General features: G+C 40.4%; 1 protein-coding gene across 2 annotated transcripts; it reads right to left on the reverse strand.

Moving 5' to 3' along the window:
- Positions 1–24,512: 24,512 nt before the first annotated feature.
- LOC122561159 (carbohydrate sulfotransferase 15-like) lies at positions 24,513–107,181 on the reverse strand. 2 transcript variants are annotated; one of them, XM_043712655.2, is made up of 8 exons: positions 106,756–107,181; positions 65,637–66,356; positions 63,459–63,798; positions 50,041–50,184; positions 49,329–49,485; positions 42,455–42,611; positions 30,390–30,537; positions 24,513–25,887 (listed from the first exon to the last, which is right to left on the reverse strand). In XM_043712655.2, exons 2-8 carry the CDS (start codon positions 66,126–66,128, stop codon positions 25,700–25,702), a joined length of 1,626 nt encoding a protein of 541 aa, XP_043568590.1. In that variant the 5' UTR covers positions 66,129–66,356; positions 106,756–107,181; the 3' UTR covers positions 24,513–25,699. The 2 variants fall into 2 exon arrangements, with proteins under 2 accessions (XP_043568590.1, XP_043568593.1); XM_043712658.2 differs by lacking the exon at positions 106,756–107,181 and adding an exon at positions 66,441–66,459.
- Positions 107,182–144,179: the final 36,998 nt, after the last annotated feature.

Raw genomic sequence — 144,179 nt, forward strand, 5'->3', positions numbered from 1 at the left:
TCAGGTGGCTAGCGTTTGCCGATGCAGGAGGCCCAGTACTTGCATGTCCTTGGTGGAGTGAGAGGGGGAGTTAAAGAGTTTGGCCACGGAGCAGTGGGGTTGCTTCGTGCATGTGTCCTGACGATGTTCTCTGAAGCATTCTGCAAGTAGGCGTCCTGTCTCCCCAATGTAGAGGAGACTGCACTGGGAGCAATGGTTACAGTAAATGACATGTGTGGAAGCGCATCTAAATCTATGATGGATGTGGAACGCTCCTTTAGGGCCTTGGACGGAACTCAGAACGTTGACCACCTCAACCTCTCAATGCCCCTCACACTCCAACCTCTCACCCTCCACTCCCTCACTCCAATCCCAACCTCACCATCAAACCAAGGGGGTAGTGCAGTGGTAGTTTGGCGCACTGACTTCTACACCACTGAAGCAAACTTGCAGACACCTCGTCCTACTGTCCCCTTGGCCACGACCTCACCTCCATAACAAACCATCATCTCCCAGACCATGCACAACCTCATCATCTCAGGGGATCTCCCACCCACAGCTTCCAACCTCATAGTTCGGGAACCCCACACCGCCCAATTCTACCTCCTACCCAAGATCCACAAGCTTGATTACCCCAACCCACCCATCATCTTAGCCTGCTCCTGCCCCATCAAAATCATCTCCACCTACCTAGATACTGTCCTACTCCTCGGTCAGGGAACTCCTCACCTATATTCAGGACATGACCCACTCCCTTCACCTCCTCCAAGACTTTCATTTCCTTCACCTCCAACACCTCATCTTCACCATGGACAACTAGTCCCTATACATTTCTAACCCCATAACGAAGGACTCCAAGCCCTCCATTTCTTCCTCTCCCTGTGTCCCCAATTGTACCCTTCCACTGACATTTTCATTTGTTTGGCTGAACTGGTCCTTAACCTCAATAATTTCTCTTTGAATCCTTCTACTTCTTCCAGATGAAAGGGGCAGCCATGTGCACCCATATGGGCCCCAGCTATGCTTGTCTGTTTGTTGGCTACATGGAACAGTCCATCTTCCCCACCTTTTCCTCTGCTACATTGATTATCTCGTGCATCAGTGTCACGTCAGGCTCTCATGAGAAAGTTGAACAGTTCATCAACTTCACCAACACATTCCATCCTAACCTTAAATTCACTTAGTCCTTCTCAGACACCTCCCTTCCCTTCTTGGACCCCTTCATCTCCATCAACGGTGACCGACACAATGCGGACATCTTCTACAAACTAACCGACTCCCAAAGCTACCTGGACTATGCCTCCGCCCACCCTGCCTCCCGTAAAAATACTATTCCTTATTCCCAACTCCTCCGCCTCTGCCACATCTGCTCATAGGAGGACCAGTCCCACCACAGAACACACCAGATGGCCTCCTTCTTCAAAGACTTCAATTTTCCCTCCCACGTGGTCGGTGATGCACTCCAGCGCCTCACATCCACTTCCCGCACCTCCACCCTGGAACCCCATTCCTTCAACCACAACAAATTCAGATCCCCGCTGGTCCTCATCTTTCATCCCACCAACCTCCAGATACATCATATCATCTGCCATTTCCGTCAACTACAAACAGACCCCATTACCAGAGATGTATCTCCCTCCACATCCCTATCCACTTTCCGTAAAAACCGTTACCTCCGTGACTCCCTCGTCAGGTCCACGCACCCCACTCCCCCAACAACCCACCCTCCCCCCCCAGCACCTTCCCCTACCACTGTAAAAATTGCAAACTCTGCACCCACACCTTTCCCTTCACCTCAGTCCAAGGCCCAAAAGAGCCTTCCACATCCATCAAAGTTTCACCTGCATTTCCATGCATGTCACTTATTGCATCTGTTGCTCCCGATGCAGTCTCCTCTACATTGGGGAGACAGGACGCCTACTTACAGAACACTTCAGAGAACATCTCCAGGACACATGCACGAAGCAACCCCATTGCCCTGTGGCCAAACACTTTAACTCCCCCCTCCCATTTCAGCGAGGACATAACGGTCCTGGGCCTCCTCCATCGCCAAACCCTAACCACCCGACACCTGGAAAAAGAACGCCTCATCTTCCGCCTTGGAATCCTCCAACCCCACGGCATCAATGTGGATTTCACCAGTTTCCTCATTTCCCCTCCCCCTACCTGATCCCAGTTCCAACCTTCCAACTCAGCACTGCCCTCAAGACCTGTCCAACCTGTTCATCTTCCTTCCCACCTATCCGCTCCACCCTCCTCTCTGACCTATCACCATTATCCCCACCTTCATCTACCTCTCAGATACCTTCCCCCCAGCTCCAACTCCACCCCCCCCCACCCACCCCCATTTATCTCTCTACCCCCTTGGCTCACAAGCCACATTCCTGATGACATGCTTATGCTCGAAACGTCGATTTTCCTGAGATGCTGCCTGACTTGCTGTGCTTTTCCAGCACCACACATTTGACTTTGTACCAGGTTGTTCAATGGTCCTGACAAAGCTGCCTGTTGCCCCTGTGTCTGCCTGTGCATGTAGATGAAGTCACTGACTGTTGACACTACAGGCTCCTCTCCTGCCTGGGTCTGAGCAGGTGCCTGGTCACCATTGGTCCTCTGAGCGCCAGTGTCCTGGCACATTACTTCTTCAGCCAGCTGCAGAGCTGTGCTAGTTAAGTGCTCAGCTGCCTTTAATCTAAAGGTTACAACTCAACTGGTACTTCCTCTGAGCTATCCCCATGTTCTTTTCATTGAGTTGCAGGAGGGATGTCTTGCAGGGCTGTGCCTGTTGATAGTGGAGGCAGCATCTAATGGCATGACCTCCTCTGGCAGTTCTTTGGGAAGAGGATGGCCCTCAGTACCATCCTGTCCACCAGGATTTCCAACTCCCTGCCGCAAACCAGAGTTGGGAGTTTTCTTTCACAGCTGTGCCCAGGACAAATGCCTGGGAAAGTGCAGAGATTGCCATGCTACACTGGGTGCACCACTGGCATTGGTACCAGGAATGTTGGTATACCCTGGGATATCCTGGCCATGGTGAGTACTTCTGCCAATGATAATTGGGCACTGGACAAGAGAAGTGCCATCGCTGCTCAGTCGGGAACTAATGAGACTGATTTGATCTGATAATGTGAGACAATCCAGCCAGTCTCACAGAGAGAAATCCTTCACAAAATGCAATGACTCTTAGCCAAAGTATGGTAAGATTCAGCCCTAACAGATATAACATTGATTATATTCAAATTACTTTAATGTTGCAGTAACCAATACAGTCTATTAGGCAGAACAATTATCTTTCTTTCTTTAATGCTTGCAGTTACCAGCATATTATTCTGTTACTAGGATTCAACTGTTTTTCCACCGGCAAAGTAGGACAACAAACAGTAGAGAAGGATAAAGGTTTTCCTTCCTGTAACCAGCCTTCATCCAGGTAACTACACTGCCTTACCACAATGTACTGCAATATGCCTGAAGTTGAATAAAGCCATCTTGTGATCAGTAATGAGATCGAAATGCACACGAAGAGGAAGTTGACATTTGGAACAAAATTTGGAGAAATGTTCTAAGCAGCTGCTTAATTATTGTTAAGTCAAACTATAAATCATTCCATGATGTTGGAACAAGGATACAAAGGGTAGGGTTCACACTTCATGAATGCACAAGACCTAAACAAAATATGGAAGCATAAAGAAAATGGAAACACATCTTTGAACTGGATGCAAAGCAGCAAGCTCAGGAGACAAAGTCCAGGCCAACACTTTACTGCATGTAATAAATCTCTGTGACAGAAATTGTGAGTAAACTGGGAATAAATGTACGAGGATATTTTGGAAATTAGAATACAGACAATGAAAACCTTATTCTGGCCAGATTGCAGTAGCAAGCTGTTGGAGCAGCAGGTGACAAACAAAGTTGAATTAAATATTAAGTGGCTTCACTCATTGAATTATTTTATTCCATGTGTCACTTTTCAAGAATGTACACTATTGGGAAAGCAAGCAGAAGAAACCTCATAAGTGGCAAGGCATCACACAGAAACGCAACGTAAGAACCCAGAGTTTTAATGAGAGAATTCTACAAACACTTCTCCATTGATTGGCTAAGGGAAATACAAGCAGTTGACTCTCTGTGAAAGAAAGACTAGTGAAGGGTATCTTTTTCTCCCCATGTAGAGAAGCAGTTACTCCCACTGGGAATTATCACTCTTCCCCAAAACTGGAGAGCAGTGCTGTTAAAAATTCAATAAGCTGAGCAAGTCAGATAAATTAACAAGCTGGCCATTCTTCCTTTATTTCCTTGGCACAGCACAGTCTCGCTTCTGAAGTTAATAGCTGGATTGTTATGGCCCCCTTCAAAAGGTGGGGAGAGTTGAAGGTGGGATCTTGAGCAGCAGTGCTCCTGAAAGCTACCCTCCTGCGACTGCTCTGATTTCGACCACTAAATGGTCGACTCCAATTACAACTGGGATTTTGTCTGCAAAAGAAACCCAGAAGGAACTTGGCCTCGATTTTGGTTCACTGCGGTGTAAAAACAATGACTGCAGATGCTGGAAACCAGATTCTGGATTAGTGGTGCTGGAAGAGCACAGCAGTTCAGGCAGCATCCGAGGACAGGCAAAATCGACGTTTCGGGCAAAAGCCCTTCATCAGGAATAAAGGCAGAGAGCCTGAAGCATGGAGAGATAAGCTAGAGGAGGGTGGGGGTGGGGAGAGAGTAGCATAGAGTACAATAGGTCAGTGGGGAAGGAGATGAAGGTGATAGGTCAGGGAAGAGAGGGTGGAGTGGATAGGTGGAAAAGGAGCTGGGCAGGTCGGACAAGTCCGGACAAGTCGAGTTGCTGGAGGTTAGAAACTAGGATGAGGTGGGGGAAGGGGAAATGAGTGGGTCGTAGGGGGGCGTGGACCTGACCAGGTAGTCGCCCCCCTACAATCCACCCTCCCATCCTGGCACTTTCCCCTGCCTCCGCAAGAACTGTAAAACCTGTGCCCACACCTCCTCCCTCACCTCCATCCAAGGCCCTAAAGGAGCCTTCCACATCCATCAAAGTTTTACCTGCACATCCACTAATATCATCTATTGTATCTGTTGCTCCCGATGCGGTCTCCTCTACATTGGGGAGACTGGGCGCCTCCTAGCAGAGCGCTTTAGGGAACATCTCAGAGACACTCGCATCAATCAACCAAATCGCCCAGTGGCTCAACATTTCAACTCCCCCTCCCACTCTGCCGAGGATATGGAGGTGCTGGGCCTCCTCCACCACCGCTCCCTCACCACCAGACGCCTGGAGGAAGAACGCCTCATCTTCCGCCTCGGAACACTTCAACCCCAGGGCATCAATGTGGATTTCAACAGTTTCCTCATTTCCCCTTCCCCCACCTCATCCTAGTTTCTAACCTCCAGCAACTCGACTTGTCCGGACTTGTCCGACCTGCCCAGCTCCTTTTCCACCTATCCACTCCACCCTCTCTTCCCTGACCTATCACCTTCATCTCCTTCCCCACTGACCTATTGTACTCTATGCTACTCTCTCCCCACCCCCACCCCCCTCTAGCTTATCTCTCCATGCTTCAGGCTCTCTGCCTTTATTCCTGATGAAGGGCTTTTGCCCGAAACGTCGATTTTGCCTGTCCTCGGATGCTGCCTGAACTGCTGTGCTCTTCCAGCACCACTAATCCAGAATCTGGTTTCCAGCATCTGCAGTCATTGTTTTTACCTCGTTGATTTTAACCCTACTGCGAATCCTCTTGCAAGGATGCCTGCCTTGAAGAAGTTTTCCTCCTCTCTCTACAAGAATCTCAGGGAGTCTCTCTCTCACTGCAACTCCCAGGTCATTTCCTCAGCCCTGAAGCTCTTCAACCATGTCCTGAAACAAACTCGCTATCACAGCCACATCTGCTTCCTCAGTGCCTGCCTCCGTAACCAAATCATCCCACACGGACTCCAGACCACCTTTAAACCAGCAGAGTTCGGACCCGAACAGGACAAACAGTACAGACTACAGATTCAAAAACACCAGCAACGGTTCTCCATCAAGATCCTCCGCTCCACGCTTGCAGCAATGCGCCGGTACCTAACCTCTCTACAGTCTGCCCTGCCTCAGCTGAGGGCCACACTCTCTCAGAATTGCAAAGGACCTACTCTGTACTACATCCTCAGGAGAATTCATACTCTCAACAAACAGTATTTCAATTCCATCTCAAACATCAAAAACTGTAAGTACAACAAACTTTTATCTACCCACCTCCATAACCAGCGCTCCTCAAACATTCCAGAAGATTCCCCTGGCCTCGGAAACACCATTAGCCACGTGGCTGATGCAGCTACCACCCCCACGCTGATTGATGATGTCACTTCTGCCCCCATCATGGCCACTCCCACAGCCACTTCCGGCCCTCACATCATCGCTGATGCCACACGCTCAGTGACTTCCGTCACCCCTACTGCCATGTCTGCCACCACCTCCGCCCCCACCAGCGCCACTCACCTGCATTCTGCTGACACGCCCCCCACAGACCCCACTGTCACTATCCCCACCCCCCAGAACCCCGAGGGGAACACTACCCCTGCTCATGACTCTACCCCCATTCCCCCCACCATCACACCCACTCCAGGTACTGGCTCCGACCCCACTCCCAGCTCTACACCTACACCAGCTCCCGGCTCCCAGCCCTGCCGAGTTTTCACCATCCCCCCAGACCTCCCCCTCACTGAGGACGAACGATCAGTCCTTAGCAAAGGACTCACCTTTGTCCCCCTCCGTCCACGCATCAATGAATTTAATACATGCCGTGACATCGAACAATTCTTCCGTCGCCTCCGCCTCCGAGCTTACTTTCACAATCAGGACTCCCGCCCACCTTCCGAGGACCCCTTCGCCCACCTCCAACACACTACATCCACCTGGACACCCCGCGCTGGCCTATTACCTGCCCTCGACCTCTTCATTTCCAACTGCCGCCGGGACATTAACCGCCTCAACCTGTCGACCCCCCTCCCCCACTCCAACCTCTCACCCTCACAACGCGCAGCCCTCCAATCCCTCTGCTCCAATCCTGACCTCACCATCAAGCCAGCGGACAAAGGGGGCGCAGTGGTAGTCTGGCGCACTGACCTCTACATCGCTAAAGCCAAACGCCAACTCAAGGACACCTCTTCCTACCGCCCCCTTGACCATGACCCCACCCCCCATCACCAAACCATCATCTCCCAGACCATACACAACCTCATCACCTCAGGAGATCTCCCACCCACAGCTTCCAACCTCATAGTCCGGGAACCCCGCACTGCCCGGTTCTACCTCCTTCCCAAGATCCACAATCCTGACCACCCTGGCCCTGACCCATGCTCCTGCCCCACTGAACTCATCTCCAACTACCTCGACACTGTCCTATCCCCCCTAGTCCAGGAACTCCCCACATACGTTCGAGACACCACCCACGCCCTCCACCTCCTCCAAGACTTCCGTTTCCCCGGCCCCCAACGCCTCATCTTCACCATGGATATCCAATCCCTCTACACCTCCATCCGCCATGACCAGGGCCTCCAAGCCCTCCGTTTTCTCCTCTCCAGACGTTCCCAACAGTACCCCTCCACTGACACTCTCATTCGTTTGGCCGAACTGGTCCTCACCCTTAACAATTTCTCCTTTGAATCCTCCCACTTCCTCCAGACCAAAGGGGTAGCCATGGCACACGTATGGGCCCCAGCTATGCCTGTCTCTTTGTTGGCTACGTAGAGCAGTTGATCTTCCGTAATTACACCGGCACCACTCCCCACCTCTTCCTCCGCTACATTGATGACTGCATTGGCGCCACCTCGTGTTCCCGCGAGGAGGTTGAGCAATTCATCAACTTCACCAACACATTCCACCCTGACCTTAAATTTACCTGGACCATCTCTGACACCTCCCTCCCCTTCCTGGACCTCTCCATCTCCATCAGTGACGACCGACTTGACACTGACATTTTCTACAAACCCACCGACTCCCACAGCTACCTGGATTACACCTCTTCCCATCCTACCTCTTGCAAAAATGCCATCCCGTATTCCCAATTCCTCCGCCTCCGCCGTATCTGCTCCCAGGAGGAGCGGTTCCACCATAGAACACACCAGATGGCCTCCTTCTTTAGAGACCGCAATTTCCCTTCCCACGTGGTTAAAGATGCCCTCCAACGCATCTCATCCACATCCCGCACCTCCGCCCTCAGACCCAACCCCTCCAACCGCAACAAGGACAGAACGCCCCTGGTGCTCACCTTCCACCCTACCAACCCTCGCATAAACCAAATCATCTGCCGACATTTCCGCCACCTCCAAACAGACCCCACCACCAGGGATATATTTCCCTCCCCAACCCTCTCCGCCTTCCGCAAAGACCGTTCCCTCCGTGACTACCTGGTCAGGTCCACGCCCCCCTACGACCCACCCTCCCATCCTGGCACTTTCCCCTGCCACCGCAGGAACTGTAAAACCTGTGCCCACACCTCCTCCCTCACCTCCATCCAAGGCCCTAAAGGAGCCTTCCACATCCATCAAAGTTTTACCTGCACATCCACTAATATCATTTATTGTATCCGTTGCTCCCGATGCGGTCTCCTCTACATTGGGGAGACTGGGCGCCTCCTAGCAGAGCGCTTTAGGGAACATCTCAAAGACACCCGCATCAATCAACCAAACCGCCCCGTGGCTCAACATTTCAACTCCCCCTCCCACTCTGCCGAGGATATGGAGGTACTGGGCCTCCTCCACCACCGCTCCCTCACCACCAGACGCCTGGAGGAAGAACGCCTCATCTTCCGCCTCGGAACACTTCAACCCCAGGGCATCAATGTGGATTTCAACAGTTTCCTCATTTCCCCTTCCCCCACCTCATCCTAGTTTCTAACCTCCAGCAACTCGACTTGTCCGGACTTGTCCGACCTGCCCAGCTCCTTTTCCACCTATCCACTCCACCCTCTCTTCCCTGACCTATCACCTTCATCTCCTTCCCCACTGACCTATTGTACTCTATGCTACTCTCTCCCCACCCCTACCCTCCTCTAGCTTATCTCTCCATGCTTCAGGCTCTCTGCCTTTATTCCTGATGAAGGGCTTTTGCCCGAAACGTCGATTTTGCCTGTCCTCGGATGCTGCCTGAATTGCTGTGCTCTTCCAGCACCAATTTTGGTTCACTGCGTCAAGCAGAGAGCCCAAACACTAAAGCCAAGCCCTTCACCAGACTATTTCGCCTCCCTGACATCTCATCATTGTCAAGGCTCTGGGCTCATCCCAACCTTTATACTAGAGGATGGGGACCCCTTCACCAGCATAAAATGAAACACAATATGAGGCAGTATATTTGAGGAGAGCATCAACTCAGTATTCCACATTATATCACCACCTCTCCTAACAACAGTGCATAATCTATATAAAGTTAAAAATTACACAACACCAGGTTATAGTCCAACAGGTTTAATTGGAAGCACACTAGCTTTCAGAGCGACGATCCTTCATCTATCACCTGATGAAGGAGCGTCGCTCCGAAAGCTAGTGTGCTTCCAATTAAACGTGTTGGACTGTAACCTGATGTTGTGTGATTGTTAACTTTGTACACCCCAGTCATCTCCAAATCATAATCTATATAAGCCTGTCTTCACTTTAGCAATGGCATATCTTTTATCTTATCTGGTTGCTATCATTTGACAGTAACAAATCAATTACTAATATTAACTTCATTCATGGAATCTCAATGCGTAACAGACTTATGCACAATTCCCAAGAAAAGCAAGGTCTTAAGTTCCACTTTGGCTTTGATTAACTCATCCCGTTACTCATTCATAGGATGTGGGCATTGCTGGTTGGACCAGCATAGTCTTGAGAAGCTGGTGGTGAGTTCCCTTCTTGAAGTGAGCTCACCACAAGCTCTGGGGGCAGCACGGGGGCTCAGTGGTTAGCACTGCTGCCCCGCAGCGCCAGGGACCTGGGTTCAATTCCAACTGTCTGTGTGGAGTTTGCACATTCTCTCCGTGTCTGCATGAGTTTCCTCCAGGTGCTCCACAATCTAAAGATGTGCAGGTTAGTTGAACTGGCCATGCTACATTGCCCATAGTATTCAAGGATTTATAGGTTAGGGGCAATAGTCAGTGATAAATGTAGAGCAAAAGGGTAGGGGAATGGGTCTGGGTGGATTACTCTTCGGAAGGTCGGTGTGGACTTGTTGGGCCAAAAGGCCTGTTTCCTCACTGTAGGGATTCTTCTAATAGGGATTCTGAACTGCTGCAGTACATTTGCTGTAGGCTGACTCAGAATGCTGTTAAAGATTGTGACTCGATATACTGAAGGAATGGCGGTATATTTCCGAGTCAGGTGCTGAGTGGCTTGAAGAGGAACTTGCAAGTGATGGCTTTCCCATGTGACTTTGGAAGGAAGGTGTTGTCTAAGGAGCCTTGGTCAATTTCTGCAGTGCATCTAGTAAATGGTACACAAGACTGCGGCTGTGCATCAGTAGTGACAGATCTGAATGTTTGTGGATGTGATGTCAATCAAGTGGGCTGCTTTGTCCTAGGTAGTATCAAGCTTCTTGAGGGTTGCTGGAGCTAAACCCATCCAAACAAGTATAGAATATTTAATCAGAAATGGAATTTGGTTTTAATGTCATATGTATTCAAATACAGAAGTACAGAAGCATAGAAGTGAAAAGTGTATCCAGTCACCATTCTCTGGTGGAAGTGAGGACTGCAAATGCTGGAGATCAGAGTCAAGAGTGTGGCACTGAATAGGCACAGCAGGTCAGGCCCTCCTGATGAAGGGCTTATGCCTCCTGCTCCTCGGATGCGGCCCGACCTGCTGTGCTTTTCCAGCACCACACTTCCGACACCATTCTCTGGTGCCATCTTAGATACAAAACCCTATTTTTTTGTAAAAACACAACCATCTTGAATACAAAAACAGAATTAAAAGAAAAATAAAAGCACAAGTACAAAACATATTGCTATTTTGAGCTCGGTAGACGCTGGACAGGCCTTGGGGGATCAGGAGGCAGTTTTGAGAGATGCCCCAGTTTTGCTATGGATGATAGTCAAGTTTGAGGGTGCTGAGTCAGCATCAATTCAGGGACTGAACAGTACCTACACCATTGTACTGAGATTTCTGGGAAGTAATGGACATTCATAGGCATTTACTCCACTCTTTCCCTTCCTGAGTGTTTGAAAGAAGGAGAGAAAGAGTCAAAATTTACTGTGGGGATTCTCGAATTTAGGGTACACACAACTGAAGGCATGATGATCAACAGCAAAGGAAGAGAATTGAGGATACACAATACCAGAGTTGAAGGGTTCATCTGGAGAAGGTTACAGAGATAGGGAGAGCCTTGGAAGATCATGTGTGTGGAGTTGCATAGCTGGGCTGACCATGCAGTGGAATTTTAATGAAATGGTTTATACAAGCTTGGTTCTAATCTATTAACTTGCTAATCACAATTGATTTATAACTGGCTCCAGGAATGTAATGGCTTTACTGAAAAAGGATATCAAGGGACAAAGTTTAGCTGCTTAAAGCCTCTTTAAATTAGAAACAGCTTTGAATTCGGAAGAAACTTGACTGCAGTTGTTGAGTAATTCGAGTTTTATATTAGTAAAGGCATTTTAACTGATCAGATCAGGAGCCTTATATCTATATACAAGGCCACTTATGCCAAGGGACAATCATGCAACAAATTAAAAATGAGGTCTGTCCCCACTGATGTTTTATGCCCATCCCTGCTAAATACAATAGATGTTCTAGAAATTATTTTCATTGTAATCTGAAATTTTAAAAAAATTGTGGTTGTTTTTTAATATTTGGAAGTTATTATTTTAGCTATAGGCAATCCAGCAAGAATTAATAAATCTGAACCTGAAGGCAAAAGACAGATGGTAGCTTCCAGAATACATGCAGAATAAGGTTTCCATGGTAACTTGCAGTTAATTCACAGATTTTCCACCACATTTTTCCAGAATGCTTCAACAAAAGCAGGTTGTTAGTGGGTACATGGGACGCTAACATATAGCTTTATCACATCTAGTAAAATGTTGATACCTCTAAAAGATGAAAGTTTTAGAAAGGACATGCCAATCAGCATGAAAAAAACAAAGTGCCAACAGCAATATTGTTTATGCTGAAAACATCAGTCTACTATTTTCTCTCAGGTGTTGATTGACTAACTACGTATTTTCAGCACTACTATTTCATTTTAATTTTTCACCATTCAATTTCTATATCTCTCCAAATCTTATTCACTTTATACATTAAGATAAACTTCTAATTTTGTCAGTAGCTCTGACACTAATTAAACACAATTTGAATTTTAGAAGTATAAGTTAATGAAGATTTCCGCTAAGGATGTAGCTCTAGTACTAGATCTAATACAAGTGCTTCATCAATAACTTAACAATGTGAAAAAAATGTTGTACAATGCTGCCCCAGTGTGGTGCAAAGCATTTGAATAGAAAGCAAGTCAGGCAAATTCAGGGACAGTAATGATTTTGCTGCATTAATACTTGCTCATATTCATAATTGAATATATAAATCAATCAGTGATATTCTGGAGTCAAAATATATTATTCTGTTGACCAAACCAATTAATATCAACTTTGGATTAAGGAAATTAAAGAAAACAATTTGCATTAGTATTGATAATAGAAGAAAGATATTGATAAAATCCACTATTGTCATCTGCTATGTCATATCTATAATGATTATAATGAGGTTAACCAGGGGCACCTCATAACTGTTTGGGGCAGTTAAAATGGTCTAATCAGGAGGCCTGTCTTACAGATATAAACAGGAGTGTCAGAGATCCAGTTCACTCTGAACGCTAGCTCTAAGGAAGCCGAACCAGTGTCAAGTACCATACAAGTGTAAATAAAGAGTGACTTGGTGATGGGATACTGGCCTATGTGGAGTTATTTTAGTGGCAATGAGAGAAAAAATATGATGCTGAAGAGATTTGCTCTCAACAGTTGTCCTTGAGATGGGGAAAGCATTTCTAGCTTCATGCTGTTATTTGGAAAGCTTGACTCGTCAATCCTGTTGTCGAAGACTGGGCACAGTATGTGAAAATAATGCATTATTTTTCCAGGCAAATGATATTGGGGCAGATGAAAAGCAATGAGTAATTCTCCTGACAGCTTGTGGACCTGCGGCTTTTTCAGTTATTAGGAGCCTATGTTTTCTGAGACACTAGATACTAAAATTATCTAATAGTAGAATATTAAGACTCCTCTAATGCTGAGACACTATTGGATTTACTCAGCAATTCAGGAACCAAGGGAATCCTTGTCAGGGTTTTTGACGAAGTTAAGATGACTGACAGAGACATGTAACTTTGGTTTGACGCTTAATAAGATGCTGAGAGACCATTTGGTATGTGGGATTGACGGTGCAACCATGCAAAAGCGAAAACTAGCTGAAGCCCAACTGGACTTCAAACAGGCGCTACAATTGGCTTTGTCATTAGAAAATGCAGCAAGTAGAGCATATGAGCTTCAGGGGATGCCATGAAAGTGGACACTCTCACCAGGCTGACTGAGCTTGGGGGCCACCACTTGAGTGAAGGCAATTGTACTGCCTCACTCAGGATATATCCTGAATAGGGAAACTCTAGGTCAGCCCACAGCAAACCCCAAAACAAAGCCAAGTCTCAGCCAAATGGTTAAAAACATTTTCAGGATCCAGGATGGCAAGCCATTGCAGTTGCTTCTGGTATGCAGACTCAAGACAGCAAAATAGTCCCACTGGACCTAAATCGAGTGAGAGAATAAATAAGCCTGTGTCCAGGAGAGTGTACATCCTGGATAGGTCAGTACATCTGGTTTAGAACAGAGAAGTTGCTCAGAAACATCCCAATCAGAACTAATCAAAATAAATTTCTGGTTAAATGGTCACCCAGTTCTCATGGAGGTTATACGGAGGTGCTATATCAGTGATTGCCAAACCAGTCTTTAACAAAATTTGCTTGGGACTCCAACCCGTAAGTTTGCACAAGATCTTGACTAGACTGAGAACTTATACCGGGGAACAGATTAAGGGTACAACTTCAGTTCTGGTCTCTAATAAGAAGCAGCTGCTTGAGTTATCACAGATTGTAGTAAAAGGCTCGAGCCAAAGCTTGATGGGGTGAATTGGTGAGAAAGATTCACTGAGATTAGCTCAATATTTTTGAGAAAATGGCTGCCTGAGTGAAGTACTAATTAAGTACATGGAAATCTTTCAGGAAGGTCTAGGGACTATCAAAAGAGCCAAGGGCACCCTGCCTGTTGACCAGGAAGCAAATCCACGATTCTATAATGCCTTATGTGCAAAAGTAGAGGCAGAAATCAGGAGTCTGGGAAACAAAGGAATCGATTGGTGGAATTGGCAGCGCCAGGCGTACCAATTGTGAGGCCTGACAGGTCGGTTCACCTTTGTGGGGATTTTAAATGAATGGTAAACCGCTGGATAAATACCCAATCCCTCACGTAGAGTATTTGTACACAAAGCTGGCAGGACAGCTATCCTTAATCAAGTTGGACATGAACCATGTGTACTTGCAATTGCGGTGAGATGAGGATTCCTAAAGTATGCCACAACTAGTACCCACAAGAGTTTGAACCAATATACGAGACTGCCATTTGAGGTATCATCAGCCTGTGCCATTTTTCAGTGGATGATGGAGAACATTTTATAAAGTCTATTCCAGGCCACACTTCATCTGGATGATATGTTAATAACAGGGAGGACAAGTAAGGAGCACTTAGAGAACTTGGATGTAGTCCGCAGACATTTCTCCAAGGTGGGTGTATGCCTTAGAAGGTGAAAATGTGTGTTCCAGGCATTGCAAATGACCTACTTGGATTCCAGAGTTGACAGGACCAGGTTACATTTTTGGAAGATAAAGTGAGGGGGATCAAAGGTGCCCCATCTCCCAAGTCTGTACTGGAACTTAGATCTTTCCTTGGATTGGTGAATTATTACAGAAAGTTCATACATAACGTGGCCTCCATCCTGGCACCCTCATATCTGCTGTTGAAAAAGGGTCAGCCTTGGAAATGGTCTCATAGCCAAGACATAGCCTTTAAGGAAGTCAAAAAGCAGATATCATTGTCTCAGATGTAAGCACAATACAATCTCAAGCCAGATCTGGTGCTGACATGTGCTGCCTCCCTGTATGGTATCAGGGTGGTGTTGGCTCATAGATTGCCCAATGGAGAGGAACACCCAATAGCATATGCCTCCCAGGCCTTGTCTGATACAGATTTAAAATCCACTCAGACAGAGAAGAAAGACTTGGCGATCATCTTTGGTGTGAGAAAGTTCCATCAATATCTTTACGCAAGTAAACTTGTAAAATAATGGACCACAAAGCCTAGGTAGGGCTACTTAAAGAGGAAAGGATCATGCCGTCCATAGCTTCAAGTCGAATTAAGCCATGGGTTCTCATTCTGAGTGTGTACAATTACAAGTTGAAACACTGTCTAGGAGGCCAAGTAACAAATGTGGATGCCTTGAACTGCCTCCCGCTGACAGTCATACCACCGATGGTGTCACCATTAAAACAGTGCATTCTGGTTTTAAACTTTCTGGACACCCTTCCAATCACTGCTGACAATATCAGACTGTGGACACAAAAAAATCCGGTCCCAGTAAAACTGATGGTGACAAGGAAAACAAAAGGGCCATCTTAACCAGAACTGAAATCTTTCTGGACCCGATGAGACCAGATTACCGGAGAGAATGTCATTTTATTGTGGGAAGCAAGAGAGATTGTCTCCAGCAAAGGTTGCCACCAGATACAGGCTGACCTCCACCAGGATCATTCAGAGGTTTCCAAAATGAATGCGTTGGTATGAAATTATGTCTGGTGGCCAGGATTGGATGCGTGTTGGTGAGTGATTGGCCCAAGTGCTAACAAGACAAAAATTACCATCAGCAGCTCCTCCATATTCAGGGGAATGGCTAGCTAACCCCTGGACTTAGTTATACGTCAGCTTTCATGGGCTCAGTGCTCTTGTCATTGTGGGTGCCCACTCAAAGTGGTTGGATATGCATAGAGTTCATTTGCCAAACACTGGGATGACAATAGAAAATCTGTCAGCAAGCTTTGCAATAAATGGGCTCGCAGAAGTCTTGGTCACAGACAAAGGGCCACTATTTACTAGCAGGAATTCAAATACTTCCAAAAGTCAAAAGGTATTCCGCATAGAAGTATAGCTCCATACCATCCATCGTCCAATGGTCTGATGGAAAGAGCAGTCCAAACTTTGAAGGCTGGCTTAAAGAAATAATATATAACTTCAATCAAGACCAAACTGTCCCGGTTCCGATTTGTTTATTGGACTACCCTTCATGCAACTACAGGGATAGCTCCAGCAGAGTTGTTAATGGGGAGATGACACCGCATCAGGTTAAATCTGACGTTCCTGGATCTGGGCATCAGGAATGCCAATGCTAGACACAAGACTCCAGTAAGTGAGAGAGACAGTTTACTTCAGGAGACAAAGTTTGGTGCTGAAGCCTTGGAAATGGCCCAGCTTGTGTGAGAGGAATGGTCCGTTAAGAGGTTAGTGCTTGTGACGTACAAAGTTCAGATAAGTGAGGCGGTCCTGAACAAGCAAGTGGACCCCAGGGAAAGCTGCAACCTCACAAACGGTGAGGCAAGAAAACATTCCCGGCTCCGTGACTGCCTTCCTGACAGTTCCGGAAACCACCCATCTCTCTCTCTTCATCTAGCGTTGAAAAAACATTGGAGCTTGAGATGGACATGGCAGATGTCACAGCTTCAACGTCTTACCTCCAGAAGAAATGGATGAATTTCTTCCAAGATGCTCCTGGTGAAAGAGGTGGACTATGTTCCGGTACATGCTGCCTGTAACTGAGTCAGAGGGCCCAGACCGAGTGCAGAAATGTCACAGGAGAGGCTACAAGAAAAAGAACCGACCGATGTTCATGGACATAGAGGAAGAGAGATGCAATGGTTATAATGAGGTCAGCCAAGTAGATCTCATAGAATGTGAGTTCCCTCATAGAATGTGAGTTCACAGCCCAATCAGGGAACCCTGGCTGACAGGTATAAACAGTGTCGGAGGTTCTGTCCACTCTGAGGGCTGGCTCTGAGGGACCTGGATTAGTGTCAAGTACTATGCATATGTAAATAAAGGGTGACTTGGTGACAGGATACTAGCCTCTGTGGAGTGATTTCATTATGGATATAAGAATTCCTGCTCAAAACACAATAAACTGAAATAAAGGCTAATGCTCTTCATGAAACATTTTCTTCAAATGCAGAATGATACCAATGAAATAATTAAATCCATCTTTGTGGAAAGTTTAAATTAAAAGTTATGTCAATAGCAATCACAACTCAATTTCTTGTGTTCATTTTCAGCTACCTTTCATAATCAATTGATAATTAAATGTAGAATAGAGCCAATAATAATAAATTAACCAGGGAACTTCCAAAACAGAACATTTTCAAATTGAACTCTTCGGATTATACCTGTAAGTCAGAGCTCCCTGATTGGGCTGTGAACCTGATCCAATCAGGGAAGACTTACTGCTATAATGGGCATTGTGAGGCAAAATTCAACTGAACATTGAACTTTGTTGAGTACAATACTTGAAGCTCAGACAAGGGCACAATTTAATAGTGCAGTCTTTCATATAAAGAGCAAGTCTGAGTGGTTCTGATTCACTTTTATTTAACGGAGTCTTTTTGAAACAATGGTCTTGAGACACACATTTGCTGAAAACATAATGAGAATGACGTAAACTTTCACTAATATGTTAATTGAATAACAACTTTTGACAAGGAAAAGATACGTCAACATAGGGAGCAACTCGTTTTTGAGTTAATTGGTGCAAAACGTTTCGATAATAGGGCATGACATGAAATGCTCCTTCCACAAAATCTGTTCTAATGTGTCAGCACCATGAAAACCAGGCATGCAACCTCAGTTTTGACTGAGAGAATAATTAGATAAAACTGTACATTGACTGCAAGGCATTTCAAATCATTCTAACAAGTCAATGATAGCTAACAAAATAAGAACTGAATAGAAATTAATTAAAATCAGGCCTCAGAGGAGGAAGACTGATAGCCACTTACTTTTCTGAACTCATTCATTGGCATTGGAATTACATAGAATGTGTTCTGATCATGGTAAGAAAATGTGATCTCAGCCAGATTCATTTCCTGACAAGACAGTCTGTGAGAAGTGTTATAAATCAGACTCTGCAATGTGCAGCAATAAAGAGCTGCCTTGTGTTTTCACACAATCCTGATTTATAGGCATGATAATTAACCACAAAATAGGAAAGAAACTGTCACTATATATTGTTATTAATTTCAAAATTATGAAGAATCTGAGCCGTGTAGATTGGGAGAAAACATTTTTACTCAGTGTATGCTTAAGATCTGGAATGAGCTACATGAGAGTGTGGTGAAGGTAGTTTCAATCAAGGTCTTCAAAAGGGAATTGAATAATTGTCTGAGGAGAAAAGGCTGGCAGGGCTACTAGAAAAAGGGGGACTAGGTGAGTTGTTTTTACAGAAATAAAGAGTTGAGTGGCCTCCTTCTGCATTCTATGATTCTGTATCACTTTAGTAAAATGGATAATATATAAAAACATGACACACGTAAAAGAGTTGCCTTTATGAATATGTTAATAATATGAAACTAAAACAGAAGTTGCTGGAAATGCTTAGCAGGTTTGGCAGCATCTGTGAAGAGAAATCAAAGTTAACGTTTCAGGTCCAATGACCCTTGAGGAAAGGTTTTTGTTTCTGATTCACAACAGCCGCAGTTCTTTTGGTTTTAATTTAAGTAAATGATATGTTTGCTTTATGTCAACCTACAGCAGTTTGAGTGTGAATTGAACACTGGCTATGATGCTTTAGACTCATTGCTGCACTTACTCTGGAGTCTGCAACTACTTTTGAGAAAAATTTGCCACTGGAAGATTGGGGAGTATAGTGCTCAGGCATTTGTCTTCATATAGGTCAATCTGAATCAATAACTGATTCAGGAGTTTTGTGTTGGCCAGCACACTAGGAGAATTATGCTCCTCTTCTTCAAAATACAGGAATATGAGATTTTCAATGTCTATCCAAGGTAGCAGGCAGGTCCTCAGGTTAGCACCTTCTTCCATTGTGCAGCATCCTGACAGGACTGCACTGAGATGTCACCTACATTATGAACTCAAGTATCAGCTGTGAGGCTTGAATACATAATTCTCTGGCACAGAAGCAAAATTCCACTACTGAGTTAAAGCTGGCATAGTAGAAAATGGATTGTTCTCCTAGAAGCATTAGTTGAAGAATGATGCTTAATAGCATTTGAAAACAGATAAATAATTCAGACAGAAAGTGTAAAAACATATGGGAAAAGGCCTGAGCGAAGGGATTAGTTCATTTTAACATTAGGTGCAAAGGTGTTGCCTTCATTGGTCAGAGCATTGAGTATAAGAGTTGCAGCTGTATAAGACATTGATAAAGCTACATTTGGAATACTACGTATAATTCTGGTCACCCTGATAGATGAAAAATGTTGTTAAACATGGAAAGGGTACAACAAAAGAGTTGAGGATGTTACTAAGATTGGAAGGTTTGAATTATAAGGAAAGACCAGATAGGCTGAGACCAATTTTTCCTGGAATGTAAGAGGCTGATGGGGTTGATTGGTACAGGTGTCCTGGAGATGTTCCCTAAAGTGCTCTGCAAGAAGGCATCCAGTCTCCTCAATGACTGCAATTCACCTATTGCACTCTTAGCTACCTTCTACCCACTCCCACCCCCCCTCCCATTTATCTCTCCACTCTGGAGGCTCCCAGCCTCATTCCTGACGAAGGGCTTCTGCCTGAAAGGTCAATTTTCCTGCTCCTCGGATGCTGCCTAACCTGCTGTGTTTTCCCAGCACCACTCTAATCCTGCGAAATTAGGCAGCTTTAAAATTAACTATTCGACTCCTAATATCACCTTCACAGCAACAGCCACTACTTATAGCTATCCATTCTTCACTAACACTTTAGAAACTGGTCCATACAAGTTTTTTTAAGCTTTCATCTTTTTGGATTGGGCTCTTAATTGTATTCCCTCTCATATTTAGTAATTAATAAACTCACTATTTTTGTTAATTCAGGAAAGTGCAGTTAATTCAGTTCCTTTTTAAGGCAAAGGTTTATTTATATGGTAAAAGGGCATCCATAAGGGAAGTGATCCTTTCTAAATTATTATTGGTGCAACCAGCCGATGAAGTGAGTGCATAAAGAAGGGAGTGTCAGTTCACTCCTTCACATACAGGAGTTTAATAATTTAGCATATCCCATATGATAGTGGAGCAAAATTGAGAACCTTGCCCTGGAAGTGGTCATAACATTTTGGGACCCCTTGCTGTGATTTGAATCCACACGTAAGACAAAGGTTAGAATGAATAAGTTGCTACTTTGAAACCAGTTTTGAATCACTTAGAATGGAGATGCAGGTTTCAATTGATTAATATGTAGATCCCAGAAAACATGTTTTAAGTCACAGTCCCGAGATAACTTAAGGTTTTATTAAAAAAAAGGTGATGTCTCAGCTCAGATAATGCCCAACTAGCTACCTGACAAAGGAGCAGTGCACCAAAAGTTTGGACTTCCAAATAAACCTGTTGGACTATAACCTGGTGTTGTGTGATTTTTAAACTTTGACCACCCCAGTCCAACACCGGCACCTCCACATCATGGCTACACTGTTAAAGGCAAGTGTCCCTTACTCTTTAATCACCCTTGCCTTGTTTACATAGTTTTTAGCTGAGTGGATCCATTTTCACCCTTAATTTATACCCTACTTGCATCTATTTTCTCTCTCTTTCACCCCCAATTAGAAACCTCTCTGTCTTTTGCACTAGGTATGCACAACAATTGTTCCCCTGGTTTCTACTCTACCTTGGTCAAAAGTATAAAAATTACCATTTCCCAATCTCTTTCAGGTCTGAAGTAATCATATCAGACTTGAAATGTTAACTCTTTCTCAACAGTACTGCCAGACCTGCTGAGATTCTTCAGCACTTTCAATGTTTATTTATTTTATAATCTAATTTGCAGTCCTTTTGTTATCTGCATTAGTGCTTACTGTAGTATTGCATCAGCAAGACTTTAGACTCCTAGCCCCATGATTGATAAGGAAATCTGAATGGTTCACCATATACCTGATTTGCACTTAAATTAAACATCCATAATTGGAAATAAACTAAATTCTTGAAATTTGTGTAAATATTGCCTGATTATTAGTATCAGCTGGTAGCTATTAGGATGCCCACATAAGGTATGGCATGGTGGCTCAGTGGTTAGCACTGCTGCCTCACAGTGCCTGGGACTCAGGTCCAATTCCAGCCTCAGGAGTTTGCACGTTCTCCCTGTGTCTGCATGGGTTTCCTCTGGGTACTCCAATTTCCTCCTGCAGTCCAAAAATGTGCAGGCTAGATGTATTGGCCATGCTAAATTGCCCGTAGTGTTAGCACCTTCTTCCATTGTGCAGCATCCTGACAGGACTGCACTGAGATGTCACCTACATTATGAACTCAAGTATCAGCTGTGAGGCTTGAATACATAATTCTCTGGCACAGAAGCAAAATTCCACTACTGAGTTAAAGCTGGCATAGTCAGAGGGAAATGTGTCTGGGTGTGTGACTCTTCGGAGGGTCAGTGTGGACATGTTGGGCCGAAGAGCCTGCTTCCACACTGTAGGAACCTAATCTAATAATGACACTTGTCAGTCCCAGGCATTTTATAGCATGGTATCCTTGCTCTTAAGCAGATGATTAAGCAAAATTGTAGAAATACTCAGTAGCAGGATCTGAAAGCAGAATGAAAGGATATCACAATGGCGTATCATAAATGCATAATAAATAGTGCTTTCATATGTATTTAAACAGAAACAGAGATTAATGAGCAAATTTGTTGTTCCTGAAGAAGGGCTTATGCCCGAAACGTCGATTCTCCTGTTCCTCGGATGCTGCCTGGCCTGCTGTGTTTTACCAGCACCACATTTTTCAAATTTGTTGTTTAGGCAAGTATGCTTATTTTCTTGCATTCCATAAGAGTTTAGTTTATGGTTAACAGATTTAGATTCATTGAGCTTATTGTAGAAAACCAGGCAGTACAATTGACAAAGTTTGTGGGAACAGAATGTGGTCAATTATATCAAAACGAAGAGGAAAAGTTTATGTGTTTTGAAATTATGCAAGAAGTGTATTGCAGTGCAGTGGTTTTCACAGCACTGAGTACTGTAAGCACACTTTGTGGGCTAGTGATTTTGGTTACATATATATTGCGTGCTTGCAAGGTTTTAACACCATGGAGTATAATACAATCGTTCTTAACAACAACTCAATATTTCCTCTTTTAGATTTTAACCATATTTAGAACAATAGATTAGATTAGATTAGATTACTTACAGTGTGGAAACAGGCCCTTCGGCCCAACAAGTCCACACCGACCTGCCGAAGCGTAACCCATCCATACCCCTACATTTACCCCTTTACCTAACACTACGGGCAATTTAGCATGGCCAATTCACCTGACTTGCACATCTTTGGACTGTGGGAGGAAACCGGAGCCCCCGGAGGAAACCCACGCAGACACGGGGAGGACGTGCAAACTCCACACAGTCAGTCGCCTGAGGCGGGAATTGAACCCGGGTCTCTGGCACTGCGAGGCAGCAGTGCTAACCACTGTGCCACCGTGCCGCCCACAAAACAGGACCTTCAGCCCAACATGTCCACACGAACCCCCTGAAAAGTAACCCACCCAGATCCATTTCCCTCTGACTAACACTATGGGCAATTCACCTGACCTGGACATCTTTGGATTGTGGGAGGAAACCAGAGCACCCAGAGGAAACCCACGCAGAGAATGTGCAAACTCCACACAGACGCCAGAGGCTGGAATCGAAGCTGGGACCCTGGTGGTGTGAGGCAGCAGTGCTAACCACTGAACCACCGTGCCACCCATACTCAGGGCTCACAGGGAGGGGTAGGCATGTTGTCCTGAAACATGTAAAAAAGTAGTGGCAGATTTTAGGAAAAGCCCATATTCTTTAATGGACATCTTAGACTTTGTTCTGATATTAAAATATGGAGGCAGGAAACCCATGCCAATTGAGTGGTGGAGTGATACAGCAATGACTGGTGAAAAAATGGTGATATAGAGGGTTTCACAGCTGGTCCGTGCCATCACTAGTCCGATGGTACTGCTCACTACAAGAACACACATAACAGCTTATAAAATCATGTAAAGTCATTGTCAACTTTATAGCCAGGTCTGCATAATCATTGCTAGGAAACAGCACCTCTGCCTATAAATGAGGATAAGAGGCTAGCAATGGTTCACTTTCTGGCAAATCTAATACTTCTTCCAAAAATAAAACAAATAAATAAGAATTTCCAAAGCTCAATAGCACAGATATGATATAATATTTTGGGGAGGTTGTGGTATCATTAGACTGGTAATCCAGAGATCCACGATAATGCTCTTTCAATGTTGGTTTCAATTCCATTGTGACAGATGATGAAATCTGTATTGATTGAAAATCTGGAATTAAAACTGTCATAAAACTTCATCTGATTCAGTCATGCTCTTAAAAAAAGGAAATTATTCATCCTTACCTGGTCTGGCTTACATGAGAATCATGACACACAGCAATGTGGTTGACTCTGAAGCGGCCCTGGCAAGCTAATCAGTTCAAGGCACAATTAGGGACAGGCAATAAGACCCATAGCCCATGAATGAATTAAAAAACCTAACGTTCCAACATTGGCACAAGACACCCAAATGCAATTAGGAATTTGTATACTTTTTTAAAAAAGCAGCATTCAAACGTAACCTGAAAATACTGTTGCTAATCTTACCCAGCATCCTTAACAGCTACTCCCCTCTAGTAGATATGAATACCCATTTCGCACAGTTGGACCATGGTTAAATATAATACCAGGATATTGCAAGGACAATGCAATAATGCACTCTAACAAGTTACCATTGAGCTCCTTCAAGACTGAACTCATAGGCTGACTCAATGCACCAACAAGGTCATTTCTCAATGAAAGCAAAATCACATCTGTACCTCTGTTCCTTATTTTCCAATTTATTATTCCATCATCATAACGGTAGGTGAGTGATTGAAGCGACAATATACCTTTTAGGAATTTTCTTTCAAATATCCAGAAGTCTAGGAAGAATTTGTCTGTGGAATCCACTGAAGTACAATCCATAACCACTGGAAGTTGATGTTTGACTTGTTTTTGGAAAGGTTCAATTCCTCCACACGCATTTTTGTTTTTATCAAAACAAAACACCAAAAAAAGTGAAAAAAGGCCTATGGCCCTGCAGGTTTTGAGCCATTGCTGAGCTATAGTGTAAATTGACTTTATAAACCACTTGATAACATCTTATGTTGAATTAATTGGCTGGATGGCACAGGTCAAGATACCAAATTCACCCTGCCAAATGTAAAAAATAATTCAGAAAAATATTAGTATTCTCAAATGTATAAAGTCCTTTCAGTATTTGACAAATTAATGGTCTTTATTGCTAAATGTGCCCAAGGAGTTTCAATGAGTTATAATCATATTCTTCCTGATGCAATTTACAAGATAAACTTTGAAAGCCTTTGTTGTGCTGAAGTTTTAACATTTCAGAATAAATTTCTGTCTACTACCACAAAGATGCATTTGAACTTACATTTGTTCAGTTAAACTGTTCTTCAACTTATAAACCACTTGGCAATAGGGGGCACTGTGACATAAACTTTCCTAAATTAGTTGATGACAAATGCAAATAGTATGAGTGTGGACTGAAAAGCAATTCCCAATAAAACCAAGCATAGATTCATTGCATAATATGCAGTGCAAACTTCTGTTTATAACAGTGACTGAGTGTTACATATAAAAGTAGGTTTGCTGTGCACATGGATCCTGAAAATACCGTTTTGCCCAATTCAATTCATGGATGTAAGAATTAATCTTTCATCAGTCTTTGTTTCGTCGAGAAGCAAGTAAACTAAGGCAACTTGATTGTTTGTTTGAGAACAAGGAACAAATGCCGGTCACTATTCTTGACAAATGGGAAATGAAGATAATGGATTTTATAGAACTCAATCATCACAATTGTTAGAGACATTCCTCTTTCACTCCACAACATAAACCAACAGAGAGGGAAGCAATAAAAATAAGTTAAAAATAGTAGCTCTTACATCCATTACTAAACCATAATTATGGCATTTGAATTCCCGGAAGACTAAAGTAGGCACTATTATTGAAACCCCTTAAGTATGTTTAACAGCAATATTTAAACATATTCTGTAAATATTTTGTTTTTACCAAATACATGTGCATAATTGAAAATCCTACAAAGTATTTAAAACCACATGAGGAATTACATTTTTTAAAAAAGTTGTTTACATAAACTCAGGACTTTTGATTTGTTATGACTGTCACCGTGACAAGTATTATGAATCTACATAGCCACGGAAAGTTACATGAGGGCATACAGATAATGTTCATCTTTATAATTATGTTTAAAGTTCAGACATGCCTTCTAATGAATTTTGGACAAGTCTTCAGTTAAAAGTTTAAAAATAAACTTAAAAAAATAACTTTTGAACTTGAACATTAATGCTTTGTTGAACATTCCACAATAGCGAAGAAAGCATTATACAAAACATTTGATATTTTACAGTTTTATGAATTTGGTCTCTATTTTTCCCATAAGAAAGAATCATCATTAAGTAGCAAAGCCAGCTTTTCATTGAATGACCCATAGAAATCCTTGAGAAGCTTCCTGGTTTTTGACAACATAGGTCCAAGGCTTTTGTCTTTAGGCCGCCTGGTATTTGACGCAGGATTGTTAATGATGGCTGCCTCCTGTTGATCAGTCAAACTTCCTGTTGAAAAGTAACAGCAGAGCTTTAGGGAAAAAAAAAACCAATACTAACAACAGCTTTAGATCTTTCCCTCTGAATATGACATTGCTTTCCTTTCCTATCTGTGTATCGTCTTTTTATTTTGCCCCTGATCCTGCCATGATTTTAAGTAAGAGAGAAAATACATTTGGTTGTTAATTTGCATTGGCAGATGAAGGAAAGCAATTTCCTTTTGAATTAAATAACATGGCTCACTGCAGTTACTTGACTGTCAGTTCTTAAACTAATACCTAGTTACTCAGTATTCATTAGAGACCTAAACTGCTAATGATTTAAAACATACCCCTGTAATATCCTATTAATCTGAAGCATAGATTTCCAGTGTTAGATAAAATTCAATTTTGTTTTAAACACTGGGTTATTATGTTCCCAGTACAGTTTTAGACACATTCCTATTTGTACTGGATACCTCTTCAGTGTCCTAGTAAAAATAGCTGCTGAGCATATTCAATTCAAACTGGAAAGTGGGCTCACAGAAAGGCTGATATTTCTGTGAGTCAGTGTTACAAATATTTGTTTGATTCTTGAACTCAATGGTATTTATTGTGAATTTATTGTCAAGACGCAACTAACTAATAAGCATGCTATCAGAACTAAATTATTATTTGAGCCACTTGTAAACTCAGTTAATCCAATCAAATTAACATTCAGAATAAGAGAGGCATTTAGGGTCTGGCACAAGACACGCAGAATGTTCCTATTTCTCCTGGAGTTTGGGAGACAAAGCCATAACAGCAGACTCTCAATATCTGGTATAAAGATAGCTAACTTTAAAATAAATAAACAGTACTGATAACCAGAAGTTAGATTTGTGCCAATTCATCATAACATTCAGAAAAATATTTTGCTCTGAAATGGCTATTATTTTGCTATTAAAGTGTCATCGAATCAGATATATTGCTCTGATTTATCTAATTTGAATGCTTTCAGATGTTGGGTTAACATGTTCCCTGACAACACTACCATAAATAAGACGACAAATAAACAAAAAGTACCTGATTGCTCAGCTGGTACATCTCAGAATTTGGCTCCTTACTCTTCCTTCACCCCAAGCCCATCTTTGGAATATTGTTGGGGACTGTACTCTGCTTTGACTGTCCTATTTGATTTATAAGAAGTTGATTGATTCTTTACTAGGGATAGAGGAAAAGCAGTAGACCATTCAGCCCCCTGATCCTTTTCTGTTGCTTGATTGTTCACTTAACTACATTTATCTTCGGCTGATCTATAGCCCACATTGTGATGAGTAGAGGCCTAGTCCCAGGACATTGCTGCAGGAATTCTTCAGGGTAGATATTTCCAAATCAAACTCTTCAGAAATCCAACATACCCTTCTACAGCAGATGGAACTTGAACCTCAGTTCCTCAGGGTAGTGTCCAAGCCCGAATTATCTTCAGCTATACTAGTAATGACCTTCTCTCCAACATAAGATTCAAAGTCAACATGTTCACTGGTAATTGTGGTGTTTGGCACCATTTGCAACTCCTTATATACTCCTTATGTTTATATGCAGCAACATCTGCACAGCGTTCAGGTTTGGGCAAATAATTGACGAGTGACATATTTGCTACTTAAATTCCAAACAATGACCAACGAGAGAATATTCAGCCATCTCCCCTTAACTTTCAACATCATTACTATCATTGACGACTTCACCATCAACACTCTGGGAGTCACCATTGGCATAGTGGCAGTACAATCTATCATCTAGCAAAACTGTGACCTCTACCACCTACAGCAACAATAGTTACGTGGTCACCATTAATGGTGTTCGTGTTAAAACTCAAATTTGACATTTACCATGGTGGGATTTGCATACCTATCCCCAGAACATTAATCTGTTATTCTAGATTACAGGATTCCCTAATTACCCCTGAGAAGCTTCTAGCAAGGATATCACCTCCTGCAAGTTCTGCTCCATGCCACACTATCCAGACTTGGAACTATATCACTGCTTCTTAACTATCACAGCATTAAAATCCTTGAACTCCTTCCTTAACAATAAAGTGTGGTTATCTATGTACCACATGTATTGCACCCATTCAAGAAGGTAGCTTGCTAGAAGCTTCTCAGGGGTAATTAGGGAATCTTGTAATCTACAATAACAGATTAATGTTCTGGGGATAGGTATGCGAATCCCACCATGGTAAATGTTAAATTTGAGTTTTAACATAAAAGCCCATTAATGATGACCACATAACTATTGTTGTTTGTCATAAAAGTCCATCTGGTTCACGAATATCCTTTAGGGAAAGAAGTCTGACATCCTTTCCTGGTTTGGCCAACATGACTCCAGATCCACAGCAATGTAGTTGACACTTCACTGCCATCTGAAATGGCCAACCAAGCCACTCAGCTTATGAAAATTGCTACAAAGTCCAAACAAAGGAATGAAACCAGACAGAGCATCCAGCATTTATTTGGGCTTGGAAATAACAATGGCAAACTCAATCCAGTGAACCCTGCAAAGTCTTCCTTCCTAACATCTCAGGATTTGTGTCAAAAATCAGCAGAGACAGACTTAGACAGACAACCTCACAGAATCATACCTTACAGACAATATCCCCAGGCATAAACTTGAACACTGCTGCAAATGTGTTGCTGGAACAGCGCAGCAGGTCAGGCAGCATCCAGGGAACAGGAGAATCGACGTTTCGGGCATAAGCCCTTCTTCAGGAAACGTCGATTCTCCTGTTCCCTGGATGCTGCCTGACCTGCTGCGCTGTTCCAGCAACACATTTTCAGCTCTGATCTCCAGCATCTGCAGACCTCACTTTCTCCATAAACTTGAACACTGCCCTACCTACAAGATGGAGCCAGCAGTGGTATACAGTGGGAAGGAGCCATCACTCTTCTGTACACAATTAATGCACTTCTGAACCTAGTATCATCTGTAAACTCAAACATACAAATCTTCATCCAATTATCTAAAATACTAATCTATACAGTGAAATGCTGTATTGATTACTGGTCAAAACCACTTATCTCAACAGCTGAAGTACATTTTCTTCATCATCATCATTCCAGCTCTTATCTCTCAATCAGTTGTTCACTCATGTTGGATGGTTATGCCCAATTCTATGTACTTGCAAGTTTGCTAATCTCTTGTGCAGAATCTTATGAAAATCAAAACAGGTACCCTTCTGCCCAACATTTTTGGCAAAAAGATAAACTAGATTCCACACACACAAATTCACAGCAGCAGTTGGCCATTCACCCCTTCAGCCTGCTCCACAATTTGATAAGAACAAGGCTGATTTTATTGTGACCTCAATTCCTTTCCTGTCTACTCCTCGTAGCTTCTTACTTGTCAAGGCAGTTGAAAAGTGTCAAATTCAATCTTAACAGTGTTCAATGATCCTCCCTCCACTGCTCTTTTGACTCACCCTCCAGAAATCTCTGAGTCATATTTGTTCAAGTGCTCAATACTCTGTCCCTGACGATAGATTCCAATAATGTCCTGATAACTGTCATTAAACTAACGTGTGTGTGTGTGTGTGTACATGCACATGTGTGTGCACATGTGTGTATAGAACATAACAGTGCAGTACTGGTCCTTCGGTCCTCAATGTTGCACGGACCTGTGGAACCAATCTGAAGCCCATCTAACCTACACTATTCAATTCTCATCAATATGCCCATCCAATGACCATTTAAATGCCCTTCCAGTTGGTGAGTCTACTCCTGTTGCAGGCAGTGCGTTCTATGGCCCTGCTATTACTGTGTGTGTTTAAAAAGTGAGCAAAGGATATGTATCATGAAAACTAATACCTTTTGCTTCTCAGTCACCAGCAAAAATGGCCAGACAATCTAGCAGTTCTGTACTTTCGAAGCAAGTATTTAAAACAAGAGCTTCATTGTAATATGCAAAATTACATGGTAAGGGCAGCATGGTGGCTCAGTGGTTAGCACTGCTGCCTCACAGCACCAAGGTCCCAGGTTCGATTCCAGCCTCGGGTGACTGCCTTTGTGGAGTTTGCACATTCTCCCCATGTCTGCATGGGTTTCCTCAGGGTGTTCCGGTTTCCTCCCACACTCCAAAGATGTGCAGGTTAGGTGAATTGGCCATGGGGAAAATGGATCTGGGTGGGCTACTCTGTGAAGGGTCGGTGTGGACTAGTTGGGCCGAGTGTCTGTTTCCACACAGTAGGGAATCTAATCTAAAAGAGAATGGGATGGAGAATGGCCTTCAAACAGGTTGTCATTTAAAAGGCAAATCAATATTCAGGCTACCTTGGGTGTTATTTTCACTTCACTATCCAAGTAAACATAGCGATAGGTGTAAACCAGTTTTAAGTCCCTTCGAAATGTCATTAAATCATTGGCCATCTGTCTATTTGCTGATCTCCAGTGTTTTCCACACATGTTATGAAGCACACTGCTTTAACTAAGCTTTTCTTTGAATTATATTTTATAAACTAATGCTTTTAGCACAGAAATGCAGTTTAATACAAATGCGTACCCAAGTTCAAGAAATCGAAGACCCTGTGCATACTCTTTTTCAAATCAGCAGCATGTTCTTCCAGCCGGAGAATGAGGAATTGGTTTGGATTGTAAACTGTAAACCAGTCCCACAGAAAGACTGCATATAACCCAATTTGCAATCTCACCTAAAGAGAAAAAGAAAGACAATACATTGTTTAGCAATTCCATCCTTTCTCCTCTGTTTACTTTGTGGTCAATCAATTTATGTCCATTGTACAGAATACTTTAAAGTATATAGCCCCATGTAGGGTCATAGAGATGTACAGCACGGAAACAGACCCTTCAGTCCATCTCATCCATGCTGACCAGTTTGGTTATACAGCAGTTTGGTATGATCAGTGCACTAACTTACTGCACCAAGCATGAATGGAGAGTTTCCCCTCTGTAGTTCCCCACAATCGAGAAGATATAACACAAAGGAATAAGATAACAAAGGAAACAAACCCATAGGGTTTTCATGACCTCCTCTTGTAACTTCAGCAAAAACCCTAATGAAATGGTGTGAATCTAGGATTCCAGTAATCTTTTGTTGAAGTTACAGTAACAAGCTGTAAAAAATCCTGACAGAAATATCAGGTTTGGAAAGCTGAGTCAACCCATGCCACTCGACAAAAATCTGGCTGTTGGTCAACTGGAAAGAGAGGCCAAAGAGATGATTCAGATATCTTCTTGATCAGGGAATGGTGCAGTCAGTGGCAAGTTTCAAGATCAGCAACGGTAAAAGGAATAAACGAGACACATGGCTCCATGTCTTAATTACATTCTAATAGGTATCTCAAATGTACTGAAATCAGTATGACTGGTATATTATCCCTCATCTGACCCCAGAGACCTGGGTGAAAACCAAGACAAGACAAATCAAGAAATTATAGATTGGTGACATGAAACAGGGAGGGAAGATTGAGGTCAAGAAAGAATATCCAAAGTTCTCAAATTCTGGCAAAAAATGCAAACTGATGAGAGTAAAAGCCTTGATTTTAACACATTTAAGAGTCAGGCAGGAAAAACTCACACAGTAACTGATTTCTGACATTGGAAAACTTAGCAGAGAAGAGCTGAATGCAGGACAAAGATTGCAGTCATAAATAAAAGAGAAACTTGTAACCAGAAATGAGAAAAGGATTGATTAAAGGCAGTCCAAGAAAACTAGAGAGATACTCATGGAAATGTCTCAGATATGAGATCAGTAATCTGTTTTGGTGGACTTTTTATAAAGGATTTATAGATCCCAAGGGAAAAATTCTGTACATTTCAAAATGTAGCTGAAAATTCCATAAATATTATTTTTTATTAAGCAAACTCTAATGCTCAATCCCTCTCGGAAAAGCATCGGAGGCTGAGGGGTGACCTTATAGAGGTTTACAAAATTATGAGGGGCATGGATAGGATAAATAGACAAAGTCTTTTCCCTGGGTCGGGGAGTTCAGAACTAGAGAACATAGGTTTAGGGTGAGAGGGGAAAGATATAAAAGAGACTTAAGGGGCAACTTTTTCACGCAGAGGGTGGTACATGTATGGAATGAGCTGCCAGAGGATGTGGTAGAGGCTGGTACAATTGCAACATTTAAAAGGCATTTGGATGGGTATATAAATAGGAAGGGTTTGGAGGGATATTGGCCGGGTGCTGGCAGGTGGGACTAGTTTGGGTTGGGATATCTGGTCAGCATGGACGGGTTGGACCAAAGGGTCCGTTTCGTGATGTACATCTGTATGACTCTGTGATTAAGCCACGTTAAAGATGACCCAGGCAATATTTTCCTGCCACAGCATGGAGGTGGTGGAATGGAATAGGAGCAATAAAACTTCATTGACCCAAAGCTACATTATATTCTATTTTGGCATTACCTTCCAGCCAAAATAGTAATGTTTCCAAAACAAAATCTCAGACTTTGGCTATTCCCTAGAACTCAAATACAACAAGTCTTTATGTTACAATAATCCTACAGTTAGATTATAGTTACACGTCAACAGATAAAGTGACCATGAAATCAATACCTCTTCAAACAGCCACTATTTAGAAGGGAATGGAAGGGAAAAAAATGAAAACAAAATACAGAGCATATTGTTTTACAGAAAACTCATGATTACCGTAGAATCATTGTTCAGATTTCAACATTCTTCTGCAGTTCAAATGAGAATTATCATAAAGTGAACCAAATATTTTAAACAAACAGTGTTGGACATTAATTTTATTTTGGTGTAATGTTTAGGTTAAAATAATTTAGACAAAGACATTTGGTTTGAAAATGATGGCCAGAAAGCATTCCTGTTTATGCAACAAGGCTGCCATTTTGCAGGAACAAGTTAAAATTCCCTCAAGGAATGTCAAACTTGGGAAGCTGAGTCAATCCCTACCACTCTGCAAAAATCTGTTGTTGATCAATTGAAAAGAAATAATGACAGAAGGCCAAAGACGAGATGATTCAGATGTCTCCTTGATCAGGAAATGGAACAGTTAGTGGCAAGTTTCAAGATCGGGAACTGTAAAAAGAATAAATAAGACACTAGCTCCATATCTTAATTGCATTCTAAAAGGCATCACAACTGTACTGAATTCAGTATGACTCTTAGTTCATCCCTCATCTGACCCCAAAGACCTTAATGAAAAATCAAGATAAGACGTATCAAAAAAAAATCTTAGACTGGTGATATGAAACAGTGAGGGAAGACTGAAGGCAAGAAAGAATATTCAAAGTTATATTAGTAATAGTTACAGTTATTTGTGTATTCCTAACAGTTCTTTATTTCTAACGACCAAACAACAGATAACCTCAGATTAAATGATGCAAGTATCAGAATAGTTACATTTCTCACTTTGGACTATCTAGAGGAATGTTGGTCGAACTAAATGATTCATTCCAAACCATTTCAAGCAATTCATAGTATCACGTTAAAATGTAAGGTGAAGACATACAGCCCCATAAAGAGTTTGCAGAGCAAATCAACACCAATTACAACATTTTAAATAGTCCACAGTTGGTAAATTCTACAAGCTGGGGAATAAGGTAGTTTAATAAAAAATGAAATGTGCATCAATTGTGTGAATTATGAGTGAATTAGTGAACGCAGAACTTGGACTTATCATTGAAGATAAGGAAAATTAGCCTGTAGATTTAATGGTCCCTTATTTGGATGCCAATGATCCCAAATAGATGCACTTCATTCTTCAGGAAATATATTATTGTAAATAAAACATGGATTGAATTGTATTATGAATTTTCTGCAGTTAATTTCAAGATAGCTAACTCAAAGAAAAACCAGCTACTTTCCATTGCCAGTCCATCAAAGTGATTAAATAGCAGGCACCAAGTTAGTGGAGGGGTATAAGGAGTCTGATTTTGTCCACAACTTAAAGAAGTAAAAATGCACTTTACTGCCAGAGATATTGGAATTTTGCTATCTAATCAAAAATGTTCTGAAAGTTTGACAGTGAAGCCCAAAATTTTCTGCCTTCGTGTCAGTGACCAATGGGATTTTCAAAGAGCAACTTCTGCCTAAAATGTCTGAGGCTACATCAATTAGCAGACAGAAATGAGAATCGTTGGAAGCAGAAACTGAGATATGCTGGAATAATAGAGGTTTCAGATGCAGATAGCATATTTTGAAGTTTTTAGTGCCAGAAACACAATTAAGTCATGGCTTTTTAATTTTAATATAGTGAGAAAAATCAGGTAACGATATTAAAAACATATTGTTTCGTTGGGACTATTTTACATGGCTAGAGATGCTTTAATTAGGATCCTTACTGGCCAGAGAAAACGTATGTGGCCTGGGCTAGATTCTAAAGTGTAAAGTGCATTCTAACACACTCTGTCACTATATCTTCTAAAATCTTTAAACAGTTTCAGCTGGTTATTATTCACTTGTCATCATACATACCTGCTAAAGAATATTTGTAGAGGAAAAGAAATATTATCAGAAATCAATGCAAATGACTAAGAAAATAACTTTAATAGGTAAACAAATCCTGCACTGCCCTCAAGCGAATTATGCTTGAGTTAGAATATAAAACACCTCAGAAGGTTCAGGGCTGAAGAACTGAATGGACATTAGAGCTTCACACATTTTTGAATTATGCCTTCAATGTCACACAAGGCTGATGGCATGAAAGTTCCTTTTAACATTGGAGATAAGGCTCCTAAGGGAAATGACTTTGAGCAGCTTCATCCCAGTTTCAAATGGGCAAGGGTGCTAAATTGCAAATAATGTAATACTTCTTGACACTAACTCAATTGTTACACATGGATGAGAGCTGTGGCAAATAGAGATGTCAATCTAATGCACTATGTAGATCTCTCCCAAGGCTTGAAAGAGTAATTTGCCTTGTATCTCTTCATTCTATACCTCAGCTATGGCTTGATGTTGCCAAGCGCACACAGAGCAGCAGTGGTGGGAGAAGAGTAAAGCAAACCTGGGGGTAAGCAGCAGCAGTGGCTTCCAGATAGACATCGAAGGAGCAGGGCTTCGACTGAGCACACTTAGAGCAGTCGCAGCAGTGGGAACAGAGTAAAGCGAACCTGAAGTCCAGTGGGACAGGAGGAAACCAGATATCACAGTTCAGAGAGTGACATTGGACCAATGGGAGCTGATTGGCAAGTCAGTCCTGGTGGGTATTTCCAAATTATATTAAATTGTGAGTCACAACTTAAGCAAGAGTAGGGACTTGTTTGGTTTATGTATTTCTTTTTAATCTTTACACCTAGGGTCCTTCTCATAAATCAGTATTCCATTTTGGAGGGTGGTGAGGGTGCTGGTTCCTCCAGGGATTGCAGACAGAGCCAAGTTTCTGGCACAACAAGCAGCCTGTCTTTACAGGAGGGGAAGAAGGGTAATGGTAATAGGGGATTTCACAGTCAGGGGAACAGATAGATGCCACCATGGCCATTAACATGACTCCAGGATGGCGTGTTGCCCCCCTAGTGCTAGGCTCCAGGATGTCACTGAAGAACTGCAAGGCATCTGAAGGGAGAGGATGATAAGGTAGAGGTCACGGTTACATGTTGGCACCAATGACAGAGGTAGAAAGAGGAATGAGGTCTTGTATCAAGAATTCAGGGAGCTCGGCAATAGATGAAAAGACAGAACCTTTTAGATTGTTACCTCTGGGTTGTAATTAAAAACAAAATAGGCCCAGTGCCACCTAATGAGCACAGATATAAGAGAATAATGCAGAGGAGTGCATGGCTTAACAGTTGGTGCAGGAGACAGAGTTTTAGTTTTCTGGATCACTGGGGACCATTCCTGGGAAAGGTAGCATCTGTACAAGTGGAATCTGAACCAGAGAATGACTAACATTCTTGGGGGATGGTTTGCTAGTGTTGTTGGGAGGAGTTGTAACTAACTTGGCAGGAGTGGTAGTGGTGGGGGAGTGGGGGGTGGCACAGACTGTTAGCAGAATAAAACCACAGAATCATACAGTAAAACAATCAAGTCAGAGGCTGTATTAATTTTCAAGCGAGTAAAGATGGTCTTTACTTCAACACCAGACGTGCCAGGTAAGATGGTTGAGTTAGGGGTGAGGAGAAAGTGAGGACTGCAGATGCTGGAGAGTCAGAATCGAAAAGTGTGGCAGTGGAAAGGCAGAGCAGGTCTGGCAGCATTCGCGGAGCAGGAGAATCAACGTTTCGAGCATAAGCCAGTTAGGGGTGAGGCAGTATTATTAACTCAACATTCCGGGACATGAATCATTCAGGTGAAACAGAGGAGGGAGTAAAACAGGAGAAGGCATTGCATTATTACTTAATGATTCAGCTACTGCAGTAAGGAGAGATGGTATCTTGGAGGGGGCATCGAATGAAGTTTTGTGGGTAGAGCCGAAGACAAACAAAGTGCTGCCACATTTAAATTGAGAAGCAAATTTCTGCACAATTAAGAGAGATGTGTAAAAATAATAACAAAAAGATCATTACAGGAGATGGTTTCAACTTACCTGACATTAACTGGGATAAACATAGCATTTAGGACTTGGAATGGATTGGATTTTGTGAAGTGTGTGTAAGAGAACTTATTAGATCAATATGTAAAGGGCCCAACAAGGAATAGAGCTGTGCTTGATCTCATTCTGTGGGATGAAAGCAGGCAGGTGTTTGAGGTGGTGCTGGGGAATATTTTAGTGACAGTGATCACAACATGATTCAATTCAAGCTTATTATGGAGAAGTAATATATTAGTGGCAAACAAAAAGTTTTGTGTTGGGGGAAGAGTAGATTTTAGCAAAATAAAGCAGGAACTGGCCAAGAAAGACTGGAAACTGCTACTACTGGAGAAAACTACAAAAGAGCAGTGGGGGAGGGGAGGGGTATTTGAAAAGGAATTGAAGAGGGCACAACTCCAATACGTTTCCTCTAGGATGAAAGGGCTGAATTAACAAGCCGAGAGAACCATGGATGACCAAAGATTTAGATTAGATTTTAGATTAGATTTTTAGATTACATTACAGTGTGGAAACAGGCTCTTCGGCCCAACAAGTCCACACCGACCCGCCGAAGCGCAACCCACCCATACCCCTACATTTACCCCTTACCTAACACTATGGGTAATTTAGCATGGCCAATTCACCAGACCTGCACATCTTTGGACTGTGGGAGGAAACTGGAGCACCCGGAGGAAACCTACGCAGACACGGGGAGAACATGCAAACTCCACACAGTCAGTCGCCTGAGGCGGGAATTGAACCCGGGTCTCTGGCGCTGTAAGGCAGCAGTGCTAACCACTGTGCCACCCACATTATATTCCAGATATAATGAGAAAGAAAAAAAAGACTTTTAGTGGGTACAGGGAGTGTAGGGTGGAATGTAAGAAAGCACTTAGGAAAGCAAAGAGGGGATCTGCGAAAGCTCTGGCTGGTAAAAGTCAGTAAAATCCCAAGATATTTTGGAAATACATCAATGAGAAGCGGATAACCAGGGAAAGAGTAAGGGCCATTAGGGACCAAAAGGTTCAGTCTGTGGTGGAGTCAGAGGATATTGGTAGAGTATTGAACCAATGCTTCACATTCTTCTTCACCCAAGAGAATACGGGTGAAGACATGGATCCTGGCAGAGAGACTATGAGATGCTTGAGCAAATTGACAGAGAAGGACAAGGATTTGAGAGTGTGGTTAGGTTTAAAACAGGACAAACTTCCAGTCCCAGATGAATTGTGACCCAGGATGTTGTGGGAGGCAAGGGAGGAAATTGCATGGGTACTGACCCAAATTTCAAATTCCCCTCTGGCCATGGGGGAGGTGCTAGGGAACTGGACAATAACTAATGTAGTTCCGATACTTAAACAGGGCAGTAGAGATAAGTCAGAGAACTGCAGACCAGTGAGAGGGAAATTATTGGAGAAAATTCTGAAGGCGAGCATCCACTTCCACTTGGAGAGTTAAGGCATGATCAGGGATAGTCAGTGTGGCTTCATCAGAGGGAGGTCATGCCTAACAAATTTGATTGAATTTTTTTGGTGGTGAGCAGGTATGTAGATGAGGGTAGTGCAGGTGATGTATTTTATATGGATTTCAGCAAAGCCTTTAATAAGGTCCCACATAGGAAACTTACCAAGAAGGCAAATGAACGTGGGATACAGAGTAATTTGATAAAGTGGATTCAAAATTGGTTTAGTTGTAGGAGACAGAGGGTGATAACAGAAGGCTGCTTTAGAGACTGGAAGCCCATGTCCAATAACATACTACAGGGATCTGAGCTGGGTCCACTATTATTCAACATTTATATAAACAACATAAATGATTGTGAGGGGGTTGGTTTGTTAAGTTTGAAGTTGACACAAAGATTGATCAGGTGGTTAACAGTGAGGGTGTGTGTCATCATAAAGTTGTAAACAGAATGGTCAAATGGGCAGATGAGTTGCAAATGAAAATTACACTGAAATGTGTGAGGTGATATACTTTGGAAGGAGTAAATTGACAATAAAGTATTCAATGAATGACATGACACTAGAAAGTTCAATGGAACAAAGGGACCTGGTCCATTTGTCCACAGATTTCTGAAGGCACAAGGGCATGTTAGTAGGATGAGGAAGAAGGCATATGGGTCTTTTTCAATCGAAGCATAGATTACAAAACCTGGGAAGTCATATTGGAGTTCTGGCAAACTTTGGTGAGAACACAGCTAGAGTACTGTGTGCAGTTCTAGTCACCACATTACAGGAAGGATGTGACTACACTGGAGGAATGCAGAGGAGATTCATCAGGCTGCTGCCAAGGATGGCAAATTTAAGTTATCAGGAAAGGTTAGATAGACTTGGGCTGTTTTCATTGGAGCAGAGAAGACTAAAGGGTGATCTGATTGAGATCTACAAGATTATGAGGGGCATGGACAGAGAGGCTAAGAAGCAGTTAAAGCATGGAACATTTTGACACTCATTATCATAGAATCATACAGTGCAGAAGAGGCCTTTCAGCCCATCAAGTCTGCATTGACATGTGAAGAAACACCTGACTTCAAAGTAATCCCATTTATCAGCACTTGGCCCATAGCCTTTAATGTTACGATGCACCAAGCCTTCATCCAGGTATTTCTTTTAAAAGAATGTGAGGCAATTTTCCTCTATCAACCTCCCAGGCAGCGCATTCTAGACTGTCAACACCTTCTGGGGACAACATTCCCCTGTTAACCTCTTGCCCTTCACCTTGACCTTGTGTCCCCTCTTTGAAAATCAAAATGACCTGAAAGAGTTATTAAAATCACATGGGGAGAGATATATGGGAGTATGCTGGGATGTACTAATCTGATTATGCATGATGTAGATATAGAAAAGACTGTTCCAACTAAGCAACATCCTTATAGACTTAACCCTCTGAAGTTGGCACAGGTTCAAAAAGAGATTGCATGCTCAAAGACAATATAAATCAAAGTAAGCTGCAGCGAATGGAACTCATCCATAGTAATGGTGCCAAAACTAAATGGTACCCAATGATTACATGTGGACTATCACAAAGTTAATGCAGTTACAAAATCAGATTCATAACGTATTCCAGGTTTGGAAGGTTGGATTGAAAAGGTGGGACAAGTAACATGTTTTTCAAAGTTGGACTTCCTCAGAGTATACTGTATCTTTATTAAAAAGAGTGAAGACAATTTTGGCTTTCATGACGTCGAATAGGCTATACTAGTTTAAAGTCATGCCGTTGGTATGAAAAATGTGCCAGCCACATTTCAAAGATGAACCAATAAAATCAGGATTATCCAATTATGTGAATTTTCACCACACATGGAAGGAATGTTTGGAGAATCTATTGGAATTGTCTGATTGACTTTGGGAGGCAGACATGTGATACACCTGGTTAAGAATGAATTCGCAAAAGCCCAAGTAACATTCCCGGGCCATGTCGTTGGACATGGATAAGTAGCTCCACGGTATGTGAAAACAGAAGTTAGTGGAGGGTTTCCCATACCCCGATGAAGAAGGTAGGACTACAATTCTTGGGATTGAGTGGGTTTTATTGCATATTTGCACTGAGTTTTAGCAGTGAGGTTGCTCCACTGACTGACTTGTTAAAGAAGTGCAGAAAGTTTCAGTAGACACAGGAATGTCCAAAGGAATTTAACAGCCTAAAAGCTATGTTATCCACTGCTCCAATGTTAGCTACACCTAATTATGCAAAGGCATTCAATGTGGCTATTGATGCAAGTGATGTGGATGTCAGTGTTCTATCCTTGCAAGACGATGAGAAGATTGAAAAACCTATTGGGAATTTTTCTAGAAAATTGATTAGTCATCAGGAATATTTCACAATTTAGAAGGAGACATTGCGTTTGGTGTTGGCATTGCAACATTTCGACATTTATATCGCCAATAATGTGGCTGAGACAACTGTATATACTGATCATAACCGCTCAAGGATTTTGGGAAAATTTAAGGATAAAAACTCAGACTGTTTAGATGGAGCTTAGTGTTGTGACCACTCAATTCAAAAATTATATACATTGCAGGACAAGAAAATCTAATTGCAGATGCGTTGTCGTGGTTTTGATGAATTAAAACGGTAGTGTTCCGTGTTGGGAAAACAAAAGGACTGAAATGGACTACAGGAGTGTAATGTTTATGTACTGTAGTGTACTCATAGAGTAGGGTGACAATATTATGGCTTTAAGAGGTGTATTTTGTCCTTTTTTTAAATGAAAAAATGTTGAAACAAGTACTGAGCAGCGAGCTCAAAGCCAATAAAGTAAACAACTTGGGAGGCCTTGGGTTTTTTTTCAAAAGTTCAAACAGCCTGAATTGGTGGGGTCAGGCTCCCACAAAACCAGGATTTTTAGTTTTAGCTTTCAGCCGTTTCCGGGTCTTGAAACTGCATGTGGAAGCTCTCTCTGTTACAACTAAAAGCTGGGTTTCCCTTTCTGCTGCTAGAATTGCATGTAAGATCATCTATTTTACTGAATTTGTCTTTGCCAAGGGTGGGTTTACAGGATGTTACTATATGATAGTAGATAATTAGTAGTAGTTAATATGTATATTATTTTAAGTTTTCAATAGCGTTCCAGTTAAGCCAATTATTTTTAATTTTAATTTTGTCTGTATTTTCACTATAGTGTCAAAATAAAGTATGCTTTGCTTAAAACTGAGTAGTTTGACCAATCAAATTGTATCAGGAACGCAACATCTTACATTAACCTTTACAATAAGAAAACATTGGGGTCGAGACTATCTTCTTAAAATATTTTGAGGGGGTTTGGCCCAGTACATAATAGAGAATAAGTTTATTGTTTGGAATATGTTTTCCAAACTTATTCCAACTGTGACTCCCAATTTAAAGCTTGAAAATTATGAAGGCACTTCAGGGGGAACAGAGAGGTAGTTAATGGCAGCAATGAGCACAGGGGCCTGCCTGCTAAAGTCAGAGCACAACTGTTGGAACTCAGTCAGAGCTGCCGACAGCTGCTGTCAGTTCAGGACTTGGGACCCCAAAATTTCTGCTTGTGACTCTACTTGGGGCCCATCCCCATTTTGGAAAGCCCAGTAGTAGCGGCTTCAATTTTGTTCCAGCATAGGACTGACCAGGAATCGCTCCAGCTCTTAAAGCCATTGGCTTGTGATGGAATAATATACAGATTGATACATAATCAGCTTGCCTTGGCTAAAAGTTCTCCTAAACATCACATCTTGTGGCTCTGGCTCAGAGGCAGTAGGTTGCTGGCCACTATTCCACAAAACCTGCCCCCTTCCTAAAGAATCTCAAAACCAAAATGGAGAAACATGGCACCAAGGTAATTTGAGTGCATATCATGTTTGCTAGCAAGTTGCTGCATTGCATGTAATTAAAACTACTACTAATAATGAACTATCACAGCAATCTAATTAATCACTCATTACCTATAATAATATATCAGAACCATTTACTACCTCCTATCAGTTGTGACCCTTTCAGCTGATGCAACTGGATCTTTAATGCATTGAAAGTATGATTGCTGCAAATTCTAATCAACAAGCTCAGAATTGCAGTGTTTTTCCCAACTATTAACAATTAATTTAGTTGAAAGCCACAAAGTTGCTTCCATACAGCACCATAGAGTGAAATATTCTTCTCCAGTTCTCTGTCCAAAGACATGATTGTCACTCAGTGCCCAGACAGAATGAGCTCTGCACAGCTGGCAATTGGATCCAAACCAGCTGTCTAGCCAACTGATCAACTGGCTTGTACATCCCATCCCCTTACCACATGGTGTGTGAGTTGCTGTGGCAATTGGCACTTTGCACGCATGCTGTTGAGGTTAGCTATAGATTGTTGTGTTTCAGGCTCCAATTTTCACTTGGCTGACAAGAAATTTCACCCACTCTTATCAGCCACTACAGGTGTTGGTTGGAAGAATTTGCAGTTTGACTACATTGTCAAGGCACCTTCCTTGACCATTCAAGTCCTGGAGTGGCAAGTAAATCCAGAGCTTGTAGCTCAGAGGTAGAGACACTTCCCACCTATGCCACAATAGAACTGAAGGCATTATTGTTGGAGGAGTTGCAATTTACATTGTTTTATTAATGCACATCTATTTTGATAGACAGAGGTACTTGCTCTTTAAATGACTGTCACGAAAAAGTACTTACAGGCATGGCAGAGTTCACGGTGCAGTTATATACACAGGATCTAAGAGAAGAGTGCATCAAACATCCATTGAATATTTGCAGTGAATCTTTTACTTTTTCATGAAAGTCCTCGACAGATTTGTTTGCGCTTATGAAGTACAAATAATCAGAATACAGCCTAAAAAAGATGGGAATACGTTATTATAAAAATGCATTAATTGAGTGACTTAACTCCAGTGAAATACTCAGTAAACTGCATGATCAGGTTCGATTCCAGCCTTGGGTGAATGTCTGTGTGGAGTTTGTACATTCTCCCCATGTCTGCATGGGTTTCCTCCCATAGTTCAAAGATGGGTAGGTTAGATGAATTGGCCGTACTAAAATTGCCCATACTGTTCAGGGATGTGTAGGCTAGATGCATTAGTCAGGGGAAATCTAGAGTAATAGGGTCATGGTCTGGGTCTGGGTGGGATACTCTTCCAAGAGTCAGGGTGGACTTGTTGGGCCGAATGTAGGGATTCTATGATTCTACAAAAGCAAGTTTTTTTTCTACCCCATATTATTGCTTTTCCTCAACATGACATTTTAAAACACTAATTTCTTCTGTGGTTACATAATCAATTGAGTAGTTTCAGGCATGAAATAATAAACTTCTTAAACTCCAAATTTTAGCCTAAAGTTTAAAAATGCAACTCGTTTGACATTGCTATTGTATTCCTCTGATATCTTACATAAGCAATAGTTGTTCAAAATGGAAAAAAAGAAGTTTCACCACTAGTATTGCCTTTAATCTCTCCAATAACTATAATCAATTATCTTTTCTCCATATCTGCTGATTGTTTGAAAGGATTTGTGATGATGTTCCTCCTTTAACAAGGTTATGTTGCCCTTGGTTTTCTTTCAGAGAAGTCGTAAAAGACACAGACTATGAAAAGTCTGTGTTTGGATGGGTTTTAGGGCCAGTTTGATTATAGTGAATAGATACTGCCTCAGGCAATAGGTTTTCAAGTTAAAAAAACACTTGTAAAATGAAAGGGGTCTGGCATGGTCCATAACAGATTGAAGTGGAAGAACAAAATATCCTAAAAATGTGTGGAGCTTGTTGTAGAGGGGCTTGATGTTGATTCTAGTAGCACAAGGGAATTGACCTAAGAGCCAGAGAGCTGAATAACAGGATAGCTGAAAGAAAGTAACTGAATGCAGCTTAGTAAATTTAGATTTATTTTAAGCTTGATTGATTAAGATCTTCAGAATTCATTGCTAAGAGCAAAAAACTTGAGGTTGAGGAAAAGGGTTCATAAAATATAATGAAAATTCAGAATGAAGAGTGTTAAAAATTAGTCGTATTCCTTTACAATGACTTGATTTTAATGGTAAAGTAGGTATGCATGTGTGTGCATATGCATTTTGTATGCAAATGCTCTAAGCTAAGTAAGTCCAAACTCTTTACATCCAAAGACTATATCCATTTATAATGAGAATTGGTTGGCCCTTAGCAATTAGATGGCAAAGAAGCAAATTATACAGGTCTTAACTTTTCAGAACATGGATGTAAACAACAGAAGGAAAAAAAAATCGCAGGAGCGATATATTTGAATTACTCAATAAGAATTACTATATGTAGCTATATGTAAAAATTAGCCAAAAAGAAAATAGAACCATAAGTTAACAAAGAAACAACAGAAAACAGGCTTTACTGCTTGGTCAACATTCTTCACAGACGGCATTGATGGGATTCACATGGTAAATGATTTAGTCTGTCCCAAACTGATATGCAATATCTGAGTAGTCCTCGCACATGTGGACTGTAATTGTGTCCTCCTTCCACCCCATTAAAGGGCAATCCCAATAAGCTTTAGCAGATCCTTTGGTAGTTCTATTCCAGTTAAATATTAGAACATTCAACTGTGACCCAAGAATGCTGCAAGATCCAAGGAGATTCATGAAAGACATAACTTCTTGTAATCTCCAGTGTTTTATCAAAGCCAGTGAGTACATCCCATGTATCTAGTCCAAAAGTACAATGTACAACTGCATCTAAAAGGCCATCTCCTCTCACTGTTCTAAACTCTTCATCACCTAACCAAATCAGTATCTCACCAGTTTTCCATTTCCCACCTAATTGACAACACAGTTTTCAAAATACTTGTAATTTTTTTCTAAAAATACTGTCCTAGTCCTCTCAGATTAATAGGAAGTATTGTTTTGTGACTGATGAGGCAATTCATTAGCATTTGGATTTCTCTGACACATATGTACATATCTAGCTTAGAAAAACATCTACCTACATTTTAAGATACCAACTGATTTTTTTATTTGCTGAGTTCCTCAAAGGGGCAGCCCTAACATTTGGCATCAATAATAACTGAAAAAAAAAGCAAGTAGGTCTGGGACTGAAAATGAGCAAGTGTCAATGTTGTATAACTGAAGACCCTGTAGATAAAGATTCCCGGACACAGTTGCAGCTGAGCAAAAAAAAACTTGACACTTAGCCACTTTATATCTGACCTGGTCAAGCATGATGCTAGCAACTGATTGCCAAAGTAGCAAAATTACCCTTAAATGCGGAGACTGGTACTTTCACCTTAGTGGCAAGTATTTACAAAAAATATTTAATGTTAATACCATGAGAATAAAGAAAATCCACACAAATGTTTTAATCAGTGGCTACTTTGGATAGTAATGTAAAGTGACAAGATATTTTGGAACTGGTAGTACAGATTGGGTGTCAGGAACAGTGAGCATATATTAAATTGAGGTCCCAATAGAAATATATGATGTACAATTATAGATGGAATGATAATCTTCCTTTTAGAAATTAAATTGAATGACCAAGTTTTGCTTTAAACTATGGAAATCTCATCAGCACAGACTTTTTTTAAAAAAGAAATTACATTTCTGGTCCAAATTATTTGAATGCAGATACTTGTATTTTTGTTGCTAAGCTTAATCTGGCTAATAATTTTGAATATTGCCAGTACTGGCTGAAAACCTGGAATAACTGCATGAGGAATATTGGATTTTCAGTAAAGTTACTCCTTTGTTATATCAGTGACATTGTTTCAGGAGAGGACCTCCTTTTGCATCGTTTTGCCCCACTTACATTGGTCAGGTGGTACTGCCCACAGACAGTGGCTCCAGTTTCCTCTAAGGAGAAAGTGAGGTCTGCAGATGCTGGAGATCAGAGATGGAAATGTGTTGCTGGAAAAGCGCAGCAGGTCAGGCAGCATCTAGGGAACAGGAGAATCGACGTTTCGGGCATTAGCCCTTCTTCAGGAATGAGGAAAGTTGGTCCAGCAGGCTAAGATAAAAGATAGGGAGGAGGGACTTGGGGGAGGGGCGTCGGAAATGTGATAGGTGGAAAGAGGTCAAGGTGAGGGTGATAGGTCAGACTGGGGTGGGGGCGGAGAGGTCGGGAAGAAGATTGCAGGTTAGGAAGGCGGTGCTGAATTTGATGGATTTGACTGAGACAGGCTGGGGGGAGGGGAAATGAGGAAACTGGTGAAATCCGAGTTCATCCCTTGTGGTTGGAGGGTTCCTAGCCGGAAGATGAGGCGTTCTTCCTCCAACCGTCGTTTTGTTGTGGTCTGACGATGGAGGAGTCCAAAGACCTGCATATCCTTGGTGGAGTGGGAGGGGGAATTGAAATGTTGAGCTACAGGGTGGTTGGGTTGGTTGGTCCGGGTGTCCCAGAGGTGTTCTCTGAAACGCTCCGCAAGTAGCCGGCCTGTCTCCCCAATATAGAGGAGGCCACATCGGGTGCAAAGGATGCAATAGATGATATGTGTGGAGGTACAGGTGAATCTGTGGCGGATATGGAAGTTTCCTTTGGGGCCTTGGAGGGAGGTGAGGGGGGAGGTGTGGGCGCAAGTCTTGCACCTCCTGCGGTTGCAGGGGAAGGTGCCGGGAGTGGAGGTTGGGTTGGTGGGGGGTGTGGATCTGACGAGGGAGTCACGGAGGGAGTGGTCTTTACGGAATGCTGATAGGGGAGGGGAGGGAAATATATCCTTGGTGGTGGGGTCCGTTTGGAGGTGGCGGAAATGACGGCGGATGATGCGCTGTACATGGAGGTTAGTGGGGTGGTAGGGGAGGACCAGTGGGGTTCTGTCCTGGTGGCGGTTGGAGGGGCGGGGTTCAAGGGCGGAGGATCGGGAAGTGGAAGAGATGCGGTGGAGGGCATCGTCGACCATGTCGGGGGGGAAATTGCGGTCCTTGAAGAAGGAGGCCATCTGGGATGTGCGTTTTTGGAACTGGTCCTCCTGGGAGCAGATGCGGCGGAGTCGAAGGAATTGGGAGAATAAGATGGCGTTTTTACAGGGGGCAGGATGGGAGGAGGTGTAGTCCAGGTAGCTGTGGGAGTCGGTTGGTTTGTAGTAGATGTCCGTGTTGATTCGGTCGCCTGAGATAGAAATAGAAAGGTCGAGGAAGGGGAGGGAGGAATCTGAGACTGTACAGGTGAATTTGAGGTCGGGGTGGAAGGTGTTGGTGAAGTGGATGAACTGTTCAACCTCCTCGTGGGAGCACGAGGCGGCGCCGATACAGTCTCAGATTCCTCCCTCCCCTTCCTCGACCTTTCTATTTCTATCTCAGGCGACCGAATCAACACGGACATCTACTACAAACCGACCGACTCCCACAGCTACCTGGACTACACCTCCTCCCATCCTGCCCCCTGTAAAAACGCCATCCCATTCTCCCAATTCCTTCGACTCCGCCGCATCTGCTCCCAGGAGGACCAGTTCCAAAAACGCACATCCCAGATGGCCTCCTTCTTCAAGGACCGCAATTTCCCCCCCGACGTGGTCAACGATGCCCTCCACCGCATCTCTTCCACTTCCCGATCCTCCGCCCTTGAACCCCGCCCCTCCAACCGCCACCAGGACAGAACCCCACTGGTCCTCACCTACCACCCCACTAACCTCCATGTACAGCGCATCATCCGCTGTCATTTCCGCCACCTCCAAACGGACCCCACCACCAAGGATATATTTCCCTCCCCTCCCCTATCAGCATTCCGTAAAGACCACTCCCTCCGTGACTCCCTCGTCAGATCCACACCCCCCACCAACCCAACCTCCACTCCCGGCACCTTCCCCTGCAACCGCAGGAGATGCAAGACTTGCGCCCACACCTCCCCCCTCACCTCCCTCCAAGGCCCCAAAGGAAACTTCCATATCCGCCACAGATTCACCTGTACCTCCACACACATCATCTATTGCATCCTTTGCACCCGATGTGGCCTCCTCTATATTGGGGAGACAGGCCGCCTACAGCATTTCAGAGAACACCTCTGGGACACCCGGACCAACCAACCCAACCACCCTGTAGCTCAACATTTCAATTCCCCCTCCCACTCCACCAAGGATATGCAGGTCTTTGGACTCCTCCATCGTCAGACCACAACAAAACGACGGTTGGAGGAAGAACGCCTCATCTTCCGGCTAGGAACCCTCCAACCACAAGGGATGAACTCGGATTTCACCAGTTTCCTCATTTCCCCTCCCCCCAGCCTGTCTCAGTCAAATCCATCAAATTCAGCACCGCCTTCTTAACCTGCAATCTTCTTCCGGACCTCTCCGCCCCCACCCCAGTCTGACCTATCACCCTCACCTTGACCTCTTTCCACCTATCACATTTCCGACGCCCCTCCTCCAAGTCCCTCCTCCCTATCTTTTATCTTAGCCTGCTGGACCAACTTTCCTCATTCCTGAAGAAGGGCTAATGCCCGAAACGTCGATTCTCCTGTTCCCTAGATGCTGCCTGACCTGCTGCGCTTTTCCAGCAACACATTTCCATCCCAGTTTCCTCTAAAACCTGCACAAAAATACATTAGGTTTTGGCTGCCACGTTGACTGCAGCTGAAACACTAGCAGTGGCACAGCATTACTTCTGTGCCAAGCCACTGACTTGGATAAATCTCAGAGACAACTAACACAGATTTGCCAATTTCAGATACAGTGGTTACACACCATCTGCTCAATGCCAAATTTCTACCACAGTTCTGGCCTTCGTTCAACTCAAAATCCATAACAGGCTATTACATCTAAAGCACTTCAACAATCATTGCCATAGCAATCCAAAATGTTTGGCACTCCACAAGCAGTCCAAACCACTGTCAATGATGCAATTCCTCCAGATGGCCCTGAGATTTTCTAGGATACTATTCCACAGATACCTTGCCCAAAAGTTGGAAAGAACCTGAAAACTGGAATCAATTTACAGAGGAATTTAATGGCAGAGCTCCAGACAATCCTCATGCGATATCCACAAACCAACTAAAGTTCATTCAGATGCATCGACTCTGCTTGATTTTCCTTCTCTCCCTCAAAATGTTGAGATTCACATAAGGATTCCAAAATCATCACAACTAAGATTAGTCAACTCAGCAAAGAATCAGGCTTTAGGATTTTGTAAGATGTCAGATTCAATATCATGCACATATTTATCCACTAACACTTTTAAAGCCCAGCACTTGGAGTTTAAGTAATAACAGGTCAAAAAATATTTATTCCAGAATCTTTTAGCCTACTCTTGATAAAGCATTTATTTTTGTATTGATTCAATCATTTGAATTAAGCAATGTAGTCGTTAGTTCTTGAAAAGGTCAACTTTGTTAAAAGTGAACTAAAATGTTTATGCACTGTTTGTTACGGGGAATCTGTTTCAGTTTACATTCATTTCTTCCTACTATTCAAACAGTATCCTGAGTCACACAAATGTTGAATTACACATGAAAACATCAGGATATAGCAGAAACATTAGGCAGCATGGAAATTAGGCGGTAAGCACGATTTAGAACAGTCATTAACACACAGGTATAACGCTTTGCAAGACCTCAGGTTTCCTAACGGTTTGGCAATAAAACACAGGCAATGAACAAAGGCTGCAAACTAACCTCTCAACAGGGTCCCTCAGCATAACAATAAGTTTAGCAGATGGCAGAACTGCATGAAGGAAGTCCTGAATTAAATATGGTGGTTCACCATCAGCAGTGCGATGATAGAAATTCTGCCAAGCATTATTATCCCACATTGTGGAAGCACTTGCCTCACCTAAAAAGAAATGTATTTTTTTCAATAAATAATGAAATTAAGTGGATGCAAATCGCATATGCAACTCGCCATTAAATCTCAGCTCTGCCGAGATCGTAACATAATGAGAGACCTAACAATGAACTTGTTCCCTGCTCTCTTTGATTAGGATTGATGCAAGGCCTGGGAGACAAAGAGGAGAAAGGGAACAAAATGTGCTTTAAAAAAGAAATCAGGTACAGACAAATGAAATTTTGACAGCTGCTTTTACTTAGAATGACTTTCATGTGGTAATCCAGTAAAAGATCAGCTGCAATAGAATTAAGGCATTCACGCTACTAACGAAGACTGAACTGTTCCTGAAAATTATCAGACTTTCCATCAGCAAGTAGAAAATTGAAATTGCCTCTGAAATATATGTTTTGAAAAACATTTCCATACAAATGGTGCTCATTATTTGTTATTAGACACACTATAACAAGTACATAACATGCTCAACTTGTGATTTAGAATGACACCACTTTTGAGAGCAAAAATATTCATTTTAATAAAATATAGGTGAATATAGCAACTCACCAATGACCATGTTGCTTTTAATTGGTTGTTCAGCAGAAGCATTGGCTATCTGACTCTGAATCTGATGAGCTGCCAGATCAAACAGATCCAGATAATCTTCAATTTGGTATCGGTCATGGAAACCATTCCAGGGTTGAATAATACCTGCCAAACAAAAATATGTTTTAGTACAGAAATTATAACACACCACACAATTTTTCAAATGTCCTTCTCATTAAATGGATCCGAGAACCAACTTAATGTTTTTGAGATTATTTTGAGATTACAGATTCAAAAAAGAGTGTTGCGAATTATGTTTTAGTATTGTGCAAATCTAATAAGCAGTATTGTACTTTTTAAGCACAGAGTTGCTACTGTCCCATCTTCACACAATACATGAAGTAAAATGCTGTACCAAGAATTGTTGATGACATATGATTTTGGACCAGCAATGCACATAGTTTGAAAGTTCAGACCCCACTACAGCAAGTTATAGAACACAGTTTCAACAAAACTAAACAACTCTTGGTCTCGTACCATAAAATATTCACAAAATGTGCTGATTGGTTGACATTGGTTCACTAGTGCATGTCCAGTATAGTTGTGTTTCCTCCCACAGGCCAGACAACTTCAATATCATTATTTCTGATCAACTTTTGATATCCTATTGAAATGAAAACCTCCATTTGATTGTTTAGGTGTGAAAAATCAGTGCAAGATACAATAATAAACAAAATAGTAAATGAACCAATGAGTGTGTTAATCGTTAAGTGTGTATAAGAAAGTTTTCTGATTCAATATGTGGATGTACCTACTAGAGAAGATGCAAAACTTGGCCTACTCTTGGGAAATAAGACAGGGCACGTAACTGAGGTGTCAGTGGAGGAGCACTTTGCAGCCAGTAACCATAATTCTATTAGTTTTAAAATAGTGATGGAAAAGGACAGACCAGATCTAAAAGTTGAAGTTCTAAGTTGGAGGAAGACTAATTTTGACGGTATTAGGCAAGAACTTTCAAAAGCTGACTGGGGGCAGATGTTTACAGGTAAAGGGTTAGCTGGAAAATGGGAAGCCTTTAAAAATGAGATAATGAGAGTCCAGAGGCATATATTCCTGTTAGGGTGAAAGATAAGGCTGGTAGGTGTAGGGAATGCTGAATGACGAGAGGGATGGACATTCTGGTTAAGACAAAGAAGGAAGCATATGTTAGATATAGACACGGGAGATCGAGTGAACTTTTTAGAAGAGTATAAAGGCAGTAGGAGTATTCTTAAGAGGAAAATCAGGAAGGCAAAAATGGAACAGGAGATAGCTCTGGCAATTAGGATTAAGGAGAATCCAAAATGTCTTTACAAATACATTAAGGACAAAAGAGTAACTCGGGAAAAAACAGGGCTCCTCAAAGATCAGCAAAGCAGCCTTTGTGTGGAGCCGCAGGAGATGGACGAGATACTAAACAAGTATTTTGCATCAATATTTACTGTGAAGGAGGACATGGAAGATATAGAATGTGAGGAACTAGATGGTGACATTTTGAAAAATGTCCACATTATAGAAGTGTGGGTACTGGATGTCTTGAAACGCATAAAAGTGGATAAATCCCTAGGACCTGTTCAGGTGTACCTGAGAGCTCTGTGAGAAGCTAGGGAAGTGACTGCTGGGCCCCTTGTTGAGATATTTGTATCATCGATATTCACAGGTGAGGTGCTGGAAGACTGGAGGTCACTATTTAAGAAAGGTGGTAAGGAAATAGCTAGGGAACTACAGACTGGTGAGCCTGACAGCGGTGGTGGACAAGTTGTTGGAGGAATCCTGAGGGATAGGATTTACATGTATTTAGAAAGGCAAGAATTGATTGGGAATAGTCAGCATGGTTTTGTGGTTGGGAAATCATGTCACACAAGGCTTGGGGTGAGAGGAGAAAGATTTAAAAGGGACCTAAGGGGCAATGTTTTCACACAGAGGGTGGTGTGTGGCACACACGTCCCATGGCTGAAAAAAAATCACACCTATTAGTCATTGATTAAGTGCTCTTGGTAAACACACTTATGAGGAAGCCTGGACATTTTTGCTCACAATAACATTGATAGGAATAATCACTACCCAGTATTTGAAAAGAGAGTCTTAGTTTCACAGCAGGTAAACCTTTCATCATATACCGTAATACTTTTACTGTGACAAACTGAGGACAAATTTGGTTATCTATTCAGATATCTATAAGGCACCTTCATTCTTCAATAGCAGTATAATATACGACCATAATCTATAATTCATGACACTCTCACTATCAAGTTAAGATCTAACCTTTGTGTGCATGAGGGGACAATAAATATCTCCAGAGCAGTAACAGGTAAAATCTTGGAACAGGGTATTATATACTGATGAAGCTCCAAAACTGGACTCTGGAAAGGGAAAAAGGAAAGGCTACTGGTAGAGCTTTCCTGACGCAGGGCTTATGCCCGAAACGTCTATTTTCCTGCTCCTTGGATGCTGCCTGACCTGCTGTGCTTTTCCAGCACCACTCTAACCTAGACTCTGGTTTTCAGCATCTGCAGTCCTCACGTTTGCCTACTGCTAGAGCTAGTCAATCACCAGTAACTTGATTAAAGTTCTGTAATGGAACCACACTGAGTCAAGAACAGTGGTAGATAATTACAGAAGTATTGGGGAAATAAGATATTTAACCAATTCATCATTTCAAATGTTAGATTCCTGCTCATCCCAGTAAGAGATAACATTTAGAATATGCTTCCTTTATCCTATTTTTGAAGCATTTCCAAACACCATCCATTGAAATACGGAGTAGACAATGCCACATCATCATAGCTGCTAAAAACCAAGCAATTTGATGCACAAGACATAATGATGTAAAGTGTTTGTAAGTTGCATGCAGTATGATTGAAGTGTCTTTACATAATTCTGGTCACAGCACTTGTTTGAATGAGTGACAGATTTAGCCAAAACTCTTTCCGTGCAGCTTTGGGACTGACATCTATACAACAATATGAAAAAAATTGCCCAAGGATGCCTCTGTCACGGAAAGCAGTACAAATCTAAACCAATCAATATTGCCCTATTACCAGCAAACTGTTGGATGGATCCATCATATGATGTTTTCTCACCAAAAATGTGCTCACTGACAGTCAGGTTGGTTTCCACCAGAACCATTCTCGTCCAGATTTTGTCAGGCCCTTTAACAGGAGCTATATTCCATGGAAGGTTGGAGGCAGTCACAGAAACAACTTACCTGCGTCTACCATTTCTGTCCCATTAAGTATTTTGTACGTTTCTTTGAGACCACCTCTCCTGCTTCAAAATCTCAGAGATTAAAGGTTCAGCTTTCCCAATTTCTCTTTTCAGGACAGTCCCACCATCCTGTCTGGTGAATATTTGTTGCACTTCCTCATTGGCAATTGCATCTTTCCTGAGATGAGGAGACCAAAACTAGACACACAATACTCCAGGCACAGTCTAAACAAATTTCTATACAACTGAAACAAGACTTCACTAATCTTGTATTTAAATCCTCTTGTATCAAACAGTTATCATTCTACCAGCCTTGCTAATAGTTTATTCTACACATGTCTTTCTCCTACCAAAGATGTATGGATTGGGTTGTGAGAGATGGAAGAGGACGCTGGTACAATTACAACATTTAAAAGGCATCTGGATGGGTACATGAATAGGAGGGGTTTAGAGGGATTTGGACCAAATACTGGCAAATGGGACTAGATTAATTTAGGATATCTGGTTGGCATGAACGAGTTGGACCGCTGGATCTGTTTCCAAGCTGTACAGCTCTATGACTCTAAGACAATCTCAGATTGTTCCACATTTTATTCCATCTGCCATGATCTTGCCCATTCACTAAAACTGATGAAAACTCCCTGAAGCCATTTTACATCTTCCTCACAATCATACATTCTCACTAGGCTTTGCATCATCCACAAATTTAGAAATATTATATTTGGCGACTGCCTACAAATCATTGATATATATAATTGTGAACAGCTGGGGCCCAAATACTGTTCCTCACGGTACCTACTGGTCACAGCCTGCCAATGCAAGAGTGACCATTCATTCCTTCAGTTTTCTGTCAGTTAGCTAATCATTAATCCATGCCAGTACACTATTGTCTATTCCATGTGAGTTATTTTTTTCAAATAGGCCACTCTGGATCAAAAGCTTTCTGAAAGTCTAAAATATACTATGTCCATTGGCTCTCCTTTATAAATTTTGTTAGTACAACTTCAAAACGTTCCAAAAGTTTGTCAAATACAATTGCCCATTCACAAATCCATACAGACTATGCTCAATAGATCAGATAAATAGGACATGGGACAGCATCCAGGCTTGGACTGACATGTGGAAGACAATATTTACAACACATACCACTAAGTTCTGAGTAATAACTATCCAACAATGAGAAAAAGCTAAATACATCTCCCTGACCTTCAATGGCACAGCCATCATAGAAATACCATCAACATCCAATGGATTATTAGCATCTATGGAATTTTAACTAGAAATGATATTAATGATAACAGTACAAGAATTGGGTGGATAACAGATACACTGATAAATTACTCAACTTGCTACCTCAAAGCTTCTTGACCAATCACCAGGTTCTAGTCAGGATTATAATGGAATGCTCACCAGTCACTTGAGCAGCCTGAAGCCATCTACAGGTACTTGGTCAGTATCACTGAACTCAGCAAATACCAATTTACTGTTAATGTTCTGTGGCTGAACTAGACATTTACTAAAGTAACTTCTATAACATTCCTCTTTATATTTTCATCTGAAAGGGTTAATGCTGAGGAATGCTGTAAGTATACCATCCACAGTAATGGTGTCATATTGTTTTGTGGGCAGAACAGCTTAAGATCTCAAAAGAATGAAACCTAACCTCTGAGCCTCCTCAAAGTCTCTAAAGCCAAGTTTATCATATGATTGTAACCTGTAATGTGCTGACATGCAATAAAATACATCCTGTTTACTACAAGAGCATTTTCTATTTGGACCAGGAAGTAATTTTCCTTGACCACAGCAGACCAACAATCCCCTCTAAGTCCTACACTTAAAGAGGATGGTGCCAGCAACTTTCATCATCAGCATTAGCTTGTATAGTGTCGCAATCTGGTGTGCCCATACAACAGTAATCTAATGTGTTCTGGGGTGGCATGGTGGCTCAGTGGTTAGCAGCGCTGCCTCACAGCACCAGTGACCTGGGTTCGATTCCAATCTCAGGCGACTGTCTGTGTGGAATTTGCACATTCGCCATGTGTCTGCGTGTGTTTTCTCCAGGTGCTCTGGTTTCCTCCCATAGTCTAAAGATGTGCAGGTCAAAGGCAGCACAGTGGTTCAGTGGTAAGCATTGCTGCCTCACAGCGCCAGGGACTCTGGTTAAATTCCAGCCTCGGGCGACTGTCTGTGTGGAGTTTGCACATTCTCCCTGTGTCTGTGAGGGTTTCCTCCCGCAATCCAAAATATGCAGGTTAGGTGAATTAGCCATGCTAAATTGCCCATAGTGTTAGGGTATTACTCAGGGGTAAATGTAGGGAAATGAGTCCGGGTGAGTTACTCTTCGGAAGGTCGGTGTGGACTTGTTGGGCTAAAGGACCTGTTTCCACACCGTAGATAACCTAATCTATTAGGCGGCATGATGGTTCAGTGGTGAGCACTGCTGCCTCACAGCGCCAGGGACCCAGGTTTGATTCCAGCCTCAGGCGACTGTCTGTGTGGAGTTTGCACATTCTCTCTGTGTCTGTGTGGGTTTCCTCCGGGTGCTCCGGTTTCCTCCCACAGTCCAAAGATGTACAGGTCAGGTGAATTGGCCATGCTAAATCGTCCATACTGTTAGGTGCATCCGTCAAACGGAAGTGGGTCTGGGTGTGTTATTCTTCGGAGGGTCAGTGTGGACATGTTGAGCCGAAGGCCCTGTCTCCACACTATAGGGAATCTAATTCAATCTTAAAGGTGAATTGGCCATGCTAAATTGCCCCTAGCATTAGGTGCATTAGTCAGGGGTAAATGTCGGGGAATGGGTCTGGAGGGATTACACTTCGTAGGGTCGGTGTGGATTTGTTAGGCTGAAGAGCCTGTTTCCATCCTGTAGAGAATCCAATTCACCCCGTACGACAAGGCAGGCAGCAAGAGAAAGATAACGGGAACATCACTACCTTGAAGGCCTCCTTTAAATCAATCGCCTCTTGACCCAGACTTGTATCACCATTTCTGTGCTACAATTTGATCAAGATTTTGGAATGCCCTGTCACTGAGGGAACAAAAACATCACTCTTCACAAAGATGTATCGATGTGGTAAGGTAACTTGAAATGCCAATCAATGCAGCATTATCAGAGTTTCCCACATTCTGAAATTAAATATTAACATGTGCAACTTTAAGGACTTTGGAAACCATGATGGCTTTATTCATGTGGCATACACAAAATTGTCTAAACAAAAGCCCTCAGTTTTCAAGCTTTGCATTGGAGCTAATATTCTTGAGGATCTACCTCATCTCCATTAGTCTGATGGATTACAACTCATTCCAAGACTTCTTGCAGGCAGTGTAATATTTTCAGCTGGAAGTAAAGATGGGGGAAAAAAAAAGTGGAGTTGACTGTATGGCGAACTCTTCAGGCATCAAACTCACGTCTTGATTTTCTTTTTTGGAGCAGGTCATGGGGACAGATGTTGGGGGAGGGAGGCAAGGAAGATAAAGAAGAGTACTGGATCTTGACAGGATGACCAAGTTTTAAAGCAACAGTAATACTTAACCTGATAGAAGATCCAAACGTTTATCTGTTAGTTGTTAGGAGATAATCTGCACCAAATAATTCATATGACATAATGAAATCTTACTTGTGTTGCTTTGTATGCTCAATTATTCTGAAACAATATAATTTAATGATTGATATTTAGTCTCATTCTACCAAACATTGTGAATGGACACCTTAAAAGAGGACCTACACAACAGATCGAAACATCTAGTTCTGATCACGAGAATACTATTGTTACAAGGTCAAATTATGTGTGCATTTAGTTAGATAGCAGAACACTGACACATCTCCAAGAAGTTCAGGTTGCTTATGTGTGTTATAGATAACATGGTATGTGAGAGAATCTCTACAGGAAGACCCCAAGCTTTTAAAATATTAAAGGAAAATTAAAACACAAACATATCTGATAATAATAATATTACAGTCAAGTAAATGTGAATAAATTGAAGCATGTTGCTGAATTTATCCCAATCAGTAGTGAAATTATACCATGATAACTATATTATATCACAAATAATTTTAAAGCACTTAGGTATGCCTACATTCACCCGCCAAACATTAAACCCGTTTGCCTCTCAGGAATCAAGGCACACATTCAAATCTAATTCAAAATATCAACTGTCAAAAATAATAAAGTATTTTGCAAATGAACATTTGAAAATTGAATGCAAGGCATATTGTACAACGGGAGAACCAAAATCTGCCTTCAAAAAAATCAAAAACAGGTTTAATTTTCTCTGAAGCGATCTTAAGCTGTCAGAATTACTCAAAGCATGACATCAGCTGACAGTCAGCTGTCACATCAAGTGATATCATGAAGGGACAATTCTACCAAGAAAACCATCTCATATACAGAGATGGAGCACACAAGGTGGAGCAAAAACATAGATGACATGATTTTTGGTGACATAAGAAACTATCGAAAAGTTTAGCAACAAATTAAAATCACAGAATTCAAAAACAATGCCTAATATAAATCTATGGCACATGGAAAGAAGCCAATACATTGCAAATGCAATGTGCAGAACTTTTTTTTTAAGTCTTTGGAGAAAATTACAAAGATTCAAGGGAATACTAAATGTTAGAGTCAAAATTTACCTTATCTAGAAAGATCTGATGTGTGATATTTGAGGGGGGACAATGGCCTAGTGGTATTATCGCTAGTTAATTAATGAAGTCCTCACTTTCTCCTAATTAATCCAGACTTCCAGGCAACATTCTGAGAACCTGGGTTCAAATCCCATCATGGCAGATAAAGAATAATCTGGGAAAAAAAAGAGTCTAATGATGAAACTGTTGGCGGTTGTCTGGTTCACTAATGTCCTTTAGGGCTGAGGGACAAGATGCACATGTATTTGGAAAGGCAAGGACTGATTAGGGATAGTCAATATGACTTTTTGCATGGAAAACCATGTCTCACAAGCTTCACTGAGTTTTTTGAAGAAGTAACAAAGAGGATTGATGAGGCCAGAGCAGTGGACGTGACCTATATGGACTTCAGTAAGGCGTTCGACAAGGTTCTCCATGGGAGACTGGTTAGCAAGGTTAGGTCTCATGGAATACAGGGACAACTAGCCATTTGGATACAGAACTGGCTCAAAAGGTAGCAGACAGAGGATAGTGGTGAAGGGTTGTTTTTCAGACTGGAGGCCTGTGACCAGAGAAGTACCATAAAGATTGGTGCTGAGTCCACTACTTTTTGTCATTGATATAAATGATTTGGATGTGAGCATAAGAGGTATAGTGTGCAGATGACACCAAAATTGGAGGTGTAGGAGCGAAGGAGGTTACCTCAGATTACAACGGAATCTTGATCAGATGGGCCAATGGGCTGAGAAGTGGCAGATGGAGTTTAATTTAGATAAATGCAAATCTTAGCAGGACGTATACACTTAATGGTAAGGTCCTAGGGGGTTCTGCTGAACAAAGAGACCTGAAGTGCAGGTTCATAACTCCTTGAAAGTGGAGTCGCAGGTAGATAGGATAGTGAAGGCGGCGTTTGGTATGCTTTCGTTTATCGGTCAGAATATTGAGCACAGGTGTTGGGAGGTCATGTTGCAGCTGTACAGGACAATGGTTAGGCCACTTTTGGAATAGTGCGTGCAATTCTGGTCTCCTTCCTATCAGAAGAATAAACTTGAAAAGTTTCAGAAAAGATTTACAAGCATGTTGCCAGGGTTGAAGGATTTGAGCTATAGGGAGAGGTTGAATAGGCCTGGGACTGTTATGCCTGGAGCGTTGGAGGCTGAGGGGTGACCTTATAGAGGTTTATAAAATTATGAGGGGCATGGATAGGATAAATAGACAAAGTCTTTTCCCTGGAGTGGGGAAGTCCAAAACTAGAGGTCATAGGTTTAGAGGTCATAGGTCATAGGTTGAGAGGGCAAAGATATAAAAGAGACCTAAGGGCCAACTTTTTCATGCAGAGGGTGGCACATGTATGGAATGAGCTGCCAGAGGAAGTGGTGGATGCTGGTACAATTACAACATTTAAGAGGCGTCTGGATGGGTATATGAATAGGAAGGGTTTGGAGGGATATGGGCCGGGTGCTGGCAGGTGGGACTAGATTGAGTTGGGATATCTGGTTGGCATGGATGAGTTGGACCGAAGGGTCTGTTTCTGTGCTGTACATCTCTATGACTCAGTCACAGAAATTGTCATCTTTACATAGTCGACCTGCATGTGACTCCAGACTCACAGCAATGTGGTTGACTCTTAACTGCCTTCAGGGTAATTAGAGATGGACAGCAAATGCTGTTCTAGCCAGCGACGCCTACGTTATGTGAATGGATTTTTAAAAACCCAGGAAAAATCAATTTGCTACTTTACTTAATGGACCTTCTAACCAAGATTTCCATTCCTTTTATTTTCCATTTAAAAAGATACATCCATGTTATGGACAATTACTATATTTGACATGTGAGAATTACTTATTTATTGAAAGCTTTATAGCTGGAAGATCTGTGACGAGCTTTCCTGCCACTTTTGGACATTGAATTTAAAAATAGAGGAGTTGCTTAATTGCAAATATTTTTCAATTAAAAAGTAGAAAATAATTCACGTTTAGATCGTTAACAAATCAATCAGACCACAACTTCACAGAAGGTCTCTCTCTTCCCAACGGTTCACAAACATTTTACAATCTTCATTTGTTGCAATATCATCAGCTTTCCAAATCTCTCTCCACTCTAGTCACAAAACTAATTCCCTACCACTGCATTTGGGTGCACTCTTCTCTATCTCCACCCCTCAATTAAACTTGTCATTCCAACCAAAAAAAAGGGACTCTCAATGGTTGTGTGTTAGAATCACATAATGACACAGTACAAAAGGAGCTGAAAATGTGTTGCTGGAAAAGCGCAGCAGGTCAGGCAGCATTCAAGGAGCAGGAGAATCGATGTTTCGGGCATGAGCCCTTCTGTCGATTCTCCTCCTCCTTGGATGCTGCCTGACCTGCTGCGCTTTTCCAGCAACACATTTTCAGCTCTGATCTCCAGCATCTACAGTCCTCACTTTCTCCACAGTACAAAAGGAGGCAATCGACCCATCATGTCTGTCCTGGCACACTTCTTCATGGATGATTGCCTATTTTGACAGGCATTCTCCACAATAGAAATTAGAAGCCAATACCATCAAAACACTTAATGTGGTATGCAGGCAATTTACATTGGCAGCTCTCCATTTCCTTGCAATGATTGACATTGCATAGCCTCTGCAGTTTCATATATTGTTGGATTTTGTAAGTATTCATTCAGCAGCATGAATTGTGCAGAACATTCCTGTTATCTTCACAAGCATAGGATTATAACTTGGAGAAAGTCTTTTTTTAAAAAAAAGCAAAATGTATTTACAGACTCTCAGAGCCAAAATTTTAAACAAAACCTTCTGCCAAATTATTAAAAAGCTTTTTTTGGAGTTTTGAAAGTAGTAATTGTGGGACTGGCAGAAAAGCCTCACCAGTTCTGGCAGATGACTCAATTATCTAAATTACAAAGCATACTATAGAACATGCCACAACTTGTGCACCCATTTTTAAAATTCAAATATAGAATCATGTCTAGTTTGAAATCTGGAACAAGACAATATGCAAAAGGTTCTGCTCGCAAATGACTCCTTAGGATACATGGAAATTTTAACTTGCCTTTTTTTTAAACTTTCTTTCATTTTGCATCCTAAACCCACATTTTAAACCCACCCCCTGAATGGAAAATCGGTAGTCGGTCCTCTTCCCACTCCTGTACAATGTTGCTTTAACTATTGTGTACGACTCATCTCGACAAGAACCTCCTTCTGGACTGACCATTATTCGGTACCTTTTTATAGTACAGAGCCTGAGATAGAAACTAACCTGCTGTAAAACCACGCACTGGTGCTTCAAGACTATTGTACTTCCTCATGTTCTTCAACATATGGAAGTTGTGGACTTTCAGGTGACCTTTTGAAGTAATAATTGCAACATTGCAAAAACCATTGTGAAGTAAGTAAACAAATGATACTCTATCTCCTGTCTAGTAGAAAGGTACAATTTTCTTTGCAATGAGAAACATAGGATATAGGATTCATAAGATTTCTCACAGATACAGGTCATTGAACTCAATACAGTCTTCTCTAATGCATATATTCCATGAATTTCCTCTTAGTCAAATTGTTGTATCTTAGCCTTTCTGAATATCCTTCCTTTTACTGTTATTCATATATCTATTTTCCTTTTTAAAGTAACTAAGCAGAATCCTTCAAGTGTGGAAGCAAATTCAGTATTCTATAACCACTCTCATAGTCAGGAAATGTCCACTTATTTTCCTACTGAGTTTCTAGTAACTTTAGGAAATAATTTCCCTTTTCAGTACAATTGCCGATTCCAGTACAAATTGTGCCTATTTAAAATGATTCTTCCCCATGAGTATCCATACAAACTCATTTACATATGCAAAACATATAATTTGCAGTGCACAAGTCTAGCAGCATTTTTAATGTTAAAATTTTCAGAAAAACAATTTGCTCAGAAAATCTTCTATTGTATATTTTTAAATAATAACATTGTGAAGTTTGATTAAAATAGCACAAAGCAATTTTAGTAAAACTTTTTTTTAAAATCATTGTCAGTCATCAATCTGAGTAACTGGATTTTAAATGCCTGAAATTCACTTTTTAAAAGGATCTGTAGAACTATTTTCTAATTAGGTTGAGGTATTAGGCTCATAATGAATTAAAACATAAATCAGATTTAAAAGCTTATAGAATACATTGGTTAGTGTCCAGGGATTCAAAATGTACCAGCTTAATTTTCAAAGCCTCCCTGAAGGGCCCTGCAAATATACATACAATTAGCAGATACTCCCAAATGGGACTTTGGACGTGGGGGGTGGGGTGGGAAATGGAAAAGACTGCTTCAGGTCTGGTCTTTAAACTAGGTCAAACGATTGCCAAATCCCAACTTGCATTCAACGCGAATTATGATCAAGAAACTGCAATATTTCATTTTTTGAATTATGCTGGAGGAAACAAGTACAATTGAGTAGAAAATCTAGGTCCTTGTATTTACCATTTCTAATTCAGATTTTTTCCTATACAGGTTGAATAAATCTCTTCTCAGCTACCCTGTTCCATTCAGTTTAAGACCTCTGTCAAGTCACTTCCAAATCCTCTCTTTATCTGGATAAAAAAAAGCCCCAACCTGCTTAATATTTCACAAAAGCACCAATCTTCAGCTCTCTTGCCATCCTTACAAATCATTTTGATGTGGTTCCTAGTTCTTTTCTGTCGTTTTTACATTGAATAAAGTGCAATCCAACCTGATTAAGTTTAACTTAACTAATTTTTCTATTAAACTGAAAAATAAATCTGAATGCTTTGTTAACATTTTTAATTGCTTTGCTGACCCATGATGCTGCTTTTAATACTTTCCTCATCTGTATTCACAAATCCTTTTGCTCTTACACCCCTTTTAATTTATTTTATTTTCAAAGATGTAGGTGACGTATGTATGTTTGCCACCAAAATGCATCACTTAAATGGATCTTCAAACATAAATAAATATTAATCTACAATACTATTTTAAATATTTTTAACGCTGAGGTAGATGGGCTCATGATTATTAAGGAGATGAAAGAGTATTGAGAATATGCAAGAATGTAGAATTGAGGTTAACATCAGATCAGCCATGATCTTTAAAATGACAAACTGGCTTGACCAACCAAGTGGCCCTGTTCCTTGTTCATATGTTTGGGTTTAACTGTCCAATCTGGAACCTCTGTACAGCTGAACATCTTATATACACCATTTAATAGCACTACAGATAATATGACAGATCCCTTGGTATACTTGACTGTTTAAAAACTACCAATTGAAATGTGATTATATTCTTCAAACTGAAATGAACTCAAGTCTTTCATTACCCAACTGCAGACAGTCCTGAATACGCCTTACCTTGTGCTAACTACTTTGGCCTACTCCTGCTCCTAGTTCTTACATTCGTTTAGTAACAGTTTCCTTTCATTCACAAATCTGTGGAATAATATGAGCCCTAACAATTCCTCATATACTTACATCCCAAATGGTGCTGCCGACTTAAATCAGGTAGATTACCTTCCAGTAACCTTTGTTCTGGTTTTCTTAGCTGTACAATAGGAGAAAGCAATAAAATATGCCACTTACCAAACCTTTTCCTTGTCCACCAGTGAGGTTCTTTGACTATGGAAAAACTCACTTCCGGATGCAATCTAAGCCTGTTATACAGATCTGTAGTCCCACACTTTGGCTGCCCTATAATATAGAAATAAGGAAGACAACGGAGGCGGTAGTGTTCGTCACCACGGCGTTGCAAGTGTTTCCAAATTACCTTTTTCAAGTAATCAAATATAGTCTGAAAATGTTTTGTGTGTATAAAATAAGCATTTTTCTTGTAAGGGTCCGTGGATGCAGTCCCTGTATATCTTGTATACCAACAATAGTTCTTCACACTTTGAAGAAAGTTTCTTGGAATGACAGAGAATATCTATAATATAAAAATAACAAAAATATGAAGAAAGTCGATACAGAGTTTTTATTTGAAAACATTTTGACACCACATCTTAGTTATTTAATTACACCATTTTGTTTACAGAACTGACAATCATATGATTTAGAGAAATATTGCACACATTGCCATTATGAAACTTTGTAAAACATTTGTAAGCAAAAATCTTACATATTACCCAATATTGTGTTCCGCGTGGTCATTGCAATGCCAAACATCACATGCACCAGATTTCAGAAAGCACAAAGAAGCAGAACATCAGATGTAAAAAAAACTCTAAACACAAATCTCATCTAAAGTAAAGAGAACAGAAATACGGGCTTTCTCTTGTGTCAATGCAACTTCAATAGCTACAGTGTTTGGGAATTTCTATAATTTACATGCCATCAAAAAACATGGCACAATGTTCCCCCAAATGAAACCTATTTAAAACGCAATATTCAGTCTTTAGCCTGAAGGTTATGCTGCTGCAATCACATCGGGTTATTTTAATTTTGTGCAACAGATTTTAAAAAAACAGCTGATGGCAAACCACATTTTACATCTCTCTTGATTTTTATTTCCATAAAGTCAAAAATGAAAACGCATTTGCTGGCTGTGCTGTTTCAGTGCCCATGACTTTGCCAATATTATTTTTAATTGGACATTAAATTTTGCATAAAGTTTAAGTCTCCCAGTTTTGAAATGTGCTATGTGCCCTCTATTTGTCAAGTGACAGAAAATGGATCATCGCCAATTTCTATTCTAATGTCCCTTTCAAACATCAAAATGATGAAATCAGAGCAACAGTCTCCCCAACAATCCTAAACATGCGCCATTTCAAATTTCTGCTCAAAATGTAATAAACTAATTTGTTTTGGTTTTGGTGTAGATTTAGTATTATTTCATAGAACCAGTTGAAGAGAAGGGAATATACTCAATATCCTGTTCAATGTTCCTCCACAAACAAAAACAAACAAATCAGCAGGTCACTTGTTTTAAATGGGTGGTAGGTGGGTGATGGACACACTGGGGAATAGTTGGACAGGATCAGGCTTGGGAGGCTGAATAGCCTATTCCTGTTCCTATATTTCTATAGCATTCTTGGCTGAATGGTTCAGATATTTTGATCAACGGACATTCTTCAACCGTTATGATATATGGGCATACAATTTAAATTTGATTAAATAGGTAAGTTTGGAACTTTAAAATGGTAGGCTGTGCTAAATTTGTGAGCAACAGTTGAAAGGAAATGAAACTTGTGCAAAGCCTTTCATGAAATCACATATAAATGCATGAAATGAGGCTTTCTCTCCAGCCTATAATCCTTCTGCTTTCACATATTCCATATCATGCAGCACTGAACCATGTGCTGTATTAATAACTGTATTAATACTCAAAGTCCAATATTTCAAAAACTCAAATTTAATCTCAATACTGATTAATACTTTTAAAAACAAATATCACTACCAGCACTGAGCTTCAGTATTTAAAAGTGGTTGGCTGCCATAACAGTGAAAGGTGTTTTTCAATATCTGAAAAGGATATTCTTTAGTACTAACCGTATTCTATTAAAGTCATTCTAACTACTAACTACATGTAGCAGCTTGTAAAGTTGGTATGTATGGTATTAATCTGGAAGTCTAGACTACAGCATTGAGACCAAGATTGATGCCAAATCGTATAATTTAATCACTAATGAATATACTAAGTGGAAAATTGTTCTACACTCTATACTTTTGACTTAATAACCCATCTAAAAGTTGCAAAAACTGGAGCATTGTTTGCTGAAGACCTAATACAACAGACAGATTATAGAAAAATGCATTTCAACTTACATGTGCCTCTTGCTTTACAAGATCCTCCTGCTCTGGCAGTCTCCTTGGCATGAGCTGAAGTTTGGAATCAGTGCTGAGTGCTGGTGTTGCATAGTTGATTCTTTCTAACCAACTAAATGGTAAGGAAAACCCATCAGCATCACCCTCAATTTCTGTAAAGTCCAATTCTGGAGAGTCTTCATTATTTGTGGTTGTACTGTACTGGAATGGGGATGGAGTCAGCAATAATTTCTGTTGGTCTCTAGTTAAAATATAAGATGCCATAACTAGGCACAATATTATTACTCCCAAAAACAGGGTGCTATGTTTGGCTTTCCAAGCAAAAATATGTCTACTCCATCCAAACCTGCGCTCTCCTTTGACCTCCAGTGTTGCAAGTAAATTCATTGGCTGCTGCTCACCTTCATAAAATAGTCGAGGCAGTTTTTGAAAGTCTTTACTAAAAGTAAAGGTTGCAAATTTATTTCCTGTATGATCAGCCACTGAACGCATTTTACTGTCATGTATCTTGTAGTAGTGAATCAAGGGTATGCAGCAATTATGTATTGAATAACTACATCTTCAACTCATGTCCTGGACTAATTTCTTTTGACACCCTATAACATTGAAAGAAAAGTCAACCTCTGTTGATGAGTGGCTTGGCAAAATCTTCCTCTTAAGCAGTGAAGATACTTTTCTGATGTAAGTTAGTGGAGATAATTAATCTGCCTTTAAACATACCTATAATAAGGAAAGAAACATGCAATTAATACAAGTTATATCACATTTTTACATTATTATCCTTCAGTTATTAAAAATACTCACAAGCGTGTTATATAGATCCATCCATTAACATTACAGCAATCATTATGTTCTCAGATCAGTAATGATATACCATCCAAAATACAATGTATTCTTCAGATGAAATGAATATGCTTGATTCCTAAGGATACAAGCAAGATATTTTGATTTTGTGCTAAACATTTGTTTTGGTTAGTAGAAGAATTTCTCCACTTTCCAAATAGCTGCTTCCTTCTTTTAAAAAATATAGATTAAATATTATGAGTATGAGTTTACTTTCAGCTAATCCACTGGAAGAAAGTTCCCTAAAACAATTTCCCTATAATTGTGACACAGAAGAATGATACTGCTTCACTTGAATAATATATCTAATTGCCAAGATCAATTAAGCAGCAGTAATAAATTGGTTGATTTCTGAGATACTATTAATTTGAGGAATTTTTCTGACTATTGCAAATTATTGCCTTTGTTACTTTACCTTGTACTGAGAGGTTTGCCATTTACCTGTGCTGTTCACAGCATATCAGTGGAAGGCAATATTTCTTAACACCAAAAACAAAGCTTCATTCTGTTTACACAATGTAATTGAGAATCCAAAATCTCAATGCAAGTAAAGGCTTAAGAACCTAATTAAGTCGATTAAGAAACTGCAGACCTTACAGTACTATTGTTTCCTGGTGATAATACGTACTAATACATTCTAAACTTAATGATTTATTACTTTAAACAATGTTATTTCACAATCTAAGGTGTAATGTCTTTCACAGAGGGGTGGTCCATGTATGAAATGAGCTGCTAGAGGAAGTGGAGGAGGCTGGAACAATTACAAGATTTAAAAGGCATCTGGATTGGCATATGAATAGGACAGATTTAGAGGGATATGGGCCAAGTACTGGCAAATGGGACTAGATTTGATTAGGAAATCTGGTCAGCATGGACGAGTGGGACCGGGAATACTCCATCAGATAAACCCGGGAGCAGATTTCAGTTTGTTCAATGGTTTGGGGTGGTGTTAAGAGGGTGGTACGGGGAAGAATTTTCCTCGCTGAGCAATTTATGCCACAGCTACAGACAGAGAGGAAGGGTGTGGTGTACGGCACACCGATTTCCAAATCAACCCCTCAAAGGGGCCACCTCCCTAACTGTCCGGTGAACCCATCCAACTCGCTGGTTCCCTCAGGCTCCGTTGCCAGTGCATGGTATAGGCTCCACTGAATACTGGCAGTGGTCACCAGTATGTGGGAGATCTCAGATTGGCTGACAGCTCTCAGAGATGGAGCATCTTTCACCCTACCCCCTTAAAGCAAGGGCTAACATTCCATTAGCCTCCCTGATTACCTGCTGCAACTATGTGTTCGCTTTCTGTCGTTTGTGCACAAGTACCCCAAGTCCCTTTGTGTTGCAGTTTTTCTCTATTTAAATAACACTGTTTTTTTATTGTCTTGTCCAAATAAAACAACTTGTGAAGGTGATGGTCTAGTGGTATTATTCCTAGACTGTTAATTCAGATACCTGGGGAGCCAGTTTCAAATCCTGCCATGACAGATGATGGAATTTGAATGGAATAAATATCTGGAATTAGAAGTCTAACGATGACCATGAAATCATTGCTGATTCTTGGAAAAGTCCATCTGGTTCACTAATACCCGTTCTTGAAGGGAACGGACATCCTTACCTGATCTAGCCTACATGTGACTCCAGACCCACAGCAGTTTGGTGACACTTAACTGCCCTCTAAGCAATTAGGGATGGATAATAAATACTGGCCTGGACAGTGATGTCCAGATTCCATGAATGAATTTAAAAAACTTGATATTTTCCCACATCATATCCCATTTACCATCTTTTTGCCTACTTAGATAACCTATCAAAATCTCTCAGTGAACTGCTGTATCCCCTTTCACAACCAGCCTTTCCACTTATTTTTGTGTGATCTGCAAATTTGCCAAGAGTATATTTGCTTCCTTCCTCCAAATCATCAGTGTCTGTGCTGTTTCATAACGATAGGAGTATTACAGCACAAAATGTGCAATGTACTGTTATGATGCTTAAGTATAGGTGTGCATTAGACTGTCATATGTAATTAAGTACAAGTCTGGAGTTCACTGAGAAGTTACTTATTATTCAGGGTAGATAACAATACCGTGTACAATAAAATTCAAATAAGAACGTGTAGACACTATGATAGAATCTTACTGTCTTACACAACAGCAGGACTATTTCAGATTTCAAACCCAAACTTTGAATTACTCTTTATCAAAGCAAACCAATGAGGAACCCACCTTCAGGCTCCCTGACTAATCAAGAAGGACAGGCTGAAAGATGTAACTATTTTGTCTGGTTTCTGCTGAGAATGCCCACAGCCTGTTTAAAAAAAAATGTCCAGCACCACTTGTAGTTTCTAAGCTCCAAAACCCACAGGAATGGAAGGATTGCCTTATGGGTCTCTCAAATTCAACTGGAGGGCCAATAGTGAGGCAAATTGTCCCAAGGAAGGGAGGAAGAGGACAGTCTCATCAACTAAGCATGCTATAAGTAGCCAAAAGTGTCAATAGCCAGAGTATGTTCCCTCCAATCAAGGATCCAGCGCCTCAAGAAGTCACAGGAAATGTATGGCATGGTCCCGACAGGTGACAAGCACCATGCTCCAAACACTTTTTGCGGTGCCACCCGTTCATTTCCCTGCTGACACTCTATATCTCCATCTCCCTCCTGCCAGCTACTGGCTGCCCTCTCAGACCCATGCCACAATACATCTGCCCACAAATGGTGTTGCACCTGGCCACCAAAATAGCCAAGGGGAATCTCACAGTAGATATGCTGATGTTATTTAACCTAAGGCACTTAGTCAACAGACTGTAATGTTGTCAGCTGAATATATAACACTTGCTGACATGAAACCTAGCTAAACCTAGATTTATAAACAAACATGGTTAGAAAATGTGGAAAAGCAATATAATCTTAATACCTTCTCGTCACAGCTGATAAAAAGCAATGGTCTCTGCAAACCCAATATTCAGTGATAGAAATGGAACACAGCAACTACATCCATAACAGGTCAAATTCAGCTTTATTTGAAGCAACTCAGAGTAACGTGATGTTAATGCCAGCAAATTTAAAAACGTCAAAATATAGATTACTGGTAAAAAAAATGAACACCATCATAATTACAGCAAAGAAAATGTTCTTTATACTGGCGGAGCAGTCGGAAGAGGATGTTTTATTAAAACTTTGAAAGATTGCCTTGGTTTTTAAGAATTGTCTAAAATATTGTTTTGGGGAATTTAGACAAGTTACATCAACTGCCATGGAATCTTTTATTTCTCAGTCTTAGAAGAGTTGCCACACGTCCAATTCATATATGTACACTTTAAAGAAAGGCTGTTGTACTTCAACCAAAAGGCTAACAAACCATTGAATACTTTCCAAAGTTTTGCTTCAACCTCTCTATAGAAACACAATAGAGTGTTTGTCCTGCTTCATCGTAGTTTGCAACCTTTAAATCAGCTTACTGTTCTATAAATCTCAAAGAAATTTTATTTTAAGAACGAAACACTTGCCCTGAATTAAAATATCTGACTCAGCAACCATGTGTAAATTATACTGCTGAAGTGAAACAGATTTTGGAATGAATACCTTAGTTAAACTAAGCATTTCAGCTGTGTGCTGTACAAATACATCTCAGTATTAAATCTGACCCAAATCCTGTGTTACATTGTGAAAGAGAAATTGGACTAACTCTTTTCAGTACAGTCACCCAATTCTTCAATGTAATTTATCCTTCTATATATCAATGGATCAGGCTCATAAACCCACTGGGGAAATGATCATGAGACCATATATAATTTTCCAAAGTTTGAAGTACGATAGATAAACAAACAATATTGGATCTCTGCCTTCTCTTCAATATTATACCCAGACCACTTGCCAGCTCAGTGAACCAATAAGAAAAGAAAGGGCAGATTTTCAAAGAAGCAGCAAGTTCTCAGTTCCAGAGGCAGGGGTTGGGTTTGGTGTGGCAGGAGTGGGGGGGTGGGGGTGGGAGGAAAGAGAGAGCAAGTCCAGAGGCAAGGAGGGGGTGGGGAGTCAGGTATGGAGCAGAGTACGGGAAGTGCATAGCCAACCAGATGGTCATTTATGGCCCCAAGGTAATGGACTTAGATGCAAAGAATGAAGAGGAGATGTCAGGTCTCGAGGGTGGTCAGGTCAGGATCTCCAGTATGTAGACTGTCTGGGTAGCTGTGTTTAATAATCTAAATTTTGCCAAGTATCTATTCCATTGAAACCCTCCAAAGTCTCTGATTTTAATGGAGACTTCAAGAAAGTTCCAGGCATATGGGAATGCCCAGCTAAATTCCAGTGAGTCTGTGAGTATGGGGATTCCTCAGGGTCCACACATTTACCCCATTAACGCTGGAATAGCACCATTGGGTCATTGGAAATTTCCTGGCCAAAATTTCACATTTCAAATAGAACAAAGGATTAATTGATTTTGAAATTATCATTCATGCTCTTAAATCCCACCATAGCCTAGCTCATCAGTGTCCCAATTATCTCTTCAAGCATCTACAAGCTTCTGAGATGTCCGTGCTCATCAAATTCTGGCTCCTTGATGACAAATACTGGTCCGTTGTTAGTCACAACTTCAGGATTAGAATGGCCTGGTTACTGGCCCACCCTGTACTATACAGTACCAATTGATTTTTTGAAAACCTTACCTTTCCAAATTACTGTGTGTGCTTTATAATTACAGATTATAAAGTACTGACTAGGGACTTTGATTATATCCTTTACATCACATAGTTGCTGTGGTTGCAATAATAGTGTTAGAAAGCGAAAAATAAAGGAAGAGTGTGTATTTAAGAAGTATCCCTGTAGATTTAGCAGTATTATCACCAGCTTGATACTAATTGCTGACATCTCATCCCACAAATGTTATTGAGCAGTGCCCTTTCACCATTGTTCCAGTCAGTGAGTCATATATAAATCATATAGATATAGTACTCCTATTATACAAAGGCTGTGTGTTTATATAGTGTCTTTCAAGACCCCAGAAAACATCAACCTGTGAAGTACTGTTGAAGCGCGAGTGTGCAAGGTAAACAGGGCACTCACAATTCAGACATTTCCCCAGAGTGTTAAGAACTGCAAATTCAGAATGGAAATGAAAATTATTCTTAAACTGATTCAGAAAAGCCTAAGTAACATAAGTAAGCCACAAGTTAGCAAAAACATTGGGGAGAAAGCAACTGATTTGGAGTTTCAAAATGGCATTGCTTGCCCTTTTTATGTAAATAGGAATGAGAAAAATGCATCCAAGAATATCTTAAAACATCAATTTATCAGTTATTCCCTGGTATTATATCTCCTCCTCTCTATTTGCATAGAAATTCATCTACCAGTACATTTAAAACAATACAGAGCAGAACAGGCCCTTCAGTTCTTTCCTCCTGTTAAAACGAGTTTCTAATTTCTGCAACAAGTATTTGCTTAAATGCTTCTTGATATGGGCAATTCTGTGGAAATATCCAGCTATCTTACTGCAAGTCTGCAATCTTAGTTTATGTTTCCAGATAACAGATGCTACACTTCACCTAATAATCCAAAGCCGTTAAGACATTTGTCACACCATTAGATATCACTTAAATAGAATCAATTCTTTCTAATATCCATTGGTTTAACATTCATGACAAAATAAAGCATCACGTGATCAGTCTATGATGCACAGAGGATGTTTTGTGGAAGTTCATATTTGACTGTCCTCTGCAATGCCGATGTTTAACTGTTATTATAAACTAAACATAGAAAAACTGTTCCAAAACACACAATCTAAAAAGAAAGTGCACTTCAACTATACCAGAGAACACAAATTAATGATAACATAGCAATCCAGAAACCCGGACTCGCACCCGAGAACCATGATGTCAAATGCCAGTTAGGAGAATATAAATTCAAGTAATTAATAAGATAAAAATGTAGATCTCATTAATAATGATCATGAAACTACAGATTTCTGTAAAAAGGCCATTGAATTCATAAATGCCTTTTAGGGGAGGTAATTTGCTTTTCTTACACGGTCTGACATAAATGTGACTCTTAAAGACAAAAAAACTGCAGATGCTGGAATCCAAAGTAGACAGGCAGGAGGCTGGAGGAACACAGCAAGCCAGACAGCATCAGGAGATGGAGAAGTTGATGCTTTAGGTGTAACTCTTCTTCAGACTGGGGGTGGGTGTGGAGGAAGCTGCAGGATGGTGAAGTGGGGACAGGTGAGGACAGGCAGAGGGTACGACCTGGTTGGTCAGTTGGAGGAATAAATCCAGATGCTGGCAGAGAGGGGCTGGAAAGGGAGTCAGGAGATGGGGAGGGAGGTTATTTGAAACTGGAGAACTCAATGTTGAGTCCTCTGGACTGTAGAGTGCCCAGATGAAAGATAAGTTGTTGTTCCTCCTGTATGCGCTGTGGTTTGCTTTAGCAACGGAGGAGGCCAAGGATGGTCATGTCGGAAAGGGGAATTGAAATGGGCGGTGACTGAGGGGACCGGTCGGACCCCGAGGACCTGGCTTCAATGCTCTTGGCAGCCCTCTCAAATGACTTAGCAAGGTATTGAAATGTGTCAAAATCATGATAGGGAAGTTATACACTGGATAAACACTTACACCATAAGGATGCAGTAGTTTAAGAAAGCAGTTCATTACCACCTACCATAATTAACACTTTTCTCCCCAAAGGCTTTAACTTAACCAAATCAGCGAAAAACAATTTGCCCTCAACAAATCCATGCTGGCTTTTCTCAATGAAGCCATATTTGTCCAAGTTACTTCTAATTTTGTCCAGCTTATCCTCTGTAATAGCTTTCCGACCAAACTCAAGTTACTGTGTTTATTCTTTGACCTACTTTAGTCAAGGATGCAATATTTGTAATTCTCTAGTCCTCTGGCACCCCTCCTGGACTAAATTACAGTCATTACGAGTAGTTATGGTGAATATTTTCACAACGTCCATTCTTACATCTCTCAGTCTCTTCAGATACATCTCATCTAACCCTGGTGATTTACAAACATACATACTGCTAAAGTTTCCAAGACTTCCTTCTTTATCAATTTCAAGTCCATCTACTGTCTCACCTGTCTGCTTTCTCACTGTAGTTCTGAATCTGTCTTTATCAAGGAAACATATGCTCCCAAGATAGTCATTTAATACTTTGGCCACAATTTTGTTTCTATGTGTAAATCCCCTTTCGATCCTAGTCAGTACCACTCCTCCTTTTATTACCTTTATTGTTTATGTATCTACAGAAATTTTAAAATTTCATTTTATCTTAGCTGTCAGTCTCTACTCATCCTCTCTTATTGCTTCTACTTCTTTCATATCCCATCTGAAATATTTATATTGAGTCCAGCTCACACCAGCTCACAACTGTCTGTTGTCATATGCACCTTTTTTTTTCCTGCTTCATCTTACTCTCTGTCTCCTTTGACCCCAAAGGACCTCTTAACCTTCCCCTTTATAGCAACATGCTTCGACTGTACTGAACTACCTCTTCATAAAGGGAGCTCACTGCTCAAGTACAGATTTAATTACCAATCTTTGGTTCCAACTAATCTGTTTGCCAGATCCATTCTCATCCCACTGACGTTGTCCAAACTCCATTTTTTTTTAACTCTGGCTTGCTTGTCCTTTTCCACAATTAACTTAAAACTTAAACATTATGATCCTAACACTCAGAACACTGCAACTGGTATTTCCACTCAAATGTTAGATAAAGTTCCAATGCATACTGGAATACTATTTGAAGTATTCAGCTTTCCAACTACCATCAGACTATACCATCATATTACTAAGATTTACAAGAAGTAGCAACCATCTGGTAAATGGTTAAACATGCAACCAAAGTATGCAAAATATTAAAGTGGCTACGTGTGTACAAGCACTACTAACTACTTGTTATATAAAATTTCATCCATATGTAAGCATTCTACCCTGCTGGCTTCCTAATGTCCTGTGCCGGGTATTACACTTAACGTTTCCTAAGAATATTTTAAATCATTGACTATCTGGTTTCCAGTTTTCAATTGCCTGCTCAAATTACACAAACAAGTGCCTCAATCCAAAATCACATTAGAATGGATACAAGATTACAATTGCAAAACTACATCTATAGTTATTTCTTAGAAGGACCACAGAAGCAGATACATGGGAATACCAACATCTGCAAGTTCCCTCCAAGCCACTCATCCTCCTGACTTGGAGATATATTGCCATTCTGTCAGTAGGTTAAAATCCTGGCATTTCCTCCCTAAAGGCATTGTGGATTGACCTACAGCAGGTGGATTGCAGTGGTTCAAGAAGGCAGCTCACCACCACCTTCTCAATAGCAATAGAGATGGGCAATAAGTGTTGGCCAGTCAGCAAAACCCACAAATGAATAAATAAAATTGATTCCTCTGTGACATTCTCATGTCTGCAAGTCAACTTACAGCCTTCCTCCAGCAACAGACCTACTGATTCTTTTCCCCAAGTCGATTTCCTACCACTCGGATTTTTCTCATCAAATACTAATCAGAAATCCATTATGACGAAGGGTCACTGGACCCAAAATGTTAACTGTGACTCCTCTACACAGAAGCTGCCAGACCTGCTCAGATTTTCCAGCAATTTCTGTTTTTGTTCCAGAAAAGTTTTTCTCTGACATTAATGCTGCCCATTGATAGAACACTGTAACCGCTTTTGTAATCTTTCAGGGATGTGGGCATTATCAATAAAGCTTACATTTGTTGCTCGTTGCTAACTATCCAATTACGGATCAACCACATTGCTGTGGTATTGGAGGCACATGTAGACCAGATCAGGTTTTATTTCTTAAAAAGGAATTAGAGAACCAGAAGAATTTTTACCATATTGGTCATTATTACTGATTTATTTCAAATAGATTTCTAATAGATTAATTGAATTCTAATTCCATTAACTGCCATGAAGGGATTTGAGGCGATAGCCACAGAGCATTAGGTCTGTGGTTACTAGTCAAGTGACATTATCTTTACACTATCAGCTTCCCTAACCTGTGCATGCATTCATTGCTGAACATACTTCCATGCTAAGTCCATAGGAGCACTGACCTGACAAATACATAATTATGTACCAAACTGAAAAGTAATTGCAGGTTTGCATTAAATAATTAATTTAACTGTTCCAGTTAATGTGCCAATGGCAGAAATTGGGACTAAAATAAGAGGACACCACATATAGGCTTCAAAAACAAAACAGCATATCACAGTTGGAGAAATAAATGGGCAACGGGAATATAATATTCATTCTGTGCATGAAATTCTAAGAAAAATTGAAATGTAACAAGAATAATAACACTCCAGATGGGAGATGGAGAAAGAAATATCTTACTATGTTCTTTTTAACATTAAATAATTTGACAGAGATTAAAGAAGCCTTTTTGTCTATCAAGGCTGTGCCAACAACTCTATAACAGTTATTGGGCAGAAACAAGGTGAGGTTAGGGGTAGGATTAAATTACACTGAATGCAGCAGAGTTATACAGAACGTTCTGTGATATTGTCCTATGATTCCCAAAACCTAATAAATGTGCACTTCATTTCTGAAAGTTTATTTTGGATTCTGCTAAAGCCATTGCTTGTCATTGAACATCCTTCTTCTAAATAGTCCTCTGAACAATTTGTTTATTCATAATGGTTAGTTTTTCTTTTGTTGTTTTTACATTTGTGCCCTTGACTGGCCAAGTAGCCATCTCATCAAATCTCTCGCCATATCTTTGAATGACATCTTTTCTTTCAACAAAGAAATTTAGGAGAAGCATTTATATTATGATGTGCGTTGGTCAATAGACAGTGGACAATAGGTGCAGAAGTAGGCCATTCGGCCCTTTGAGCCAGCACCACCGTTCATTATGCTCATGGCTGATCATCCACAATCAGTATTCTGTTCCTGCCTTACCACATAACCCTTGATTCCACTCTCTTTAAGAGCTCTATCCATCTCTTTCTTGAAAGTATCCAGAGACTTGGCCTCCACTGCCTTCTGGGGCATAGCATTCCATAAGTCCACCAATCTCTGGGTGAAGAAGTTTCTCCTCAACTCTGTTCTAAATGGTCTACCCCTTATTTTTAAACTGTGTCCTCCGGTTCTGCACTCACCCATCAGTTGAAACAAGCTTCCAGCTTCCAGTCCAATCCTTCAATAATCTTATATGTCTCAATCAGATCCCCTCATATCCTTCTAAACTCAAGTACATACAAGCCTAGTCGATAGTCCGGCCATTCTTGGAATTGACCTTGTGAACCTACACTGCACTCCCTCAATAGCCAGAATGTCCTTCCTCAAATTTGGAGACCAACACTTCACACAATACTCCACGTGCGGTCTCACCAGGGTCTTGTACAGGTGCAGAAGGACCTCTTTGCTCCTATACTCAATTCCTCTTGTTATGAAGGCCAGCATGCCATTAGCTTTCTTCACTGCCTGCTGTATCTGCATGCTTGCTTTCACTGACTGATGTACAAGAACACTTAGATCTTGTTTTACTTCCCCTTTACCTAACTTGACTCCATTTAGATAGTAATCTGCCTTCCTGTTCTTGCCACCAAAGTGGATAACCACACATTTATCCACATTAAACTGCATCTTCCATGCATACACTCGCTTAGCTTGTCCAAGTCATCCTGTATTCTCATTATATCCTCCTCACATTTCACCCTGCCACCCAGCTTTGTGTCATCAGCCACTTTTCTAATATTACTTTTAATACCTTCATCTATATCATTAATGTATATTGTAAACAGCTGCGGTCCCATCACCGAACCTTGTGGTACCCCACTGGTTACTGCCTGCCATTCCAAAAGGGACCCATTTATCACTACTCTTTGCTTCCTGTCAGCTTGCCAATTTTCAATCCAAGTCAGTATTTTGCCCCCAATATCATGTGCCCTAATTTAGCTCACTAATCTCCTATGTGGGACTTTATCAAAGGCTTTCTGAAAGTCCAGGTACACTACATCCACTGGCTCTCCCTTGTCCATCTTCATCCTCAAAAAAATTCCAGAAGATTAGTCAAGCATGCTTTTCCCTTTATAAATCCATGCTGACTCTGACCTGTCCTGTTACTGCTATTTATCTTTTATAATTGACTCCAGCATCTTTCCCACTACTGACATAAGGCTAACCAGTCTATAGTTCCCTGTTTTCGCTCTCCCTGGGACAACATTAGCCACCTTCCAATCCGAAGGGATTGATCCTGAAACTATAGAACATTGGAAAATGATTATCAATGTGTCCACGATTTCTAGAGCCACCTCCTTCAGTACCCTGGGATGCAGACCATCAGGTCCCGGGGACTTATCAGCCTTCAGACTAACTGTCTATCCAATACTATTTCTTGCCTAATATAAATTCCCTTCAGTTCATCCATTATCCTAGATCCTTCAGCCACTATTACATCTGGGAGATTGGATCTGTCTCCGCTGGGGAAGACACAAGCAAAGTACCTATTCAACTCTTCTGCCATTTCCTTGTTACCCATAGTAAATTCACCCGTTTCTGTCTTCAAGGACCCAATTTTAGTCGTAATCATTTTTTTTCTTTTCACATACCTAAAAAATGCTTTTACTATCCTCCTTTATATTTTTGGCCAGTTTGCCTTCGTACCTCATTTTTTCTCTGCATATTGCCTTTTTAGTTATCCTCTGTTGCTCTTTAAAAGTTTCCCAGTCCTCCAGCTTCCTGCTCATCTTTGCTATGTTATACTTCTTCTCTTTTATCTTTATACAGTCCTTACCTTCCCTCGTTAGCCACGGCTGCCCTTGTCTCCCCTGAGGATCTTTCTTCCTCTTTAGAATGAACTGATCCTGCACCTTCTGCATTATATCCAGAAATATCTGCCACTGTTGTTCCACTGCCATCCCTGCTAGGGTATTGAACCATTGAACTTTGGCCAGCTCCTCCCTCATAGCTCCATAGTTCCCTTTGTTCAACTGCAATACTGACACTTCCAAATCTCCCTTCTCTCTCTCAAATTGCAGATTAAACCTTATCATAATATGGTCACTACCTCCTAATGGCTCTTTTACTTCAAGGTCCCTGATCAAATCTGGTTCGTTGCATAATACCAGATCCAGAATTGCCTTCTCCCTGGTAGGCTCCTGTACAAGCTGTTCTAAGAACCCATCTCGCAGGCACTCCACAAACTCCCTTTCTGGAAGTCCAGTACCATCCTACCTGCATGTTGAAATCACCCATAACAATGGTAGTAATACCTTTGCGACAGGCCAATTTCAACTCCTTATTCAAGATTTCAACCCCTATATCCAGATTACTGTTTGGGGACCTGGTCATTGTGGATATTACTTCTAACTTGATTCAACAACATTTTATTAAAGCAGTTTGATATTTCTTTCTGTTGACATGCTGTAGAATACAACAGATAACTAACCTATCACTGCCAGTTTTTTTTTCTCATATGAAAGGAAAAATAATCCAAAATAAAGTTTTGAATTAGAGAGTGTTGTAACCATGATAATAGTCAAATGTCAATTAAGTGTCAGGGTTTGGTTAACTCAGTTAGTTTATTTAAAACTTTAAAATACATTATAAGTTATGAAACACAATCATTACAGCAACCAAGTGATTTCTGTTAGCAGTTTGCAGGCCCAGGCACAATATTAAATACAGGAGGTCATACTATTGTGATACACATTGCTACATGATATAATCAATTCAACTTTTAGATGAATAACATATTTTGAACACTTGGCATAAATCCTGGAACTTCATTACAATTCATTTTTTTTATCATTTGGATAACTAATTTTATGCCATACAAAACTTCTACCTTTGCTGACTTATCAAAGCACCTTCTGAAAAAATATAGCTTTTAGACTTTCCTTTCTGGCCCTCACTGTCATTAACATACAATATGAGGATTATAGTGGGCCAGTCTGTGAGGTCCCACATGGGACAGTCATTATCTAGACTAATCATCAGAGTCTACAATGACAAAGCTATAGGCAAGAGTAAAAATGGAGATCTTTCTTAACCAGTTCAAAATACATAAGGGAAGCATTTTCAAGGGTGTGTGATCACAATTATCTAATTTAAATAGGTGAGTATTTATAAGCATTTTTCAGATATTAATGATGAAGATATAATACATCAGTTAATTAGACCAAGAACAGAAATATATGATCTGTCACAGAAGAGAACATTTTACCAAATGCAAAGCCCTTCTGTAGAATGGAGGAGCAGAGGCAGCTGACCTCTGGAGTGGCGGAGTGGATGTTCCTTATGTCCTACAATCTTTGGTAGTTACAATCTCCGCTCTTTCGTTGGTTGATATAGAGGAACTCCTGGTCTTCTCCCAAGAAGATTGTTGTTCATTCCCCTGGATCCTCAACTCTGCCACCTAAGCTTGTTGATATTCCTTAATTGGATGGCTGGAAATCTATACAATTATTCACCTTTCTACACCCTCTTGACTAATGGCCACAGGCAGCTACACAAGATGGCAGGACAACTGTTGTCCCCTTGTCAGCCAACCTTCACCTAAAGGTTAGGTTACCATTCTTTATAAAATCAAAAACTTATCCCCCCAAACAATTAATTTATATTTTGGCACATTTGGTGCCAGGTAAATCTTTGATGGTAAGTTGTGCTCAGAATGCATTATTTGTTCAATAGGGCATCATACCCTCAGTGATCTTGTGAGCCTTCTCTTGTTTTCATATGAGAGAAATTTGGAAAGTTACTTCCTGCTGTAATGGATGTTAAATGAAATCTCGGGCTACACAGTAAATACCAGGAAAGTTCAATTATAAATAGACTCCAACTTTTGACAACTGCTTATAATCTCAAATGTTAAGTCAATATTTCTTCACACATTTGTTTGTCAGCTCATCAATTAGTGCTCCACCAATTGTTGTTGTAGACAACTGAGCCATGCATCACCAATTCTTCATTTGCCAGGTTTTAATCTCCCCCCTTTGGTGGCAACTCAGAATTAGGGAGCCTGATTTTAAAAACAATGTAAAACTTGCCTGGGTTACTGATTACTAGTCAATAAAACCAGCTGGATAGCATATAGGTGGAGTCAATAAAATGTGGAGCTGGAAAAAACATGGCAGATCAAGCAGCATCAGAGGTAGAGAGTTGATTAGATTAGATTAGATTAGATTAGATTAGATTAGATTACTTACAGTGTGGAAACAGGTCCTTCGGCCCAACAAGTCCACACCGCCCCGCCGAAGCGCAACCCACCCATACGTTTACCCCTTACCTAACACTACGGGCAATTTAGCATGGTCAATTCACCTGACCTGCACATCTTTGGACTGTGGGAGGAAACCGGAGCCCCCGGAGGAAACCCACGCAGACACGAGGAGAATGTGCAAACTCCACACAGTTAGTCGCCTGAGGCGGGAATTGAACCCGGGTCTCTGGCACTGTGAGGCAGCAGTGCTAACCGCTGTGCCACCGTGCCGCCCACAACGCCTTGATGTTTCAGGCAGGACCATTCATCAGGACTGGGAAAGGGAAAAGGGGCTGAGAAATAAATAGAAGGAGGAGTGTGGGGCTGGGAGAAAGGTAGATGGAATGGCGATAGGTGGATGCAGGTAGGAGGTGATTGAGATTCATCAGCAGGAAGGGTGGAGCCGATAGGTAGGAAGGAAGACGGACAGGTTAAGTTAGGTCAGATCAAGGGGGTGGGTTGGGGAGGGAGGGCTGGACCTGGGATGAGAGGTGTTGGGGTTTGGGGAGGGGGGGGGGAGAGATTTCTAAGCTGGTGAATTCTATGTTGAGGCCATAAACTTGTAAGCTCCCAAGGCAGAAGATGAAGTGCTCTTCCTCCAGTTTGCGCGTGTCCTCCTTTTGACAGCAGGTGAATCATATGTAGCATCTTAAAATCATGATTTTTCTCTCAAGTTGTCAACACTTAATGCCACGTAAATGTAAAGAATAGCCTAAAGAGGACCCAGCACCTGTTTAACCTTATCTCAGTTCTGGTGAAAGAAATATAGAGGAGATTCAAATCACTTTGCAATTCTTTCAAAGTGAATCTACAATTTGAAAGTGGTATTGTTCCTTGCAGTTTGCCAAATTTGCCATTTGTGTGCCCATAATGGGACCTATGCTGAAATACGTGATTGTTTAAAGTACAGACACCATTGCATAAAACTGCTTTACTTATGAAAAAGGGAGTTTTATTCAGCTGTTCTTGCAGATATTGCTCTGTTAACATGATCAGAATTGCCTACTTCCTTTTAAAATCCAACAATAACAGGAAATTTTACATCAGCCTCAGGAGAATATTTTTCTCCAGACTAATTCAGTTCAGAATGGTCCTTTCTTCTATAGCTTAGCAGCCTCACAGTATACACACAACAAGAATTCAGGCAGCTTTTGTGGTTTCCGGAGAGGAACGTCAGCTGTTTTTCTTATCCCACTTCCATTCAACATTTTTCCACCACCTGGAAAAGTCGTTCTCCAAGTTTCGTTTGTACCTATTCAGCAAATCACTGTTTGCATTCAGCATTCCATTACCTTTTTAAAAATGATCATGCTCTGATTTTTTAATGACCATCTGATTACATAAGAATAATATTTTATAAAAGGTCATGAAACATTTAGACCCTGAAGATAAAGTAGCTTTAGGTTATTTTTGTATAAAACGGTTGTTAACACTATACAGTTTGTCTCAACAGTTAATACAGTCTTAGGAAATACACAAAATTTTCAATGATCACTGCCCAAAAGAACAGACTGCACTTTTTTTTTGGCTTAACTGGATTCCTGAGTTGTATTTCTGCTCTAAGTCAGTATATTATACTGGAGATTCGCAGTCTCTGATCATCTGGCTGGGAGTCAACTTTGGTGCTCTCGTTTTCAGGCTAATCCAATCTATAGTTTCAAATTAATATTCTAATTGTTAGAATTCTTCACACTTTCTAGGGAACACAGAAGATTGATAGCCATTAATTACTGTGAAGTATGCCTCATTTCATTTAAAAGCACGAGTTTCCTTTTTACTGTTTTGTCTGGACTGAGTGACAAAAGAAAATGTGTCATACTGGATGAAACTCAGTATTTGAGCTCTACTGAATAGACACAAAAAAAATACATATTAAAAGATAATATGAGTTTCAAGAAACTCTGTCTAGATGTAAACGTTGGAATACACCCTCTGATTTGAAATGCAAATAATAGATAAGCATATAGCAGTGAGGTAAATCTCACTGCTTACACTTCATAAGCTCCTTTTTAAATATCCCACTATGCACTTTGCACAAAAGGAGATGAAGGAATAACTTGGAATGTCATGGGGTGTGAGCAAATTGACTTAGTCATTCATGCCATGGAGTTCTCAGTCAGAAATATGGGAATTTCCTGAACCTCATTATCTTTTAATATGTAATTAGTCAGGGGTAAAGTTAGTAAGTTTGCAGATGACACCAAAATTGGAGGTGTAGTGGACAGCGAAGAGGGTTACCTCAGATTACAACAGGATCTTGACCAGATGGGCCAATGGGCTGAGAAGTGGCAGTTGGAGTTTAATTCAGATAAATGCGAGGTGCTGCATTTTGGGAAAGCAAATCTTAGCAGGACTTAGACATTTAATGGCAAGGTCCTAGGGAGTGTTGCTGAACAAAGACACCTTGGAGTGCAGGTTCATAGCTCATTGAAAGTTGAATCACAGGTGGATAGGATAGTGAAGAAGGTGTTTGGTATGCTTTCTTTTATTGGGTCAGAGTATTGAGTACAGGAGTTGAGAGGTCATGTTGCAGCTGTACAGGACATTGGTTAGGCCACTGTTGGAATATTGTGTGCAATTCTGGTCTCCTTCCTATCGGAAAGATATTGTGAAACTTGAAAGGGTTCAGAAAAGATTTACAAGGATGTTGCCAGGGTTGGAGGATTTCAGGTATAGGGTGAGGCTGAACAGGCTGGGGCTGTTTTCCCTGGAGCGTCGGAGGCTGAGGGGTGACCTTATAGAGGTTTACAAAATTATGAGGGGCATGGATAGGATAAATAGACAAAGTCTTTTCTCTGGGGTGGGGGAGTCCTGAACGAGACAGCATAGGTTTAGAGTGAGAGGGGAAAGATATAAAAGAGACCTAAGGGGCAACGTTTTCACACAGAGGGTGGTACGAGTATGGAATGAGCTGCCAGAGGAAATGGTGGAGGCTGGTATAATTGCAACATTTAAGAGGCATTTGGATGGGTATATGAATAGGAAGGGTTTGGAGGGATATGGGCCGGATGCTGGCAGGTGGGACTAGATTGGATTGGGATATCTGGTCGGCATGGACGAGTTGGACCGAAAGGTCTGTTTCCATGCTGTACATCTCTATGACTCTAAATGTAGAGTAATCGGGTAGGGGAATGGGTGTGGGTGAATTACACTTCGGAGGGTCAATGTGAACTTGTTGGACCTAATGGCCTGTTTCCACACTGGAGGCAGTCTATGATTCTATTCTACATATTTACTGCCCAGTAATAAATGCTACAAATATTATTGAACGCAACATATTACTAATAGAAACTTTAAATGTATGATCTACTTTAATTTGTCACTGTTTTGCTCCTGTTAATTCACTGCTTTTCCTGCTTATTGCCACTCTGAAGCAATATTCTGCCTTTGCATGTTTTCTTTTCTTTCCCAGATTCTCTATCTGCCTTTGTTCTCTCTGTCCCATCATTTTTTGCCTTCCCCTCCATACGTGCCCACCATTATTACCATTCCACAACAGTTACCTCTGCTATTTTGACTACCCCACATATGGTGATTTAGCCCAATTGGTCCATGCTCACGTGCATTGAAACCAGGAAATCAGGAGCAGGAGTAGGTCATTTTGCTTTTCAAGCATGCTCCTCCATCCAATATCATCAAGGCTGATCATCCAACTCAGTACTCTGTTCCTGCTTTCTCTCCATACACTTTGATCCCTTTAGCCTCAACTCTATCTGTCTCTTTCTTGAAAACATTCAATGTTGACACCTTACCACTTCCTGTAATACAGAATTCAACAGGTTCACCACTCTCTGGGTGAAGAAATTTCTCCTCATCTCCTCTGTATCCTTAAATTGTGATCCATCGTTCGGAGTTCCCCAGTCATCATAAACACTCTCGCATTTACCTGATCTAGTCCTTTTAGAATCTCCTTAAATTGTGATCCATTGCTCTGAACTTCCCAGTCATCAAACATTTTCACATTTACCTGACCTAGTCCTGTTAGAATCTTTATAGGCTTCTAAGATCCCCACTCATTCTTCTAAACTCCAGTGAATAAAGCCCTGATTAGTCTCTCTGTTAGTCCTGCCATCTCAGGTTGCACTCTCTCTGTCATCAGAATATCCTCCCACAGATAAGGAGTCCAAACCTGCACACAATACATCAGGTTTGGTCTCAGCAAGGCCCTGCATAATTGCAGCATGACATTCCTGCTCCTATACTTGAATCCTCTCACTACGAAGGCCAGAATACCATTTGCAGTCTTCAGCGCCTGCTGGGGAAGGGTCACTTGACCTGAAACATTATCTCCGATTTCTGTCCACAGATGCTGCCAGACCAACTGAGCTTTTCCAACAATTTCTGTTTTTGTTTCGGATTCTCTTCAGTTTTTCTGTCTCTTTTAGACCCTCAACATTTTGGGGATTCTATTAGTGTCCTCCTCTTCGCAGACAGAACCAAATTATCTACTCAATTGGTCTGCTATCGCCTTGTTCCCCAGTACAACATCCATTGGTTCGGATTATCTTGATTAATGTTTTCCTTCACATACCTATCCAAGCTTTTTCAGTTTGTATGTACCCTAAAATCTTACTCTTATGCTCTATTTTCCCCTTCTTAATTAACCCTTCTGCCCTCATTTATTGAAATACATTGCTTTTATTGACCAATTTGTATGCCCTTTCTTGGATCTAATATCATCCTTACTTTCCCTCATTAACTATGGTCTAGTCACCTTATCTATTTTATTTTTTGTGCCAGACAGGAATGATTCTTGCAGTATTCCCATGTCCTTTTTAAATGCTTGTCATTGCCTATCTACCATCATCTCTCTAATTAATGTTCCCTAATTTATCATAACCAGCTTATACTTCATTTCATTTTAAATTTCCTTTACTTAGATTCAGGATCCTAGTCTCAAATTCAAATACATCATTCGCCAACTTATCAAAGTATTCTATCATATTATGGTCACTCTTCCCCAAGGAACCTCACACAACTAGACTGCCAATTTCTTCGCATTATACAAAAACCAGTTCTCCAATTGGTTCTTCACTTTATTGATCCAGAAAACCATTCTATACACACTCCCATAATTCTTCCTCAGTGATATGATTACTGATTTAATTTGTCCAATCTATATATAGATTAAAACTTTCCATAATTATAGTTCCACCTTTCTTGTTTTCATCTCTAACCTCTTGTGTAGTGCCTTCCCCACCATTACGATTTGAAGAGGTGACTGTTTTTCTCAGAGGTTTGAGTGTTTTTGGAAAAAGAAGAATCGACGTTTCGGGCATAAGCCCTTCTTCAGACTTATGCCCGAAACGTCGATTCTCCTGCTCCTTGGATGCTGCCTGACCTGCTGCGCTTTTCCAGCAACACATTTTTCAGCTCTGATCTCCAGCATCTGCAGTCCTCACTTTCTCCTAGGTGTTTTTGGAAAACTCTTCCTAAATAAGCAGAGTCCTCAAATATTTTTAAGGCAGATGTAATTTAACTGCTGTTAAGCTAGGAGTTGAAAAATGATCAAGAGTATGTGGATGAGCCACGATCTTATAGAATGGTGAAGCAGAATCAGGTGTTAAGTGGCCTATTCTTTATTTGTATATATGTGCGCCTTCCTTTTTGTGAGCCTCTTGGCAGAGAACCTTTGCTATCCTAATGTTTCAGTGTTCTATCTGACAGCTTTGCACAAAATAGCTTTTACAACGATCCTTTATCAGAACCAAAAACTGAAAGAGAGACGTGATAATTTCAAATGAGCCATTGTTCAATCAGGCACTGAAGTTAATGACTTTGAATTGCTTTTCTGTCTCTTGTTCCCTTAGAAGGTTGGAATTCCCACACCTTTAAAGAACACAGCGTGGTATCCATGGGCTAATCGAATTCTAAATGTCTGCCTTTATGCTGCCAAGTTAACACATTTCAGTAAACTTTGAAACTGTTCAATATAACACAGTTATCAGCTGTGACTTACATTATGAAAAAGGACTTCTAAAACTTAACTTAGAGGTTTATATTTCAAATTACAGCTTTTAAAGCAGAAATGTTCTTTAACTAGTTTTTTTTCTTAAAATTTGCAATATCAGATCTATATGGCTGCGATATCACTGTTTCTTATATTGCTCAAAGTGACCTACAAGATTTACCGCAGTAACTCGCCAGGGTAGCGGGACATTGATGTTGTGCACATAAAAAAAGGCAGAGTGGCAAAAATATTCAAGGCTTACACATGAAAGTTCTCAATCCCAGGAACAAAGTTAAAGACAATCCTGATCTGTGTGAGGAGAAGGATCAGAAAGCATTAGAAAACGACCTGCAAAGTTTGTGGTTATGTTTTGTGATTAGATTAGCCCAATCCGAAAAAAGTTCGGGATACCATATATTTTTAATATTACAAAGCATCTCTCCTATAAGTCTTCACTGTTAAAGGTCAAGAGGTGAATCAAAGTATTTGACTTGCAAAGCACACAACAATCAGCCAGAATAAAGTTGGTGAGCCAAGAGTAGGTATTGTTGGTTGACTGAACCGAGATTTGAAAATGACAAGATCACATGTAATGCTGTAAATGGACAATGCTTATTCATATGAGATCAAATGTTGTACTGATCCTCATCCAGTCAGTAGGATTGAAAAATGAAGTGCAATCTAGCATTTTTTGCCAACCAGATATAAAATAAACTGAATTCCCAATTTTATTCAATATCATTGTCAAAGATAGAACATAACTTACTATTTCAGAGTTGTAACGATCATCAAAATTTAAGAAAAACCAAAATGTTGCCTGGCCACCAAACTATGACCATAATATTAATATTCAGCATATGGATCGATCATCTAACGCTGGCCTCTTGCTGTGTTTTGATCTCTCAAGAATGCATTTTAAAATACAGTTACTGACTAACACTTAATTGATGTGTGTACTGCTTTATCTATATAAATCTCTCCCTTTAATAGGGTTGATACATTTTAAATCATTTCAACCACACTCATGATGCAAACATAATAATGTGGATGTTCTGCAATTTAACTGCTTAAACAATTTTTGGAAAGTCTAAGGCTGTAAGAGACATTAGTAAATTTCCTGTTCACTAAAGTCAGGCAAATCATTGCAGTTTGGAGATTAAAGGGATCAAACAGTAATCAGGTCATTCTAACAAATTCAAGGATTCAGTGACTAATTACTAATGCCAAGTAACTGAAAATGCATTGAGCCAATTATTAAGGGGCAGATCCAATTAACAATTGGATATTCTGCATTCACTAATTTTTCAAGATCTTTATTTTGTTAGATGTGGTCACATTTTATTAGCAATGAAAGCAATATGTTTTCCAGTGTTCTGAATAAATTTAACCAGCAGAGTAAGAGGCTCCATTCAGAGCTCGTCTGCTCCAGCTGTTCTTTCTTTCTTCTTCTTCTTTTCGTCCTTCTTGCATTTTTCTTTCAATTAATGACTTGGACTTACCCAGAAGGAAATGGAGGAGCAGGTGAGCCCCGGAGCGAGGAAGCAGTCCCTGGAATGGAGGTTAGTGCAGGAACGCTGTCCTGGGGAAAACCGATCTTAGAGCAGCTGACAGCCGGTGTAGTGCATTGTAGAGCGGATTGGAGGCTTGGAACAGAGCAGGGATGGTTGTTGGACTGGGGTCTGGCACGGGTGGTTAGACCAAGTGTGGAAGCTCCTGCACTCAGGAGCTCAATGTAGCCTTGATGTGCCATTTGTTCATATGACTGTAATGACTACTCTTTTAACCATTTTTTTCTAACTTATTCTATGAATCACTGTAAAGTACCACATCTACTGTTCTTTGTTATTCCTTTTTTTATATCTAAGATTTGTACCTAAGTACTTGGACCTAAGATGATGCCAGAAGAAGCGACATTGTAAAACTTTTCACTGAAGTCCTGCACTTGAGTACACGTGACAATTATATTCTATTATATTCTAACAGAACATTTTTGTGGAAAAACAGTGATAATGTACATAGCACCTTTAAAAAGGTATCCCAAGGTGCATTGGAAAAGGATTTACTAACATTTGATATCATGCCATTAACTGAAACATTGACAGTCAGACGAAACCTTGGATATGGCATTGTACCTATACAAAGCTTCCCACGCATGTAATTTGATGAAAATTGAAACTGAGGCAAGGAACAAATAGATCAGTCAAGTAACATCTTAAATGAGAGAATGTAGGGTAGAAGCAGCGCTACTTAGGAAGGGAATTCCAGAGCTTTAGGCCAAGGCAGCTCAAGTTATGACAGTCAACTGGGGCAGAGGAAGTGGGGGATGCACAAGTGCAGAGTTGGAGGAAGATTGCATTTACTGAGGAGATTCCAGAGATAGACAGAGTGAACCATTGAGGGAAATGTGCATGTAGATGAGCAGTTAAAAGAAAAAAGGCATTGGTGGACTAGGAACTAATGTAAGTCATAGGACATTGGTGTGAACTGGAATGATGAATGCAAGGAACTTTGAATGACTTGTATTTACAGAGTATGAAACATGGATGACCAGTCAGGAAAGCAATTACAGTGCAGAAAATAGCATCTTTCAAGATATTGTCTTTCATCAAAATGTATGTTTTTTTATAATGATAAAACACAATGGGTGACAGATATGTTGAGAATCTCTAACAGCCAAACCAAGTAGGGTAAAAAGAAACAGGCTATTGATGTCCATCTGTGCAAAAAGGAACACTGACTTGCAGGAGACATATGTCTCATTAGACACAAAAGGTATTAAAGTGTTTTCTATTGTTGAATAGTCATATAAAATACAAGTTAAAGAAAATCTTGTACTTCTCAAATCCATGAAAACGATATTTGACATGATAGCATCCTTCGCAGACATGCCTTTAAAAAGATTTGCAACTGGACTATAATGAAAACCAAGATCTTTCTATTCCTCAAACAGAGGCAAACTATGTCCTCTTATTGTAAGTGACCAATCACCAATCTTTGTCATGGTTCACCACACAATCCTCATTAAAAAGCTCTCGTTGGCAACCAGCTGGGTGTGAATGCTCTCACCTGGCTTCATTCTTATCTATTCAAGCATAGCTACAGAATTACTTGCAATGATTTCTCTTCCTGTTTCTTCACCATGTCTTCCAAAGATGGAACCTTGGACCCTGTGTTTTTCATCTACCTGCTGGTCCTCATTGGTGACATGAGAAAACATCTGTTTTGACATTTATACTGATTGCACCCAACTCCATCTTCCTTCCCACTAGCTTTCTCAACTTCTCCTTTGTTTCGAAGTTGGCAGACAACTTGCTCGAGCTCCAGAAGTGGATGAGTAGAAATTTCCTCCAGCCAGATAGTATGAAGGCTAAACCTTTGACTTGACCCTGACTGTAACCTTGGTGTTGTTTTCAACCTTGAGTCAACTTTCCAATTACATATTCATTCCACCACTATGACGGTGTAACCGTACCTCTGGAAAACTATCTAACTCTTTTCAGTAGCTCAGCTCATCAACTGAACTCTTATTCATGCCATCGTTACTTTAAGGCATGATTACTCCCATGAATTACTCTTAAATCCCCCAAATACTCACCTCATAAGAATAAAACTATCCAAAACTCTGCAGCCTGTAACTAACTCCATGTCTTATTATCATATTATCTATGAGCTAGCTGACTTGCACTTTTTCCTGGCTGAGAATACTTCAATTTTAAATTCTTACCCTTGACTTCGTGCAACCTTTCAATCCTCTGACATACTGAACTCTTTTAGTTCTTGTCTCTCCAGCATCCATGATTTTAACTGCTCCACAAGTGACCATGCTTCAAGAGGGACCATAAACAATAGGCCACACTCCCTCAACCTCTCTACTTCACCCTTCCTTTAAGGCACACATTGGAACTGAACTTTTTGATCAAGCTTTTCATCATGGTCAGGATTTTCAGCCAGAAGTACCATGTGGATGATCCCACTTGGTCTCCCCCCTACACTCGCTGCATCCCTAGCCAAGTTACACCACTGGCACCTACCTGGCAATGTGAAACATTGCTCAGCTATGTCTTGTTCACAAAAAGCAGGACAAATCCAATCTGACCAGTTACCATATAATCAGTCTACTCTTGATTATTAAAATAATGGAAGTTGACATCAACAGTGCTAAACGGTGGCACCTATTTAACAACAACCTGCTCATTGATGCTCAGATTTGGTTCTGCCAAACCCAGTGTGCACCTGACCTCTTTACAGCCCTGATCCAAACATGGGCAAAAGAGCTGAACCCCAGAGGCGAGGTGAGAGTGACTGCCTTTGATATCAAGGTCACATTTGACCAAGTGCAATATTAAGCAGCCCTAGCAAAACTGGAGTCAATGGGATTCAGGGGAAACTAGTCTACTGGTTTGAATCATACCTGGCACAATAAAGATGGTCAATCATCTCAGCTCCAGGACATCTCAGCAAGAATTTCTCTAGGTAGTGCCATAGGCTCATCCATCTTCATCAATGGCCTTCCCTCCATCATAATGTCAGAAGTGGGTATGTTCACTGATGATTGCACAATATCCAATACCATTTGGGACTCCTCAGATACTGAAGTAGACAATATCCAAATGCAGCAACAGCTGGTCAATCCCTAGGCCTGGGCTGTAGCAACAAGTAACTATTCTGCTACACAAGTGCCAGACAATAGCAATATCCAACAGGAGAGAATCTAACCATGGTCTCTTGTTGCTCATTGACATTACCATCATTGACTCTCACACTATTAGCACCCTGGGATTACCACTGAGCAGAAACTATACCAGAGCAGCCATATAAACACTGTGGTTGCAAGTTCAGAGATTAGGAATTCTAAGCTGTATAGTACTCAGTCTGTCCACCATCTACAAAGCACATGTCGGGAATATGATGGAATACTCTCCACTTGTCTGGATGAGTGTAGCTCTAACAACACTTGTAGGTAAGTTTCAACATTCCTAATTGAACTAAAAAAGCTGTCCTAAACTCTCATATGGTTTGGTGTCAAATGTTGTCTGATAATATGCCTCTGTAGTCCCTTGGAATATTTTATTATTTCAGGAGGTATATATCATCAAGTTTTGTTAAAAATGACTGAGATATTACCCTCTATTGCCATCTTACAATAAGCAGATATATTTAAGTAAGTTGATAAGATATCACACCGTTTTGAATGATCACCACATTAACGCTCCATTCAAATTACCCATTAGCAGTAAAGAAACAAATATCAATTTACTACATCCAGCCTCTGTTTTCCCAAGTATCATAGATCCTCCATTCCAAACTGGTTTCAATTTTTTAAAAATTCCATTTTGTTAACATCTGGAAAGATTATCATCTATCATTCTTCAGCAAATCAATTAAAAGATTACAAATGAGCTTCAAAGTCATCTGTTTCTGTTGTACTGGCAATAATGTAAGCATTTCATATGTCAGACATTGCAGTTACTTGCTGTATGTTAAATAGATTTTGTAGGAAGGAGAGAGAGAGAGAGAGAGAGAGAGAAATAATTAATTTCAGGTGGAATAGGGGAATCAAAAACAAAGTTACTCAATTCTAAAGTTAGCGCCAAATCATGTAGTAGCAAAATTCAGGCAAGTCAGTAAGAGTTTTTAAATTGAAAGAGACAGATTATTGACCAATGAGGGTATCAAAAGATTGAAAGAAAAGTGAGTGCAAAATTGAGCTGAGATGCAAATCTGCCAGAAACTGAGTCTTAGAGCAAGAGACGAACAGCCTACTGTTCTCATATTTGACATCTCTGGGAAAGTTGCTTGTAAAATTGAAGTCAATACAAATCAACAAGATACACACAACTTACTGAAGTCATACCTACCACAAAAACAGAGGTTTTGTTTTTGGAGTCAATCATCTCAGTTTCAAGATACCACAACAGGAGTTCCTCAGGACAGTGTCCTAGTGCCAATTTATCAATAACCTTCAGATGGTCTGCACTGATGAAGAGTGCTAATGATTACTGTTCGGTTCCAGTCATAGTTCTCACATGGTGAAGGAGTCCATGCCCACACATAGCAGCACCTGGATAATGTTCAGGCTTTGGCTGCTAAGTGACAAGTAGCATTCATACTGTATGTTTGCCAGACTATGAACAGTTCCAATAATAAAGTCTAAGTACATTGCCTGGACTTTTAACAACATTACTATCACTGATTCTCTATTATTAAGATCCTAGGGGTAACCATTGATCAGAAACTGAACTGGACCAGATAATATAAATGCTGTGGCTGAGTAACTCATTTTTTGACTACTCAGTATTTCAAAGTCAGAAACTACAAGATGGAATACTCCATACGTGCCTGGACAAATGCAGTACCAAAAGCTCTTAAGTTGCTTAACACCTTCCAAGGCAAAGCAGCTACCTTCTTCAATCCACCCTCTTCAAACTGCACCACCACTAATACACTGCAACTACAGCAGTATCTACAAAATACAAGGCAACAAATCACCTTGACTTCTTTGACAGCACCTCTCAAACCTTCAAACTCTATCACCCAAAAGGCAAAGCCAGCGGCACTTGGGAAGTCTACCACTTCCAACTCACACACCACCTGATTTGGAAATATTGCCTTCACCATGAGTGGAAAACGTCCCTAATAACGCCACTAGTCCTGAAGAGCTAGCACCCTCCAATGACAATTAAGGTAGGGTAATAAATGCTGAATTTGCTATTGATGTCTACATGATGTGAGTTAGTATAAAAATTGTAGGAAGGGTCATATAGTGTGGAGTTAGTGTTGGGTCAGAAGATCCAAGATCAAGTCCCACCTGACCTGGAGGTGCACCATTAGATGCCGGACAGATTGATTAAAAATAATTAAATATCATAGCACATAGGTTTAATATAGGGGAAATCTGCTCTCCAACAATTTGCATTGCATTGGTTCATTCTAAGTATCAGTAATTGTACACTAGCAAACTATATTACTTTTTGAAATGGTTAAATTGATAGTTAATTAAAAGCCTGAAGGCAATTTGCCAAAAGCAGCACAGTAGTTCTGCATAATTATTTACAAAAGGATAAAAGAAAGACAAATTAATTTGTTCATTCTTTGCATGGATACATTTCCTATATGAAATGGGTCACTTCGAACTTTAGATTTTGAATTTCACAGATTCAAGTCTTATTTTGCAAAATAACATCACTGGTAAACAATAAACTGACTCTCAAAAGGCCAGTGCTGTATGAATCACTGAAGGATAGCTAATAGCAGCTCATGTCTATTGACATGTTGATATCATTGAACACTACTGTAGCTGAAGCTACAGTTCAATTTTGGAGGATGGGAGATATCTCAAATATATAAGAATAATATAAATGACTCAAAGATCAAATATTATAAAGAATATTCAAACAGCAGATACAAAGAACCAAAAAAGTTAGTTATATTTCTTTGCCCAGATGATGTTTGGAAAAAGGACTCTATTCAGTCCACAAATAAATATATAAATTTTAAGAAATGAAACCTCAGTGATCACAACAGCGATGATATCAGCCTAATCAGTTTTCATATAGCCTGTAGTACCATAAATATAATGATGGCTCCTCATTTCTCACTGGTTTCACCTATCACAAAGTGGAAGAATTTCACAGAAAAGCCATGGCAATCCACATTTCTACACAATACAAGGATAAGGTGCTGGAATGTTTATATTACAGTTTTCATTTGCAATTTGTACACTGTGTTTAAACTACTCTCGCCATATATTGCATTTGCCTCAAAAAAGGAAAATTATTTTCTGTTTCACTCCAAGCTTTAAATAGGAACAGGAGTACACCATGTAGCCACTGAAGTCTGTTCCATCAATGAATGGCATCATGGCCAATCTATAACTCAATTCAGTATACCTAGCTTTGCCCAAAATCTCAATAACATAGGTTTTTAAATTAAAAGTTTGTGGAGGAGAATTCTAAACCTCTAATCACCCTTTACATATTTCTTAAATTCACTCCTGAAAGACTTTATCTTTTTCCTTTACTATTCCCCAATCCTAAGCCCTCCCTGCAATAGTACTCCCACACTAACCTACTTATTGTTATAATTATCTTGAAATCTTTGATCAAACCACTACCTTTCAACCTTCAAATCTCCATCGAATACCACCTTAGTTCATACAATTTCTCCTTCCTTCCTGTCATGTGGTGCCCAGAGAATTAACTCTGGTCCAGGTTTGATTTTAAAAAGGTTATGCTTAACAAAGGCACAACCTGTACTGAGTTGAAATGGACTGTTGCTCCAGTGTTACAAGATTTCACTCCAGAATGAACACAATGTCACGTTTATTGCAAAAGCCCTCAGATAAGTGATCATCCCTGTCACAATTCAGTGAAGTGTACACCAGCTGCACACAGATACAACTGCACTCTAGGTAACTGTACAGGGCCACTTCCAGTTAACATAGTTGCAGTCCCATTTCAGCACTCTTGCAAACATTATCTATTTAAATGTACCTTAAAGCTGCATTTTCCTAAAAATTAAGTTTGAAATCAAAAATACACAGCAAAGCAAATGTTCAAAAACATCTGTAGAAATTCTATGAATTTTACAGGTGTATTAAAATGATCATTTAAGACATTAAATAAAATACATCGGGCTAGTTACAACCGCACCACAGTTATGACAAATGCCTCATCAACATTCAACATGTTGATATCACTATAATAGAGTCCACGGCTCCATTTATTATTAAACCTGTTGTGAAACAGCAAATTAAGATGTCCTAATTCTATAATCCAGTGTAACACCGCAAAACAAAAATTATCTGCTTTAATTTTTGTGAAGTATCTGTAATCCCTCTACTGCATCTAGTTCACCAGTTTTTAGAAGCTGTGATCACAACAGTAACTTGAAGCCTTTCATTATTGGCATAGCTCATACTGTGTTCTTGGCTCCCAAAATGCATAAATAACTAAGTTAGTACATGGTAACCATCGTTAGATCAGTGCACACCCTTGATCCAATTACCTTAAACACTTCTTGTAGATGCTTGTCTCCTGTCCAACTTCATTGGAGATTGTCAGACTTTACATGGGCTCCCCAGAGACTTCATCGTCTGATCATGTCTGATTTTTCATCAAAACAAAACATGAGAACGCAAGCCAGGAGCCCACCTGCCTTTTGTTCAGCCCCAGACTTCAAGCTGGCAGAGAAGTTGCTAATTATTCCCTTCGGTGGCTCTCCACCGACATTTTATTTAATTTCACTAAATATTATTCATTCAGTCAGTGCTCTGTCCATTCAGGCAAGTCATTATGAATGGTAAATTGTAGTGCCTGCTGCGAGAAATTTAAAAGATAATACAGCAATAACATTTAAGGAATAAATAAGGATATTTGTTATAGTTTAAGATCAAATTTTGATGAGTAAGACTGCCCAATAAGAAATGTACTTACTGATTTATTTTGGGAAGAATGAGAAAATACCTTTGGTTGAGAGCTACAGATCATTTTTCATTAAGAAAATCTTAAAGGGTTTCTCTGTTGTAATGACTGAGTGACAATGCAACAGAAAACACTAAGTATGTTGGATGTTGCAATGAAGGTATTACAGCAGAGAAAGAGGCCATTTGGCCCAACAGGTCCATGCTGGTATTGATGTTTCACAGGATCCTTTCCACAAATTTTCTTCCAGTTGTGCTTATCTAGCTTCTGCCTTGAACATATTAATGATAGTCACCTCAACCACATTTCAACTATTCCCTTGGATTCCCATATTCCAAAGTGGCTCAAGATCCAACCTCTTGACATCGAGTTGCCAAATGAATATATTGCAGATGCTGTTAACTGAAAAAAAAACTCCAATGAATTTTGAACAGCAAAAGATGAAAACAGCTTTTTCCTAATTTTCTATTTTGCAAGTATGTTTAAAGTATTAATCAAATACTTCTTCAGCACCTTTAGAGTAGGGGTTGTAGCTTAGACACCACAGCACTCATTGACAATTATTATTCAGCCACTAAAGTGCAGGAGAAAATTTTCAGGAATTTAATTTCGATATTTTACTTTCTCAGGGGTGCTATGAAACAGGCCATTCCTGGAGAGATCCTTCAAGTATGTGAAATAAACTCAAAACAAAATCAGAGACAATGAATAAAATAAATTTAACTTGAAAACCATTTTACATTTTTTACCTGCAGTGAAGCATTGTGTTTATCCTTAATGAAATATCAAAAATAAACATTTGATCTGAAGTCATTTCTTGATATAAATCAAAATTCACATTGAAACAAAAAACAGAAAATATTTTTCTTCTTCCATCATCCTTCCTCCATCAATTCTCTACCTAGGAAGAAATCTTAACATCTAAAGTCTCCAAATCAACAAGGAACTTCAACAATGTGTGCTCACACTGTCAGTTCTTCATGCCATGTCACTTTTGGGAATGATGGTGATCATAAACACTGCCTCATGAAGCAATGAAAGCAAGTGAGGGATAAACACTCAGACGACATCAACAAGGAAAAACAAATTAAATGTTTTAAGGCCATGCACAGCCCATTCGACTTTTCACAGAGAAAAAAAAGAGATTTCTTTTTGACATGTATCACAAGCGTTCTCAGAAGAAGGTGAGCAATACATCCAGTGGGTAAAATACAAAAGAATCACAATAGACTCATTAATATTCTTTTACGTTGCCTCCTCAGACTACACCGCAGGAAACTGTCTTGCTGAGGTGCTTTGTTTTTTTTGCTGCTGAAAACATGTTGGAAGCAGTAGATATTGTTGCAGAATGGCTGGCTGGGTTATTCTGCTTTTGCTTTAGCCTTTTGCTATCCGTGCCGGAGCAAAAGCATCAATTCGGCACTTGTACCTCCACTTCTGTTGCAATCAAATATTTTGAAGAGGAAAGATAAACTCTGGGATAATCAATTACAGATATCTTTGTAAATTACAAGATAATGTTGAGTAGCAATGAAAACATTTTTAAAAATTGAAAGGAAGCAGTTTGAAAGATAATTTTGTGTTAAAGAAGGAATTCAGTGTAATATAGGATAGTTCACTTCAGAGTGAAGTAAGCTCCAGCAGATGGTGCCATATCAACAAAGACAGCTGACAACTGTACTTTCTAGACTTATGTTCACTAAAGTACAGCTTTAAACAGTCATGAAGGATGGATACTTTCCTTAAACACCGCTCTGGAGAGTAGCACAATGGTGGTAATGATTTCAGGAGCTAGTTGTTTTTTCCATTGATTACGAATGGATATCACATGTAATCATGTCTTTATTCAAAGTTAATCCTCACTACATGGAATAAACAAGTAGCAATGAAAAATTAGCTGTGGAATAAATTCTGTACAGGAAGAGGAGATTAAAGGAATTTGGAAAACAGCAGTTTCCAGAGAAATTGCTTTAAAGATGAGGTCAGAACCCAAGAGAACCTACAATGTTGATGCAACTCCTCCATGGGTGCTGTTGAGGGGAATTTAGTGCAGCGAGTTATCTATTTGGAATGCTGCAGAAAATGCAAGTACATTGTATGCATGACTTCCATTTGCCTTCTTTCTTTACCCTCTTCCCTTGAGCACACAGTGACTCCTGCTATGGTACAGCTCAGTATTTAACTCCAATCATTTAGTACTAGCCAAATTATAAGCAGTAGGGAATAAAGCATACAAGAGAAAAAGAGAAAAAGCATGTGTAATCCCACTGTGTTTAGGAATTGCTGTCTCAATCACTGAGTTAAGTATATGATAGCCTAGTTGTACAAAATGTATAAATACTAAAATCCGCAAAGTACAAAACGGATGTGGAACACTCAATGGACATTCCATTGCTCCACATTGATATGAACTTTGAACTTGAGGTTAAAACGAACCATGGCCAATATTTTGAGCTCCAGCATCATGATAGTTGCATGATAAATTGACAATAGAGTTGTTGACTGATCAAAGCAATTAATCTCTACCAACTAGTTTAGAACAGAACACAGCACAAGGAAAATCCCAGTGATGAAAAGGTTTAGGAACCATAGGTCAAAATTCACTTGTTTTTCCACCCAAGCAGCCATGCTTAATACAACATGTCTCAACTGCTGGAAGTGAATATTATTTTATAAAATTATTTTATCTTGATTTTGAATGTGTCCGGATGCCAAAGGAGCATCGTGTTCTGAAAGTTATTGTCTTTGGCATTACCAGGCATGTTGGCAGCAAAACCAACAATGAAAACAAAATAAACAAATAGTCTCCAGGCACAATTCACTATCAACCTGATTCAGCCTCTACAGCTTTATTGGTTCTTTTTGCACCTTTTGATTGAATGTCTTATTTGGTCAATAATAATAAGCAACAATAATTACCAAGGTCCTCTGCGACATGATTTTACCAGTCCAAAATGGCCACAGTAGAATTAATTCATATCATCATAAATCAAACAAATTTCAAAAAGGCTCATGCTGAATGTCCCAAATCCTATGGCCACTTGTGTAAAATCAGAACTAATAAATCATGGATTTTGCTCCATTAATGCTAGCTATATTCCAAATAATTGCAAGCACCATTGATATGAAATTCTACTGTTAAATCCTCCTGGCCAATTTTAGACTTCTGTATGCTGTTGAGTTATGGTTGGCTTGACCATTGCCCGTTGATAATTTCCTCGCACCTCATCTCAATAGTTTGGAAATCTCTGACCTAGTTAATGCTTGTTCACAAAACCACGATGATCAAGCTGATTTTACATAGCAAAGATGTTTAAATGTCTGCTACTTCAGACTGCAAAGCCACATCCTGGTGACTCAAGGAACTAGAAGCAATTTTATTTTTTTTTAAATGTAGCTTAAAGCCCTTTGCAGTAGAAATTGACTTATTTTCTTTGACTTCTAAAATTCACATTACTCAAACTAGCAACATGACTGCTGTTACAATATTTATCTTTACTATTCAAAGCCACCCGGTCAAACAATGACACAAAGTTAAAATCATCCAATTGCTACAATTTCATCATTATACAATACTGATCCTATTATCATAGCCAAAGGCAGAATAAAAATAGAAAAACATTGTGTTGTATTTATTTACTATAAAATGTTAGTGGCAAGCTTCTATTACAGCAAATTTAAATATAGAGAAACTTGATATGCAGTCAACACCCAGGCATTCTTAAATGGAGACTGTATGACATAAGAATTGCACAAGTTTTGAACGTGGCTCAGTTAAGATTTATTCCCGGGAGACATGTGGTAGTCTTTAATTAGCATACCAAGTGAATCATCATGCCCATGTCATACACATCAGACCCATCCTCTTTCAGTCCAGTGCACCACTTTAAAGGAACACAGCATGTTATTAAGACTTTACTGTTAACCCTGTGGCTATGCTTTCACAAAAGTACTGCAGCATTTGTGGCTTAACGTACTAATATGATTCGTTATTTTTTTTTGTTGGAAAACTTTTTAAGTTAAAAAGCCCTAAATGGAGAAAATGTGCCCATGATTTGCCATGTGGTGAATTTCCAATCTCAGCTATACCACTGGGGAGTAGCATGGTGGGTGCTATCTACTTTAGCACAGACTGAAAGGACTAATGAGAACACTCATGCTAAACAACCATCATCAATATTCCAGCAGATAAAAATGGAATGTTAGCAAATGTCCAGCACAGTTTCCCTTCCTGCACTATGACCCTGGTGCAGTGAATAAATCAGCAAACCAAATCAAAAATAAACTTTAGAATGTGTTGGAGTAGATTAAATTATGATTGTGTTCTACTTATACCGTAAAATATAGTAAAACTTTTATTCTGATCATTTTAGAAACTTAATTGGTCAAACATTCAAAATCGTGATGAAAGACAGGACAATTGTTTTAACACTTAAAAGGGGACACATTTTCTTTGTTGAAGATTAATTTTTAGGCTTTCTTCATCCGCCAAAATATTGCAGCAACAAGGTACAGCTGTAAAATTCTTGGAACCTATGAACATGGGTGTCCAATTATGAGAATATGTGCTGGCACTCTTCCTCCCACCATAAATTTGACCCCAGCCCAAAGGTTTGACATTGTCTTAAAGCTACAGCATTCTGGCAGCTGCAAGTTCCACTCCCCTAAGAGCAGGCAATGCCCAATATTGACTTTATAAGCAGCCGATTTTCTCACACTGGTTCAAAATTAGTTCACTGACTTTCACTTTTATCAACACTGCTTGGTCTTTATATTTGGAGTTTCCATGCAGTGATAGTTAAGCTGTTTTTGTATTTTGGTTGCATCACATCAACTTACATTTTCTTGTGGCAGCATCTAACAAAGATATGTCCCCAAATAATACCCAGTGCTGTACAAGAAGTGGAATCTACAATAGTGTCCAAAATAGACATTAAATCTATTGAAGACTTGGTGGCTTAAAGGCACCATCCAGGACTGTGTGCCATAAACAATGCTGAGGTAGCAGTGGAACTGGTACAATTGGCAATCTCTTTTGGATGAAGAAAATTAAACCAGGATTCTGGCTCCTGATCAGGGTACTTCCCTGCTGGAAGCTCACATCAAAGATTCAATGCAAAACATCACACACTATACAGAGCAGAAACAGGCCATTTGGCCCAAGCAGTATTTTCACACCTTTTGAGTGTCTTGTATCCCTCCTCATCTAACTATCAGCACAACCCTCAACCTCCCTTTAGTAAATGCTTACCAAACTGTTCCTTAAATGCATTTGTATCATTGATATCAGCTGTGCCCACTATCATTAGTATCTATGCAGAGAGTTCTGTTCTGAATTCATTATTTGATTTCTTGTTGACTATCTTGAACACATATATGAATACATAGGAAGAGGAGTGGGCCATTCAGCCTCTCAAGCTGCTCCACCATTCAAAAAAGGATTATGGCTGATCCATGGCCCAACTCTAAAAGCAGGAGTAGACCACTTGAGCTCTTGAGCCTGCTCCGCCATTCAAAAAAGATCATGGATTGAACAGCCGGCCTGCTACACCTCCGTAAATGTTTAACAACCTTGCCAAACAAAGATCTGTCTAATTTAGCCTCGAATACATTCAATCATCTAGCATCTGCAATACTGTGTTTTTGAGAATTCTAAAGAGAAATGAGTTCATCCTTTCCTGATCAGTAAATTAATTGATACAAGAGATACACCAGAAGGCAACTGGCAGCCATAAAACTGCCAAGAACTGAGAAGAGCAAACTACAAGTTAAAATATGGTGTAGAAGTTAAAAAGAAAAATTTGACTACTTGCATAAAACAACAGCAGATTTTACTCTTGTCTACGCAAAGACGGAAACAGAATAAAAATATTTGGAGAGTGTAAAATGTATACTAAGTTTAAGGGAAAAAAAAACATTTTGGGAGATAATTAATCAATTCAGAGACAATTACCTTCCTTAAATGCTAATTACTATTGAAGTCTATCAGACTCCATTTTCAAGAGTGCTTTTGATGTGAACATTATTCACCTTACTGTGCACATTTTCCAAAACAGGAAGAAAATGGCAGAGTCAGCTCCAGCAAGACCACTGGTCTTGTCCCAGATCTTTTCATCTTTATTTGGACTTGCGTATTACTACTTTAACTGTGCAACATACAGTGCTTAAATATAGTAAAAATACATATGTATTATTTCCTGCATTATGAATGAAATAATAACTCAATGTTGAATTTTGCTATCACTGATTTCCAACATTCTTTTGAAAAACTGAATGCAATCACCAAACAAAACAAAATTGCAGACACAATTCTCTGACTGCCCATCACTCTCTGCCGCCATATGTGTTTGATGAGTTGTATTAGTTTCAAACAATATTATCAGATGGAGTACTATGCAGACAAAAAAAAAGATTTTCAAATGTAATGTAGTGACATAATTGGCATGACCAGCTGGATTTCCAACTCTTGAAAGTCCCAGTGTATCATTAACAGTCACTGATGGAGTGCTCAATCCAAACATCTCAGACATCCAACTGGAAGGTATTGCAGCTAGTTCTGAGTGATGAAAATTGTATAGATTGGAGTTAGATAGGTAGCATTGGAGGAAGATTTCATAAAATTTGAGAATTCTATAATACACAGGAAGGCAATTCCACAATCGCATCTGTGCCAGCTCCCAAAAGAGCTACTCGGCTAGTCCATAGAATCAGAATCAAGAAAGAAAACTGACTGATGCGGACTAGCGTCTGTTCAGGGAAATATTATACATAAAACTGTTAAAGTATACAGCCTTCATTAAAAATGTAACAAAACTATTTTGCTTGATTGCACAGTGACATAAATCATTCTAAGATTCCTAAATGCCTCAAGTGTTTAGGCCTTAATTACATCATTGCCACAGCTGGTCTCACCTCCCAAAAAATATTTGTTTTGACAGAGATTAGTCCCTTAGTTGCAAAGTATTTCTTAATTTTCTGTGATTACTTACAAAATTAATACAGTTTGTCTGAATTACACTGGTAATGTAATGGAAGATGTTAATTCATGAAGCAAAGATTTCAAACACTATTGATGGTCATGTTTATTCCCGTAAGGTGCAGTGGTAGTGTCTCTACCTCTGAGCCAGAAGATTAAGGACATGTTGCCATGAATGTCTAAGCAGGTTGGTTAAATGTATATATTCTCTTTTCAAGAAACTTTTGCAGTCCTTTATCTCCTTCTTGCATCTTTTTTACTAAAAAGTTCAAATGGGAACAGTAAGAATAGAGAGCCACTGAGCCTCAGCACATGATGTGCCAGATTTTCAATTTAGCTTACCTCAATGGGGCTAGGCTCCCATTTATTTCCGAATAAGAATATAAACTTATTCATTTGTTAAGTTAAGGACACTGTATCAAAATATTCTGAGCAAAGATTGATGAGTTAAAAATGAACAAAATAACAATGAGCAGCCAAAGACAGGTAGAAAGCTTATACATGAGGAGGAAGAGGCATGGAGTGCTTTAGTGAGGATGTTTCATTTACTCACACAAAGTTAGCTAAAGGCTGTGGCATCATCACAGGTACGGGAATGAGAAACAAAGCAAGAGGCACAAAAACCCAGAAAGAGATGAAAGAGCACTCGGAGGAGAACAGCGAGTTGAAGGCATTTGCAGAAAAGATGGTGAAAGGCAAGATTAGTGTTTCTAACTCTCTTGGACTGTATGCCTGGACGTATCATTATATGACTTGCTTCTTCCAGCTGCCTGCTCCTAATGTCTACCATTGTAGATCTGGCACAACACTCTTTGCAGCTGGTGATCAACAATGCCAGCTACAATTGACAAAATTCTTTGCATCCCAAAAACCACTCCATTCATTATATTGCTTTTATATCACTTACAGTACACATGCTCCAACCACGAATGAATCTAGAACACGTCAAGGTCCTGCTTTGAGTCTGCATAGAGCAAAAGAGGGAAAAAAACACCTCTATGAGTCCAAAGATGCGCTGGTTACATGGATTTGGCCATATTAAACTGCCTGTCATGTCTAGGACATTAGGTCAGGTGGATTAGCCTTGGTTAATGCAGGGTTGTGGGATAGGGTAGTGGGTTGGGTCTGGGGGTTATCCTATTCAGAGGGTCAGTATGGACTTGATAGACCACGTGGTCTCCTTCCACACTAGTGATTCTATGATTTTTCTCTCAGACACTTGGAGGAGTATGCAGGCCATTAATTTCAGGACATTCCAGAACAATCCAGGAGAATTGGTAATCATAAGCAATCCTAAACCATCAAAATATATTTAAAACATGATATTATTGAATATAATGCTTTATGAAATGCTGAGCCAGCGGTTGTTTAGGGTAAGCACAACAAGGTTGGAGAAATTGGGATTTAAGAAGAAAGGGTGACCAGCATGAAAACAATAAAGCCATCAAGACCAGTGATGACAGAATACAAGTAAATGTTTCATCGATGGAGGAGCTGAGTAAGATAATGATTTCGAGTGATTAAAGTTTGCCAGATGTTCTCTGTGACAAATAGATTGAAGACTAGAACCTACAATACTGTCACAATCTGCTGCTGATCATCTGTATTTAACATCAGGGGAGAAAGCAATTTTTTAAAAATGCATACATGCACAATTTTTAAAATATTGATCTTGATGAAGAACAACCAACCAGACTAACTACAATAACTACTTGCCACAATTCCACATGTCTATTCAACATTTTAAAAAATAATAATTTTGTACTAGTGTAGGCCTATAAAACTGGGAGCAAGTTTGTACTTAATGTTCCCTCATTTAGTTAGTTTCTTCAACTACAGGCCAGGAGACTTTCTACTTGTTGCTTGATTGATGGAAACATTGGGTGCTCAAAACTAAAAATGTCAGCACTGAATATCCTCGAAGTTGAAGAACACAAAATTCACTTAAGAAAAGTAGACACTTTCTGCTAATGCCTCAACCTCCTCCTGTTAATATTTGACTGGAAAACAGGCAGAAAAAACTGCACAGCGTGTATTGTCGAATCAGATACCTAACTAGAAAATAAAAGTCTTTGACAGAGTGAGAGATAATCTTTTTTCCATAACAGAAACTTCACCTGATTTTACTGGGTTCCAACTTTTATACACAGGCTAACACAGACCGTTTAATGTTACAGGCTCAGTAGGCTGAAATACATTTTGTTTCTCAGTTGTCATAGCAACAATTTATTCTCCCTGGGATACAGTTTCCAAAGTGTGTTGTTCAGCATAACTTATAGAAATTACCTAACTTAATTTCATATCTGTTTCACAATTACATTTTTGGAAGGAAAATTGTTAAAGTGTCACAGTAACTTCCACAAATGAACCAAATAATCAGCTGACTCACATGAGTAATTGTTTCACTATCTTTCAAAGTTGAACTTTTAACAAGAAAAAAGATAATTGCTTTATTCCTATTATTACTTTCATGTTTAAAAATGGTTAATCCAGAATGCATTTTAAAACTAGCAGAGAGGTTTTCTTATAAAATATCATTAATATGGCTCATCATCTATCATGTGTTTTCATTCATCAAAAAAAAATCCACTTTTCATGTGCATTCTGTTTATGCATCCACACACCTTATGGACTACATGTGCACAATAAGGTAATGAGCTTCGTGAAGAGTAATGCAAAAAAAAAGAAAATTGAATGGGAAAGTGAATGTCAACACAACAGCAAGCACACAGTTCTGAGCAGACAGACATCAATGAAGAAGCATTATAAGTGTCTTTAAAAAAAATAAACTTTTGAATTTAAAAAGTGTGAACTTAACAATATCCAAGATATTTAAAATAGCAGTCAAATCCACTTTAAAGTTTTTTTTTGAAAAATGAAAGGTTTTGAAGCCTAGGCAAGAATATTTGAATGTGCAGACAAACTTCAATATTGAACAAAGTAATAGTTAAAATTATGGTAAGAGACCAATATTTCGATAAACACTAAAAATAGACGCAACCATTCTACAGAATGAGAAACTGGCTGTAATTATACTTTTTTTTGAGAATTTCAAGAAGTTCAAAAGAAGCAAATGCGGTGGTGGAGAGAATCTAGCCTGGATTCTTACAGCAGTTTGTCGACCACTTCTGAGTTCTGTTCTTCAGTCTGATCACCGTCGCTTTTATTTCAACTACTTCTGCCACAGCTTTGTGAACCAATCTGAGGCTGGCATTCACTTTTTACAAATCCTTGAATATCATAGCTAGGTGAAATAGCAAGTGGGGAAAAAATGCATCCTGAAGGGGGGACAAAGGATAACATTTGTCATTATAACAGCACACCTTGATGAACATGATGTAGATTGAAATCATAAGGAGGGGGTGGCCAGGAAAATGACCCTCTCTTTATTACTTCCACATGGATTGCGCCTATTCTCCCTCATCCCTGCTTATAAACTGACACCCAGTAGATCGGCTGGTCGTATTAAACGGGCCAAATAGGTTGTGTGTGTTCCTCTCAGGGTCTGGTTGTATTATACGGCGGGGCTGACAGTTGGGGGGGGGTAAAAAGCTGCACAAAGCGGCGGGGGAGACCAGACATCACCACAACCGGCTCACAGTCTCCAGACAGCGGCTCAGTCCCAGCCTCTTCCCCCTGAGTGCTGGATCCCAGCTTTACCTCAGCCTGAGCTCTCCAGGAAACAACTTCAAAACTCAATCCAAGTCGGTAGATTCACTCACCGAACCGTTTCTCGCTTTAACACATTCCCTCCTCTCTTGGTTAAGGTCCTTCACCTCCGGGCTCTTCAACTCATCGCCACAGCAAACCTTCCTGCTCAATACAGAGTTCACTCGCTGCTTCTCTTCGTATTCCTCCGTGTTTTCTCTCTCTCTCTCTCTCTGTCGCTTGATTTTCCCCCTCCTTTTTTTTAATGTCCCAACTTGCGGTGAAAGGTTCTCTCCTCTGCTCCTGGCTGAGAAAGTGAACACGAGTATCCGGCCACTGTGCAGTCAGTCAGTCAGTCAGCAGCGAGCTCCAGTCACAGACTCAGCAGCAAACCCACAGGCGACAGAGCAGCAGCAACCAGTCCAATCACAAACCCTCCTCCCAGCCGAGCAAGAACACAGAGCCTGATCCCCCCGACACTGCTACCGTCAGCTCATACACCTCCAGACATAACTACAGCCAGCTAGTTATCTGTCCTCCAGACAAAACTACAGCCAACTCTCAGATCTTCAGACATCACTACAGTCAGCGCCCAGTCCCCAGACAACATTACAGCTGGCTCACAGTTGCCCAGACATCATTACAGGCAGATCACAATCTTTCAGACGTCACTACAGTGGAGGCAGAGTCCTCCAGACATCAGTACAGCCAGCTCAAAGGACTCCAGTATAACTGTACAACAGGCATCTGATTCACATTGCTGTAGATACCACTGGGTCACAGATACTGTAAAAAGATGTTGTTAAACTTGAAAGGGTTCAGGAAATAATTACAAGGATGTTGCCAGGGTTTGAGCTATAGTCTGGGGCTATTCAGATGCTGAGGAGTGACCTTATAAAGATTTGTAAAATTATGAGGGACATAGGTAGGATGAATAGCCAAGGTCATTTTCCCAAAGTAAGAGAGTCCAAAAGGTGAGGGCATAGGTTAGGTGTGAGGGAACATGTTCAAAAGGGACCTGAAGGGCAACTTTTTCATGCAGAGTGTGTATGTGTATGGAACGGTTTGCCAGAAGAGGTGATGGAGGCAGGTACAATAACAACATTTTAAAGACATGTGTTGGGTACATGAATACGAAAGGTTTAGAGGGATATGGGCCAAATGGCAAATGGGAATAGATCAGATTCGGTTATCTGGTAAGAACAAAGAACAATACAGCACAGTACATGCCCATTAGCCCTCAATGTTGAACCGACCTGTGAAACTGATCTGAAGCCCATTTAACCTACACTATTGCATTATCATCCATTTGTTTATCCAATGACCATTCAAATGCCCTTAATGTTGATGAGTCCACTACCATTGCAGGCAGGGCATTCCCTGCCCTTACTACTCTTGGGCATCTGTCTTATATCTATCACCCCTCAGTTTAAAGCTATGTTCCCTTGTGCTAGCCATCAACATCCTAAGAAAAAGGCTCTCACTGTCTACCCTATCTAATCCTCTGATCATCTTGTGTATTTCTATTAAGTCACCTCCTAACCTTCTTTTCTGTAACGAAAACAGCCTCAAGTCCCTCAGCCTTTCCTCACAAGACCTTTCCACCATACCAGGCAACATCCTGGTAAATGTCCTCTGCACCCTTTCCCATACTTCCACGTCTTTCCTATAATGCAGCCACACCAGAGTTTTGTACAGCTGCAACATGACCACACGGCTCTGAAACTCAATCCAATAAAAGGTAACACACTGTATGCCTTCTTAACAACTCTATCATCTTGGGTGGCAACTTTCAGGGATCTATGTACATAGAAACCGAGATCTCTCTGCTCATCCACACTACCAAGATCTTACCATTAGCCCAGTATTCTGTATTGCTGTTACTTCTTCCAAAGTGAATCACCTCACACTTTTCTGCATTAAACTCCACTTGCCACCTCTCAGTCCAGCTCTGCAGCTTATCTATATCCCTCTGTAACCTGCAACACCTTTCAGCACTGTCTACAACTCCACCAACCTTAGTGTCATCCACAAATTTACTAACCCATCCTTCTATGCCTTCATCCAGGTCATTTATAAAAATGACAAACAGCAGTGGCCCCAAAACAGATCTTGGCAGTATACCACTAGTAATTGAACTCCAGGATGAACATTTCCCAAACACCACAACCCTCTATCTTCTTTCAGTTAACCAATTTCTGATTCAAACTGCTAAATCACTCTCAATCCCATGCCTCTGGACTTTCTGCGATAGCCTACTGTGGGGAACCTTATCAAACGCTTTACTGAAATTCATATACACCCACATCAACTGCTTTACCCTCATCCACCAGTTTGGTCACCTTCTCAAAGAACTCAATACAGTTTGTGAGGCACAACCTACTGTCTGTTTCAAAGGGTCTGTTTCCATACTGTATAATGCTATGTCTCGGTATTGCAGACACCCATGTATGCTTAGCTCAGAGTCCATTAGACACCACCATTTCATCGTTCTCTAGACACAGTGCAATTGACTCACAGCACTGCATACACTACTCCACAACAGACAACTGGTTTTCTACTGTTTGTCCCTGGTGCATGCCTGTAAACCTGGTTCATGGTTTTCAGCATCAATCTCAGTTTTCCCACTCCATAAATAGATGAAGAAGTCACCATTCGGCAGGAACTGTCAGTCCTTTTCCTTTAATTATTCATTCATTGGATATGGGTGCCTCTGGTTGGGCACCCATATTTATTTCCAATCCGTAGTTGTCCTTAAGAAGATGGTGATGAACTGCTGCAGTCTATCTGCTGTAGGAAGATCCATAATGCCCCAGCGACACTTAATGAACAGTGACATATCCACAAGGCAGGATGGTACATGGCTTTAAGAAGAACTTGCATGTATCCACTGCCATTGTTCTCCTAGTTGGTGTGGTCATGAGTTTGAAAGCTGTTGTCTAAGGAACCTTGCTGAAGGTCTGCAGTACATATTGTAGGAGCTTCATACTGTTGCTATTGAGTGTTGGTGGTGCAGGAAATGGATGTTTTGAGGGTGTAGGCCAATTAGGTGGGCTGCTTTGTCCTGGACGGTGTCAAGCTTCTTGAGTGTTGTTGACCTGTACTCATCCAGACAAGTGGGGAATGTTCTATCACACTTCTGACTTGTCCCTTGCTGATGGTGGACAGGCTTCGAGGAGTCAGAGGTGAATTACTTACTGCAAGATTCCTAACCTTTGACCTGCTCTTGTAACCATAGTATTTGAATGGCTGAAACAAACTTCACCATTCTTGATGAATGGCTTATGCCCGAAACATTGACTTTCCTGCTCCTTCGATACTTTTTGACTCTAACTCTCCAGCATCTGCAGACCTCACATTTTGCTATTTGTGTGGCTGGTCCTGTTCATTTTCTGGTCAATAGTGACCTCAGGGTGTCAATAGCCAGGGATCCAAGTGATGGGAATGTCATGATTGTCAAGGGAGATAATTAGGTTCTCTCTTGTTGAAGATGGCCATTGCCTGGCATTTGTATAGTATGAATGCAACTTGCTATTTGTTAGCTCAAAACCTGGACATTAATGAGGTTTTGCTACAAAAGCCAAAGTATCATACAATTGCTGAACTACTTGAGCCTATTTTTCAAATTATCCCTGATAATTTGCATTGATTTCAGATGTTAAGTGTCTGTTGCATTATTGGCCCCAACCAGGTTTTAATTAAGACAGTAGAAAGTTATGTCAAAAAGTCAGAGAGACAATCAATGGTGTTAAGCGCCGCTCTTGATCTCCAGCCATGTTCAGACCTGAAAGTTTGGAGCACTGAAAACATGACTAGTTGAGGGGAGGTTGGGTAAAAATGTCTGAGGGCTGCATACTCCATGCTTATCTGGAATGGTTATTCTTGAAACTGAAAAATGTAAACATCATTACCTTTGTGAGACTGTAATCTCCTGTTAGTTGCAACTGGTTAAAGTGCGTGTGCTAATTTTTGCTTCAGGAATTCAAACAAATCCCTTTGCCCAATTGTCTCCACCTCAATTTGTAGATTCATAACTTGGAAAATGTATCTAATTTCCAGTAATCTCCAGCTCAACTAATCTGATGCTATTCCACACCCTATGTAAATAAACATCTCTAAACATTATTCCTCACTCCTACCAATAATAACTACATTTTAGTAAAACTCTCCAAAAGCTTTCCTTAGTGTTAGTTATCTATGCTCCAGGGAAAAAACACAAGGGTTAGCATTTTTTGCCAGTTCATTCAAATACTATGCCTGAGGTGGTCACGTGATTTGATTTTGAGCTAAAAGATCGGTTTAGCTTGCATTTAGCACAAGAAGTCATCTTGGTGAGCGTAATAGTCCCTGAGTATAAGGATGACACCAACTCATGGCAAGAACTTGCACAAGGAGTCTTTTAATCTCTGGGGTTGTTGTATCACAGCTAGCTTGTGGTTCTGACTGAGTTGCTCTGCTGACTTGACTCTCCTGTTTTCCTGTCTCCTCTAAAAAAATTGGAATAATTGATAAATAACTCTCTGGCAGTATTATGATAGAATTTCTGTAGTAGCCAAGTCTTAAGTTGTGGCTTGAACTAAAAGGTTCTGGTCCAAGGGTAAGGACCCTACCCACTGCATCACAGGATTTGCTTGTCAGCTTGGTAAAGGAAGATAATTAAAGCTGATTATCACTTAAATTATCTTTAGCACTCATTAACAAGACTGCCTTGAATCTTTGTAAATAATGTTTGATTTTAATAAAGCCACATTAAATCACACATTACCAATTAAACAATTAACAAGCACAACTCACCAGGGTTAGTGCAATACTAGCAAAGGGAAGGCAAAGGAAAGAGGGAGGGCATAATGTTTGACTTGTTTTCTTCTATTTAGAAATTCTATTACATACCTTTGCACATTTTTTAAACAACCACCAAAATGAAGAGAACAAGACTGGTGAAGACAAATGTATGTCCCTTACAGTTAGAACCAGATGAATTCATAATGGACAACAAAGAGGTGGCAGACCAGTTGAATAAATACTTTGGATCTGTCTTCACTATGGAAGACACAAATAACCTTCTGGAAATACTAGGGGACAGAGGGTCAATCAGGAAGGAGGAAATCCTTATTACTCAGGAAATGGTATTGGGGAAATTGGTGGAATGAAAACCCGCTAAGTCCCCAGGACCAGATGCTCTGCATTCCAGACCACTTAAGGAAGTGGGCCCAGAAATAATGGATGCATTGCTGATCATTTCCCAGCTTTCTGTAGAGTCTAGAAGACATCTAATAGCCTGGAGAATAGCTAAAGTAACTCCTCTGTTTAAAAAAGGAGGGAGACAGAAAATAGGAAATTATAGGCCGGTTAGCCTGACATCGGTGGTAGAGAAAATACTGGACGAAAGCAAGGACTGCAGATGCTGGAGATTAGAGTCAAGAGTGTGATGCTGGAAAAACACAGCAGGTTAGGCAGCGTCCCAGGAGCAGGAAAATCGACGTTTTGGGCAAAAGCACTTCATCAGGCTTTAGCCTGAAACATCGATTCTCCTACTCCTGGCACGCTGCCTGACCTGCTGTGCTTTTCCAGCACCACGCTCGCGAGAGAAAATGCTGAAATCAATCATTAAGGATGTAATAACTGAGCATTTGGAAAGTGATGACAGAATCAGTCCTAGTCAGCATGGATTCATGAAAGGGAAATCATGCTTGACAAATCTTCTAGAATTTTGTGAGGATGTGACCAGTAGAGTGGACAATGGTGAATCAGTATATATCATGTATCTGGACTTTCAAAAGGCTTTTGACAAATTCCACACAAGAAATTAGTAAGGAAAATTAAAGCTTTGGTGTTGGAGGTAATGTGTTGACATGGATAGAGAATTGGTTGTCAGTCAGGAAGCAGAGAATTGGAATAAACAGGTCCTTTTCAGAGTGGCAGGCAGTGATGAGTGGGGTGCCGCAGGGTTCAGTGCTGGGACCTCAGCTGTTCACAATATACACTAATGATTTGGGCGAAGGAATTGAATGCCATATCTCCACATTTGCAGATGACACTAAGCTGGGTGGTAGTGTGTGCTGTGAGAAGGACACTAAGAGGCTGCAGGGTGACTTGGACAGACTGGCTGAGTGGTCAAATATTTGGCAAATGCAACATAATGTGAATAAATGTAAGGTTATCTACTTTGGTCACAAAAACAGGAAGGCAGATTTTTTTTTTTCTTTCCCACACTACCACCTAAATGCGGTAGTACTTATTTTTGCCCCAGCACCCATGGTGTGTGTGTGTGTATACGTGTGAGACACAGTGAAAGACACAAAGTGCACAAATCTTTATTCAAATTCCACCACCAGGAAGATAGGAAAACACCCGGGTGGCCAGTGACAAACACTGCCCTTCGCATCAAAGGGCAGTGCTGTGTGATCAAAACAGTGAAGGGGAGGGTAGGGACTAAATCAAAATGGAGTTGGAGGGAGAAATGATGCACTCCACTCCCTGCGGCGCCCACCTCTCCCTGAACAACTCCAGGGTGTTGGCCGACACCGCGTGCTCCTTCTCCAAGGACACCCGGGCTCTAACGTAACCGCAGAAGAGGGGCAGGCAATCGGAAGGCAGATTATTATCTGAATGGTGGCAGTTTAGGCAAAGATGAGGTGTAACAACTTCTGGGCGTAATGGTGGAACAGTCGCTGAAGGTTAGCATGCAGGGAGTGAGGAAAGCTCATGGCATGCTGGCCTTCATAGCGAGAGGGTTTGAGTATCAGGGAAGGATACCTTGCTGCAGTTATACAGGGTTTTGGTGAAGCCACACCTTGAGTATTGTGTGCAGTTTTGGTCTCCTAGTCTGAGGAAGGGCATTCTTGCTATTGAGGGAGTCCAGCAAAGGTTTACCAGACTGATTCCCAGATGGCAGTTCTGACATATGTGGAAAGTCTGGATCCTTTAGACTTGTATTCACTGGAATTTAGAAGACTAAGTCTCACAGAAATGTGTAAAATCCTGATGAGACTGGACAGGCTAGATGTGGGAAGAATGTTCCTGATGTTGGGGAAGTCCAGAATAAGGGGTAAGCCAATTAGAATAAGCTGATGAAGAATTTCTTTACTCAGAGTTTTGAATCTGTGGAATTCTCTGCCACAGGAAGCTGTTGGGCCCAGTTTGTTAGATATATTCAAGACGGAACTGGGCATGGCCCTTGCAGCTAATGGGATCAAGGGGTATGGGGAGAAGGCAGGAATGAGATACTGAGACTACATGATCAGCTATGATCAAATTTAATGGTGGTGCATGATCAAAGAGCTGAATGGCCTACTTCTGCACCTATTGTCTATGTTTCTATATTTAAAATCACCATGTTATTTTTTTTAAATTAACAGGAACAATGCAAGAATAAATAGTGAAGATAGAGAGAGGGGAAGGACTGTGACTACTTTTCATTTTCTAATCATCCATTCAGAGACATTACCACCCACAACTGGAAGAGGTAGCTCTTGACTGCAGACCTTCTGATCCAGAGGTAGTAACATTACCACTGCAGCATAAAAGATGTCTAATCTTTGACTCTTCTTAATATCCAAAAGTGCTCTTACGCATGACTGAACATTTTATTCCAAATTTTTCCCTCTATTAACCACCACCAATAAATCACTAGTGTTCTCCAATTGATTAACTTACATGCAAAGCCATTTACGAGTTCTTTGACCTAAGACCATCTCCTAACACGGAACAGCTGATAGGGAATAAACAAGTCATTATCAAGGATTCTGATTGCTACTGAAAGGTGCATTCACCTCTTATTGATCAGCTGCTGCATTTGAGGTTTGAAGAGGACATTTGAAACATAAATGAGACTTCAGTATCAATTTGACAAGATTTCATCAACACACTATGAACAGCAATTCTGGAAATTCTCCAAACCTTTCACCTAAAAACAATAAGTGCTAGGCTACTCTGCCTGTTCGGAGTCACCAGGGAATAGGAAGTTCTTGGTCATGGGTACCTTGCTGGGGGACCATCCTGGCCTGCAGAGGGAATTGGAGGAGAGAATGAGGCAAAGCAGTAGCATCTGAAGCAGGAAAGAGGAACAGAAAAGCGATGGAGGTGTGGAGGCTCCCTTTCTCAATATAGATCTACAATGTCTTAGCAAGTTTAGGACAGTCTGGTCTCACATCCTGAGCAACACACTGACCATGATTTGGTACCGAATGAAGCATAAACTAAAGATCTTATATAGGAAAAATACTCAGGACCATAGGAAGAAGAATGCTGACCTCCTGGTACTAATTTCATTGCTTTTTCAAAGAACTGGCACTGATACAATTTGATTTGCGTTTTATTTGGTTTTTTTTGTTGCTTTCGTAATCTCTTTCCTTCCATTTGGATGGCTGCCATTCATACTTTATTAAGCTACATCTTTCCTTTCTTTACTTAACGTACTACCACTCACTTTAGTATTTATACCATGAAATCTTTCGGCATTAATCCATCCTGTCCTCTGCCCTATCACAGACCTTTTATTTCATTGTACTCAGTCTCATCTCATCTCACTTGCTCAAAAACTTGAGGGGTTCTGTTTTTGCTTTCACACATGTTCCCTGACCTGTTGCGTGGTTTCAGTATTTTCTTTTCATAATCTTTAAATTACCTGCTTTAACCCTCATCTAGGAACCATCTGCTGTTTCAGATAAAGTCATGGAATCACACAATACAGAAGAGCCAGCACCAAAAAAGAAATTCTAAATCAACACTGGTCTACATTTCCTGCACTCAGCCTTGAATTATGACATTTCGAGTATTCGTCCAAGTACTTTTTAGATTGTGAGGCTTTCTGCCTCAATTATCTCCCAAGCAGTGCATTCCAGATCCCTATCACCCTCCAGGTGATAAACATTTTCTTCAAATTCTCTCTGATCCTCCTACCTTTAACAGGATGGCATGGTGGCTCAGTGGTTAGCACTGCTGCCTCACTGCATCAGGGTCCCAAGGTCAATTCCAGCCTCGGGCAACTGTCTGAGTGGAATTTGCATATTCTCCCCGTGTTTGCGTGAGTTTGTTCTGGTTTCCTCCCACAGTTCAAAAATGTGCAGGTAAGGTGAATTGGCCATGCTAAATTGCCCATAGTATTAAGTGCATTACTCAGAGGGAAATGGGTCTGGGTGGGCTGAAGGGCCTATTTCCACACTGTAGGCAATCTAATCTAACTTTTAAAATTATGCCTCCTTGCTATCGATCCTTCAACTCAGGAGAAGCTGCTTTCCATCCGTGTTGTCTAAGTCCCTTTTAACCATACAAAGCTCAATCAGGTCCCCTCGCAGCTCTCTGGGCTCTAACAAAACAATCTGAGCTTATGCAGCTTAATTTCATAGCTACACTGCTCCATCCCATGTAATATTGTGGTATATCTCTTCTGCATCCCCTCATACAATCGCATCCTTCCTATAGTACAGTTATCAGAACTGCACACAGTAGTGGAACAGTGACCTAATAGAAGTCCTATACAGCCTCAGTATAGATCTGGCAAGGATTGATGCCTGACTTGGCTCCGAAACTTCTCATATTGAACTCCATTCGAATCAAAATAAATTGCATTAAATTATCCCTAGTTATATTACGTTTAAGTTGCTGAGTGGATGGAATAAATTTAGCCAGTTCTTCAAAGGAGAAATCAAACCACAAGTCATATAATATACACTGTTTATTGTTTACAAATCACATTTTAAAATTAAAATTGAGTAGATGAATGCCTAGTAGACTTTCAATAATCTAAACAACTGGCTTAACTGATAAATACCAAGAACAGTATAGCAATAACCAAACTCTGTGATTATCTCTTGGCGTTATTAATTTGGGATTAATTCTTCACGCGAATGACAAGTCAGCAGATTTGAATAGGCAGCTAATTAAATGTTTCAAGTCTATATGTACAAAGTCAAAGTACAAAACTTACACAGCTCCATTCTCAATGAAGCATATTTGAGTCACTCATTTTCTTTCTAATTGCAATCTGTTCCTTTCTGGAATTTTGATTTGATGAATCCACTTGCAGCAGCAGGGAATTTTGGTTTTAATTCTTTCCATTATCTGAGCAAGTGGTAATATCTAAGCTGGCCTCAATCTTACTTTTCTCTAATCTTGGGGACTTAGAAAGTTTTGCAAGACTTTTCTCCATCTGCACTGATGGATCAAAATCAATTGATACTTTACTCTCTGGTTATTCATACTGTATCTGAAAAGACAGCTTCCTACATCTGTCATGTAAAGGTTCTTGCAGTAGAAAACTAGGTGAAAAAGCAAAGACTTTTACTACTGCCAATGTCTAACACTTAAACAATCAAATTGACTCTTGGCCAAAAGGTCTCGCTCTTACTTTGCCCGTCAAGCTTGATAAATATGGGTCCTGAAGTTATCATTGCATCGCTGAAATATGACTTCTCCAACAGAACAGCCTTTGTGTTGCTAAAGTTCACATTCCCAGACCCTGTATGGATCTTGACATTGTCAAGCATTTCTTTTACCAATAAATCTGACAAGGTTACATCATTATGTTCGAGTAGGTGTTATCTAAATGATGGTTATCTAAGTGATTTCAGATAAGAGTCTTCTCGCATACATAAGGGTTGGTTATGGCCGTAGTATGTTCACAGTACTTCCTGCTGCAATTAACCTGGAGGTTACATTGCTGTGGCTTGTGGAAAGACAGTATGAGTCGCTCCCAACATTGGGATGGACTTGCTGTACTTTTAGCCCAATTCTTCCTCATATCTCACCATAGCCCATATTGCTCAGACACCTTTAAGATTCATTCCTTTGTGTGGATGTCCTTTACCACTCGGTATTAATAGCTTAGACCAATACCAATTCGAAAGCAGGGATCTGATCAAGGCATCTCCAATAGTTAATCACACCATCTGGACAGGGTGACAACAGTGAGGTTTTTGCCCATTTTAAGAGGAGACAGTGAGGCAGTCGGCAGAGTGGCTGTGAGTCAGAGATGGTGGCCTGGATAATCAGAGGACATTGGGTCATCTGTGTTGAAAGTAAAGTCGGATAAAGTTTAATGACGCAAACTCCATTGTCTCTTAAACAACACCAGCAGTAGAGCAGGTCAGTGAAGTCCAAAACCAATGACAGCTTCATTGAAGTTTTGTTTTGTTCAGTCATAGGATGTGGAAGTGACGGTGTTAGATTGAGGTAGACAAAGTCAGAAGTCACACACCACCAGGTTACAGTCCAACAAATTTGTTTGAAATCACAAGCTTCACAAAGGATGGCGAACGAGATGGCTTTTTACAATAATTGACAATGGTTTCATCTGCACCATTAGGCCATGATTAGATTTTATTGAATTTAAATTTCACTATCTGCCATTGTGGGATTCTACCCCATGTCCCTGGAGCATTTGGTTTCTGGGTTGCTAGTTCAGTGGCATAACCACCATGTCACCCCCTCCCCAGCTGATAAACTGATTGCTGATAAAATAAATGGAAGCAGCTGGGTGGGAAGCTGAAACTAAAAAATGATGGAAGAACAAGAACAGCTGAGAAAATATTTTGAATTTGTTGAGAAATTATGCCATTTTTGATTCTGAATTCAATGACTTGTCAGAAAAACACTTCTTTATTCTGATAATTTACATATGCTTTACTTTGTAAGTAATTTCATATTTTTGGTTGTACATAAAGGAGAGGATCCTTGCCAGAATATGTTGATGGAATATAGAGGTTAACTTGTGATTTGCAGAAGTGTGTGTGTGTCGAATGCTGAGTGTGAGTGAAGGAAAACTCTGATGCAGAGGTTTCCAGTAATTATCCTTCTTTCAGAGTAAGGAGTTTGATGCATTTATTCCCAAACTAAAACTTTTCATTTCAGTTTAACTCTTAGACTCAATCTCCCTCCCTGTTCTCTCTGACATGCCTCCACAATTTAGAAAGTTTTCCAGGTAGCTGAATTTACAAACATTCCCTGGAATTCTCTACTTCTGCCTGACAAAATTTAAAGGAGGGATCATTGGTCTATATTTTAAATCAAGGGAGATACCACTATGTTTATGGCTGGTACTATATCATGGCCACCAATGGTACTTACAATTGTTATGTTTCATTCTATAATGGAGATTTTTAATGGTTCTAAATGAGCAAAAAACCTCCTTTTGACTTTTATTCCTACCAGGAAAAGTTTTCAATGTTAATGAACAATGTTAATGAACAATGTTGCTATTATGTGACCCTGAATGAGTGTGGCTGCACTCAATCAGTAAAATCTTAAGTAGTTGAAACTGTTGAATGCATCAACATGACTGAACATGTATCTGGGTAACATGTGAGATGAGCAAATCAATATCATTTTGCTATTTGTAACTCTTTGCAAATGTGCTGTGAGAATATTGACACACCAATGTCTTTTTGCCTTGCACATTTGACAGTCGTTTGACTTAAGTCAGTCCAGTTGAAATCAACTGGTCCAATTTCCAGTTCAAAGAATCATTTGAAACAACTATATGCCAAATGGCTCCACTTAATTCCAACTGATTTCAATTTCTTTACCAACTTGTTCCAGGAGAAGTCAATTGGTTCCAGTAAGATTCAAATGATTACTGATAAAATCAACCCGCAAGCGATATCAGCACTTTCTTGTTATAAGTATCAGTAATTCCAGTTGCATACAGTTAAAATAAGTTGTGCTTTCTTGCATTTCAGTCAAAATCAGTTATGATCAGTTAATATGTCAAACTGGGTTGGATTTCAGTTCCACAGCTGAACTCCAACATGTATGGTCAACTTTCAAGCAAAAACTTCATTTTGAGTACAGTTTAGCGAGCTTCGTCTAGAAACCTCAGAGGTTTGATAATTTACTCAGTTATCTTGCTACAAAGCATTGTGCCTTACAGCAGAGAAGTCAGATGCAATGTGCTCCAGTTTCTCAGACAACCATTGCAAAGTATTCATCATACTTTCAAAAGTTGATAAAATGTAGTCTCCTGGTAGAGGGTTAAGTCCAAAATGTCTTGCTCCTCAGAAGCTGCCTGGCCTACTATGCATTTTCCAACACCACACTTTATAAACTCTGACTCCTCCAGCATCTGCAGTCCTCACTATCTCCTCTACTCTCAAACGTTGACATGAAAGTATTTTGGTCATCAATAATATTGAAATTAATCGGTTCTCATACACTCCTGTTGTCACAATTATTTCCTTTTGCAGTTTGCAACTGTTCTTTATATATTCTCTTGAATTATGAATCTCATGTTTATCATAGGCCATGTCTATCAGTTTCATTCTAATCTCTCTAACTTTTGTCATCCAGCGATCTCGAGTTTAGGAAGCTTTTCTTTTCACCCCATGGGAATGTCTCTCACCTATACCTGAACTACCCCCTCTTTGAAGTTCCCGTTGACTGTTTTATCTGCCAACCTTTGATCCCAATCCACCTGCAGTAATTTTTGTCCAGCTGAATATTTAAACATTTGTTTTTTCTCTTTCCCTTTTCCATAAATACTCTAAACGTAATGAAATTTTGACCTTTGTTTTCCAACTGCTTTCCCTCCAAAGATATGCCACATTAAAATCCATAAATTATCAAGTCATTGCATTTGTTGAATGCATCAGCATTAATAAACTTGAACAGGAATAACATTTGCACATATATAAGGGTGAAGAGATAGTATCATTGTGCTATTTTTAAAACATTGCAAACTTGATGTGATGATAAATACTGATACACAATGCCATTTTGCCTTGCACATTAAACTAGATCACATGTTAAACTAGATCTAGGCCTGCTTCTTCCCTTGTTGTGTCACAAACACACCAACAAAGAAGGCATTCTTGCATATATTGAATTAATTCCCCCCCTATTTTGCCATTTACACAAAAGTTTCTTGGTCAATATTGGGATAATTTACGTCCCTTGATCACTACTCTAATGGTCTTGTTTATTTTTGAAATCTGCCTGCACATTTGCTCCTCTGAATCCTTTTCAAACTTGGTGTTCTTTAGCATACACACAGCAGTGCAATTACTGTTCTGTATTTCCTTTTTATATGTTTAACACCAATTTTGGACAAATGTCGGTTCTCAGCACATAAGACATAGCAGCAGAAATTAGATCATTCAGCCCATTGAGTCTGCTCTGTCATTCAATCATGGCTGATAGGTTTCTCAACCTCTTCTAGTAACCCTTGATCCCCTTGACAATTAAGAACCTATCTAACTCTGTCTTAAATATACTCAATGACCTGGTCTCCACAGCCTTCTGTGGCAATGAAGCCCACCAATTCACCTTTCTCTGACTGAAGAAGTTTTTCCCCTTATCTCCATTCTAAAAGGTCTTCCCTTTACTCTAAGTCTGTGCCTTCGGGTCCTAGTCTCTCCTACCAATGGAAACATCTCCCCAAAATCCACTTTGTCTGGGCCATTCAGTATTCTGTAAGTTTCAATTAGATTCCCCCCCATCCTTCTAAACTCCATCGAGTATAGACCCAGAGTCCTCAAATGTTCCTCATATGTTAAGCCTTTCATTCCTGGGACTATTCTCATGAACCTCCTCTGAACCTGCTCCAGGGCCAGTATGTCCTTCCTGAGATATGGGGTCCAAAACTCCAAAATCAGTCTGACCAGAGCCTTATAGAGTCTCAGAAGTACATCCTTGCATTTATATTCAAGTCCTTTCAAAATAAATGCCAACATTGCATTTGTCTTCCTAACTACTGACTCAACCTGCAATTCACCTTGAGAGAATCCTGGACTAGAACCCTCAAGTCTCTTTGCAATTCAGACTTCTGAATTTTCTCCCCATTTAGAAATTAGTTCATGCTTCTATTCTTCTATTCACACTTTCCCACATTGTACTCCATCTGCTACTTCTTTGCCCACTCTCCTAACCTATTCAAATCCTTCTGCAGCCTCCCCATCTCCTCAATACTAACTGTCTCTCTACCTATCTTTGTATCATCTACAAACATAGCCAAAATGCCCTCAGTTCCTCCATCTACATTGTTAATGTATAAAGGGAGAAGTTGTGATCCCAACACTGAGCCTTGCAGAACACCACTTGTCACCAGCTGCCATTCTGAGAAAGACCCTTTTATCCCCACTCTCTGCTTTCTGCTAGGCAACCAAGCTTCTGTCCGTGCTAGCACCTTGCTTCAAAAACCTTGGATTCTTATCTTACTCATCTTACTACATCTTACAAAATGTATGTATTAAAGTGAAAGTATAATTCACAATTTTTATGCAATTAAATAGCACATTGGAAATGAGAACTGTTTGCCTTCATAAAGACTTTATCACTATGTGTGCTTGGCCATGGGAATTATCTCTGCTGGAAATTATTGTGGGCAACTGGCCTTAACTTAAAACTTAGATGCTCCCCAATTGTTCCCAGTGATTCTATTTGCTCCCTACAAATTGTATCAAAGCTATTTTGACCTTGATAGTTTATCAATTGTATTTATTTATATGCAGCTTGAGGTCATTGATTGGGATTTTAGTTCCCTGCATCTTTAGGGCTTTTATGATGCACTGGTAATATTCTTCTGAGTTAGAATGCCAATGTTCAAATCCTACCTGTTCCAGAGGTGCGTAGTAACATCTCTGAACAGATTAATTAGAAAATATCTTCACACCATATTATAGGCTCTTGAGGAATAGTGGTACTGTCCCTACCCCCGAGTCAAAGGTTTATGTTCAAGTTCTTCCTGCCCTGCACATGTGTTATATCTGAACGGTTGATTAAAGATGTCTTGCCTACATACTAAAAGATATTAAAACTGTTGTGTGATTGAGTTAGCAGATATTTGCTTGTAATGTTTCACTCTGTATAGATGGGAAAGATAGGCTCCAGTTTCAGCCTTCACCAACCGGTTTTCTGAATTATATAACCTTAGCTTTATGAACATAAGGTCTATTGCTCCTAAGGGATCCAAACACTTGAGCCACATCACAACAAGAGGATATGTTGCATGCAGTCTTAGTCATGTGCCTCTTTTCCTGGTGACTCCTCTACTTATTTCTGCAGTTATTTTTATTTCCTATGCAAACAGAATACCATCCACAACAAAATGTTCACAATCCTTTAAGAACCAAGACCAGCCTTTACTGTTTAACTTAACCCATTTGACTAAATCCATTTGACTAAACCCATTTGACATATCCATTTGTTAGGACCAGACCCTGAGGGAGGTTCCTCAATTTGTTACAGGTTCAGATGCAATACCCCAAACTATTAAGCTCCTGGGTGAAAGGCTGAACTCCCTCCACTTCATTATTCACCCATCCCTCTACTTTATTGCAATAAGGCTAATTTTAAAAGGATCCCATTCCTTATTAATTCCTTTCTCCCAGGGCCACATAAGTATGCTTTGGAAATGACTCAAGTCAGCCAGACTTTCTTGAACTAACAAGGAGTGAGTTTATTAATTACTAAATGCAAGAAGAATTAGGAATGCAAAACATATACACTCAGATTAGAAATAAAAGGTGAGTCAAAAATGTGAACGTTTTTTTAAAAAGCTATATATGGATCAGACTCTGAATTGTTTCTGAAAAGTAGATAGTTGAATATTATGACCGTTCAGTGGTGATCACTAGTAGTGCTGATTTTGGAAGGTGAACAAATGGCTTCTAGGTTCTTAGTGTTGCAGATTGGTTGAGATTCTATAGTTCTGATACCTTCCAACTGTGATTGAAATCCAGCATTTGGTGTGATCAGAGTACTTTATTGTTGAACTTATTTTTAACAGATTTGCTGCAACTTGGAGTTAAGAGAGAGTTTATATGTGCAACACAGACTTAAAGGGATAGTTCATAGACTGCGGCCGTCATAACATTCTAATGCTTGAATGAAGTCTGGTACACATTTAGTCAGAGCAGGGGGTCACCGGACTTAAAATGTTAACTCTGTTTTTTTCTCTTGACAGCTGTTGCCAGACCTGCTGTGTTTCTCCAGCACTCTTTTTGTTTACCTCACTGTCTCTTCTTGTTAACCCTATCCATGTTTGAAGTTTCCTTGGTAATTTATATGTGCAACAATCACAACAGTCTTTGGCAGATAGTCACTCAGTTTTTCTGTAGAGTCCTTTCAAAAATGCCAGATTTTGGAATTAAAAGTAAAAATTGTTTACAAGTACTGCAGGGTTCTGATTCATAACACTTTCAAACAAATAATACAATAATTGAGGTCCCTGCTTATGTTATTCACAAAGTCTATTCAAATAGGTAAAGAGTCAAGCTTTACAAAATTTAGCAAACCCAGAAACCCCTTGCTTTTCCATCTAACTTGCCCCATGCTAATCCTGCTGATCCAGGTGTTCCAGTGAGATGAGGGAGTATAGCCCAGAGTTATCTAACTGTTAAAAACAGGTTGTGATGAGTTTTATTCTGCTATAAGCAGATTTAATGTGCTGCTGGCTGACTGGGAGGAGGTATCTCCATGGGGATTTCCCCAGTTAGTGTTCAAGAACAGCTTCTTCCCTGCGGTTGTTAGACTGTTGAATGGGCTCTCTAATGTCAAATAATGTGGTCTTGCTAATGTTGATCTTGCTTTGCACACCTCCTGTGCAGTGTAACCTGTAAGCCTCACTCTGCTTAAGCACCCTATGATCGGTACGTCCTTTTTTGCTATGGTCTGCCTGCACTGCTCGCAAAACAAAACTTTTCATTATACATAGGTCCATGTGACTACAATTAATCAAGTCATATCAAATCAAAGTGATTTAAGCAGAGAGCTGTGTAAATTGTGGGGCAGAAATTCACCTTGAGTTGTTGCACTGACTATACTGCGGATACTGGGGGAATCACTGTGGAAATGCATTCCCTTCATGTGTCACAGGCTATGTGTGAGGCTGTTAATTATTTAATTCATATGCTCACAATGAAACTTATAAAAATAGTTTAAGTTGTGTTTTGTTAGAAGCTCTAGTGTGGAGTCACACTAGGCCATTTGAGGACGGCAGTTTCTACTAAAGGATATCAGGGCACTGGATTTATTTTTAAAACTAATCAGTCTAGCAGTTTAATGGTCACCATGACTAACACTAGCATTTTATTCAAGATCTTCTTTAACAAGATTTAAATCCACAGCTGTAGTGGTGGGATTTGAAGTATTTTTTTTCCAACACATTCATCCAGGTCTCTAGATTACTGGTCCATTAACATAGCCAACTATGTTCCTAATCCACAAACCTGTGGATTTGAAATCTTAAATATATTGTAAATTATGAAAACAGAAATATGGCCCTACAAATGTACACACTATATGTAAAAACATTTGAGTTACTGTACATCATTCACTTTTCGGGTGCTCACTGGCAAACCCACAGGAAGTATATTTATAAAACAGAGAAAGAAAGTAATTTCATCATATGTTTCTCCCTCCTCTAATGAATCTAAGGGAAAAGGACAACTATAGCGTCTAACTAATTCCAAGAAAGCACATCAGTCAGATATCATGACGATAAAAGGGCACAACAGGTTATAGATGTAGATACATCTCAGTAGAAATGTCATAAATTATACAATAAATTGTGTTGTTCCACATCTTTATAAAATATCTGCCAAAAATCTATAAATTCGAAGAAAATGAAGTGGAGATTTTCAATTCCTATGTACTGTTGTTGCAAGTGTACATGGAGAAGCGGTGGGGGAGTTCACTTCAGGTCAGTACTGCGTAGTGGTAAGGAGAAAAATTCAAATTACTACAGTAGTACATTATTTAGTATTTTCTAACCAGACATTGCTTTTAAAGTGAGGTTTTCAGGTCCCATTGCAGGACATCTATTGCACAATGTTATTGCTACGTCCTTATATACATAGACACACAAGACTGAGTGACAACTCTGTGGCCCTGTGGAGGAACTGGCTGATAGTCTTAAAGCTGCACATTCCATTTGACAGGGAGGAGAGAGTAAGGACTGCAGATGCTGGAGATCAGAGTCAAAAAGTGTGGCACTGAAAGAGCACAACCAGTCTGGTAGCATTCGAGGAGCAGGACAATGTTTTGAGCATAAGAGCTCTTCATCAGGAATGAGTTTTCCTGATTCCTGATGAAAAGCTGAAGCTCGAAACATCGACTCTCCTCCTCCTCGGATGCTACCTGACCATTCTGTTTGACAGGCATTCCCAACATTTCAGAATACTAATAATATTTTTTTTTAAATGCATTATATTTAATTCCATCTCAGTTTAAATTTACAATTCAAGGTCATCTGGAACAGCCTCTTTGGTCAGTTGTTTTCTTGGTCCTCTGTTATTTAAACCTGCTCCTGCTTACATAGATTTTGTTTCATCTGATGCTCACCTCTGTTCTTTGGAATTAACATTCCTGGGCTGCTATTGGCTGCAGTTGAAGTCAATGACTGTCTAATTAGATGAATTTTCTTGGATCCTAAGGACGTTTCTTGGATCCTAAGGACGTTTCTCAACTTTGCCAGTGGAAATGCAATTGAAGGAGGCATATACTATAATCAGCAGTGTGCTTCTTGTAACAATTTTCAGTAAACAAATTGTCCCATTCTATAGTGGGTGTAATGATAAGCCTCCTACCGACAAAAGAGCTAAATTCAGTAATAGATAAAAACATCTTTAAGATTTGATAATATGAGGTGCCTCAATACTTGTGCATGTGACATGTTAGCAGAACATGGATCCTTAGATGCTTAATTTTAGACTTTTAAAAAATGGTACAACCAGACACTATTTACTAATAGCTTCTGGCAATGTTATTGCATATCTATTTGGGTCTCTTTATGCCAAAAAAGCATTTCAAAATACTAAGGAAAATAACTGATTTTCAAGTTATTTCTGGTTTTACAATAAGGTATAGTCCAAGACAAAAGTAATAACAGCTTTATTTTACCTTTCAGTTAAACACACAATTGATATTATCTAAGAAAATGTGATAGAAATAACTCTAAAGTATCATGTTAGTAGCCATAATTTTACTCAAACCAAATATATAGAGATTATGCAAACCACTCCATTTTAACAATTATTAATAATAATTTGTTGCACATTTTCATATTTGAGAGAGTTAGTGGGACTTGATTTAGTGTTTCCAGAGCAGTCAGCTGGATATCTAGTCCAATAACATTGCCACAATGGTACCACTCTCTAACTGTTCATGAATAATTAATCTCCTGACTGCCCAAATCTTTTCTATCACCTACAAGGTTCAGATCGGGGAGATGGAATACTCTTCTCTTGAACGAATGAGTGCATCTCCAATAATCCTCAAGAAGCTTGACACCACTGAAAACAAAGTAACCTTCTTGACTGGCACCCGTCTTAACATGTTAACATTCTATCTATCCACCACCAGTGCACAGTGACATTGGTGATATGCCATCAGTGTAGGCCATCCACAAGATGCACTGCACATCTCATCAAGGCTTCTTCAACAGCAGCTTCCAAACCTGCAACTATCTAAAATAATAAGATTTGCAAATGCATGGCACCTCTACTATCATTGGCAAGATCCCCACCAATTAATACACTATCCTGACTTGGAAGTATCTTGCTGTTCCTTCAAAATGCTAGAACTCCTTTCCTAACAACATGGGAGTGTACCTCCATCGGAAGGACTGCAGCAGTTCACGAAGGCAAATCACCGCCAATGTTTCCAGGGTAATCAGGGATGGTCATCAAAAGTTAGTGTGCAAGAAAAAAAATGCTAAGTTATTGAGACTAGAATATCAGATTTGCTTCCCATTATGAGCTAAATTAGCTGATCTTAGCTGGAGCAGAGAACGGAGCAGCATCCTTGAATAAGAGCTAGAGGGAGGGAAATCAATATCCTAAATACATACTCCTAAGTCCTAACCAGAGAATTCTACTTGAAAATTCATGTTTATGAAGGTTGGGTGAGAGTCACTTGGTTGTGATTACAATCCATAACTAAATACTCCTTCCATATTCATTATCTAAATTCACAGCAACTGGATCTGCACTTTTATCAATGAAAAGGAAAAAGTACTGAAAATTAGATCTGAGTGTTTTCAATATCATTCTAATACATATATATTGAGATGCAGCCACATGGTATCCAAAAAGCATTAAAATCAACACTCAACCTATAAGTCCCAGTTGGACATCCACAGGAAATAGTTTTGTATGAGACACTTACTTAGACTTCAGTCTGTCAGTAATTGTCAATTGCATTAAAGATTTTCAGTCCTCAATTTTAATTATTTGATTCTTACTGAGCCAAATTAACACTTCAGGCTTTTTTTAAAAATCAGTTTACATACCCAAATGACCCGTCACATAGACTTCCTGCTAACCAAAGCAGTCAAGAGGACAATGACAAGCTTAAGCTATGTTCTACTCACGGATAAAATAAATCTTCCTGTCCTGTTAACATTCTCTGTCTCTAAGTAAAATATCAAAGTTTGCAGATGATATTAAAAGTGGAATGCAGGGGAAAAACTGGAAAACAATGTGTTTCTGAATTTTACATAAATAGGCCAAAAGATACATGCACTTTTTTTTTAACATGGTTGAGTGTAAAATAATTGCAACAATAACAATGAACTAAAGAAGGAGCAGCGCTCTGTTGAAGAGTCAGGTCAGATCAGCCCTCGAACTTTCACTTCCAACCAGAAATATGATCATCTACAAAGTGTTCTCAGAACTAAAAGCTTTTCTCTAACTTCATTTTGAAATAGTGGGGTTATATTAGCTAACCTCCAATCTGCTCCAGAGTCCACAGAATTTTGGAATATGTCCACCAATGCTTCCACTATTTCTAGGCCAATTCCTTAAGTACTCTGGGAAGTATATTATCCGGCTCTCAGATTTATCAGCTTTCAATCCCATCAATCTCTCCAACACCATTTCTCTACTAATACAGATTTGCTTCAGTTCCTTCCTCTCACTAAACTCTCTGATCCCCATCAATTTTGTACAGACACCAAAAAGATTTTGTTGTGATTCTGATGGTTGCAGACTACAATAGAGATGCAGAAGCCACAGCTGTGAAAGCAGTGCAGAAATGTTTTGGATTTGTGAACTACCTAGCTAAGTTCTTGCTAAATTTGTCTTCAGACTGTGAACCTTCATGCAAGTTCACTGCAAAACATGTACATTGGTACTGGCACATAGAACACGAAACAGTTTCCTGTCACATTAAAAAATAAGTGGCAACAGTTCATTACTGAAGTTCTGTAAGTTTACAATAAGGTCATGTTGGCTGTGATGCCAGTGAGATGAGAATTGCAGAAGCCTTCATGAAAAAAAGACAACAAATTGTGTTTGCATTCAGTTCATTAACACAAACTGAAAGATACTGTGCACATTCTGAAAGAGTGACTGGCTATTCTTTTTGCTGTGATCATTTTAATCAAAGCCTGTTTGGAGAGACATCGTGGCAGCTGAGTCTGACCATAAGCCACATCAAAGCATCTTAAACTGCTACAAAGCATCTGCAAAAAATTTTACTTCATTTACAAAGAAATGATTTGAAAGTAAAACAAAAACAGGCAAGGGAGGCAAATAAACATTGATGACATGCTGTCAAGTTTTGCAATCCTGATGAAGAAAGTTAATACAGAGTTTGAAATCTTCAATTCTCACTATTCAATGAGGAGCAAGAATTTAACTTGCTGTCATGGCCATCAACCTAGCAGAGCCATTGGGCAGAATCTCATAGGGGACTGAGCAACTTGAGCCATGGTGAGATTTGGTGAGTGACAGGCACCTATCATCTGAGATTGGGTCAGGCTGCATCTTAGAGCTGTTTTGTTTGCTTTCTTAGAGTTTGCTTACTTAGTGCCTACCTGTTGCTCACAGGATCCCTACCTTGCTTTGCCAATTGTGTGGCTTTGCCACACAACTAAGCAGCTAGCCTTGCTGGTCAGCAGTCATCAGTCAAGAGGTTGTATATCTTGCTGTACAGCAGCATACAATCTGAATCCTACAATTATTCCATGTGCCAACAGTGTACACTGTGAACACACTGGATGTCCAATGAGCAAAGCAGCCATCTCTCAAAGTGTTAGGGAAATAGTTTTCCCTGAAGTCCATGGAGACGTGCATCAATCAGGAGACCCTGCACAGTAAGTCAATGGCAGGCTTCTGTACTACTCCAAACTGGTTGCAGTCAGGCATCAGGTTGGGGTGATCTCAGTCAGGGATCCATGTATCTGCAATCAGAGAGTAGATCATGGTGTGTCCTTTGGCTGTGTAGCCCCAGTCTGAGGTATAGAATTAACATGGTCAAGTGGATGTACAACCATCAGTCAGGGATCTGGGCACTCGAGGTTGGCAGACGTGGGTACTGCAATGAGTACTTCATTCCTGATGAAGGGCTTTTGCCCGAAACATCGATTTTCCTGCTCCTCGGATGCTGTCTGACCTGCTGTGCTTTTCCAGCACCACTCTAATGTTCACTCAAGTGGTTGGCCTGTGGTCAGTCCATCAGGTCCATTCACAGGCACAATAGGGGTTAGTGGGGTTGTAGACTAGCGTAGCCATTGCCATGGGAAGGTGACATGGATAAAACAGCAGTTCTTAAGTGAGCATTAATTGACCACTTCAGTCCTGAAAAGGCCAAGCATGAGCAGATTAGCTGATGCTGCTCGTATCCACCACAACAAATGGAGACAGGGCACGTAAAATCTTGCCCAATGGGTAAGTGAGTGATGGAATGATTCATCAAGTGGATAATAAAAGTCATGCAAATTTCAGTTAGATGCTGTTTTGGAAAGAGAGCTGAAGGATACAGTAAAAGGTGGATCTTTGGATGTCATGGACAAAAGTGTCATGACTTGTCTGGCAGAGTGCACTGATATCAAACTTGTTTTTCTTGGAATCACCATAAATATGAAAATGTAATTAAACGTTTAATTTATCTGACAGTCTGATTCAGGTTAAAAGAAATAACAGCTTTTTTTTATCACTAACAAAAAAAACTATTTATTATAACTAAACCAATTTTCTTAACTGACAAAAAAAAGAATTACCGATTTATGACTGTACAACTTAAATTTTACACACAAAGGGAAACAATCAAGACAGAAATTCTATGGTTGGAGAAAAATTAGTTATGGAAGCACAGTTCCATATGACCACATCACAAAAACTGTATGGGTTGATCTCAAAACCTTTTCAATTCTTCTTTGATGCTACAATGCTATCTGCGCAGCAATTTTCAGTGAATCACAGGCTATTTGGTTGGACCTCAGATCTTTTCCATTTGGAATTTTAGGATTATCCCTTTCAGTGTCCCTTAATGTAATTTCTCTGCTCAGGTTGACATTCTGAAGTTCAACTCTTACCATTTCATACTAGATGGTGAAATTTTAATTAAATAAAAACTGAATGGTAAAGTTCGCCTAACAGCAACCATATAGCCACTGCCAATTGTAAAAACCCATTTGTTTCAACAATGAACTTTAAAGAATGATACCTGCTTTCCTTACCTGGTCTACTTATGATCAAGACCCACAGCAATGTGACTCTCAGGGATGGGCATCGGGATCCAATTAGGGACAGACAATAAATGCTGACTAAGCCAGCGATGCCCACGTTCTGTGAACAAACAATAAAAAATGATTCCCACCCTGTTCCTCTGTGCTAACTCTCTGGAGGCTGTGGTAGTGGTCAATGTATTATAGCCTCGTTGTGTTGTATTATTTCCTCCGATGCTGTTCCACCTATCCCCTTATACATTGAGTTATTGTCTTTCACCATCCTTGGACTCACCTCCTCAAATGTTTCCAAAATTCACCCTTAGCCTTGGCTTCCCCATCTCCTTTTGGAAGTGATCCTCCCCTTTGCCCCTAAAGTGTCACTTTACACCCTCCTGAATGATCATGCATGGACCCAAGACCTCTGATTGACTTCAACGAGCAGATCCTGGACATTACTGACCAGGTCGCAGACCACTATCTTCACAGCTCACTGTTTAACAATATGAGATTCCCTGACTGCTTGTGATGCCTGACAGGACTGACCATTGTCCTCACCCTAGATTAGTAGTCAGATTTATCCTTTGACCATGACTGTCCTGAGTTAACAACTAACTATGGCCAAGTCTCTGAACTGTGTGCAGCCTGTGCCTATGACTGACAGTACCAGGATCCCTGAACAAAAGTTGTCTCCCATGACAGGACTGAGGACTCGCCTTAACCACTTTCTAATTTCCCAACACACTGTTTGGTTGAATAAGCATGCAGTGTGTTTGTTGCACACGCAGCGAGTACATGCTGTAGCTGTTAGCTTGGCATCTCAGTGCACTGTACAGAAGAATACTTCCCCCCACCAAACCACCTATTGTTATGCAAAATAAGCACTCTGCCCATGTGATAATGCAAAGAAGCACACCAATATGGCAGTACTTATAAGAAAGCTCTGGCTGAAATGCGAATGCTAACAGGTATAGGATGGCAGGCAAAGAAAGGCAGGAATATGGCGAGCATGCAATTAGACACAAAGCACTAAGAGAGCATGTGAGCAACTATGAGATGCAGCCTGGTCCAGTCAGTGAGCTGGATACCTATCCCTGTGTACAAAGTGTCCTTGCAACATCTTTCAATGTTAGTTGCCAGTGTGTTCTGTAATACAAGTCTGTTCTTCCTAAGCCTTCTGCAAGTGGATTGGAAAGGTACCATGAGGATTCTGAGGGGTGGGCAGATATCGGATGCATGTGACTGGTGCCCAGAGATCATGCCCTGAGATACTACTTCATGGTGAGCAACCCAGAGGCTGCTCAAAGCCTGGGGTGAGCTGATGTCGCCAGGTGCCCGCTCTGATTTCACTCTCGAGAATTCTCAGCTTCTAGTCTGCTCAGTAGGTTTCAGATGACAGAAAGCTTCAGATTCATGAGACAAGCTGTGTAGTTAATAAGATTTCCACAAGTAATAATTCATCCTTGGTATGTAACTTGCCACTGCCCATCATGAATTTCACCTCAATGCCTGGCAGTTGCATAAAAGATGCAGCAAGTTACTTCCAACATCGAGATATGCCTCACTTCTGCCGCAAACCTCATCATATTGTCCAGGCCACCCGTGGTCTCTTATCAGAGGGTTAGGTCAGTTTCACTGTTCTGATCTAATATTAACAAAGATTACTTTTAACTTTGTTCCTTAGATATTTTTCCTTTCAAAAGGAAAGCATGTTTCCCCACACTCTTGGTTATGTGATTCTCTTTAGGGTTTGAGAGAAAAAGTTTATTCAACCATTCAATCTAAGTATATGGGGAAGGCATAATAATATGACACATACACAAATCAACAAACATAAGCATTAAAGAGAGAAACTAAAGATTAGATTAGATTCCCTACAGTGTGGAAACAGGCCCTTTGGCCCAACCAGTCCACACTGACCCTCTGAAGAGTATCCCACCATGACCCATTTCCCTCTGACTAAAGCACCTAACACTACGGGCAATTTAGCATGGCCAATTCACCTGATCCACACATCTTTGGACTGTGGGAGGAAACCCACGCAGAGAATGTGCAAACTCCACACAGACAGTCACCCAAAGCTGGAATTGAACCTGGGACACTGGTGCTATGAGGCAGCAGTGCTAACCACTGAACCAGGAGAAAGTGAGTCTGCAGATGCTGGAGATCAAAGTTGAAACTTTATTGCTGGAACAGCACAGCAGGTCAGGCAGCATCCAGGGAACAGGAGATTCGACGTTTCGGGCACAGGCCCTTCTTCAGGAATGAGCAGAGAGTGTTCAGCAGGAGAAGATAAAAGGTAGGGAGGAGGGACTTGGAGGAGGGGAGTTGGAAATGTGATAGGTGGAAAGAGGTCAAGGTGAGGGTGATAGGTCGGAGTAGGGTGGAGGCGGAGAGGTCAAGAAGAAGACTGCAGGTCAGGAAGGCGGTGCCGGGCTGGAAGGATCCGGCTGAGACAAGGTGGGGGGAGGGGGGATGAAGAAACTGGTGAAGTCCAAGTTCATCCCCTGCGGTTGGAGGGTTCCCAGTCGGAAGATAAGACGCTCCTCCTCCGACCGTCGGGTTGTTGTGGTTTGGCGGTGGATGAGTCCAATGACCTGCATATCCTCGGTGGAGTGGGAGGGGGAGTTGAAATGCTGTGCCACAGGTTGGTTGGGTTGGTTCGTCCGGGTGGCCCAGAGGTGCTCCCTGAATCGCTCCGCAAGTAGGCGGCCTGTCTCCCCAATATAGAGGAGGCCACACCGGCTGCAGCGGATGCAGTAGATGATGTGGGTGGAGGTGCAGGTGAATCTGTGGCGGATATGGAAGTTTCCCTTCCACCGACACCCTCCTTCGACTGACCGAACTGGTCCTCACCCTGAACAACTTTTCTTTCCAATCCTCCCACTTTCTCCAAACAAAAGGAGTAGCCATGGGCACCCGCATGGGCCCCAGCTATGCCTGCCTCTTTGTAGGGTATGTGGAACAATCCATCTTCCGCAACTACACTGGCCCCACCCCCCATCTTTTTCTTCGCTACATTGATGACTGTATCGGCGCTACCTCGTGCTCCCACGAGGAGGTTGAACAGTTCATCCACTACACCAACACCTTCCACCCCGACCTCAAATTCACCTGGACAGTCTCGGACTCCTCCCTCCCCTTCCTAGACCTTTCTGTTTCTATCTCAGGCGACCGAATCAACACGGACATCTACTACAAACCTACCGACTCCCACAGCTACCTGGACTACACCTCCTCCCATCCTGCCCCCTGTAAAAACGCCATCCCATTCTCCCAATTCCTTCGTCTCCGCCGCATCTGCTCCCAGGAGGACCAGTTCAAAATACGTACAACACAGATGGCCTCCTTCTTCAAGGACCGCAATTTCCCCCCCGACGTGGTCGACGGTGCCCTCCACCGCATCTCCTCCACTTCCCGCTCCTCCGCCCTTGAGCCCCGCCCCTCCAACCGCCACCAGGACAGAACCCCACTGGTCCTCACCTACCACCCCACCAATCTCCATGTACAGCGCATCATCCGCCGTCACTTCCGCCACCTCCAAACAGACCCCAGCACCAAGGATATATTTCCCTCCCCTCCCCTATCAGCTTTCCGTAGAGACCACTCCCTCCGCGACTCCCTTGTCAGATCCACACCCCCCACCGACCCAACCACCACTCCCGGCACCTTCCCTTGCAACCGCAGGAGGTGCAACACTTGCGCCCACACCTCCCCCCTCACTTCTCTCCAAGGCCCCAAGGGAAACTTCCATATCCGCCACAGATTCACCTGCACCTCCACCCACATCATCTACTGCATCCGCTGCAGCCGGTGTGGCCTCCTCTATATTGGGGAGACAGGCCGCCTACTTGCGGAGCGATTCAGGGAGCACCTCTGGGCCACCCGGACGAACCAACCCAACCAACCTGTGGCACAGCATTTCAACTCCCCCTCCCACTCCACCGAGGATATGCAGGTCATTGGACTCATCCACCGCCAAACCACAACAACCCGACGGTCGGAGGAGGAGCGTCTTATCTTCCGACTGGGAACCCTCCAACCGCAGGGGATGAACTTGGACTTCACCAGTTTCTTCATCCCCCCTCCCCCCACCTTGTCTCAGCCGGATCCTTCCAGCCCGGCACCGCCTTCCTGACCTGCAGTCTTCTTCTTGACCTCTCCGCCTCCACCCTACTCCGACCTATCACCCTCACCTTGACCTCTTTCCACCTATCACATTTCCAACTCCCCTCCTCCAAGTCCCTCCTCCCTACCTTTTATCTTCTCCTGCTGAACACTCTCTGCTCATTCCTGAAGAAGGGCCTGTGCCCGAAACGTCGAATCTCCTGTTCCCTGGATGCTGCCTGACCTGCTGTGCTGTTCCAGCAATAAAGTTTCAACTAACCACTGAACCACCATGCCACCCAAAGAAAAGCAAAACAGACTCACAATTATTAATCACATAAAAAATAAATTGTCATTAATTCATGAATTAGACTCCTGCAAATCAATATCCATTGATGTTTTTCAGTTAGCCACTCTCACAGAATTCCTTTTTCATAAAAGCTCAGATGCAGATGGATGCAGTTTAAGATACAGCAATGTGATTCTTCTAAGCTTAGCATTTGTTCACTTTGCAGGCAAAACATAGCATTCTTGCTGGAAACCAATCTTTAAATCTAGAGAAATTTAGCTCAGCTTGGAGGTGCAATGGTTATTGGCTTTTCTGGTGTTACAAGCTGTCTAAGGGCAAAAGTCTATAACTCTATCCTTAAAGGCAATTCAAACAAACCAACAGTCATTAAGATGGCTCTGATGTCCTCCTCCAAACTTATTATGTTTTATAGTGATTAACTTTAAGTTCATTAGTGCCATCTCATGTATAATGTGTTTCAGTGGTTTCCTTGTCTGGAACAGGCTGCTATAGATGTCTTGTGTGTTGACTTGACTAGAGCTGTAAAACAAAAGAGAGCTTTGACATTCAAGAGCTTTTATCAAGGTAACTGCTTAAAAAATTCTAAACGCTGGCAACTTATGTACTTTGTGTTAAGTAGACACTGTCTTTATTGGACTATTAAGTATGCTTTTAAATCAATCACTAAATACATATGTAGATATCTATTTTAAAAAGGTTTTTAATCTGTTGCTGATTTTGAAGTTGACTTTTTATAAAGAAATTGAAATATTATTTTGCATTATTCTTGTATTTTGTGGAACTTAAGATTAAAACCAGGTATTTCTGAAATAATTTAGAATTCATAAGCTTCTGTGTTATCAAGACTACAATAACCTTTTAAAGAATGTACAGTTTTTTATATATTAGAACAATACTTGAGTTTGTTTTAAATTTTATCTATTTTCAATAGCAAATCAAGAAATCTGAATAAAGCATACATTCCAGAAGAGGAATGTGAAATCATTATGCTCACATCGATAAGCTTATTAAAATGTTCAATGGAATGATTGACTGAGGTAAAAATTCACAAGCAGAAATAGATCACAGGTTTAATTATGCAGTCCTGGCAGAGTTACAGGCACAGCAAACCAAAAATGGAAAGATTTGATTTTGCTGAAACCATAATTGTTGTTAGAAGCCCCAAGACACTCGGTTATAGTCCAACAGGTTTATTTTAAATCACAAGCTTTCAGAACACTGCTCCTTCATCAGATGAAGTTCTCAAGTCACCTATATCTTCATAAAATTGTGGAAATAATTTAAAAGAATGCAGTCCTTAAATATAAAAAGCCATGGGCCAGATGTTTTCTATCATTTAGAAAGGCTGCATTTGTTTTGTTGTTACCTTGATTGGCCTTTGGGGCATTCTCTCTTCCAAACAATATTGCAATCCATCTGTCAGAAGAGAGGAGACAGATTCAATACTAAGTGAAAACCTGCAGGACTCCAAAAATCAAATAATGACAAGGTTCAAGCAACCTGACAAAGTATGATAATCCACCAGTAACGACAAATACGATTTGTATGGTCCAAGTGTGTAGGTCATAATGTAATCCACCAACCCATGCTGAACCCTTGCGAAACCTGTACAAATTAGGATTCAAGATATGCCTGCAACATACCATTAATAACTTCACTATATTTTCCATTTCCTAAGGGGTTATATATCTGCTGCAGCAACTTTAAGGGCACCCTTGAGAAACTAAATAAATAAAAATGACAATTACAGAAGCTCTAGATTAGAGGATTTGAGAGTTTTAGAATAAAAAGAAAGGTTCTCATTAGTGGTAGGATGCAGAAGCGCACTGCTTTCAAATCTCACTTTAAAATCTATTCCCTACTTATTACCTCCACTATTCTCCCTGGCAACAGTTTGACATTAAACCAGTCTGTTTGAAATCTTGATGTCACATTAGTCCTCAAACTGAGCTTCCAGATACACATTGTTTCAGAACACCTATTTACATCGCCATAATGTCACCTGACTTCATCCCTGTCACAGATCATCATTCATAATTCTTATCTCCAGTCTCAACATTCTCAATGCAGTCCTAGCCAGTCTCTATCAATCAACTTCCATTCGCTTGAGGCCAACCAAAGCTCTGCTACTCATGTCTTCATTCGCACCAGGTCCCATTTTCCTACCATCCATTGTGCCCACTGAATACTTGCCTCCTGGTCAAGTAATTTGCTTATTTTGAAATTTGTTTCCTTAGTTTTTAAAATCCTCAGTGGCCTCACTCCTCCCTAACTCTATAAGTTCCTTTAGCCCCACAGCCCTCAGAGATATTTACCAGTCTTTAATTCTGGAATCTTGAGCAAATCCCAATTTTAATCCATCCACTATTGGTGACCATGCCTTCAGTCACCTTGGCCCTAAGCTCTGGAATTCCCTCTATGCCCTTTCCTGATTTCAGACATTCCTTAAAAACTACCTTTCTGATCAAGACTTTGATGATCTGGCCTAATATCTCCTCATGTGGCTTAGTGTCACATTTCACTTTACAGTGTTCTGATGAAAACCCTTGGGGTATTTTATTTTGTTATTGGCGTTATATAAATATAAGTAATTATTATAAGTAATTGTAGCAATGCTTTTCTGTGAAAAATATGCCCATCTGGTAAGTACTTAAGCTGAGAAAATATGCATGGCATGTAGACAAAACTACCTTTTGGCTAAATAACACAGCATTTACTACAATACGCAGTAAGTGCTTTTATATAACCATAGGGTACGATCTTAAATGGCTCAAATCATTGGTTTTATGTATCCTGCTTATGCACACAATTATTTTATTCCCTCTTGTGCATTATTCACTAATTTAGCCTCAAATAGAATCCCTCCAGTGTGGAAGCAGGCCATTCAGCCCATCGAATCCACACCAACCCTCCAAAGAGCATCCCACCCCACCTACCCTATCCCTGTAACCCTGCATTTCCCATAGCTAATCCACCAACCTGCACAGCCCTAGACCCCATGACCAATTTAGCATGGTCAATCCACCTAACCTGCACCACTTTGGATGGTGGGAGGTAACTGGAGTACCTGGAAGAAACCTATACAGATATGGGCAGAATGTGCAAACTCCACACAGACAATCACCTGAGGCTGGAATTGAACCCAGGTCCCTGGCACTGTGAGGCAACGGTGCTAACCATTGAGCCACCATTCCATGCTCCCCACCTCCCCGCCACCTGACCTTTGCCCAGTTTACTATAAAACCCATTATGGTGAAATTGATGCTGCACATCTTTGGACAGTAGGAGGATACCAGAGCATCTGGAGGAAACCCACAGAAATGCGGGGAGAATGTGCAATCTTTCAAACCAACTCTTATTAGATTGCAATAACCTTTGGTCATGTGTTGTGTGAATATATTAACATACATATTTTAATTGTGGAGTAACATATATTAAGGAATATTTTAGATCTTTCTTATTTCTCCTTATATGGTTAGAATAGAGTAATGATGTGCAGTGTACACACCTCATTTTATTCTCTTTGTTTCTTCTGTAATTAATTATTACTCTATCTAATTCAAGGTAACTAACACATTTTCATGATGATCTGCTCCAGGATGGACAAGCCCACTCACTTGAGGATCAATTGTTTTATACAACATTGGAAACATTGCAAGTCCTAAAGGAGAGCAAGTTTATATTTTGCTCCATTTCACATGCAAACTGGATTCCTTTAATTCAAAAGCATTCTCGTGGGTTTGGTTAACTTAGTTGGCTGGACAGTTAGTTTTTGATGAAAGTGAAGACTGCAGATGCTGGAGATCAGAGTCAAAATTAGAGTGGTGCTGGAAAAGCACAGCAGCATCGATGTTTCGGGCAAAAGCCCTTCCTGATGAACGTCGATTTTCCTGCTCCTCGGATGCTGCCTGACCTGTTGTGCTTTTCCAACACCACTCTGATCCTGAGCTAGTTTTTGATGCCGAGTGATGCTAACAGAATTGAAACTGGTAGATTCAATTCCTCTACCAGTTGACAAAATTAAAAATCACAGAACACCAGGTCATAGTCCAACCGGTTTATTTGGAGGCACTAGCTTTCGAAGCGCTGCTTCTTCATCAGATGGTTGTGGAGCAGAATCATAAGACACAGGATTTACAGCAACAGGACTGTTGAGTCATGGAATGTAATATTAAAAATAATTTAGATTACGTTCTTCATCTTTTAGAACATACCAATTGAAGTTACAATGAAGAACTGACCTTCTGAACGTCTCCCATATATTGACACACATTTACCCTTAGATTAAACGACCACCACCAGTTGTCTCTCAAATGACACAGCAGTCCTATGGTCACTTTAGTCTTACACTCATTCACAAATAGATTGCTAATACATGTAAATAAAATACCATTCATTTCCTTAAAACCATTCAGTGATTCACTATATGGTATATAATTTGAAAGGAATGATAAGATTACACTGCATATGGGATCTGATAACGTTTTGGATCATGAGAGTCTGTTTCGAGAAGCAGGTTTAGATTATAATTTCTAACTGTGCAGCATTTAAAAATTTCATTGAACAATTAGAAAAATTGTACCTACCTACACCACATTATTGAATGTGTCCTTTTTCTTTAGGAAATTTCATTCATAAGGACTCCAATAGTTGTGTGTTTGCAATGTTGCAACTCTATCTGGCAGTAAGAATGTGCAAACATGTGAAATAGGAGCAGCAATTGTACATGGAGATTAATTGGTTTGCTGTAATGTCTGCTTTACAACTTATATTTTACCATCTAAAAGAAACCAACTGATAGAGTTAATCAATTCCTGACAAGCAATTGATTATGAAATCATTATCATTGGTAGAAACAGTGGTAGAAAATATCATGCTGATGAGGCATGTTGCACTTGAATAATCAGCAAGCAAATTAATCTACGCATGAAACACATGGTTGACAGTCTTATACGGTGCTAAAGTGCACGAGACAACCTTTGATGTCTTTGTTCATTAGAGCACTTGAGATTGTTGAAAGCACAGCTTGCTGTAAGATTCAAATTCCAATTTAGAAGCCAGTTTAACTCTTTAAGAAAACAAGTGATTGGTGTATGTGTGTGTGTGTGCCACATTGATAGAAAGCAAGGGAAGGTCAATGGAGATTGTCAGAACATCTGCAAAATTCCTTAGTTTAAATTAGGATATAGAAGACCTCCTGACAGAATTCTAATTACTTAAATGGCAATGGTTTCTAGATTCAATTGTATCTAATGCAGAAAAGTAAGACATTAAGATCGGTTTATCCATTGGAAATGAAAGTTGACATGAGTTTGCCACATCAAGATTAACATCCAAAGAGCTAAAAGATCTCTAAAAGATTTGAGTCACATCAGAGGAACAATTCAGTGTCAGATTAAATTTCCATATTCATCAGATCGAAATCAGGTCATTTATAGAGAAACAAATAGAATCCATAGACCACCTCAGGAGCAGATCCGGAAAAAAGGGCTCATTGTGTGAGTTTTCAGATGGGGAGCTAGCAAACAGAATTTTTGAGTTCATGATTGCATTTACTCTCGTGAATTATTTCCTGAAAAATGTGCTGTATAAATTGAAGGTGTACAGTGTTGAGGAGGTACTCAAAGGTGGATGTAAGTACAAAGTGATTCTTGCAGGTCAATGAAGCTTACAGGTCCTAAATACTAGGCCAATGGATTACACAATCACTTGAACACTCAAACATAGCAGGACATATAGAGATGCAGCTTTCTGCATGCATGAAAAAATATTCAGCTTTCTATTAGTTTTGCAAGGTATTTGGCAGCAAAGAGCATTGGCAAAGGCACTGCATTAGTGTAAAAACTAATGCAGCTACAAAGAGGTATTCACTGATGCAAACAGACCAAACTTAAGGTGCACCTTCAAGATGCAAAACTGACCATCTGATAGTGTGTGAGAGGCATATTCATAAAGTGTTTGACAAACTGGAATCCTGTGACATACATGGTGAGACAAAGAAGGGTGACATTCTGTCAACCTTATGGCATCAAAGTTATAACATTGCCCAAAGTGTTTGCAAAATGTCAATCTACCTTCTTCAGAAAGCCAATGAATGGTCATTATTAGCTGAGATTAACACAAGGCAAGAGCCAATATATCTATCATCCAAGAAAATTCTAAAAGGCATATACACATAGACAAAGGAAGCCATGGTAAAACCCTATAAATGTAAAACCTTCAGCATGGAATGGTTTGCCAACTCCATCCGCAGGTTTAGAGAGTTCGATAGAATATAAATACATGTAATCAATCTATCCAGGTATCATGGATATCCTATATTGCAGAGACTGCTAGATCAGCAAATGCAGGTACACCAACATGCTGTGGTCACACACTATTCACAAACCAGGGCATTATTCAGAAATCAGAGATACAACAGAAACTGCAGCAGACCATTCAAGAAATGTTTGTAGAATTAAAGAAAGAATGAAACATGTTATTTTGTTCTGACATAGCAGAGCTAAAATCTCAGTTCTCTGTTTCGATAGAAAAATAAACGTTCAACAAGAAAAGCCTGAGCAACTAGGTCAGGATAAATTCAAGAATGAGAATACCAACTGTGAGATTAAGAGGTTTTTCTAGCCTGCCTCCATTGAGTTCACAAAGATGAATTAGAAGCTGAAACAGAGAACAGGAAAAAAAAATGAATTACAAGCTCTCTATCATCAATCCAATGTAAAGGTGGTGTTTTACAGAAAGATCTGGAGAAACTTGCACATAAAGCGAATAATAATCAGTCAGAAAAGCTGCGAAAGAATCAGTTTAAGCTCAAAGCTATGTTGGAGAAAATGATGGGGAGCATGCAGGTCTGATATCTTCTGGGGTCTGTTAACTTTAGAGAAGGTAGTGCTGAATAGGTGCTCAAACCCTATAAAGCTGTCAAAGATATGACAAAGTTGTCAAAAACTTGCAAGCAGTGTCAAACTTGTCAAGAAGTGCCAACCTATCAAGAACTGTGCTTTTCTTAATAAATACCAAGAGCAATTTCAAACTTTAAGTGATAGAATTGTTTTTCTCCTGTGGTCATAGATATTAGTGCATCCTAAATGTGTTGGCATGGTAGGTGACGGGAGGAAGTGTGGAACTATGGATTTACAGGAGTTGGCACAAAATCGACATGGCTGTATGAGGCATGATGGGGAATGGGTAAAGAGGAATAGGCTTGTATTGGGAGTATGAAAGACTAAGGGATGGCCAGAGACCATAGGGTGGTATATGGATGTGGGTATCCATGAGGAATGCTAGAGGAACATTGTGGCAGGACGTGGCGTGGATGAAGCATGGAGTGTGCATGGAGGTGAGCAGTAGTAAGGAGGTATAAGGGGGTAAGACAGGAAGTATGTTTTTGTTTTGTTATTTAATTTACATTTTAGGATGCAATGTTGGTTTTCTACTAAGTCCACCTTGGAAGCTTGTAATCTTTTTACTTCTTCCCAGGTCACCTGACCCCGAATTCCAATCCATCCCAATTCTCACCAGATCAATAATGAGGAATGCACACAGCTTGTTTTAAAGATCAGGCCGATAGAAATGGGAATTCTCCTGACTCTGCACACCTGGCCTGAAAACTAGGAACAAATATTAGAGCTGAAAAGTTTATATTGCAATTGCAACTGTTAATGTTGAGAGATATGTCATACACATCTAACCTAGATTCAAATGAACAGAATTGCATAAGCAGTCGTGTAAAACAGGTATTCATTTTTAAAATTTAGACTGCAATTTAATTGATTGATTTATTAAGGTAATAAATGTTTTTGTTTTGTAACTATAATGTTTGTTCTGTTTCAGTACCACAACTTAACTTAGAGGGAATCCTTGATGAAGTGTTTGAAGCTTGCTCATGGGTTTGGAATGTGAGCCACCTCTGGGACTTGAAATTTCAACTACTTAGATGTGAAGCTAATGATCTTACTCAGTTGGTTGGAACATCATGACTCACCATTTTTCTAATTTAGCCAATAAATACATCATTCATACTATCTTGAGACCTTGCATGTAGTTTCCAGACACAACAACGAGGATCGGATTTTTATGTGCTAACCATTCAAGATTCTTTATAACATTGAAAATTATGTCCCAAAATATTTTTTTTTCATAAATGGACTCTCTCCATACTGTTAACTTTAGACCTTAACTGCATTTTCCTATGAAATATGAATAGTACTCCATTCAGAAATTGCTTGGGACTGCTTTCTGAGCTGCTGTGAGTTTAGTTCAGCTCTAACAATAGTCTGTTTTATTTCAGTTTATATTTAAGGAAAGACTTTATGTAATTCAGAGAGTTAAAATCCATATAGAAAAAGCACTTTTTGAGATGGAAATAATGAGCCAAAAGCAAAAGTCATAAAAACTGGCGTATTTCCTTGTCATTTTCCTGGCAGCAATTGTAGGGTCTAAGAGAAGAATGCCAATGTCAGTGAAGAATTTCACTGATGTATTAGAAGATAAATGGACCTATTAGAATATCTACTTATTTCTGTTAATAGGTAAACAAAGAAGAGTTTTATTACCACATGTTGGTTAAAATAAATAGAAGTCCAATGAGAAATAAATCAAAATCAAACAAAAAAAATGTGGGTTGAACAAAAAGTGAATAGAGCTTCATTGAAATATATCCTCATGGCAGTATCCTAGCAAGGTCACCATTTCATCTC

The sequence above is a fragment of the Chiloscyllium plagiosum genome, unplaced genomic scaffold (assembly GCF_037043375.1).
Source record: "Chiloscyllium plagiosum isolate Xiang-an unplaced genomic scaffold, Cpla_swu_hap1 HiC_scaffold_22, whole genome shotgun sequence".
NCBI classification, from domain to species: domain Eukaryota; kingdom Metazoa; phylum Chordata; class Chondrichthyes; order Orectolobiformes; family Hemiscylliidae; genus Chiloscyllium; species Chiloscyllium plagiosum.

Coding starts and splice junctions, on each gene's coding strand:
- LOC122561159 (XM_043712655.2), bottom strand. CDS start 66,128: ATGCGTTCAGTGGCTGATCATACAGGAAATAAATTTGCAACCTTTACT. Junction 49,486..50,040: donor TAAAAGCAACATGGTCATTG/GTGAGTTGCTAT, acceptor ATTTCTTTTTAG/GTGAGGCAAGTGCTTCCACA. Junction 42,612..49,328: donor CTGAGGGACCCTGTTGAGAG/GTTAGTTTGCAG, acceptor CATCTTTTTTAG/GCTGTATTCTGATTATTTGT.